The sequence below is a fragment of the Brienomyrus brachyistius genome, chromosome 21 (genome assembly GCF_023856365.1).
Source record: "Brienomyrus brachyistius isolate T26 chromosome 21, BBRACH_0.4, whole genome shotgun sequence".
Lineage (NCBI taxonomy): Eukaryota > Metazoa > Chordata > Actinopteri > Osteoglossiformes > Mormyridae > Brienomyrus > Brienomyrus brachyistius.
Window position 1 is genome coordinate 6490417 of NC_064553.1, and position 116782 is coordinate 6607198.

A 116782-nucleotide genomic window follows, 5' to 3' on the forward strand; every position below is an offset into this window, starting at 1 on the left:
CTGTGTGTGTGGCATGGGTTTCCTCATGTGTGGCTAGGGGCATTATCTCAAAATTATATATAATGTGTGAGTGTGTGAATTTGTGCCCTCTGATGGACTGGCATTCATTCAGGTTGTGCCCTGTACTGCCTGGGATAGTCTCCAGACCAGGCTTCTGTCCTGAATACCTGGCTGGAAGGTGACTGGCCGTAAAGTGTACATATGTACAGTATAAGCACACTTTAAGGCATGTTTTCCTTTTACCGTTTTATTGTGGTGCCTGCAATTTTAATAATAACCACAAGATGGGACCCGTATTGTGTAAGACAGCAGAAGTTCAAATATGCCTGTGTGTAAATTAAGCTACGTTACGTTGACATTTATCCTACCCTGAGTTGGCGCCCTGTTCTATTTCTTGTCTTCTACAAGTGGGTATGGAAAATGACGGATGGATGGGTGGATGGATGGATGGATGGATGGATGGATGGATGGATGGATGGATAGATGGATGGATGGATGGACGTCGATATTTATCACAAATTCTCCTTTCCCCACTGCTAACCACGGAATGTAATAGTAGATAAATTTAATAGTAAAGTATTCTTAGTTGCATTAATTTTAATATACCAGTGTCTTAAAAAATTATGCCAATCAAAAATGTTACAAGAAATGGTACAAATGCCTTAAGAGCTGAATCACCATCCTCCAAGGTACAAGTCTGTGTTCATTATATCATTATTATATGATATCATTCATCTTGATACTTTACACTGTACTAAATGTATTTGGCCAGCTGGTATGAACAATCTAAGATTGGGGGGGGGGGGGGGGAGAACTCACAATCTCTTAGGTTGAGACAGAGTTATATTTTGATCCATGATGTTGTTTTATAAATCATCAGTAATATTGACATTATCGTTCCTTTTCTACTCATCTAACTTAAGTACATTCCTAGAGACTATGCAGGAAACCATTTGATAAATTATTATGGTGATCATTACGATAATCATTAATCCTCACCAAAACTTTTTAATTATTAATTATTGTGGCTATGGGATCGTTTGAAATTTTGTGGGAAGTTATTGCCCTAATTTTTTCTATTTTATATAATTATATGGTTGATTTTATGGATTGAATAAACGGCAAAGTCGGATCTATCTCACGAGCACCACCTACTGTGCGAAAGCAGTAGCGCTTAGTGTTTTCCTTTTTAAGGTGTGAAATGTACTACTCGTGTTTTTTCTGGTATGCCACCCGGGACAGCGCCTTCAGTGCCTGATTACCACCATCTGTATTTAAGCACAGTCAACTGAGATTATGTCAATTTCATTCTAATTCCCTGACTTTTATACGTATTTCTGTGGCAGTAACGTTTTTGGGTTATTCCACATGGGCAAAACCCAAAGCAAGGCAAAAACCCTACTCTCCCACAGAAATGGCAAGCTTGTGTGTGCCTGTTATAAACCCGGAGCTGTAACTGAAGCAGCCATGGAAACTGGGGGGGGGGGATGCAAAGTTTTCACAGTCAAAATTGAAGAATAAGAAAAGAAAAACAAGCAGCTTGGTAGCAGCCGTACTTGTGGCAAACAGAAGCCTATAAGTTGAGATCGATGATGCTCTGCAGTGTGAAGTTCTAATGGTCAGAAAGCCAATTCAGAAGGATCCCCTATGTCAGTGTTTCCTAATCCGGTGCTTGGGGACCTCCAGGCAGTTCACGTTTTTGCTCCCTCCCAGTTGCCAGTAGGTAGGAAAAATGTGGACTGTCTGGCAGGGAGCTGGGAAGGAGCAAAAACGTGGACCGTGTGTGGGTCCCCGAGGACCGGATTGGGAAACACTGGCTATGTAATGTGGAGCGCAAGGCTATAAATAAGTGACAAGGTCCCTTGTAAAGTTTTTATGAAAGAACTCATGGAGCAAGAGGAGCAAGTCTGAAGATAACAAGGATTAAATCTCATGTTAGGAGTTCTTCCAAAATGTGTATCCTCAGGGAGCCCAATTAACAAGGGTTAAGTGGGTCCTGGTGGTTCAGGTCTTCTACTAATACTTCAGTAGCCAGATTCCTTGCCTCACTCAGAGTGGGAGCCTTAGAGGCATGTAAGGAGCTTTGGAGCATGTAAGGAGCCTTAGAGGCATGTAAGGAGCCTTAGAGGCATGTAAGGAGCCTTGGAGGCATGTAAGGAGCCTTAGAGGCATGTAAGGAGCCTTGCATTGCGTTCCGGTGTTTGCCACTGAAATGGCACGGAATCGAGCTGCCACAGTAGCTGATACTGAAGAAGCCAGCAGCCTCCAATTTCACAATCACGCTAAAGGGTCATGATCCCACAACTCAACACCATTTTTCTAGCACATCTCAGGGAAACACTGTGCATTGCTGGGCAAATAAGACACTAAGTGGTACCTTCTCATCTATTATCTGGGGGTGACAGTTTGCAAGGCTGGGATCCCCAGTGACGGCGGCTGCAAAAAGCCTTCGAGTCTTCAGATGCTGGACTCTTAGGGCCAGGGGTCCAAACTGCTACAGATGCAGATGGAGAAACCGTGGCTGCCATGAGCCAGTTAATAATCAGCAGAGATGCAGGTCTGCGTATCAAACCAGAATGGTTAGCCCTTCAGGGATGCGACCAAGATGGAGCAAATCTGTGGGGTTTCACCTTGATTTTACACATTACATTTACATTTACAGTATTTATTATTTTACACGTATAGGCCACTTGCACACTTAAAGATTAACATCGGCAGCACCGGCAAAAATTGAGGCATCAGCAAGTTTTAGTGCCCGTCTTACCTCTGAAAGTGTGAACTAAAATAACAGGGCCAGTAATATTAGAAAACATCATGGTAATAGCAGCTTCACAGTATTACAATCGCACTAAAGACGAGGCAGGTGTTTGGCGTGTTTTTAGTATAACAAGATGTCACCGTCAAAACATCTACAACATTGAGAAAAAAAAACACCACAGACGCCGGTGGACGTTTGCGCGACATGTATAATGCTTGGTAAAATTATATCTGTGTAGTATCTGTGTGCTTGCATAATTGGATGCGTGTGGGCCCACACGATATGTCCGTGTGAAACAGCTTAACTCTTCTGACGTCAGTTCTCCTGGTATTTTACCTTTTGCGCTCCTCATCATTACAGTTAGCTTTCTGTGTATCTGCACCCAGGAGAGGCAGGGAAATAATTATCAGAAGTAAAGAAACGTTTCCTTTCTGCTTTGCCTGTCAATGCAGCTGGAACACTTATAATAATAATTTGTAGGGTTAGTGCTTGCGTTGGCTCTGGGTGGTTTGCGAATGGTGCGGCTGCAGAGGAACTCAGCTACTCCTGCTCAGCTGCACTTGGAGATGGAATAAGCGGCGAGTCTCGAGAAGCGTATTTTTAGACAGTGACTCTGAACACTTTTTAATAAAAACTGGCTCACGGTCCCGATTCAAAGGAAAAGACACAAAAATCCGAAATGTCTGCAATAGAGAGACAGAAAGGAAAGGTGACCAAAGACAGCGTTACGTTGCTGCCTTGCTTCTATTTTGTGGAGGTAGGTTTGCTTGTGTCTGAACAGAATGCGGATCACGCAACATCGATATAACCGTTTCGGGTGGTGTTTTCAGAAATAAACGAAACATCCTTAATTGTATGTTTTGTATTTAGTTATGGGAGCCGCCGTTGTCTATTCGTGTGTGCACTTTATAATATGTGACCGCAGTTTCATCAAGGAACCGGATTAGAATGAGAATCACGTTAAACTGAATGACTCCATGACCACAGCTTGTAATAGCTGAAGTATCGTATAAGTTATTTTGCACCGTACACATGTCATACGTGCACTGAAAAGCATTTTGCCGATTCATCTTGGTTTTATGTCTTTTTTTCCTTTTCCGTGCTGTGTTAAGAAAAAAAATGTCATAGATGTCACCATTCATTCCACTCTCCTCATATTTAGGTGGTTCCCACGCAAAGAGAAAATGCTGAAAAACGATCGTTTATTGCCGTCTGTAGTGGGATTTTCATGTGTTCACTTATTTTGATAAAATGTCTTTTATAGATATAATTTTGTTAGTGTGGCTTTGGAAATCCACGGTGGAAATGGCAACTGTGTAAAAACTGAGTGAACAGCCCTTCCTATCGCTGTCTCCTCTTCACAGGATGATATACTGATTTAATCAAACGCTGGGAAACATATATATACTTGATTTTTGCATTTTATAATGGTATAGGTTTGTGTCGTTACAGTTACCGGTTGAGTCAGACCTATTAACAGACCTGACATCGGAAACTTTTATTAATTCATGTTTTTACGTTTAGCATGGATTGGAAATAGAAATCTGTTAGCGATTCCTCGGCAAAAATGTTTTCGTTGGATTATTTCAGGTAGGGATTTTTTTAGCGTTTGTATTGGTTTTCTCACTTAATTTCGTAAAAGGAAGGATGGCAGCCTGTCTTATCTATGAATCTAGGGCAGATTCTGATGAGGGAGCTCGCATGTACGTGCTATGAGGATATGCAGGCTTACGTCTATGTTCCACCAGGCAGATTCACTCACTGTTCCAATGTCTGAATATAGAAGTAAGTGCTGACCAATAAGATGCAGCATGAAAAAACCTAATTGAATATTGGGGAATGCTTAACCAATCAGATACACCACAGAAAAAGCTTCTGAATGTTACTTCTGCTCCGGGTCCAATCCAATCAGAGGATTTTACAGATTCAACACCACCCCTCAGTGAAGCGAATTCCGTATTTCCTAAGCCAACGTCTACAGTGGTTCTGATTGGTTATGATAACTGTCTGAACATTTTTATTTTATATTTAGCCGTATGTTTCAAACCCAGTCGAACTCTATCCCTGTTATTTCAACCTACCACTGTTAAATTGTAAATGAGGAAAAGTGCAAACTTAATTTATTTCTTGGCAAGCATTTGGACCTTTTGATTGAAAATGTCCATTAATTTGCGACATTGTTGCTTCATTGGATTCTGCTTGCAGATGCAGCTAAATACATACACTGTCAGCCCTGGTACAGTTTTGTTCCCCAAGGTACAAACAACATTAATGTGCCCCCCCAATGCTACAAAAATGTTCCGCAGAGTCCATTTCTGTAGCTTAAATTAGATTAAAAGCTCCATTTACCCATGGGGTTGGTACCTCGTCCTCGGTTGTTCCCTGCTTTGCGCCCATAGCCTCTGGGATTGGCTCTTAAGCTCCCTGTAACCCTGAATAAGACAATCAGTTACAGAAAATGGATGGATGGATGGATGGATGGATGTATTTATCCATATCAAGGGCACAGTTGGCAGACCCTTGAAGGTACAGACCCAGTGACAAATAATTGCATCCCCAAAAGTACAATTTGGTCATTTTTTCTGACAGTGTAGTACAGTGCTGGTTCACTGAACAGAATGAGGGTAACCTCATGAGCTTGCTGAAGGAGCAGGGATCAAGAAAACCGTGTTCACATCTGGGCAGGGATTGCAATCCGCTGATGTCAAATATGTGACACACCCATATTTACCCCTTTGGTGCTCAAGACTTCTGAAGCCTGGAGGTAGGATGTCTGATTAATTCTCATAAATTAAATGGAATTAATGAGGAAGAACTGTGTATATAGCTTAATATGTGTTCATCTGGAGAGAAAATGAAAGCAACACCAGATGATTTAATGAGTTAATAAAAATTTGATAAACAGGGACCTGAACCAATTAATAATTTTAGGCTTGGAGTAACAACCCTTCTGGCCACAGAGGTCACAGAGGTGTATGCATTTGTGTGTGTGTGTGTGTGTGTGTGTGTGTGTGTGTGTGTGTGTGTGTGTGTGTGTGTGTGTGTGTGTGTGTGTGTGTGTGTGTTTGTGTGTGTGTGTGTGTGTTTGTGTGTGTGTGTGTGTGTGTGTGTGTATGTGTGTGTGTGTGTGTGTGTGTTTGTGTGTGTGTGTGTGTGTGTGTTTGTGTGTGTGTTTGTGTGTGTGTGTGTGCGTGTGTAACATTTGTTCAGAGATTTTCTGTTTTGACACAGCAATTTCCCAGAATCAATTCAAGGCGGCTTTATTGTCACAACCAAGTACATAACATATGTTGACAAGAAAAATCATTCTTCAAAACCACAGTGGTACATATACAGTATACATAAATAATCATCGGAGCGATAAACAATGACAAATTCTCTTATTTTAATGCATTTTTGGTTTCGTTGTGTCATTGTGGTACTGAGGGACGTTGGAAGTTAATGTTGAATAGTTTTCTGCTTGTCCTTAGAGATCTCCTAGTGCAGATAGAGACTTAACAATAGATTTTCGTAAAGATATAGAGAATTGTAAATTTAGACTGCTGATTATGAGGTTCTACTGAGGTGAACAGTAACAGTTGTAGCCAATGTGGCACATCACCGTTTGGAAACACGGGCTTATAGGATTGATCTGCCCCAGAGGAGAGGATGGATTCCTCACCAAAAGAACCAGCTAATTCCGTCAACAAACGTTTGTTGGTTTTCTTTTTTTTAGTCTCATACGTAGACACACGCTGTCGAGAACTTCAGAGTAACAGGCACACTGCAGAGCAACGTTCGCTTTCAGTTCTGCTTGCGCAGAAGTGGGAGCCGGGATCTGCGTTGACCAAACGAACTGCGCTAACATTGAAAAATGGGACTGATGGAGAAAGCAGCACGTGTCTGTAAACTCATTTGCCAAATAAATTAACCATCCATCCATCCATCTCCCATGAGCAGCGCAGAGATACAGTGAGCCTAGTGTTCTAGGAAGCACTGGGCAGAAAGCAGGAACACCCTGGACGAGAGGCCAGTTAAAATTAACGTCCATTTCAATTAATGGGCTGTTTTTTGTTTTGCAATGAAACTCCAGAGTAAGGCAGGTAAATTAAGGGCTGGCCTTTCCACAATACAGTGTAAGTAAAAATATATATAAAACATGGAGGTAGAAAGTTCAGGTTCCGAACGGAAATATTCAGACCAAGATTTAGTTTCAACCTAGCAGTTGAAGATAAAGAGTCACTGTGACACAGTGTATTCAAGTAGTTGGTTGGAACAAAATGTTGGTCTGGATTTTTACTCCGTGAACCTGAACATTCCAATCCTGCGTGTGTGTGTGTGTGTGGATGGATGGATGGATGGATATATATGGATGGATGGATGGATGGATGGATGATGGATGGATGGATGGATGGATAGTATATGGACAAAAGTATTGAAACACCTGGGCATTACACTTACTAGAAAGTTATGACGTCCCATTCTAAATCCATATGCATCAATATGCAGTTGCCCCCCCCCCCTTCTGGGAAGGCTTTCAACAAGATTCTGATGTTTCCTTTGGGAATTTTTGCCCATTAATCCAAAAGAGCATTTGTGAAGTCAGGTACTGATGTTGGATGTGAAAGTCTGGCTCACAGTCTCTGTTTTAGTTCAATCCAAAAGTGTTTTGTGGGACTGAGGTCTTATAATAATTAATATAGCCTATATTATAACATATTATTGCCCACTGTTTGGGCCAGTCAAGTTCTTCTACACCAAACTCACCCAACCATGTCTTTATGGACCTTGCTTTGTGCACTGGGGCAGTCATGCTGGAGCAGAAAAGGTCCTTCTTCAAACTGCTCCCACAAAGTTGGAAGCATAGAATTGTTCAAAATGTCTTGGTATACTGAAGCATTAAGAGTTCCCTTCACTGGAACTAAGATACCCAACCTCTGAAAAGCACCCCCATACCATTATCCCTCCTCCACCATACTTTACATTGGCACAATGCGGTCAGGCAAGCAACATTCTCCTGGCATCCGCCAAACCCAGACTCATCCGTCAGACTGCCAGACAGAGAAGTGTGATTCGTTACTCCACAGAACGCATTTCCACTGCCCCAGAGTCCAGTGGCGGCGTGCTTTACACCCCTCTGTCTGACACTTGGCATTGTGCTTGGTGATGTCAGGTTTGCATGCAGCTGCTCGGCCATGGAAGCCCATTCCATGAAGCAACCAGCAGTAGTTTTTATGCTGGGATTAATGCCAAAGGAATTTTGAAACTGCATTTATTGAGTCAGCAGAGCGTTGGCAACTTTTACGCACTATGTGCCTCAGCACTCGGCAACCCTGCTCTGTTACTTTACGTGGTCTGTCCCTTCAGGTTGTTCTTAAATACTTCCACTTTGCAATAATACCACTTACAGTTCATCGAATATCTCACAGGGAAGAAATTTCATGACCTGACTTATGCAAAGGTGGCATCCTATGACAGTATCATGTTTGAAATCACTGAGACCTTCAGAAAGACCCAAATGTTTGTAAACCTGACTGCATGGTTAGGTGCTTGATTTGGTTTTATTTGCTGTGGCAATGGATCTGAATGAAACACCTGTCCACGCACACAGGGAAGACTGCCACGATAATATTAAAAGGCCAATGCGGATTCTGGGCTTGCTTTCCTCTGGAAATTAAGTGTTTAATTACCGCTGATTCCATGCCAGATCTTTATTTTCTGGACAGCTCAGCTAGGCCCCACGTAGGCTTCCAATTTTAAGGCACGTCCCCTGCATCACCAATCTGTCTGTCTGTGGGATCGTGACATATCAGCTTCCGCATGTTCGACATGGTAAATTCCGCGGCTTAATTAGCTGAGGATAGAGCTGCAGCTCACTTGACTTCTCGACCCCCCAACCTGCAGCTTCCCAGCCACTTCCTTAATCTCTGCAGTGCCCACTGCACTGAAATCCCAGTGCGACGACGTAGCTGAGGCTAACGCAATAGCGCGGGGGATGCGTGGACACATACGTAGGACACAGAGGGTCTACATTTCGTCTTGGTCCCGATCTCCTGCCAAAATGCGTTTTCGGGTTGCTAGACGCGACATCGGGAAGCAAACGCGAAGTGCAGAAAAGGTCGTCACTTAGGAAACCGCACAATAATTACAAGCTGTACCAAGTGAATGGGAAAAAAAGCAGCCCTGAGCTATAGCACAGTTTTCAAAATGCACTGCAGTGAACCGAAGTCCCATGTGGGCACTGGGTCCCTAAAGCACATGGGTTTATGAATGTATAATCCATCCATCCATCCATTTTCTAAACCGCTTATGCTTCTGGGTCGCTGGGGGTCCGGAGCCTATCCCGGGGGGGGGGGGGTGATGGGGGTGCACCCCATTGCAATGAATGTATAATTCCCTTGTTAAAATTTTATTGAACCCATCCATGGTAGGTTATCAAGGACTGTCTATGCAATCTACACCAGTGTATATAATCCTGTCTGGTGCTAGTTTGATATCACATTGTTCTACATTGCCAGTCAACGGCTGCCATAAGGAATTATTGTTAATTGACCATTAATTGTGATTCTTCCAGCCATTTTAATTACTAAGTTGACGCATGACAGGTGCATGACATTTTTGTACACTGCTTTTTCTGCTTATGTTCTATTTTGTTGCAAATCCATTGGTTTCTGAACATCGAACTGTCAAAATCTCAGGTAAATCCTGTACAGGATAAGCAGTCAAAAATGGGAGGAACTGTCTCGACTGAAATATGGCTGCCTCTGAAACAGCGGAAGTGATGTCAGTTCAGACATTTCCTCGGCATCATTGGGTCCCCCTTCGACGTTGCGCGATCACAATGACTTGGCCCCAAGAACTCATCAGAAAACATTTTCCAGTTGCTGTTGCATATTAAATCACACAATTCATTTTGCATCTTAGGGATACAGGTAGCACAACAATTTTTTGGACTCAGATGCATGACATTTGTTGTCTTAACTGCTAAAAGGTCCCGTTTTGTAGTCAACGGTTCAAGGACATCAACTTGGCAGTGAGGCAGAAGATTGTTGCCCTGTGTGACTCATTAAGAACAAGTAGCATAGCAGAGTAACGACATGGGACCCGAAACACGAAGGTCCCATTGTAGAATTCCTATGCACACTTGTTCTGTTGAAATGTAACGGTCTATAACTTTGTAATAAGCATTTAAGAGGCACTGATACCTAGTGATGGGCAAAATGCACATGCATGTACATGGTGCAGCACCATCTAGTGGGGTCAAAAAGTACAGCAAATGGTTCATGAGGCATCATTTTCTCAGTCACTATTAATGCTTAGTGTCCTAATTGTTGGGTGTTTTTTTTTCGGCAGCTGCCCATCCTGGCTTCGTCAGTGGTCAGCCTGTACTTCCTGGAGCTGACGGATGTGTTCAAGCCTGTGCGATCCGGATACAGCTGCAACGACCGCAGCCTGAGCATGCCCTACATCGAGCCGGCGCGTGAGGTCGTACCATTCCTCATGCTGTTCAGCCTCGCCTTCGCCGGGCCTGCGGCCACGGTCAGTCACGCCGCCCCCCCCCCCCCCCCTTTCGGTGCCGCGTGGGATGCCGTGAGAAGCCGGCCTGCTAGGGATGCTGGAGATCTTCAGGGGAATGTCTGAGAGCTAGGGGAAGCCTTGATTGATCTGCCAGGACACTGCAATATTGATCGTGGATGGTTTGCCACAGATGATCTCGGTGAACTTGAATTGAGGAAAAGTCACAGTAACAGTCCGAGGGGTCATTTCAGGTCGTTTGACTCATGAACCTTGGTGTATTTTTTATTTTTTTTTCACCTGCACGAAGATAAATTCGTGGTACTTTGTAGGTAATTTCCATTTTCCAGGATATGTTTCCTCCTGGTTTTTTTTTTAAATACAACAATTTAGGTCTGTCCAGGCCTTTTAGTTAAGGAATTAGCTGTACCTTCAAAAAGATTCCCAAACCTGGTACTTACTCATCACCCAGGGTAAGACTTCAGATTCCTAGGTTCAGCAGCGAGCCACACAGAGGACCCTGCCGTTGGCATCTGCCATGGTGAAACGCTCCTTCTGAGATCTCCTAGCAACCTGCAGGCCTGCCTCTCCAGCTCTCCGTCATGCGCTCTCTCTGGCGGGCACTCACTCTGCCTTCTGCCGTCATCTCGGATTTTCACAGTCACCCACTCAGCTTAGACATCTGCATATCACCGGGGTGGGGTATTGGGGGTGGGGTGTTGGGGGTGGGCCATGGCCTGTCACAGTTCCGCATCATTGGCAAGGCCCTTTCTCTTTGGACTTTTAACCAGCGTTCTGTCTTTTATCAGTTTGCTGACCATTTTAATAAATGGGAACAATCTTTTGCATTTTTATGTCAAATTTTGGCTCCTATCCGCTTGTGTGGGCTTTATGTGCAACTTGGAGAGGATGCTGCTGCCTCAACTCTGCCACCCCAACCTGTACACACTAGAGCTCTCAAAACATTGATGGGAACACAAACCCCCCTCCTCCCATCTACACCAACGCTGCTGCCAGTACACTGGAGTAGCGAGTGTTTTTTTCCCAGTGTTACATAACCCAGTGGCAGAGCTGTATAAAGCAGACACTGGTGAAGAAGCAGATATGTGTGATTTAATATAATTTTATTCTAGATGTATTTTTTTTCTGTCATTGTGTTTTTTCATGCATTTATGATTTATCTGCTGTGCAACAAAATTGGGTTCAGCTTCTTTAAAAAATCTTTCTCAGAACTGTGTTACCAGGTCAGCAGACCCAACTGAGGTTACATCTTATCATTAAGCTTATGCCCAAAAAAAGAGAAAGCAGCAGCATTACTTACCGTTATCACTGTTCCCTGTAAAACTACCTGACCTCATTCGTTTGTGTTTATTTAGAAAACATTGGCTAATTTAAGGGGCGGCATGGTGGTGCAGTGGTTAGCACTGTCGCCTCACACCTCTGGGACCCGGGTTCGAGTCTCCGCCTGGGTCACATGTGTGTGGAGTTTGCATGTTCTCCCCATGTCGTCGTGGGGTTTCCTCCGGGTACTCCGGTTTCCCCCCACAGTCCAAAGACTGTAAATAAGAAACATGTTCTTAATCTGTCTTGCCTGGTTAAATAAAGGTAAATGGAAAAAAAAAGTTTCTTTCATCCAAATTGAACTAGTACTAGGTTTAGTACACAGTTACCATAAAGCACATCACCGCTTCGGATGGATTGGATCTTTCAGGCGGATGCTCCTCCTTCATGCCAGAATTATATCAAACACAAAAGACATGACTTTCCAGTGGGTTGACTGTGTCAGCCAGGGACCGCCTGGTGAATTGGCCTGTAGGCACACTCTCGCTGACTCGGGGGAAACGACAGCCCACCACCCACTGTCCCAGTTTCCTCTGGCAATCGAAGCCCAAAACTGGGACACGGAGGAGACTGTGTTTCCTGGCCCCAGCAGAATCCCCGGGGCCACACCATTCAGTCATCAAGGTTTATTTTTGCGAATGTGCCTCAGTGCGGATGGAGCTGCTAGCTAGCTTTGCCGTACCACGGTCCGGCCTGACGGATGAAGCTGTTCGTTGGCAGATTATGATTGGCGAGGGGATCCTGTATTGCTACCTGTCCAGACGGAGAAGCGGGAACGGAGCAGAGGCAAACATTAACGCCGCCGGCTGCAACTTCAACTCCTACATTCGACGGGCGGTCAGGTTTGTCGGTAGGTTGTTACTCTCTTTTTACGTCCACATGTGTACCAGCAGTCTTCAATGCCCATGCCCTCACCCTGCACTGATATGTACGCCCATCTCTCCCTCTTGTTTTGAAAGTATAGGCCTCCCTAAAAATATCCCCTGATTCCAATTAATACATTATTTGGAATAAATTACATGGGTCTCACTGGTTAATCGCTTGCTCCCTTTTTCTGGGGCTTGGTGATGATACATGAAGTCTCTTTGACTCTTGGCTGAAAGAAAGCAGAAATCAAACATTTGCATGAGCCATAATCTCTTTGACTTCCTGAACCTTTGACCACCCATCCATCTCTCCACGTTGCGTAGCCGCTTACCCAGTACAGGGTCCTGGTGAGCTTGGATCCTATCCCAGGAAGCACGTGCACATTTGACAATCCTACGCTAAACGCACATTGTGTCTTTACACAGTCAGTGTCATTCGCAGTTTAAGAGAAGGTGATTTGAGGATAGGTGCCACTTAGGTCTGCCTTTGTCTTGCCCCGAGCCACACTCTCAAGGCCCTCTCTGCCTTCTGGGGCATCCCTGCCAGGCGTCCATGTTTTCGGGCTGTGTGGCACAGCGCTCATCACCGACATCATCCAGCTGTCCACGGGCTACCATGCGCCATACTTCCTCACCGTCTGCAAGCCCAACTACACCAACCTCAGCACCTCCTGCGACGAGAACTCTTTAATCATGGAGGACATCTGCTCGGGGGGCGACATGGCTGTCATCAACGGGGGCAGGTTAGCAGCCTTCGGTCATTGGATAATATTGCCATGTGACTCGCAGCTCTTTTCTGGTCCATTGAAGTGAGACAGAGGCAGTTTCAGCTATTTGCTCGGGGGGTTAAGAACCAGAGCTTCTGGAGGGACATTCCAACCTCCCATTGCAAGTTTCCAATAACCAGCCTGTCTGCTACACTGGTTATACCCCAGTACCAATGTAGGCCATTAGCCAGTCCAGTACAGGGCCAAGTGGAGCCTGGAACCTATCCCAGGAAACCTGGGGCTGGAGGAAGTGGACACACCGGATGGGTTGCCAGTCCACTGCAGGGAAATCACACACAAACTACAGACAATTTAGATATACCAAAACACCTAACTGCTTGTTCTTAGACTGCAAGAGGAAACCAGAGGACCCAGAATTAACCCTCACGGACTCCCCACACACACAGGCTACAGCGCTAAACCCCTTTTAGCTTTTTTTATCTAATAAAATTTTAAGCGAAATAATGAACTAGAGATTCAGTGCAATCCCATCAGGGATCGCGGAAGTCATCTGCTAGCTGGACGTGCCCTTCTGCACATCGCAGCTGGAATGAATAAACCTGAGTCAGTGTGCCTACTCTCCTGGGCAGGTGTGACAGTAACGCAGGAGGAGGAAGAGAAAACTGCAAATGTCACTTCTCTCAGCCCACGCAGTTCAGTACGAGTGTATTTATCAGCGTCGGTGCACAAGTCTATCAAAGCACTCCTACCCAGACACATTTTAATGTACATTTTAACAGAATTTGAAACTTAATCCTGTTTGTATGAACTGCCTTTTAAAAATAAATATATAAAGAATCCTGTTACATCAACAAGAGGGAAGGGCATGATGAAGACCCCGTAAGTGCTTTGGAAAATTATAGGGACAATAGGTTTATTTAAACGACTGTGATTGTTTTGCACTGTGGCACTATACGGCGCCCTAGGCAGTGTATTCTGTATTAATAGGCGCTCTCGCTTCCTTAAGCAGATGAGTGATTTATGTTATTTTCTCCCTGCATTTCAGAAAGTCGTTTCCCTCGCAGCATGCCACGCTGGCAGCCTTTGCAGCTGTGTACATCTCTGTGAGTATGCAAAGCCCCTCTCCATTGCCAGATGGGGAGAGGAATGGAACGCTGAATGTCATTCTGTGCCGAATCGGAACGGGTGTTTTTAAGCCATGGATACGTTATAGACAGCTGCTTCATTGGGTAGGTGTCCCCAGATGAGGGGAAAGCAAAATTGAAATGTTGAGGCAGATGGTATCAAATCAACATGGATAGTGCAGACATTGCATATATATTGTAGTTCAAGTGATTAATTCACACAAACACAGATTAAGGTTCAGGGTACATGAAGATGAAGACTCTTTGGTCCTATAGAGGTTACTGTCTTGCACATGTTCATGAGCAGTGTTCGGCCAATGATGCTTCGCACCTTCCGCACCGTTCGTTCGCAGATGTACTTCAACGCAACTCTAACGGACGCCTCAAAGCTGCTGAAGCCTCTGCTCGTCTTCTCTTTCGTCATCTGCGCCATCATCTGCGGGTTGACACGCATCATCCAGTTCAAGAACCACGCCATCGATGTCTACTGTGGCTTCCTCATCGGGGGAGGAATCGCCGTGTACTTAGTGAGTGTTGTTTACTGCCTGTTGGGGAAGCGAAGTATCAGACCGACCGACCAACCGCTCATTTATCTGACCGACCGACCGACCGTCCAACCGATCATCCATCTGACTGACCGACCGTCTGACGGATCATCCATCCAACCGACTGTCCATCTTTCCGTCCATAACCTCCCATTCCAGAAAGCACAAGGCAGGGGACACTAGAACTAAGAACTAATATTCTTAATTAATGAATTATTATTATTATTATTATTATTATTATGCTAAATCAACATGGATAGTGCCCACATACTATTGTTATCATTATTAGTTTATCGTTATCGTTATAAACATAGGGAAAAAAAACCATTTCACGTTGTGAATATAATTTAAAGGTAAATGTTTACTGTATGTGTACATTGTATATTGAGGATATTACAAGATCATTTTTTCCATGAACTCCAATGTCGATACAAATAAAAGTGCAAAAATGTAATCGCAGTAACATATAAATACCGCTGTGCGCGGGGCCTATCCGCGGTAAAGCATGAGGAGGCAGGTGTCGGTTGGCGGGTTTGTCCTGAGCTGCAGGAATTCACACCGCCGATGCTCTCCAGGTGTCTGGCTGCTCCCCGCTAGTGATGTGAATCATAATTCAGCAAAACATATATGCACACTGTCGGCACAGTGTTATGAGGGACTGATATAAGTATGCCAGGGGTACAGTGTGCTCATGTACTGTATCCAAAGCTGCTTTTTCATGGCCACTGCCATCCAGTGAGATGGAGGGGGGGGGGGGGGGGGGCGGGGGTAGGAGTTTTGGTATCCATGGCACATAGCAGCCATTGGTTTTTGAATTACCGTTCAGTTACTTTCACATACTTTTCCCCAGCAGTATTAGGTTATATGCATTCCATTCTAAGAGGTTCCCTTGAAAGTTAATAAATCTGTATTCAGTCCCCACAGTCTGCTCACTGTAGACCTACCGTGTAAATCAACGGAAGCACAAATGCAAATATCCAGTTCTCTGCTCGGGGTCCATGAAATGCAGCCTCTGCTGGCTACGCGGGAATCTGTCTGTTGGTGCCAAAAACGAGCTTCGTACGTGGTATTCTTATTGGAATAAGTTTGGCTGCAGTAGGATTAAAGAAAAAAAAGTGGGCTTTATGACCCTGGGGATGTGGGTCTGACCAGCCTACATACGGTGAGATCCCCTCCAAAGAGTACTCAACAAACGGGTCAGAAATACCATCCATTTATGCCGGTACCAGAACTCCGTAATCTGAATTCCTTTCTCTTCTCTTTAGCACATTCGATCCTGAAAAACGTAAAGCGGAGTTGATGATTTTAGATTATTTATCGCATTTAATAAACAACATATTTCACATTGTGGCTTTCAGTTCTCAGTGCACAGCAAGAGGGGCTGTAATTCAGGGTATTGATCTTCATCCAGCTCGCCCCAAAGGATGGCTTGCGGTGCTGTGAATCAAAGGCGGTATTAATAAAAGATGTCGGTAGTGACCGGTATTCCTTTTCCTCCCCAGGGTCTGTATGCCGTTGGCAACTTCCAGCCTAGCGAGGACAAACCGACCCAGCCAGCTCAACCCAGAGAGCCCCTGAGGTCACTTACCAACATCAACCAAGAAGCAGCCCGACACTTAGTGCCCAAGAACCCCATTGGCAGCGATGGCCTCCCCGGCCGTCCTGAGACCCTCCTTACCCGCAACCACCGGGACGCCAACTCCCTCACCAACCTGAAGAGGGCCAGTGCCGACGTGGAGATCATCAGCCCCCGGAGTCCGATGGGGAAAGAGAACATGGTGACCTTCAGTAACACCCTGCCTAGGGTCCATCATACCTCGGGCATGGAGGAGACCACCCGCCGAAACGCCAGCATACACGCCTCCATGGATTCCACCCGCTCCAAGCAGCTGCTCTCGCAGTGGAAGAGCAAAAACGAGAGCCGCAAGATGTCCTTGCAAGCGATGGAGATGGAACCCTCTCACTCCCCGCAGAGGAACATGGAGCTGCGCTGCAGCTCAGAGCCATCCCGGGTGGGTATTAACGGGGAGCACCAGGGTCCCGGGAGCCAGTACATGAAGATGGCAACCAACAGCACCCCTTTGCCCAACAACACCAGTGGCATCACCGGTGGCGCCCGGGTGTCCATCCAGTCCCGTCCCGGTTCATCCCAGCTGGTCCACATTCCGGAGGAGACGCAAGAAAATGTCAACGCATCACCCAAAAACAGCTCTACACGCTCAAAGTGGCTCAAGGTAGCTGAAAAGAGTGGCGTCTGTAGAACTAACAGCCAGCCAAGGATAATGCAGGTCATCGCCATGTCCAAACAGCAGGGCCTGCTACAAGGCAGCCCCAAGAGCTCTGAAAGCAGCACGGTCAGCTGCACGGGATCCATACGATACAAGGCCCTCACAGACCAGGAGCCCACGGGCATCGTAAGGGTGGAGGCTCACCCCGAGAACGCCAAACCCATCGTCCAGCCGCCATCCACGGACGGGAGCGGCTCGTGGCGCTGGAAGTCACATGAGCGTGCAAGCATTCGGCAGTCGTTTGAGCTCAATGACCTCAACAGGGACTCAGAGAGCTGTGAGTCCCTCAAGGATAGCTACTGCTCCAGCGGTGGGAAGAGGGGCAATCCCGATCTCACCGGCGAGCACCCACTCCACCATCACCATCACCACCAAGGCATCACCACCATTCGGGTGACCCCGGTGGAAGGCAGCGAGGCCGCATCCGAGACCCTCTCCATCGCCTCCAGCCGGGACTCCACCCTTCGGAGGAAAGGCAACATCATCCTCCTCCCGGACCGAGGCAGTAGCCCCGACAACACCAGGAACATCTTCTACAAACCAACTTCACCGACTCCGGTATTCAAAGAGTGAGCGGTCCTCGCTCAATCCCTCCTCCCCAAATGTGTGGCCTTGATTACTGGAGTTACTCGAGAATAACGGAAGGAAGGACTGATTGAAGCTCGCTGTATTGGGGATCTCCGTATCTACCTGCGCTCTACGATTCCGTCGTCCATCGCCATCTCCCGACAAACACTGCTTATCCGCCCAACCTACAAGCGTGTTGGTGCAGGCATTTCAGTTTGGGTTTTACCATTAACACTCTAGGCCCAAGTGCCATGTTTTACATAAAAATTTGCTGCACATTATCGGAGGGGGGATTTCAATTAGAGTTTGATACTAATGTAGTTAATCTGCAAAGCTTTCTGATGGTTTTTACGTGACATTTCATACGTATTTTTAATAGTTTGCTCTTTTAGCGCCTTTGTCTTAGCATTAATTCCTATTTAATGCCGATATTTATGCTTGTTGCACTTACTCTAGTGACCTTTAGGTGCTTTTCAAAAATAATTTCATACCATGAGATAAAAACAGACAGATTTTATATTTTTGAAACTGTAAATATTTATACGACTGGTGTTGAGGCACCATCCTATTCAGATTTGCCATTACTTATCATTAATAATTGATATTTAAAAATAAATTAATGTTTATGTAAAATTTTATGTTATCCTTCAGTACTGCAGGAAGGAAACGATCAAGTTTCTGAAGAACAAGTAAAAGAGGTTTTTTGTTGACTTTCTCACCGAAAACAACACAACTGCCTAAACCAGTTTCCTGTGAGAGGATAATGACTAAAATGTGTATTTATCACCATGTGGAATATTTATGTGCATATTGTGAGAAGTGCTCTTGACCAAGACCATTACCTAACCAACCTGACAAATTTGTTCTGTTATAATGCACTTAGTCACTCATACTATATCAGTACATGTAAATAGCTAGCAGCTTAACTTGTCAGTGGTTCCGCTGATTAGTTTGTGTGCCGTAGAAGGAAGCATCACACGCGAAAATGAAACACTATTTGCGGAAGGAGAACGTCCCAAAGAAAACTGTTCCAGCTACACATTCACCTTTTTTTTACATTATTATATACCAGCTCGTTATCAGAGCATTAACGGCGCAATATCAGCGCAAATCAAACACACATCCCTTTAACGTAACGCACACCTTCCCTTTCAGTTTTCTTCCCACGTTTTCCATTAGCTGGAGAGAAATGCAGAGACCGAGCATGCCGACTCCTTCCACGTTCTCAGTGTGGTGTCGTGAGTGACGTACCGTAACGTAGGTACCATAGAGAAGCATAAACTCTTGAAGTATTATATGTATTCTGCGTTCCTCTAAAATGACTAACACAATTATCATCGTGGCACAGGTTCTTAGAGCATCAACATGCATAAAGTGAGTCCAGTGCTAGTGAGGCTCACGCCACCCATTCGTCCCTCCTTCAGCAGTAAACCGTTTACCGTTGCTTACGAACTGGCAAAATTCAAGCTAACTGGCATTAGCTTAAATTGTACATACCTGTTGCTGGAAATGTAACAAGCTGTAACTTTGAAACCTTAAACCTGTCAGTGTCCACGCAAGACAGCCAACAATTTTCGTCCAATTTTCACACTGAGAAGCTGGACGCAAAGTGACAAGGAATGTAGAAAATCACGTTTCTCTTATTTGTGTTTCATTATAGAACGGTGAGCTATATAAACCACATTAAAGGATCCATTTTTACTTCAATTGAGAATCTATATTATTTTTGTGCTTTTTTTAAATTCACTTTTAACTTTAGTGATATAATGATGTAATTATATTTTGATAGAGTGTATATGTGCCAAAGGGTTTACTAAAGACAAAATACTGTAACTGAGGTTTTATATATGCCTGCATTCTGATATCTACCATGATCATATAACTGCACGGTCATTTGATATTTAACAAAAGGCACATTTTTTGTAAATTATAACATTAATAGGCATTGGCTGGTACCTTAATTTATACTTACAATGGAATCAGTTTAACAGCTGTTTAAACTTTTTACTACTGCTAATATTATTTACAAGTCTGGCAGAAAAGGAGAACAAAAATGGAAAAATTCACATGGAGTCGTAGGAGGAAGATAAATGCATGAAAAAGGAACTATTTGTAGATATACTTCTATATAATGTAGGGCATCATTCAGTGGTACTTTGCCAATGAACATCTACATAATGTTAGCTTTTGTTGGCTGGTGTTTTGAAACAATCAATGGCTCTGTAAAGTGCTTCAGCGACACAACCTTGTGAACGCGTCCACCACATGAACCCCGGAACCTTCCGCAGATGCTCCGGATAGCTCACCATGAGAATTTTGGGGTTGACGTGAGGAGAATTGTGTATTGTCTGAATATTTGAAATAAATGTTTGCTATTGAAACAAAAACCACTCTTGCTGGCTTTTGCTTTCCCGCTGATAGGGATACTTTAATTTTAAAGTAATTAATTTTAAATTGAAGTAATTAAAGTGCTTTAATCCCAGTGGGGGAATTCTCTTGTCGCATACGCTATCTTGTTCTCCATGCAGGTGGGAGCAAGCTTGGGGGGGGGTCACAGTAAAGGGCAGCCACCTTGTGACAGGGAGCTGGGGGTGCAGGGCCTTCCTCAAGAGCCCAAAGACATGCCAAGGCTGGGCCTCAAACCTGCAACCTTCCGATCACAGGCACATAGGCTCTGCCCACTGAGCCAAAAACTGCCTCCTAAAGGAGGAATGAAAGTCTAATGCAGGAGGGCAGTTCATCAAAACCCTTATTATACGGGGGCGAGCATTTTTACTCAGACCTACAGCCTGTTAAACAAGCCTTTGATAGTAGGAGATGCAGGCAAAAGATTCCAAGTGAAATCGGACACTTTGAGGCTAATGGCAGGAGCAAAATCAATCATCCTGTGAGGAGTGAGATGAAAAAAAAGTCAGTGTCTTTACGCAGGAGGGTAACGCAAGTATTTAATGCAGTGCTGCTTGGCTTCTGTGTCTCTGCGAGATTGAAAGGAGGGCTATTAAGGCTGAGGGCCCAAGTGGGAAAACAGGAGGCACGGAAATTCATATGCAGTCTCTTAAAGGGATCTTAATTTGTGCACTTAATCAATGTTCTGACCTGTATTGCCTTTAATTACCTAGAGAAGTATGCAATCAAATTTTGAGTAATCATATTTACAGTGCCAGTCAATAGTTTGGACACGCCTAACCCATAGAAAGGTTTATTTGTGCTATTCTCTACATTTTAAAATAATGATAAAGACATCAAAGCAAAAAAAATAACATTTATGGAATTATATGTTGGGCCCTTGAGCAAGACCCGTAAAACCCCAGTTGCCCCAGGGACCGGCTGACCCTACAGTCTCCTCTGTGCCGGTTCCATGAAGTGGCCTCCCGGGATGCTGTTCCAGCCGTCCTGAAGGAGGTCCACATATGCTGAGCTCTCATTGGCTGCTTTTCCTTCACTTTCTGGTTAAACTCCTCCAAAACCACTTTGTTTAGATCGGGTGGCCAGGTCAAGTGATGCGACACTATCGCTCTCCTTTGCAGGCGGCTTGGCGTGTCCAAACTTTTGACTGGTCCTGTAGTTTGAATACCCTGCCCATAGTGTAGCACCTTACCATAACAGAATAGTTATTAGTTTATTAACGTCTATATCAAACACTATACCAAATATACAGAGGAAGTGGTGTCTGTCACATAATTGGTCCATTCAGTCCCATGCTCAGATGCATGGCGTCCGATTGGTCTCTGAGGCAGTGCCCGGAATGCGAGCTCACTGATTGGTCTGTTAAGCCCACACCAGCATGTCTGAATTAAACTTTGATCAATCATATCAATTTTGAGCATATAAAATATATTTTTATTTTAATAACATAAAATCACTTTGACTTGAATAACACTGACAAAAAGCTGTAAAATGAGTTTTAATTGCACATGTTGTTTATAGACGTTGTTCAAATAAATTCCTGATGGATACCTGGTGTACCTGCAAAAAAACAGAGTTTTTTTTTTTTGGTCATATGTTTTGCAGTCTAATGGCCTGGTGTATTGCTACTGGTTTACAGATAATTTAAGATGAACTGATGTTCTTAATGGATTCTGAAAATATAAAACAGCAAACAGAACACAGCAAGCGGGGGCTTCTGCATTCATCTTTAACAGTATACTGCAATTCTCCTTCCTCATTAATGTACATTTTCCAACACAAGGTACTGAACAATTACCCTGTTTATCCATGGCTACCAAAATAGCATGAACACAAGCTGTCTTTCTGCAGAACCCCCCCCAGCAAAGAGTCAGTCACTGACAGCACTTAAAAGTCAGACCCAGGACCCAGGTGCCAGAACCATCAACACTATGCCAAAAATACCATCAGCAGAGAGTCTAACATCATTGGCCCATTTGGTCCTAACTGACACAAGTAGCATCGGATTGGTCCCTCAGGCCAGGATGGTCACCGATTGGTCCCTGACGCCCAGGCCGACAAGCTTGAATGAGAATGCCCTCACGCCCCACTGGGAAACACTACTCCTGCCCACATGCCTCTGCTGGCCAGAGCAGCACTAAAATGACAGGGGACAAATGTTTCCAGTGTCCCCCGTGTGATGCTTGTAAAGTGCAGACAAACCCAAGGTTACATCTCCAGAATTATGCAACCATCACCCATTGTGCTCCAGACCACATCATTTCTCAACAGACTAATATTTACTGTAAAGAACTGACATGCTACCCTGAGAGCGAAACAGGCAAATTTAATCACTGATGATATCTATCAGAATATGGAGCCGTCTGAGCAGAACTCCCCCCAGCAAATGAATTGGATGTTTCGTCCTCAAAACAGTACTTTAAGCACTTACGGAACCTCAATAATCTGAGTAACCCATGACGTTTACCTCTTTATTGTTTTACAGTTTTGTTTTGTTTTCAATAATTATAAGGAAGCTGGCTCGCTGTCCTTCCACACAGCAGATTAATCACCTCCGAAAGCGCTGGAGAAGATGTGTGAAAACCATGAGAAACAAAAAAAAAAGTAGCTGGCTCCATTTCAAACTACACGTTTCTCGTTACTTAAAATAAAATGACTAACACTAAGTTACTGAGGTCTGCTTTGCTTTGCCATGCTGGACCATCTTGCCAATACTTTTTCTGTATACGCGGCAATATTTAATCACTGACTACCTAACACAACTACGGCAAACTTACAGACATCACGAACTGAGCTTTCTCACTTAAACTTCATTATAGGAGCAGAGGAAGTGTGTTAGGACGGCACGTCCGCGAGCACAAAATCCACGGCCATCTGCCATAGTGTGGATCCAGTGTCCGACTGGGCAAAAAATCCATATTTTTTTCTAGCCAGAGGGCCGTGCGAGTAGTCACGCCGAACAAGCGGTTGGCTTCGGGACGCAGGGTGGGCATGCGAAGGTCCGAGAGCGCCCCCGCAGGCAGAGTGGCTCATAATCGTCACATGTTGCACAGATGTAGTTTTCCAACATGACATGACGTGACACTGCCAATATTGAGGGGAATTTGTATGTTCTCACACATGAAATTCGCTGTTAAATATCGTGTAATCAGTACCCCAGTGTGTGTAAAACCCCATCTTACTTTTACTGCAGATAATAAGAGAACCATTTAACAAAATTTAATTCAATTTGTTACCTGGGGCTAAATTACCCCATAATCCTGCTTTTTTGTAATGCAAAATCCATCTTGATACCTGTTTGTTACCAACATGCAGGACTGAATGACATAAGCATACACAAATATCACAGCATTAAAAATAAACAGCTACATTTATGCAAAAACGTGCAATAAGCAAAGTCGCTGCATTTTTGATGCAGATTTATTAAAAACACTTTCACTACAGCCCCGTGCTTCCAGACAGGCACACACGGGTGTCCTATTTAATCATCGCGTTTACTGAATCTACGCGTAGTACGTTTACCGCGACGGTGATGTTGCCATGGCAACAAGAGAGCACTTGCGAGACAAAGCGTTGCAATCAAAGCGACGTCGAGGATAAATATATGTGTGGGGCTTTGACAAAAGCCTCGAAGACGGAATTTATGGCATGCTTTCGGAGCGTGCTGCTTTCCAGATAAAATCAAAGGGCATCCTGAGAATGCGACAACCTAATGCCTGAAGAGTTGCTTATATCACTGAGCGTTCATTTTCTGTATGCCGTCGTTTGTATGATCATCCAATTTATTTTTATTCATTCACAATCATAGTATCGTTATGCTGAGGAGACGAACATCAGTAACATATCACATAGTATCCTGTCCAGTGTTTACTCAAGCCTTGTGCCCTCTGCTGGGTGGGACAAGCTCGATCCAGCCCACCCCCTCACCACCCTGACCAGAATAAATGGATGGAAGACGGATAAATAGCAGGCTGGGGATGCCTGGGCACCTGTCCGCTTTTCCGGAATGATTATTGAGGTTCTAAGTGCGCTTGCTTCATAACCTAAGACCACCCCACCCCCATAGACCATAGAGTTGGCAAAATTACCATGAGGACATCCTCCCCCCACCCCCTGAGCACCTGCCTCTCGAAAAAACTGCGGGACTAGAAAACAGATATATCACGTGTACATTAACTGTGTTTTCATAGCAAGAAATAGTGAAAAAAAATTAAATGGCGAATGAATTTAATTTCCCCAGTAGAAATGATTCTCAGAGATTCTCCATGAAACTGCTCTGAATATGTCGACAATCTTGATAATAAATCAAATAGGAGGATTAGCGACCTTTCCATGATATCAAAGCCGAAAAGCATCAAGTGGAGCCACGAAACTGCAGCTCTGCTTTGATACTGATGCGCTTTTTTCTCCACATTTGCCAGCTTGCGTCACTGGAGTTAAACATCATACATAATGACTCAAGACACTATTGTCTCTATCAGGCACCATAGGTATATACTCTGGTATTTCACCCACACCTTCCAAGCCCGACGAACGGCACCAGGGAGCCAACTCATTTGGTCTGAAAGTGAATTATTCTACTAATTATGGGACTTTCAAACAAAGAGGAACAATTATCCAAGTCCCGTAGTGCCATCCCAACTGACATTAATCAGAAAAACCCGTCAGTCCATTGGTGAACGGCATGTTTCACGGAGCAGACAAAATATCGCATAAGCAGCTGGAATCTCTACACATGGCCCCTAATCGACGGGAGGGAATTAAATAGAACCACAAAATACACAGCGGGGAAACCATACCATATAAGGCACAATCAAGCACGTCCACCAGCGCGCACGCTGAGATCGCTCTGCAGTAGAGGTGAGACGTCAAGCTCGACCCTTTATCAGCACGGGCTTTTAAAAACTGCTAGTGCTAATTTTCTTTGCTTCTGAGCTCACAAACAGTCTTTTAATGAAGGTTATGAAGGAGGTTTGCAAAATCCTGCCTATGCACTAATCAGACATATTGAACTAATTACCCCAAAACCCATTTGTTTGTTAAGAGAATCTGAATCTGAATCCCATCAGATGATAATAGAATCCCGAAAGTCATTGCTCTGTTTCTTTCCGTTTCTTCTGTCTCCGTTTCTTTAAGGAACATTTCTTAAGGAACATTTTCTTATGACTTAAAATTGCTTTTATATTTCCTGTTTTTCAGCAAAGAATTTTTACAATACATCAAACTTTGCATTTAATCATTCTGCCTATCTGAAGTGAATGAATGAAAGTTACATTTATATAGCACTTTTCAAGATACCCAAAGTGATTTTATCATATATACAGAACCAATGGGGAGACACTTCAACCACCACCACTGTGTAGCCCCCACCTGGATGAGGTAACAGCAGCAAATCTGCACCAGTACATTCATCACACAGTAGCCAAGGAGGTGAAGGGGCAGGAGAGAATTTACCAAGTAGATATAGGGAGTGATTAGGAGGCCATATCTAATAGGGCCACAGTGGGCAATTTAGCCAGGACATCAGGGTTAGTCTTTGGAAAGACGCCCAGGGGTCTTCTATGACCTCAGAGAGTCAGAACTTCAGTTTTACGTCTCATGTGAAGGACAGCACTGTTTTTACAGCACAGTGTCCCCATAACTGCACTGGGACACTGGGATCCACACAGACCACTGGATGGGCTCCCCCTGCTGGCCACACCAACACCTCTTCCATCAACAACTCAGCTTTCCGAGTTGGGCTACCATCCAAGAACAGGTCAGGCCCAAACCTGCTTAGCTTCAGGTGGATTACCTAGTCTGAACTGGTTGCTGATGTGGTTGCGGGCAGAAATCTAGTGATCATCCATCCACCCATCCATCCATCCATTTTCTGGAACCACTAGCCCTATTCAGGGTAGCAGGAGGGCTGGAACCTATCTGGTCCATGTTCTGCCAACAAGATGCCAGTACCATTCATGAAGAGTTAAAGATTTTTTTTTCTTTTTGGTTTCAAAGATATGGCTGACGAATATACGGTGGTTCCCATCATACAAAATTAGAGACAACTGCAGTAATTGAAATATTATATTGATTTAATTTAATTGATGCAAATCCTTACTATAAGAGTTTATTTCCAGCGGAAGAGGTCTCTAAAGACATGCGGTTCATTCTGCACCTCCATGCTACCATTCAGCAAAAAAAAAATACAGGATACCACAAAGATTTAAATTTAAAAGCAAACGACATTCTTGTGGCAAAATTCATTAGGGATCCTTTAAAATAGGACAGCTGCTTGGAATGTAGGTCAGGCCAAGGGAGAGTCACGCCAAATGTTGTGAATGAAAGAAGCATGTGCAGCCTCGGGAAGAATTACGGACTTGAACGTCGCCTGCCATGAAATTTAAAGGGACATCCCACAAAAAAAATCCTCCCTCATCTTTCAGCATCGGCGCGTTGAATCGAATACGAGTCACTAGCATTGCAGCGATGCTTTATGACCATTCCGACAACAGGCTCGGCGATCCTGACAGCGATAGCGCAGTTCTGCGTTAGATGAGCTATAGTGTTTGCCAGTCGCTAGGGGATACGTCTATTAAACTCCCTGCTGAAAACGAAGCGGGTCAATTCGGGCGAGTGTGAGCCAGTGACTTAACGACAGAAACTGACAAACTACCTGCACGGATGCTTCTGCTCACGGTCCTGCCTCTGGGATGCCCTGGAGCTACTGAGACATTAGCTGCTCCACACCACCCAGGATTCCCAGGTCAAGTGACCATCGGAAATGTGTGTTATACCTTCAGCTCCGCATATATTCCAAAGCTGGAGATGAAAGGAGTGTTACGTTTAATGCAAATTAGACACGTGACCACTGACGAGGAAAATACTTCCCTAACCAAAATCAACACGCTATGAACATAATATTGGGATCTCTTTATCTAGTTACCGCATTCCTAAAAATGTTGTGAGGTAGCTATATTGTCCTTCTATGATAATAGCAATAATAATAATAGTAATAGGATTAAATATTTTTATACAGTTAATGCAAATGAAAAATGTATGCATGTTATTGTTGAAGGAACAGACTTCTGTATTATGTACTGTGAAAATGTACCAAAGGATGCACTTAAGTCCCCCACATTCCCTTGATGCACCGCTCCACCTGCAGCCAGAACTCGCTTTTTATTTTATTATTCTTATTTTTAGATATTTAATAATTTCCTTTATATTCCAGTGTCTTGTTTTTTTTAAAAAAAATATTTGTTTGGCTGCTACGGGCTTGCACTTTTTAATTTGTTTGTGCTCGGCCTCTGCACTTTGTTTTGCACTATATGTATGCTTTATGTACGTCTGTGCTCTGCGTACTTGCCACGATTCGCACGACAATCTCAGCCGATATTTCTCCAATCTCCGATATTCTGACAGCTTCGACGATGTGCAGAGCCAGCCTCATGAGCAACTTGCCTGCAGGGTGACTAAGCCTACCTTCCCGTTCTATCTCAGAGGCCGGCGATTGATTTAGCGGCGGCGGCGGCTAGCCCGCCCCCGAGAGTCCTATATCACCCCTTACTCCCCGGCACGACGCGTCCATTAAAATAAGGCAGAGCGAGAGCCGCACGGCAAGCAGCCCGGCACTCCAGTTTGCTGAAAGAGCACGTCGATTAATGACTGCACAAGCAGCAGGAAATCCTTTCAAAAACAAGCCCTTGCATTTGTATACTAGTAAGTACGTGACCGTGAAGTGTCACATAAAAGCATCGTACACTCACACAATGCATAATCCTTAATATACTAACCGAGCAAAGTGCTTAGTGATCTGGCAGCCATGATATGCTCCGTCTGGTTTTATAAAAAATATATTTTCAAATACGCTGATTAGCACTCAATTAACTAATTAAAATTAATTAGTTATAATAAACTCGTTCAGAGGGGTGGTATGGTGGCACAGTGGCTAGTACCAGTTCCAGTACCACTAGTCCCAGATGTGGGTGGGGTATATAAAAAAAATAAAATAAATTATTATATATATCAATGTCACTAGTGTGTGCCTACATGCAATCTGAATTATTCAAACAACATTTCCACCAGCTGACTCTCATTCAACAGTAAATTTCCACCGACAGATTTCCACCAATCATCTCTCTTCTTGGGCGCTCACTCCCCTGAATGTATTGCCTATGCCACGGTGCCGGCCCTGTATGCCGAGTTTGCACTTTCTCCCCGCGCCATCATGGGGTTTCCTGCAAGTACTCCAGTCCCCCCCCCCCCCAGTCTAAAAACATGCTGAGGTTAATTCAAACTACTAAGTTGCCTGTAGTTGTGTGTGTGTGAATGTGCCCTGCGATGGCTGGGCAGCCCATCCTGGGTTGTACAGACCTCCAAATAGTCCCTGTGATTAGTTTACCACACTTACTACCACGGCACAATGACAAGTCATGTTCACATGTAGACTTTACAGCCAGGAGAAAATTCACATTTGCCACAAATAAAGAAGAGCATTAAACATTCCTAAGCGGAGCTTCTCCTTCCAAATGGCGGTACCTAATATTATGGGGTAGATTCTTATTCTTAGAAACATTTTACCTCTTCAATATAAATATAAGTTCAACATATAAAGAAGGCTTCACATATATACAACATAAATCCCAAACACATTAAGAGAGAAGTCACAACTGCCCGAGACAGCATGTCTAGTTCTGTTGTGTTTTTCTATAAAAATCAATACTGAAGCTGCAAATACCCCCCCCCCCCCCAAAAGTGTCCACCATCCATTGTCGTACATTTCCCATTCTGTTCACATTCCCTGATCTGTGATGAATGCCTTGAATAGCACAGGGATTTTGAAATGGTTGCACTCAAAATCCACCCCCGTTCCTTTCCGCCTTAATTAATCCCGAATAAGGCAGCAGTGTGACCAGGAAGTGACCGGGATGTGATTATAAGGTGCCCAGATGACATTTCCCAGGATGCCCCGGACTGAGGGGTTGGGCCACTCTGCCTTTTCCCCAAAGCCTGGCGAGGAAGCTGACCCGCCGCCATTTACGCACCCGCTGTAAGAAGAGGCAGCGCCGGCTGGAGAGCGCATGCCCAGCTTTCACCATGGCAACCGCGGCAAGGTAGCCGCGCGACTGCCGCTAACGGCAGCTGTCATCGCCTCAGAATCGCCGCCCACCCCCCAGCCACCCTGGCACACACAGACCCCCCCCCACAGGCATATATACCCCCACCTGCGAGTGGCTTATTCTGGTTTCTCACCAATGCTGGTGAAGGTCTGTGAAAATTTGGATTGGGTCCACGTAAGCCGGAAGCTGCCAGCACAGTTATATATGACTACATGCAAGGGGCTCATGGCGGCCAGGGTTAGAGGTTCGAATCCCAACTCCATAGTGCAGAACTATGACATCATCACTTCCCCATCAGCTATGAGTTAAGGGATGGACTACAGGTCACAAGGAATTGGAAAGATGGTGTTACGCCCCATCCTCAATACCGTTAAACAGTTAGGCGACGTCCCAGTACAGTCTCCAGTGTTCTAATCAATGGGTCCTTCATTTACTGTTCAAAATGTGTCGTTCTCTCAAATATAAATACCAACCGTATCACACATTAAGTGTTAAGGGAACCAGAGCATATTTATGTAACGCCTCAGAATTTATGTAACGTATCGGAAGGGTAATTGTGGGCCTTGTTTTTGAAGAATGTAATTATTCATACATATTTAAGCATTTTATCACTGCATCTTTAATACTGTCTACCCAAGACGGGGCTGTAGTGACCCTGGAGCCTTTCCCAGAAGACACTGCACCAAAAGGTACAGTCACACGAAGTAAAGGGTGACCTTTAAAGCTCGCCCCGGCAACGTGGGCTGCAGGTGCTCTGGTGAGGGCCATGAGAGCTCAATGCGGCACGTGTCAGCCATCGGAAAGGCCTGCTCTCGGAAAGGCCTGCCGTCGGAGAGGCCTGCCGTCGGAGAGGCCTGCCGTCGGAGAGGCCTATCGTCGGAGAGGCCTGCCCTGGTTTTCTCAGCCAGGCCTGTGGTTGGCAGAGCGTGTCCACTGGGTCCTGGGAGGCAGAGAGTGGATCTCAGAACTTCAGTTGCCACCCATCCCCCCCCCCCCCCCCCCCTTACATGCTCAAAAAATACCAAAATGTATATGTTACTGGAATAGTGCGAAGATGTGAGCATGAACCTATGGAAACAAACGTGCTAATGAAGAACTACACTAAAGCTGATAGTGTGTTGTGTGTTTACTACACATTGATTTACTAATGCAATTCGCCTGACTGCCACTATGTGTGGGGTTATAGAAAATTCTGACCAATCAGATTTGAGTATTCACCACCGCCATGGTATACGTGTTTATTATGTTCCACCATCTATCGCACTGATGTGACATTTTCACGACAACCGTTGACCTGAAGAGCCGAGGGCATCTGGATTCCACAATCTCGGCAAGTAAAGGTTTCCTGGATTCTGATACATATCGTAAAAAACTCTTAAATAAACCGGGTGTGAATCATTCCACAGCTTGGTTCTTATAGGAAATGCTACGGAGATGACGACGTCAGCGAGGTTGATCGGAACCGGCCATTCTGTGACGCCTTTTAGAGTACAAATCCTGGATGTACATCAGAACTGCGTACCTAGGGAAGGTCATGTGAGTGATGCGCTGCACAGTGGTCCATACAACACGCTTGGCTCGAGAAACGGGTCCAGAAGGAACGGTTCACACTCCACTGCACGTTCAATAAGTATGACATCTGTAGCGACGCGGACCGACGCCGTCACCTATAGAGGAGGTCCACTCGCCTCTGACGCTGGCAAGGTTCCGTACCAATTGAGGGAAATGTGTCACTAGGACAGAAGTGCGACAGGGACTAAGGGAGGGATTTGGAGGGCTCCCGTTAGAAATCCTAATTACTTCTGAGAGAAGCCGGAGGACATTCGGCATCAGCCGTAGAATTAAACCAAAAGACGCACCGAACACTTGCCTTGCCCTTCACGCTTCGCTTAGCATTACCCTGCCTTAAGCTGCGGGTAAATACAAACCGATCTGACCACGGTGTCTTCCCTAGTGTTAACACCATGTGTGAGATCCCTGGTAAGGATATATATTCTTAGTAGGTGGGCAGGGTATGTTCTTCAATTGTGGGTCCGATAATTAATTAACAATAATAATAATCAACACTCCATTGCCCCAGGAGCTAGAGAAAATTATATGTTACATTTTCTGTGTTTGGTGTCCATTATGGCAACCGTGCAGATCTATATAGCATTAACTGGACTCATTTTCACCTTGTCTGAAATCGCTGGCCTGCAACAGTATGCAAAGTGCACAAAATAACATAAAAATATCAATTGTCTTTTCATAATCCACAAGCAAGCTTTTAAATTACTACACCATCTGCCACTATTAATTTAAAGCATTTCCCAATTAAAACATGCAAATTACCTTTGCTCTTAATATCGGAGTAAAAACAAGATCGTTATTAGTAGTAGATGTCCACACATGCTTAAAGTAGACTGATTGTCATGCAGGGAAATACACCCACTTCCACCCACAAGTTACAGCCATAGTTTACTCAACCGGAAAGCTTAACAGGAGGGTGCTGTGGACGCTGTGGACGTGAGTATACTTGAGATAAGTGGGAACGAGCACTCTGGAAATACTTGCACCCAAGACGCGGAAACAAGATTACAACTTGAACGTTTAGATAAATAAATAAAAAAAACACCGCCATTTTATCTTAAAATCGCCACGATCTTGGTAATCATTCATTAACTGTAACCGTCCACGCACTGCAGTGTTTTTTGCCGAGTTAGCTTGTGAAGAATACCGTTTGTGAAACGAATAATTTTTTTTTTTTTGGAAATTTATCTGGTCCTTCGCAACCAGCTGACGCCACTCGTCGCAAGGCATAGAGCGTCAAAACGTTGCTTTGTCGCCATCTGCTGGAGAAAAAACGATTTGCTTCACGTTGATAATTAAATAGCAAGTCTGATATTGCTAGATAATGCACCACAAATCGAGATACTTCGGCTCCGTCGTATTATTTATTCTTCACAGCTGAACGAGGGGGACAACATTTGATGGTTTTTGATCACAAAGTGATGAAAACAAACGTAGATATGAACAGGCGCCCAGTCATTCTTGTATCTCTGCCGTTTTGAAGCATCATATACAGATTTTCTAGCAAAAATATCTGTCGATGCAACATTTGATGTACAGGGGGAAGGACTCTTCCTTTTATGCTGCAGTGTAATGGAAACTGATTAACTTCTCTGCCAGAATTGTGAACTTTAGCACTGAAGGTGCTACACATTGAGGACAGGGAGGCCACCTGCTCCCCCCCCCCACCCACCACCCCCCCACCCCCCACCCCCACCCCATTAACATTGTGAGGCTGAGTGGCACCAGCAGTAAAGGGACGTTTACCTCACGGGACAGGAATTCGCTCCCATGCAGAAGAATCCTTCGGGGTCCTGCCAAAAACCAATTTAGCCAAAGTAGGCGCTTCGCAACAAGGTCACTGTGGCGGTATGGGAACAGTTAACAGCGAACCGCAAGATTTCAGCAAGGGCAGCAACAAAGAGCAATGGAGGGCAGCACCAGCACAACACACCTTATTGTGAATCCTGCTCGCCTGCTTTTGCGGGCCATGGGTGGTGTCAAGCAGGACACAGACCCAGGAAGCAGGCGGAGGAGAAGCAGGATCGGGGAAAGAGGACTGTAATAGGGAGATGGAGAGGCATGCAAGACAGGACTTCATACATGCTAAGACATTAATGACAGAACTGGGGATACACACTCACGTGGACTTAAATACATAGGACTTAAGGAAGACAATTCGAAACAGCTGGTAAACACAGGAATCCGCACGAGGTTAACGAGGGGGGCGTGGCACACAGGAGGATCGGACGAGCGAGTCACGACGGGTGGAACATGGTGCAAAGGTGGAAAGACTGCTGCCTGAACCCCCACAACATCCATCGAAGGAATGAGCTGTGCTTCGGTTTTATAAAAGGACATTATCAGGCCTTTTCATTTGAGATACTCAACACTGAAGCTATTGCAGGGAGTCCATCAAATCACATCACACCTCCTTGCTAGCAATTTGTCATTTAACTCAATGAATTTTTTTTCCAAAGACTGGATCTATATTTAACTCAGAATTTTCACCTAGGACTGGATCTGGCCGTTACAGTTTCTATTAAGCAGGCACAAATTTCATTTAGCTTCCTACTTGTTTTGTTCAAACCATTGGCATCCCATAATAAGGCCTAATCCACTTTGGAAAGTACAGTCTGACACATGAGGGAGGAGAAAACACACACAAAATATATTTAATCCCATCTGACCTTGAGGTTTACGTCTGCTGCCATGGCAACTAAGCGAGACCTTTCTCTAAGCTGTAGTGTTATTTTATTCGGCCAAAAATGTGTGTGGAGGGGGAAGAGCTACTAAAGGAGGAGACACTTTTAATATGTGTAATGTGTGTAAGACTGGAATCTGCTATTCTGGTAGTGATTCATTACTATGCATACTTGACTATAAATAAGACTGAATTAGTATTGATTTTCATTTCCACGTGGCCTGTTTTTAAAATACTGCAGACATTGCAGCATTTGTAAGCGAAATGCAGCTATCAAGTTAAAATCAAATTAATCTAAATGTTTTTCAGCTTTATTACTGTAAACAGACACAGATTAGAGTCTGCTGTATAACTAGACATGAATATTTTGCAGAATCTTGGCTTATTAATATGTGAGTGTGACATATTATTTCAGCATTGGGAATGAAGCTTTGCAAAGATTACCTATAAGCAGGGTCAGAGGCAGAGATCTCCTTTTGCTGGGGCTGTGTGGCTGCTTGACTTTTCAGCGAGGGATTTCTGAACTGTGCGGTTTCCCCTTAATGTGCTGGTCGCCTCGATTTAACTTCTACTGCAACACCCTTGACACACATACCCAAACAACCATGCACATTCTCAGTACCCACTCCGCACTTACAATGACATTCAGTATTAAATACAATGCAAGATATGAAATTATAGTATCCGCACACTAAAAATAAAAAAATGCTAAGTGCTAAGGGGGTGCTATGTCTATCATAGGTGTAGCTACAGCACCCCCAGGCCCCTCCCTGGCACCGTCCCTGCCTCTAAGAGCTCTTCAGAACCGCTGGAAAAGTGTGTCAGGAAAGTAAAGGTCTGCCGTTTACCTCTTTAACAAATCTTTCTTAATTGGCAGGGCCTGCTCCCTTTGCATTCCACATTGACCTGACAGACGCCTCTCTTTGAAAGTCAGCCAAGAATCCAGGAATTAACAGCTGATGTCCACATGTGGCCCAGGATGAAGCTCTTGTTTAAGTTGGACAGGTGACTGACCCAGACGGGTTTTTAATGAAAACAGGGCAATCTGAACCACTTTGAAACAAACAGCAAAACTCAAAGCTTTTTGATCAGAATAGACACTATTGATTTGTATCGTCACATTGAATGTCATATCTTGTTTTAATATTTTACATTTAAAGCACTTAAAGTCAAGGAAAAGACTTAAAAACTTCAGAAAAACAGAGCATTGTGGTTAATATACAAACCAATTTTATATTAGACTATTCAGATCAAAACTGGTTCAACTGTGCTTAACAGGAAGCAGCAGCTATGAAGCTAAAAGAGACATTGTCTCAGTATATATGTGAGTTTCTTTACGTATAGATGCCTGACTGGACGGATTGCAACTCATGTATCTGTCCTGTCTTAAAGAATGACAACGTGGACATTGTCCAGTGTGGCCATTTGCAATCGAAGCCTCTGATGGATTGTTCCTGGGGTGTCCCGGAAGCAGTGATTATACAAAGAGATTGAGGACAATCTTCTAGACTGATTCGAGTCAGCCAGTATCCCGGGCAGTCAAAGGACGAAGAGGAGAGAGACCGTGTGACTGTCTTTCAGGGGTTTTTCCTCAGGTAGGTTAAGTGGCTTTTTGAAGATAGTGTCCCTCACTGACGTCCTTTTTTTTTCCTTAGAGAAGGGGGACAGTTCACAAAGTAACGCTGTGTAAATGATCTGGAATTAAAATAGCTCCGGACGCTGTGAAACCCAACAAAGAGGCTAAATACTACTCTACCGCATACCTGGGGATTTCATTTCACTTTCACTGCTATTGCACATCAAAGGCCGAGCTCCTGCGTCTGTGTTCCGTGAGAAAAGCACCTCGGGCCGCGGTAATTCTTCATACGTCTCCGTGAATATCGGCAGTTCAGGTGGATTTGGATAACAATGTTATGCTGACTGCTGACTCAGCCGTTTAATACAGGGTTTATGTGATTTGTATGTTACAAATATCCATAGATGAAAATGGTTATACGTCAGCGGGGAGGGGGGGGGGGGGGGGTTGCCAAAAATGAACTTCAGCTTGACTTCAGAGTTTCAGAGTGAAAAAAGACTCCCATCTCAGTACTACAGAACCCCTCCAACTCCCCATTCTGAAATGCAGCCTTTGCCAATCAATTGGAATAGCTATTGTGACCATAGCAACACATATTTTTAGGGGCGACTACTCCTGTTCATATGTTTGGAAACACAATTGATATAATAGTGTCATTTTTGTACTGTGTGAATTGTGTGGGTAAGAAGCCTATTTCAGGAAATACAGAGCGTGGAACGCTCTATATGGGATGTCATTGCACAGCAGGCCGCACACAGTCATGTATACAATGACACTGGATGGGAAATTTAGGGATAATGATTCGTTTAACCACAGAGGCTATCCTGCCGCCGTCCAAATCACCATCTACCTGCTATCAACTATTGGCTCTTGTCAGACCGATGGTGTGTGTGTAAGTGGGGTTAGACCTCTGTGCCGGTGCTTTGAAGGCTGCCGATCAGAATCCTGTGCTCGGCAGAGTAGCCACGTTTCGGTTGGGCCTTGTGCAAGGTTCTTAACCCCTGTGGAAAATACTCCAAGGATGAATGGCTGACTCTCATCCCAGTCGTCATTCCCACCTCTATGTGTGTGTATGGGTGCATCTGAAATCACATACTAATACAGTACATACTGAATTTCGTTAGAAGCCTACTATGAGACCATTAATGTAGTGCATACTGTGTGTATACATGAGGGTTGTGTGCATGGACTCCGTGATCACCGTCTTGCATATTTCCTGACCCAGATGTTTATCAATGATGTAGCTTGACCCACATGCAAGTTCAACCAAATAAAAAATACATATTTGAGTCAACTTATGTAACTTATTATTGTTTTCTGTTATTGTTATTATTGTTAAATTTATGGAGACGGCACTTTCTCTGGCATCTTGACAAAAAAAAATTCTGAGCCAAGTGATGTTCTTCATCTCCGGTTGTAGTTCCAGTGGCATTGTGGGATAGCGTGGCATCCAACAGTTGCACACTTAAGAATTTCAGATACCATTTGCCTACTGTCCCGTCCGTATTGAGGATTCGGACATACTGCTCATTTTGCATACTATATTTCACCTACTACATACCAAAACAAGTATGTAATTCTGGAAGCACAGTATGTCTTAAAAAGAGTGGAACGTGAAAACTAGTGCATTCCAATCTACCTAGTATCAGTTCTGCTTTTTAGCTCTTGCTGGACTGAGTCACCATGATCGACATTTCAGGTGCCGTAATGTTTGACTTTTGAATGGACACTGATAGATAATTCAATTTAAAAACTCTATGGCTTCTCTTTTTGTTTTGGTTTGCCTTTGTTGGACCGTGATCTAAAGACAACTGGGAATGACCCTAGCAGCTGCTTAGTATTAATTGTGCTAAATACTCAGCATGTAAACAGGACCTCCTTTCAGATACAGCCTGTTGCATGCTGGGTATGGAGACATGGAGGCGTTATAACACTGTATCGCTAACGTGTACCTGCCAAACAGGTCTTCCTTCAAAGCGTACAGGAGGCAGAAGGATACATTGTGGATCTGATCTCGTGATCCAGGAGCGCCAAGGTCGCAAAGAGCAGAGGTGCTACTGATTTTTTAAATTGTAAAATATGCAGCAACATAACTGTTATATTTAAATAATGTCAGGTAAAAATACTACACATTATGTAATCAGAGGTGGGGGATTTAAGGTCCAGAGAGTAGAAATCCAGACCAGGATTTTGTTTCAACCAACCAGTTGAGTACTCTGTGACTGTGACTCTTTATGCTCAACTGCTTGGTTGAAACAAAATCCTGGTCTGGATTACTGCTCTCTGGAGCTGAAATGTCTACCTCTGTATGTAATGCACCCGAGAGCAGTACATACGTGTATTACTGTGGAGCACATTGTATGACGGCATTTCAGGTAGCTGACAGTGCAGCACGCTGGTCGAACTTATGTGTCTACCTCTGACGTTTAGATACTTTTCATGCCAGTTAAAAGACGTAATCTTTTTTTTCTACCAGAAAAAGTACTATGGCAATTTATTTCGTAAGTGCTGTTATGTTTTTTCACCTTGTTCCAGAAAATGCGAATTTGTGATTTGTGGGTGCTCGTTTTCTCCAACAGACGGTGTGTAGGAAGTTTGAAAAGTGAATAATTCAGCAGTTCAGGAGAGACCACCTGCTGGTTACACCTCTGACAGATTTCAGATGCGTCTCTGGTAGGCTAATTAGACACTTAGAGGGGAATTTCCCACATGGTTCTCTGTCCAGTATCTTAAGTTTTTATGGGAACGCAAATAAACGGAACATCGCGCGGGAATGTTTGACGCACGGGCGAGTCCAGCAGGCTGATTAGTAGCGGTGTTTGCGTTTTTAGAGGCTCATTTACTTGCTGAGTTTAATATATTTTACACCCTCTTTTTGTTCAATATATATTTTATTGAGCACCTTGTTATGTTCCGGCAGCAGACAAAACCAGACGAGATTCGTGTCGGAGCGAACCAGTTTAATCCGGAAAAAAACACGAATTTTACTTCACCTCAGTAAAACGTAAAAAGGATCCGTACAGTGCATTGTCGTAGCAATGCCCGACATAACACACCTAAGCCCCGTTATACCATGGCCCTCTTTTGGTTCCATAACGAATCACAGCTAGTTTGCTCTTACTTTCCTTAACTGACAGTTAAATAACAGGAAAAAAATACTTCAGTTCTGCTGGATATTTTCCATATCTTTAAACTAGTCTGAGTATATTTAGACCTACTGAAATAATGATATATAACTGGTAATAATATAATTTTAATAGAGTACAATAAATTATTAATTATTGTGTGTGTGTGTGTGTGTGTGTGTGTGTGTATATGTATGTATATATGTATATATATATATATATATATATATATATATATATATATGTGTGTAAGAGAGTAATACTATTTATTATAATAATGCTATTTTCAATTACTATATAAATAAAAATAACTAATAACATTTAATAATAATAATTTAATAATAACATTTAAATACATAACTATATATTATAATTTAATAATTATCTGATGGGCCTAATACTGTTTTATATACGGTGGCGTGTATTGCAAAATGTACATTTCATTTTATATGCTTGAAATACCTGCATACCTGCGCCCGTTTTGACAGGGATAAAGATTACTCTCTGGGCAGTGAAATCAGAGGGACCGGCCAAGTGAACACTCAGTCACGGCGGCAGTACGCCGAGCTTGTCACTGAAGCCGCCCCTGCAGATAGGCAGACCTTCAGGGCGTCTGGCCGCTTTTCATTGGTGACAAGGCGAGACGCCAGTCATCGGTAACCCCGGCTCAACCCCGCAGTGCGGGGCACCTGAGCACGCATATCTACGTTATATGAGCCAGCTCAAGCAACTCGGCGGCTAGGACGGCACTTCTCTCCTCCTGTCGGGTGAGTGTCCTTGTTGTGATGCATAAACTTTTTTTGTTGCTTATCGATTTATATGATACCATTATAGAAGAGACCCGCACCACGAGGGTCCCTGTTAATCCTTTAATACCAATAAGACTTTGATAGCCCATAGACTAACCAGATGGATATCACTAAGCCTTTGAACTTTAGACCTGAATTAACAAAAAAACACTATGAACTGGCCAATTAGACCGATGTTTTTTCTGTCATTTTGTTAGACGTGAGAATGAAATATGTCAGCCTATACTTTGGTTATGTATTCAAACACGGGACACACGCGCGTGTTGTAAACTCATAGTAACTGATAAGTGAATATGGTAACGGAATCTCTATTAATAGGAGTGTGTCGACACAACACCTGATGTATGGGGATCCAGCCAAGAGCCGAAAACCTCCGACGTAACAGCACGTGATGCAATTTCACTAATTTTTAATTTTTATTATGAATTATTCTGCGTGTATCTGAGATTGATTTAACATCCTACCCAATGGCATTTATTCATAGGCCTACTGATGAAATTACCTCTTAGACTGAAAAGTGAGTCTCTCGTGAGAAACAATACAGCACGGTTCAGATTCAGTGATGACAGGTTGTTATAGTTTAAGCAGACGCCGCCCGAGATTTACTAATCTGACGTAATCGGATTACAGAGACTCCTACCTAGAAGAAATAAGCAAGTTGTAAAGTGGTTTACGGTGAAAAAGTCTCTCCGCGGTAGTTTGTAATACCTTCCTAGCAACAGTGCAATATAGGCTTAAATAGGTTATTTAATACTAATGCGTTATTTATTTAGTTCTGTTTCCTGATTATATCCAGTTATGTTGTAATTTCATGATTACTATATATAGGCTAGATATATTTCTGCATGAGCATGCATGTGTGTTTTTGTCTGCATGTATAACTAAGTCACATAGTTTCCGTTGAAACTGTCGCTCCAAACAGCAGTGAGATAACTATTTGATGCCAGTAGCCGTTGCGCCAAATCCAATTACTCATATTGCCCAGCAGCAGCCCGTAAGGGTGATCAGATATTTTTAAACACAGTACATGTGTAGTGTGAAGCCCTGGCGTAGTTTGTCACTCGTGAAGGAGGAGCGTCACAGCGAGAACGGAAAAGCACAACGTTGGAGAGGTTTTAACGGGATTTCACACGGCATCGCGCACTCTCGGGATGAGCGTTTCGGCATCCGATCGACCAACGGAAATGGGCAGACAGCGAGCTGTAACGATGTAACTGTAACTTGCGGGTTTTCGATGCAGCTCCCTAATTGCATCACTAATTAGAGGACTGATTGGCTGCAGAGTCTTCACACCTGGGTTTGAGAAGCTGACCTAAAGGCTATCCAAAAAACCTGCATACACACTGGCCCGTTGTGAATAAATAGAAAATGTGCAACATAAAATATGCAAGTCATGGTTTGACTGCCCACCAGGGGGCCCCTCTGAGACCCCCGACACAATTTGAACCCTGGCTTTGGGGTAACCTGAGGGATCTTTTGCTACCATTGCCTGATTTACTGAACCTGAATGGCTCCTGTAAAATTACTGACTGCTGGAGGTTTCATGCCCACCCAACTGGGTGAAAGTTTGGGTGTAATCGGTATCATCTCTGAGTCAGCAGCCCGCACAGGGAAGCACAGTGGCGGCGCGAGACAGCCTACCACTGGGGGGGGGGGGGTTCACGTTACATGGCGGAAGTAAGGGGAGATGCCAGAGGTGCCAAAGTGTCCTTCTTCGGTGTTCGAAAGACACACCATGCTTATGAATTGTAACCCAGAATCCCCTCACCTCTATATATGGAACACTCCGAAGATCCACAGACAGGAGGACTTTTATTTTGACAGGCATTCAGTATCAATCCACGTAATGCTTCAGTATTTAAGCCAATGTACGAGTATCAGCCAAAAGGACTCTGCTCCAAGTTCGTTTGTAGAGGGAATATATCCACACTGATGCTGGCCTTGTGTCAAGACGCCAGTGCCACACTCAAGCTGGGATATTAATAAAAAAGAGAGAGTAGAAGCCATCCAGGTTCAGACTTGATTATTGTTAATCTTATTGTGTTATTATTGACGATGAACTTATGGTGCATAATCATCTAAGATAGATTAGTGCAGTGTTTTAAAATACTCTTTCTGGACTCTGTTAAATGGAATATATAGGAAGTAGGTGTAAATTTACCCATTGATTTCACTGCAGTTACTGAAAACAAAGCAGCTCTTCAAAAGTTTCTCTGGTGCGTGGGAGCCGGGGGGGGCAATGAGAAGCACCGGTGCATTAAGTAAGTTCTTCAATTTGCGCTACGTCTGAGGTATTTAAGAACAGCTGGTTTTCAGCTACCAGACGTAATGTCCGAGCCGTAAAGGTGCACAGGTCACGTTTGTCCGTAAATTACGTTGCGGCGAGGATCTGAGGTGGCAGCCGCCGACAGCTGTCTGGTTGTGCTCTGAAGATCATCTATGTCTCCTCATCACTGCTACTATTTTAGGTTGTGCCGAACACCTCCTCTTATGGGTCTGGCGCTACTCATTTTTAGTTTGGTTAGAACATATTGAATTACAGATGCTAACCTAATTCTTATGTTTAACATTCTTCTCTAACCATATTCTGTTTCATGGCCCGTACTCAACACAAAAAAACTCCCGTTATATTCAAATGAATAAATTGCCTTAAAATTATTCTGCGTTATTCTCTCAGTCTACGTTTAATTTGGTTTCGTTACTGTAAAAAAAAAAACTACCTAGAAACATTTATTGAAGTGTAAATTATAATTTACGTTTAGTATATTATAAAGTATTCAGTTGTAAGTCAAAAAATCCCTTTTTCTTACACAGATGAGATCTGCAAGTTTTTAAACGGAGCCAGATTCCACACGGCACTCATACTTCAGGCCAGCGTCTGTCCAACGTACACGAGTTACATCTAAGTGATGTAATACTTCAGTTGTTTGCTGATTGTTAAAACGTGTATGCGAGGTTGGTTTTGGATCTACGACCTTGTTTGTGATTTTTCCCACGATGTTTTTAAAGTTGCATAAACATCTTGCCAGTTAGCAAATGATTTGAATATTATATCTTTTAGATGTAACTTGCATTCGTCGGGCAGATGTGTGCGTGCTATCAGGAATTTTTGTCATTGCTGATATAGCTGTTTTGAATAATAGGAAGGTTACCAGGAAGCAACCTGATCCACTCACATTTCGTTCCCTTTTGGAAAATGCCTGGACAGCCTTTGTTGACAGTGACACATAGCAGGCTGTATTCACTTGGTCAGGCTATTGTCTTTTGGTTTAATATTGTCAGCTGGCTCAAATTGGATCAGTTTTTGACAGTCCTGGTGAAAGTGTGAATATGATGTCACAGTTGATGATGATGTTAATCAAACATGCAACGACGTAACAACCTGACGACCCAATGAGGTGGCTTCTTAGTTTTTGTTTGTCGTCTATGCTAAAAATGCTGCCTTGTTTTGTTTGGTGAGCATTCCCGGGCAGAAGCTACATGGGATTGTCACAGAAGCTCTTGACATGCTTGCTCTACATCAGTGTTTCCCAACCCAGTCCTCTGGGATCCCCAGCCGGTCCATTTTTTGCTCCCTCTGAGCTCCGTGCCAGACAGTCCAAATTTTTGCTCCCTTCCAGCAACCGGGAGGTGCAAAAATGTGTACTGTCTGCAGGTTCCTGAGGAACAGGTTGGGAACAACTGCTCTACAATGATGAATATACCAGATGGGTGTAGTTATCTGCCTTCTACACCTGGTCTGTATCATAGTGAGGATATCTCATTTCCCCGGTCCACTTCTTCTCCACCTCTGCTCCATGGTTGACCCAGCCAGTTCAGTCCATAGTCCCCCAGGATTACAGCCACCCTGATCCTCTGTTTCAGATTCATCATGGAAGAGGACGTTCTGATGAAGGAAAGACTGCAAGCCATCACAGTAAGCTGGGGGGGGTATGGGAAGGTTCTTCAAGGATTCATTTTTACTTATTAAACAATTAGGGTGCCACTAAATTCATGTGTCCGAGACAGTTTTTTTAAAACAAATCTTGTGTTGTAAATATGCTCCCAAGACCTTCCAAAGAAATGTATTTATCATGTGATTTTATACCTGCCCCTAATATAATGATTGAGAAATTGAGAGACGTGGCAGAAATAACGATTTCACATTTGTTCAAAGGACAGAAGTAGCACCCCAGTACGTTTGCAGCCAGGGCCGTGAAATAATGGAGAAGCGATCTTTCCGCTAGAGGCCCGTTCGCTTCAGTTGGCGGTGAAAGTTTTCAGGAAGGCCAGCCAAGTTGAAAATGCCTTCTTGCACTTATATGGCGTGAGAATGGCAAGCTTCGGTGTGCAAACCTGACGTCACATCGTAATAGTGCATTTGTCCATTTGCCTCTGCAGGATAAGAAAAAGGTTCAAGAAGATACAGCAAGGAAAAGACTGGAAATCGACAAAGAGAAGTTAAGGCTTCAGTACCTAAAGGTAGGAGTCCGACGGGCTGCGTGTTGGTTCTGCGGCTCTGAGGTTGTGGGTTCAGGTTTTACCTGTATACACCGTGTGCAGCTCGGATCTTCTCCCTGTGTTTCTGGGATTCCTCCCACATTTCAGAAAAGTGCCGTTTAGGAGCGCCGGTGTGTGCGTGGGCCCAGTGATGCTCTAATGGTCTGCCCAAGGCGAACCCAGCTTTCTGACACTGGCTGGCTGTCGCCCTGCGTTGGCTCAGTCTTTTGAAAGAACCATTCAAGATAGATGCATCAGATTTAGATGAATCTTACTGTTCGAGCGGTTTGGTTGGTTTCATACTCACATAAAAACAGAGTTTGCTGTTGCCGGCATTTTCCGGCTTAAATATCAGAAAAATAAAAGCAACAGTAACTCTCCGTGTACATTACTTATCCATCCATCCATCCTCTAACTCCTCATCTTGGTCAGGGTCACATGGGTACCCAAAGCCCTGACCACTATCCATTCCCTAATTAGACTTTTATGCAGCAATTATATATATAATCAAATTATGACAGAAATCTATCTAATAACTCTATATTAGCTGCTAATCTTGTGCATGGCTTAAAGTGCAAACAAAAAAAAAACAAAATCTTTGAGTATAACCATAATTTCTATAGCCTGGGACCCTGTACCAGATAAACAGTTGGAATTTGGATGGGTAGATGGGCTAGTGTAGATATGATGATATGTGAGTCTTCTATGGACACTGTATAATAACACACACAATAGCAGAAAGGCTTTCGTAGAGCCGTCATTTAATAAGACATACAGCAAAGTGTTTTAGCCAAGTGCTCTGGGGGTCCCTTGTGAGTAGAGTGTTTGTGGGGCTCAGCCGTTCTCTCTCTGTCCCACAAACAGAAGAAGGCAGTGCGGGAGCAGTGGCTCTTGGAAGGACAGGGCGCCCCCTGTGGGACAGGGCATGAAGGCAGCAGACAACAGATACAGGAGCAGCAGGAGCAAATCAGGACCCTGCAGAGCAACATCTACAGGTGACACCAGACTCAAAAGACAGAACGTTAAATGTATTAAAACAGTCATGATTCCAGAGCAGAAATGGATTTATTACGAAGCATATTTGCAATCATTTTGCTTAAGGAATCAATGTCACAATGGTAGAAGCAGCATTTCATGCTGTAAGCTGAAGCAGACTGACGGCATTGAAATATAATGGTTCTGATGATGAATTAAAAAGCTGCGCTATGAACCAAGTTGTGGCATCCATTCCAGCACCAAAATGTTTTTTTCACCTTTGAAAAGCACGTTGGCTTTATGGTTTCCATGGAGACCACTAGACTAACAGTTTGGTAAATTAGGAAACAGGCCGCGTGGAAAGGAAACTGAGTCCATCTCCAGCATGTCGTGCCACATTGATTGTAGCCAGAGACCTTAATCCCGGAGATGGTGACTGATTGTGTCGCTGATAATCTACACTGACACACCTGTCACGCAAACCCCAGAAACGTCAATAACAAGCGATCACAACATGGCTGCTCTAGACGTGACAAAACCACTGACGATGACACAGGTAAAATCACCATGTCCAGGTACTGTCATCTGGGATTTAACCATGGCGCCACCTGCTGTCCACTGGCTGCAAAGCATGATGCCAGTGCAAAATCTTGCTTTTATATGACCTCTCCCAGTTACCATCTGCTTTAAAAAGTCACACCCTCTGAAGACAGAAAGTAACCCAAATGTCCTTGGGTTATTGTTGTATTCGTTTTTTTTATGCCAGACATTTAATTTTTTTTGTCTTACAGTGTCAGTGTAAAATAATCTTCATGTGACTTAATATGCAGCTATTGTAACTCATGGAGCAACATCTGAATCGATGTCCTTGGAATAAGGTCAATATTCCCTAAGTCAGTGAGGCTCAAGCCTGTCCTCAGGAACCCCTAGTCCACGTTTTTGCTACCTCCCAAATATGTGGACTGTCTGGCAGGGAGCAAAAACGTGTGATTCATGAGGATACTCAGGATTACAACATCTTCTGCCTCCCAGGGACTATGCTCTTGCCGAATACTATTAGCATTTTTCCTGAAGTAACAATGATACTCCTTGCAGAATGGAAATAGAAGTGGAGGCTTTGGAGAGGCAGGAAATGATGATTTCCACCAATGAGGGTTTTATCCTGAAAAGGCTGAAGACAGTGGAAAAGTCTGCAGAAGACATTATAAAGGTATTGCTCTGCACAGATAAATACTTTGTAAGGCAGTGAACGGAAATGTTTTAAAATCGTATTTGTCATTAAAGCTTTTAATCAAGTTTTCATGTTTAGGCAGCTGGCAAATATCATTTCGAATGACATCATTTCCAGTGGCCATGTTCAAATGAAGATTTTCAGTTGTAAAAGTTTTTTTTTTGGACTGAGAAGTATATAAACTTGTTTTACCTGATGCTTCTCATATCTGAAATTGATGTTTTGTTGTTGTATCTCCATGCAGGCAGTCAAGTCTCGAATACAAGAAGGTACATTTCCGCTGTTATGTTGGTTCGGACTTTGCTTTCCATTTAAAAAAATAAACCAAACCCAACTGGCACTAATTGTACGTTTTGCATTGTAGAGTCTACCGAGCAGGTCCCCTCCACAAATACATCCACACCCTACAGATCTCCACGCCTGCAAAAACACAACCCAGGGCCAAACGTGGACCAGCCGACAAGAGGTTAGACATCAAATGGCATTAATGAAATTTATTAAATATAATTACCAATAATCTGCCTTGCCTAGAGTGAAATATAGAGAAGTACATGTATATCCACCAATGAATATAATCCTCCATAGACAATGTTATTGTTTTTTTTTGGTTTTTTTTGCAGTAGCCTATTGAAATTACACCAAAAGGAGTTGACAGGCAAGGTTATTAAATGTAAAAAAAAATGACATAGTTCTCATTGATACCTTTCTTTCACTCCTTAGCTCTATATGCTATGGAAATAAATGTACAGAGGGATAAGAGGACCGGAGAGAGTGTGGTCCTATCAAAAGCAAGCATCCCACCACAGCAAGCTCAGAAGAATGGGGTGAAAGTCTACGATGATGGGAGAAGGTCGGTTTATGCCGTGCATCCAGGAGGACAGGACTTCATCGATGGCGTGAATAAGCTAAGTCCTGATGAGGTGGAGCAGCTCCTGAGGACAGCCCCTAAGCAACCGTTCAGAAATGTCCCAGAATGCCACGGGTCGGGGACCCCAAGGTTGAGTGCCACGCCACCAAACGCTAGAAGACCAGTGGCAGACCAAATGACATCAGAGTCCAATGGAGTTCAGGGATTAAGTCCAACAATCCCCAAGATCACATGCAATGAGACGGGGCAGTTTTGGGAACGTGGAAGTTCCATGGTGCCATCTTACATTCCAGTTTCCTGTAGTGGCGTAGAAGATAGACACTATGGCCAGAACATTAGGCACGGCCAAAGGTGTTCCTCAAAGTCAGGAGACAATGAAGCAATACAAAGACCTCAAAACCCTAAGCATACCACTGGGGACACCCCTACAGGGACTCCCAAGGAACCCCCTAGGGATTCCCCAAATCATAAGAATCCACCTCTTTCAGACTCCCAGAATTCCAGAGGTGACCTCCTGAACACCATGGCGGAAGATCTCGACTCTTTAAAGCCAGTCACGATGATCTTCATGGGTTACCAAACCATCTCGGACGGCGCGCACGTTCCGGGCCATGATGGCGCGATCCGGGCCGAGCTGGTGATCATCGCCAGCGACGACGACGATGAAGGCCACCGCGGCGTGGTTTGCCATCCCAGCAGGAGCCCCGGGCCAATACAGCACCCCCCCGTGGCCCAGGGCAGCGGCAGTGTGACCAGCAGGCCCGGCATTCTGCCTGCACACTTTCAGGAAGCCAAGCTAATTCCCCCCACAGCAAACATGGCAACAGATGGGGATGTCATGACAGATGCCTCCACCGCAGGTAGTAAAAAAAATAAAAATGGGAAAAAACTGTGTTGCTCTCTGATGTGACTCACCACACTAACATCCTCCTCTGATTTGATGCACTTTCACGATTGCTAACATAGATGTGCTTTTTACAAGACATATGATGGACATACTATGACTCACCAGCTAATCTTGTCTTCAGTCCCTGCCGGTTCTACATGTGTTCCCCTACATAAGACAGTTCCTCATTGACCCTAACGTAATCCATGCAAAAGAACTGTTCAATGAATCACATGTTGACAGGCATTTTTTCATATTATTGTGCAATACCAGGATGTTTGTTTTTTTTCCGGCACCGTCCTTTGTGCAGTCGTAACAATCTGTGACAGTCCATCAGGGTTTTGGCCTGTAACAGGAACCATCTGGCCGGAGACCACCTTCCAAAGGGTCTTTCCATCACTGCGTGATGTGATTGGCTAAACACATCATTGTCACACAGAGCCAGTGTCAAAGAGAGCCGTAGAAGAATGCTTCGTGCGATGGTGTTTATGTGCTTTACAGTTTTTAATAAATACCGTAGGAGGAAAATAACATAGCCTTAATTACAGCGCATCTATATCGCATTGATTCATCTCTGGTTTAACAGAGATTGATTCAACAGGGACCAAAATGGTTGCAGTGTATAGCGCTTAATATCCTTCGCGACTATATCTACTTATATAATTAGTCAATGAAAAGTCAGGTGCTATTCATGTGGATCTTGTCCAAGATTTTTTGTGGCAATTTATATTAACCCAATCCTGTGCCCCCCATCCAGTTCACGGATTTACTCACGTTTCAGCTTATTATAAAGGCCTTGATTCACTGGCTCAGGCATGCAGGTGGGAGCCATGAAAGTGTGGACTGGATGTCGGGGCCGGAAGACATTTTACCACTTTTTAATGCTGTTGGGGATATAGCAGCATTTTATGTAGGTTAAATCTGTGTTTGTTTTTCTGACGTCACAACTGTATTCTAATGATAACATAACCGCAATTTTGTTATACCTTATTCAGTGGAAAAAAGCACTGAATGCTGACCAGCTGTGGTAATGCCCGCTAACGCTCAAAGGACATGGTAATTCAAACTTTACTGCCACCTAGTGCTGATTCGCAGATATGCAATATTGGCTGCAAAACCTGTTCTTGCTTTGCATAGCGCTCATAGGCCTGCTTGCTTTTACACTAATCCCCTAACTAATCGTTACATTAGCATAACTTTTATAAGTCTTTTTCCTGCTCTAATAATATTTTCGTTATGCATTCTCCTTAATAATTTGCATTCTTCATATTATATAATCCTGACGTCTGTGGATTAAAATAGTCATTCGTTTTTTTTTTTTACTGTTTCTTATTTATGCACATTCGTCGCATTATGAATGACTAGGGGTTGTTTTACAATAAATCTGTAAGACACATTTGGGCGAGTTATTTAACACGGTTGTAACATATATGTTTTTGCATATATGTGCATGTATGTGTATATATACACACGTAAGTTTCCCAGTCAACAAACACAACTCATCCTACTCACTGAAGTCAATGAGGAAAAGCTGCTTTTGTATGGGATTTTGGAATAAATGCCACAAAGGGTATTTTCTGGCCACAAAATGCCCAAGCTAATCACGTTTTAAATCATTACAATCTAGCTTCCACTCTCTCGTCCCCTCAAACATTTAGCCCGTTTGAAGCCTAGTCCTTCGTCAGACTTTGAAATGGATGTCCACTGCCATTAAGTATCCGGGACACGAAATGACATTTTATAATGTGCCTTTTGAGTTATATAAGCAACCTCAGAAGTTACATAAGCAATAAATATACTTCTAAAGACAAATTGAATCAATCTTGCTGCTGTTTACATTCACGCAGCTTTTGTCCCTCAGTAAATCCATGTAAAATGTAAGTGAAAGATGGCTTCTCTCTGGGGTCCTAGATTCCCGTCTTAAGTTGTGATTTGCTGGTCTCACATTTTACAGTAAGAGATGAGAGATGCCCTTTTAAATTCCCCAAGGAGCTTTCTTCTTATGAAAGCGGGTCTCCGGTATATTCTAAGACGAAAACGAGCGCAGTCTCACCCGTGTTTTCGCTCTCAGCCACGGCGACCCTCATTAGCAGGCCGGCGATGTCACACTGACAGTCTGTGTTTTTCCCACAGCGACGCGTGAGGGGATGAAGGCACTAAGCAACGAGACTTAATCTTCCAGGGAATACGACCCCCCCCTCCCCTCCACAATCACCATATTCTGTTGAGAAGCACAATGCAATCCAGACGTAACTATCAGGAGACCACTGATGGAGAAGTCTATAAATACAAACGGATCTTCAGAGGAAATGTTTTTCTATAAAGTACAAGCCAATAACATAATTTTTAATGTAATTTGGAAGCAATCGTGATAAGTAAGAAAAATACCAGTATCTGTTTGTATGTGCTGTGATGGGCTGCCCCCCTGTCCTGGGTTGTTTCTGCCTCGTGCCCATAGCTTCTGGGATAGGCTCCGAATCCCCCCCCCCCCCCCCCCCCCGCGACCCAGAAGGATAAGTTGTTTGGAAAACGGATGTTCTCTTGAAGATGCTACTTTTGATGCCGTCAGGATTTTATTAATGTTTTATTAAGATTTATTAAAGAATATACTTATCGAACTATCAAGAAACCAACAAAAAGAATCTATGCAAAAGTATATGAAGTAATTGTGTTTGGTGGCTGCCTGCAATAAACTTAAAAGTTAATGACAAAACTATACGCAGTATTTATTGCACTCCGAATGAAGAATTTGAACAGCGGGGTACTTTATGAGAGCTGGATCAGAGAGACGCATGCATGGTGTTAATCTCACATTATCGTCGATGGCATCTATCGGCGTTTTTAATACAGATCTCAAAAGCGAATTTTAAGGCGTCCAATATGCAACTGATTGTTGAAAACAAAGCCAGGTTAATCTATTATAATAAACAGCTCGCGGATCCCTCCAGTGTTGTGACAGCTGTTGGTGGCATCTCTACTGACAACCTGTGCTACTTCTGTCTATTTTCCAGATATATTTCCGTATACATGTTGAAAGCACGTGGTCCGAATAGCCAGCCGTATGCAAACCACCCGTATAACTAGCACTGGCATTTCGATTTTAGGCGTTACATTGCTTATTAGCACGCACTTAATGCATTACCAATATCCGTTCTGCTAAATGAATTTATACAGCTCTGGCACTATTCACCAAAGGAAAGTTTCTATTCATTTGCAGGATTCCACACCGTAAAAATTTTTTAATGAAAAATACATGTTGTGTTATACACGTAAAAAAAATCAGTATTGTCCTGCCGTTTAAAATTAATTTTAAAAAAATAACACTGACAAGGGCTGCTGTTCATACACGCCGCGCGCCTGCATGGTCTGTCCAGACCAGCTGCAAGCACCAGAAAGGATGACAAATGCAAATCCGAGCATATGGTCCATCATTTTTGCTCACTCGTCAAATCATCAGACGCTTCTTGAAGGTGTCATTGTTTACTGATACGCTAATTGAAAATTTACTGCGGTGGAAATATGTCAGAGGAGCACTTCAAGTTTGTTGGTTAGACAAACTGGCAGTGATTGGCGTGTTTGCAATAATGCATTTAGGTTCATGCATTAGTACAACTTATTAAACTTTGTTTTGGAGAACTTTTGGCTTCGGTTTTGATACCATGCACCAAATCAGAGGACTTCCGTAGAGTGCGTTTTAACATTGATAACATCCCGGTGTATTTGCCTTACATACTTAAACCAGTAACTTAATTTTTCTAGTTGATATCCGGCATGTCCTTTCCTTATGGCCCATGTGTCATACGTCATATATCAATCCATCCGTACATCCATTTTCTGTAACCAACTTGTCCTATTTAGGGTCCCGATAGGTCCGGAGCATACCTCATATATATTAATATATAATGTTTTTATTATACATACAGAAATCAACGTATTATGCATTAATATATGGAATCACGGAATTAAAATATTAATCTTTATGTTTCATTTTGTGTTTATTGCATTTTAACAACATCTGGTTTGAAAATATACTTTTTAAAAAATATACTTTATACATTTTTTCCCATTACATGTAAGCTATAGTACGAGTTAAATATTTTTATATATAAAATCGCGACATTTCTGATAAAGAGTCTTAATGAGAGCGACGTGACCTAGCTATACGGCATCAAAACCGAAGGACCTGTCAGAAATAATCTCCCAATTATTTTCTTTGGCATGTGCCTAGAAATAGCATAAAAACAGAGTGTAGGTTGCATCCTTGTGCAGAACATCCTCTGGAAACAGTACCAGTGACAGGTTGAGGTTGGCCTGTCTATCACGTGAGCTTAACCTCTCCCATTGGCTGATCCCCCAGTGTGTTGGCTATGAGTCCCGCCTACCAGGGTTACCATCAGACAGAGGCAAACACACACAGCCGATGAGCCAGTCAAGCCACAGCACTGACTCAAGGTAAGAATGGGAAAAGTTTTTGAAGGTTTTTTCTAATGGTTGACCATTGATGACTGCTAACCATTTAGAAGGAGGAGGAATGCCGTTGTATAGGAGTCAGCAGGGAAGAGGATGCCTTAGAATAACCGGCTAGTTATGTGGTTCAGAGGGAGGTCTGTCAGGTTAGCACTGATATTGAGCTCTTTGAAGAGGTGAGGGGAGAAGAAGGGGATGTGTGGATGAGGATGAACGCACAAGGCAGTAAGATATCGGCATGTGCACTTCGCAGAAGTGTGTGGGCTGGTGGGAACATTTCCAAGACTCGAGCCAGATGAAAAGAGAAGCAGGGCTGGCAGATTTCATTGCAGGATTCACACACACACACACACTGCACACACACACACACACTGCACAGGCACTCGCATTGCTTTGTAATGCACCCTTCACCCAACAGCTTGCCGGGAGAGTATCAAAACACCCGGGTCTTCTACACTATGTGACCACGGTCTTGATGTCATGCAACAGATGATCCATCAGAGTACTTCTGTAGAGCGTCCTTTGCGTGAATTTTAACATTGCTGAGGTACCTGGCTGAGTGTCCCACTCAAATCACATCCCAGTAGATCTTCATTGTACTCTGAAAAAAGCACACGGTTGTCCAATTGATTTGGCTCCATCGAATTTGTAACAAAGCCAGTCAATTTGATTCCATAGGCTGCATAGTTAAATAATGTGGTGTTTCCCTATTTGGTCCTGGGGAAACCACAGACAGTCCATGTTTTTTCTCCCTACCAGGAACTGGGAGAGAGCAAAAATGTGGACTGCCTGGCAGGGAGCTCGGAGGGAGCAAAAACATGGGCCGACTGTAGGTTCATTAGGACTAGATTGGGAAACACTTTAATAATGGATTCCAGTTGCAATAAAATGCATTAATGTGACCATTAGGCACCTTTACCTGCTTAGTGGGTATACTGTTCGTTTTGTATATGCTTATTAGGGCCTCAGGTCTTCCTGAAGGAGCTGAATGAAAAATGGAGGTTCAAGTTCTCTGTAGTCCAGTATTCATCAGCCATATCGAGGCGGAAATTGCCAACAATGTCAGTTCGGCGGCTACTTTTTTCCAGTGTTTGTTCTGTTTTGAGGTGACAGTACTAATGACTTACCTGTATAATTGCACTGAGAGAACCGAACTGCTTCTTCTCCTGCAGATAAAAGAAATATTACTCGTTTCCTAGGTTTGATGCAGATCTACCTGGCACACCCTGTGGGTAGGATATGGATAGATTTCACGGACAAAATACCCAGGAATCCTAATGTTTTTGAGCGTTCGTATTCCCCTGTGCTGCAAAACCAATGTATGCCAATCGGAATCGATGGCGCTGACACAAAACCTGCTCGACGATCTCTGTTGGTAACAGTGACTGGGACACAGCATTGACCGCGAAGTAAAATCGTGTGGGCTTATAACCGGCAGCTGATCTAATAGCGAGCGAAGCCAGAGGCTCCTGCGCAGTGCGCCGTGTACAGGGAGGGTTCGGGGGTAACACAGCTCGTTTGGCGATCAAACACATCTCAGTGACATTTGTGCCAATACGTGTTGCGTCCGCTCGACTTCATCCCGCCAGGAGCTGCTCGGTAGATCAATATCTTCGGTAGAAATCAAGCGGAGTGACGGGGAAAAGCGGAACTCTATGCATTACTCGCGACGCGTCGCAATTTGGTTGTACAGGCTGCATGTGGGTTTGATGAAAAAATGTGGGTATTTTGCTGACTTGGAGATGATATCATTTTGGCTACTCTGTTTGAAAGTGCTGGTAGGTAACGGGAAACAAATTGTACCCATGTCTCTCCCTTCTGTGTGAATTGACTGGCGCTGGATTGCTGTTTTTTTGCTTGAGCTTTGAAGGGAAAAATCCGCTACAGCTACCGTTGTGCATGGCTTTGATGTTCTCCTGTCCTATTGACATTTTCAATATCATTGCGATGATTGGTACTGAGGGATTTCCCGACTGTTAATTAGTTTATTCTTTCTGCATTGCTGGACGCTGAAAAACAGTATGCTGCATGCCTGTTTAAGTAGTCGAGGTAAAACTGTGCTGGTCAATACATTTTTACCTTTGGCAGAGATAGACATATATAGAAATCAATCTACCACCAAACAATGTTTACACAATGTTTGAACATATTTGAATAAATAATTGAAATTTTGTTTAATAGGCTAATGAAATGTGTATATAGATATATTTGGTATATTTATATTAGAAAAATGTGTATTTTTCTCTTTTCACGTTAGAATCATCAGTGTTTGCGTTGTAATCGTGTTTTGTAAAAAAATGTTTTTGATTGGAACAGGTCATAGTGCTTGAAATCTTCCATAACTCCTTTGATTCTGTGATATTTTACCGTAATGATTAGACATGACAGTTTGTGCCGTTTTTCCCCTTTCTCTGCTAGCAGAGTTGTTTCAGAGTTTCACAGAGTGGGCATGAGATTTCATTATATTAATTTTTTTTTTTTTGGGGGGGGGCATCAAGAATGTCCCAGAGCAAGAAGGGGACTCAAACCTCAGTATTTTTCGTTGTTATAAATTCATACTGCAAAGTACAGCAGATAATATGCTTACGGAACTCTGCTTATCGCTGTCTTCCCACGGAGTACATTTGTCCAAATTTTAACCTTTGTCTGATTTCTGGTTGGATGCTGAGGACTGGGAGCAAAGCCAAGATTTCCCACAGCAATCGGTGATTCTGCTGGGCAGATCGTTTGCTAGGGCACCAAGATTTCGCCTTCAGTTTAAAAGCAAAGATATTAGAAGGAAACAGAGAATTGCGGTCGCAAAGGGAAAACACACATACGAGATGGGAGAAATAATTTTACTGCCTTGATGAATCTCATGGATATATGGTGTTGTGATATTATTCAAGCAATAACTCAAATAGTGTAAATCACGTTAAGCTTCTATAAAACTGAAATTATCTGTGTTTAAAGATAATACCAGTCATTAAATATGAGCGTGCTTAAAATGTGAACGGCAACATATTTGTCATTTAAAAAAGGTAAAAATGATCGTACCGTATCAGCTTTGTTTATGAAATCACTGGTTCCGGCTTTGTGAATCTCATGACGAAATGTTTGGTTCCAATCCTCAGCACCTCTTTCCCCTGGAAGTACCGTCTTGAAGGGCTGGACCTCACCCACCCCCCTCCTCGGCAGTAAAATTAGGATCCGACAGTCATGCACCACGAGAACAGAGCAGCGCAGGCGTGGGTGACAACATTTAATCCAGAAATCTTACATAACAAGTCCGCTGCTTCTTCAGGGGTTCTCTTCAAACAAGCGCTGAACAGTATTTTCTAATATGTGTAATATGTTTAAACATTGTGTGTGGATATCTATGCCCCTTTTCTTTCCTGTACGACTGTCATTAAGTATCAGGCTGCAACTTAACCACCTCTGTTTTGAAAGAAAAAAATATATGTGCATATGTGTATGCATGAATTTATTTAAGTAATTTAGGTTCAGTTATTTAGGTTATTCGTTTTTGTTGAGTAGTGTTATTTTATTACCCTCCAAGTGTCCTCACGCACACGCACACGCACGAATTCACACCAGTCATCTATTCAGTGGTACAATTGCGAAGTCCTTTAATGGAATCACTGCATCCCTCTGCATGCGTGTTTTCAACTCGTCACCGGCGCTAGCAGCACGTTGGAGCATGCGACAAACGCACGAGTGCACATGCACTGGGGAGGCAGGGAATTATGGTAATTCCGAGACCTCTGCGCCGTGCCCAACCAAATTCCATGGTTTGCTTGAAATGTGTCTCATGGTGAATTTTGGTATCAAAAGATGCCTGCCCACCTGCCGTGTGTGTCACTGTTAAGCTGGAACAAAGAAACAGTTGTCGCTTTGAAGGGTTCATGGTGGAATGTGCGATATCTCGCAGCGATTCGCCTTGCAGAGCAGAGACCTAAGTGTAAATGGCTGTAGATAGGTGCTTTTAACACCTTCTTTGCGGAGAAGTAGGATTTCAGTTGGCGAGCAGATAGGCATCTTTTCACACTTAACAGAGTTGCGTGCAGCAGAGGGCTGGAAAATGACAGGTTGAGCATTTCTGCAGGTTGAAAGCTATGCTTCAGGGGGTTTGTTGGTTAAAACCTGTTTTGTTTTGGTTTTACAGAGAGCCACGACTGGCATGAAAAGGACGAATGGGGGCAAACTGATTGAAGGCTGCAGTCACCCTCAAAACCCAACAGCCGAAGATCAAGAATACTTCTCAGAAGCTGTTACCATAGAGACCAGCCACCTTTCAGGCATGGGCACTGTAACTGACAATAACATGGATTCTATGGTAACAGAGATGGCAGAAAATAATGGCTTACTTGTGGAAGGTGAAAAAGTTGGCATCCAGGCAGACGTAATGCAACCCATTAAGACGGAAGAAAGTGTGGGACCGTCAGAGGGTCCGCCCCGAGACAAAGATGAAATCGCTGTACTTGAGGACTTAGAAAATGGAGATCAGGAGAGTGTGAGAGACATTAGCTGCCACAAGGAGGCTTTGGTCCTCGAGGCAGGACAAGAGGAGTTCAATCGAACAGAGACCATGACATCATCAGTTTCAGACTCCCCCTCAAATACAGGAAGCGTGTGTGAGAACAAATTAACTTGCAAATCACAGAACCAGATCGACCACAACAAAAGGGACTCTCCTTTAACCACGGATGAAAAGGTCAGTTCTGTTCCCACAGAAGAAAGGCACAGTCTTATATACACAGAAAAAATGGACAGTCCTATACCCAAAGAAGAAAAGGAGAGTCCTATAACCAAGGAAGAAAAAGATAGTAATGTTTCAAATGAAAAAAAGGAGAGTCATATACCAAAAGAAAAGGATAGTAATATACCCAGTGAAAAAAATGACAGTCCTATACCCAATGAAAAAAAGGAGAGTCCTATAACCAAGGAAGAAAAAGATAGTAATGTTTCAAATGAAAAAAAGGAGAGTCCTATACCAAAAGAAAAGGATAGTAATATACCCAGTGAAAAAAATGACAGTCCTATACCCAATGAAAAAAAGGAGAGTCTTATACCCAAGGAAGAAAAAGATAGTAATATACCCAGAGAAAAAAATGACAGTCCTATACCCAATGAAAAAAAGGAGAGTCCTATACCCAAGGAAGAAAAGGATAGTAATATAACCAATGAAAAAAAGGAGAGTCTTATACCCAAAGAAGAAAAGGATTGTCCTATACCCAAAGAAGCAAATGATAATCCTATATCCAAAGAAGAAAAATATAAACCTCTACCCAATGAAGAAAAGGAGAGTCCTATAGCTAAAGAAGAAAAGGAGAATCCTATACCTAAAGAAGAAAAAGATAAACCTCTACCCAGTGAAGAAAAGGAGAGTCCTATAGCTAAGAAAGAAAAGGAGAATCCTATACCTAAAGAAGAAAAAGATAAACCTCTACCTAGTGAAGAAAAGGAGAGTCCTATAGCTAAAAAAGAAAAGGAGAATCCTATACCTAAAGAAGAAAAAGATAAACCTCTACCCAGTGAAGAAAAGGAGAGTCCTATAGCTAAAGAAGAAAAGGAGAGTCCTATAGCTAAAGAAGAAAAAGATAGTGCTCTACCCACAGAAGAAAGCAACAATCCTATATCCAAAGTAGAAAGGGATACTCCTATACCTAAAGAAGAAATGAACAGTCCTGTCCTCACAGGAGATGCTGAAGACAATGTGGTTCCAGAAATCAGTCAGAAAGCTGTTGATGGTTGTGAGGGACATGGTGTTACCCAACATAACGCCACCCAGGAGGAGAAAGAAGAGCCTATTTTACAAATGTGCCTCAGGGAGGATAACTTATCAGAAATCTCCAACGAATCTTGTCACAATCTCGACCAAGATGACCTGAGTGACTGCTTGCAGGTTGAAATAGCCATTGTGTCGTCAGACAGTGAATCTGACGACAAATGGCGAGCCATATTTTCGTCCTCAATAAATAAAGAGGAAGAAAATGACGTATACTTGGACAACAGCAAGGACACTAATGCCCAAGAACATTTTGTTCAAGAAGTAGCAAGCGTGGAGGATGCCCTTACAGAACCCGAACAGGAGAATGAAGCTCAGCTCCAAGACAGCGCAAGTATTTTAGAGCAGCCTGAGTCATACTCAGGGTATGACTTAGAGACACAGGAAGATCCCTGCCATTTTTCTACCCAATCTCAAGGCTTATCAAAAATGTCTGAGGACAAGGAACAGGTTGCTCCGAACTTAGTCAAGCACAGAACATACACAATAAACCCTGCAAGATCCAGCACGGACAAAAAGATCCCCAGTGACTACTGTGTAATCCAGGAAACAAAGAGTGAAAATGTCAGCACAGAGCATGTGGATTTCCGAGTTGCTCGCAAACAGTGGCTGAAGATGGAGGAGCAGACGAAGCAGCAAGCTCTCCAACCTACTGTCAAACAGGGATCCTGTCAGGGGGGACACAGCCTCATGTACACTCCAGTGAGGAACATCGAGAAGCCCAAGAAAGACATGGAGCTTGACAGTCTGGCTCTGAGGGAACTCACATTTACCCAATTCAGCCCATGCTCTGAAGATTCGGGTCTGGATGATTCCAGTTACCGCTCCCCTTATGATGAACCTGAGACTCCCATTGAAAGGGAGATCCGCCTAGCCATGGAGCGAGAAGAGAACTTTAGAAGGGAGAGGGGGCTGCCCACCTCACCCTCCGCCAATATTAGACCTGCCACCCTCTTCATGGGGAAGTTCAACAAACCAGAGGAGAGAAGAAAGACCCCAGACCTTCAGGAAGACAGCTGTAGACCACTGAGGTCTCCCAGCATTAAAACACCACCCATCTCCGTCAGCACTTCGTCATCATTAAAGAGTCCCACATATCACGAGATGACAGCCAACAATGTCATCATCCTTGAGCCAGATCCCTGTGGTCCCGGAGCAAAGCATTGCTCTCAGGGGCCACAGAAATCTCCAGGATTGAAGACATTCAGTGAGTGGCCCTCAGACACCACCAACGTCATCATCCTCGAGACGTCCAACCTAATAATACGCAGTGCCTCGGAGTTCTGCCTCAACACGACCTGCCAGGATGCACAAGAGAGTACGTTCTTGAACAATCCCTTCTTCAAACTGCGCTCCCGGAGCTCCCACTCCCTGGTAGACCGAGAAATCAAGATCGTCAAGAAGAGGGAGGAGGAGCTAAAACAACAAAGGGCTCATCTTTATCCAAAGGAGAAATATGACACTGTTCTGGTGTCACCGAACTTAATGGAAAGCATAAACTTTGACAAATCAGGTAGGTCAAGGCACAAAAATTGGTTTTACCGTTCCTGAATTCAATGTGAATTCCAACATAGCACAAGGCATATAAATGTAGGGAATCTTGACAAGTGTTAATAAGGTTCTGTCTTTTGTTCACCAGAATTGCCAGTGAGATGCAAATCGTCTCCTTCGTCACCCCTGAGGGCCGCTCGCAAGATGGACCGCTCCGTTGTGTCCTGTGACCACAAGGTAAAGACTCCAGGTTACAGTTTTTTTTTCGCTCCTTGTGTCAAAATTTAATAGGAGCAGTCAATCAATGGGTAAAATTACTGAAATGAACCTGCATGTGAAGCCAGCCTTTATGGATGAAGCCATCTTCCTTTAGTTCACAGACACCTTTTCTGTGGTGCGCCGCAAGAGTGCCATGGCGATGCGATGGGAGGCAGGGGAGTTTGCCAATCACCAACAAGAGTGAACGCAGGAGACCAATAGCAGCAGAGACGCAGGAGGCCTACAGTTCTGTTCTTTTCTGAATCAGTCACGGTGCTGCGTTTTGTCTTGATATAACCTAGCAACAAGCAATGTGTATCTGTCATGGATACCGTGGTATTATACGAAAGAAACAACAACTAGTGTACAAATGTCACAACCCCCAGTTGCTATATGAATGATGCCCCTATATTTAGAGCACTTGATGTTCAACAGAAATAATTTTACATCATTCCGATTTATAGTCTAGATCGCATATGGAAGATATTTATTGCACTTAATTTTTACAAAAAAAAAAAAAGATTTGTACTTTTTCCAAAAATTTGAATTTATGAATAAGAGGTTCAGAATTGTATGAATTCAAAAACAGGAGACATTTGCTTAAAATTATCTTTACATTTATTCTCTAGGAGAAGCAAGAAAAAGGTAATCATACTTGTTTGGAAGATGGTTAAATATATCCCCTTCATATTTTGACACCCATACGATGAATTATGACCTATACATAATGTGGCACTGAATAACATACTGATGTTCTAATTTATAATGTACAGGTTTGCTCTTTAAACTACTTCTGCCAAAGGTGCCAATCTTGAAAAACAATATTAAAGACTACAATCGTGGAAGATTTGCTATAGATTTTAAAAGTAAACATAATTTTACTATTGTCGAACGTTTAAGCAATCGCTTTCTCAATAATTTTCTAATAATTTTTAATAAGACAAATCTTTATTGGTAAGAGTATTATGAGAATTTACAACACATGGACCTTACAATGTGGGGGAAAAAATGTCAAAAACTGGGTTCCCGTGGTATCCCATAAATAAATAGCTGTTTTGTTTTGGAAATAATGGAAGAACTGTACAAAAAATGGAGTGCTATTTTATATTGCAATTATTTATCTTCAAGGCTAAGAGTTAATTGTTCTATATCGTTAACCGCAGACACAGATAAGAAAATAGCCTCACACTTTGTTTTTTTGCTAGTGTAGTTTTGCATGCGGAAACCTTGATTTTACATAACTGGCACACATGAATGAAGGGCTGTGTTTAGTCGTTTTGATCTCAGCGGGATTTTTAGGGCTGTCCTCTGTGTGCACTTCTGCCTGTACGTCGCATGAAGACTGTGGACGCATTTGGGACGGAAGTTCCGACAGTAGTAATGAACTTACAGGAATTAAAGGAGGTGCCCAGCTGACATGAAATGGCCACGTAGAGGGAAGGACACGGGTCAGTCGAGTAATGAGCGTGCGGGGGCGTTTTGAAAGGGGGGAAAAAAAATACTCTTCTCCAGGTGAGTTTGGTTAAGGTCAGCCAGCAATTTTAATGGATAATCTTCCCCGGCCACAGAAGGCACAAATCAGACATGATAAAGGCTACACCAATGAAAGAAAGCGCTCATGTTTAGATCTTAAATTGACGTCAACTTCATGCCAGGTTTTGAGGTCACCAATGGTTATCAATGCCCTTATTAATATTTGAAGATCCAACCTGTATACAAAAAAAAAATCAGCAATCAAAAATTTCTGGTGCCGAGTCCGTGTTCCTTGAGTGCTGCCTTTGATTTAGCACAAAAATGAAAGATGCTACTGTTCTACGTCATCTTTATGGCTCATGTTAAATTCATTAAATAAATTATGTATCCACGGAGAGAGGTTATTTCGTTGACATATATGGCTACTGTTGAATATGGCTTTTGCAGACAGTTCTGTTCAGTTTGCTCAATGAATGTTTCCCGTTTGCTAGTATAGCTGGCTTGGGTTAATGAGCACAAAATATGTTTTATGTTTAAAAACATAATAATTACTGTCCTTTCAGCTGTCCTTTTTGTGCTCTTGTATTTTCAACCATATAGTGTTATAAACAAAATAAAGACGGATTTAGAAACCTTACAATACAGTGGTCATTCTGTGCTATGGATTAGAAACCCTCTGGTAAAAACAAGAGACCACAGCAAAACTTTTAAGTTTCACTCATTTCGCAATTGATAGGTATGTACAGTATGAGCCTATTTTGGAGATCATTGATATACTTTTTCACTCCAGCCTGCTTCTTCCCTGCTTTTCATTGAAGGGCTTCTTCCTTGCTTTATGGATCTTCAGTCCTGCTTCTAGGAGCCCGATACTAACTTGTCCTAGCAGTGCACTTCACAACCATTTAATATTTCCCATTCCCTTTGAAGGTCACTTCATCAGAGACACTGCCAGATAACTTAACGGTCACCTCTGGCACTGGAAAGTCCCTTCCGCCCTCTACCTGACTGGTTTCTGGCCGTTCCCAGTGTCTCCTGCTTCACCTTGTTCTTGTGTACCGCTGTCTTAGAAACTTTGAGCCTGGAAGTATCCTGCCTCGCAATGTAGCCTTTTGCCAGCAGAACCAGGATTAAACCAAGATTAAACAATGCAGGTTACTTTAAAAATATGGTGTAGTCTCAATTTTTTTCCAGAGCTGTACATGAATTATACATTTTTAAACTATTTTATAACGGTACTGTATTTTGTAATGGCAACAATAATATTCTTGCATATAATTTTAGCCCTTTACAAAATTGTATATTGAAGCATTTCTAACAGACCTAAGATCACTCATATATATTTTTTTACCCGTTTTAAAATACATACATTTATTTATTACGCCTTTGTCCCAAGCAAAAAACACATGATGATTAAAGAATAGGGTCAGCCAGCTGAAGGCTTTGAACAAGAACCCAATGATATGATTTCTCTGGCAGCCATGGGACTTGAACCCACAGCCATCCTGAGAAAGGCACAGATAACTAATCCACTAATTCAGAAAAAGGATAATTCAGACAGAGGTAGGAGGATCATTGCCGAATAGAGGCCTTGGTCACACGCGGCTTATGAGGTATAAAAGGGTGACGATGAAAGCCAGGTTTCCAGCGAGGAAGCCAATCAGAACCAGCTTTTTAAACAGGTTCCCCTATGACAAAAAAAAAGCAACACTTATTCATTTGATCATACTGTACAGGTATTAAATCACATGAATGCAGGTTACAGTAAACCATAAATCAATATATCAAAAGTAATGGAGACACCAATAAAGAGACTGCTTTTTACATACCAGAACCTTCTAAAGGATTATTCTAAATTTCTCTCTCTTTTCCCCATCTAATTTCGGAAACCACTATTCAGGCTAACAGGGGGTCTGGAGCCTATCCCAGAGCCCACGGGTGCAAGGTGGTGAACAACCACACGCCATTCACTCACACGCCATTCACTCACACGCCATTCACTCACACGCCATTCACTCACACGCCATTCACTCACACGCTCACACCTATGGCCAATTTGGTAACTCCAATTAGCCTCAGCATGGGGGGAAACCGGAGTAAACCCCACAACGATGTGGTGGAGAACATGCAAACTCCACACACACGGAGCCAGTGTGGAGACTCGAACCCTAATCCTAGAGGTGTTAGGTGACAGTGCTAACCACCGTGCCACCCTCAATGTCCCTTTTCATAAAATAAAAAAAAAAAAGTTATTTACTTTGCATATAATAGCATAGATTTTCCTTTGGAAACAGTCACAGTTAATAAATGGCTACTAATGTGATGAAGGGGAAATATTTTAGAATGTCTAGATTTGTAGTATAAACCTACAGCTAGAGGGCGCCAAACCAATGCACATTATTTACCATATGGCAACTTCGTTTTTCTGGAAAAACGAAGAAAAGGAGTATTCATGCTTCTGTCGCATCGAGATTTTACCTTAGACTCAGGAGATAATCTGCCTTCGTACATGGATGATTCCTTCCCTGTTTGAGGGAATAAGATTAATTACCAACCAGTTATTATTAAGCTGATTAGCCTCAGTGTGTAAAACACCCTCCTGCCTTTTATATAACAGCTAATTGTTAGAGTCGTTCACCAATCACAGCGGATGAGCATTTTAGAGGTCTTCCTTCACTCATTTCTAAAGGATACATTTTTATTGAATTCCCCCTAAACCTTTAAACTGTGAAATTTTCTTCATAGAGTGTAAGGAGGTAGTGGGAAGCAAGCTGACCGAATTTAATTAGGCCTCTTCTGTGCAGCTCCAGCACCAGGCCAGTGAGGGCGGCCCAGCAGACGACCCCGGCGAGCACGCCGTTGGCACTGGCTGTAGGCAAGAGTAGCGCTTGCTGCTGGACACCGAGGAAGATGGTCGCCACTGAAACAGACCGGCGCCCGCTCAGTTCCAAGCCGAAGCCCAAAGCGACGTCATGTCGCAGTCAGGCTCTCAGCCCCAACAGCATGTGACTCAAGAAGTGTTGCGCAAAACCGCCGCAGAGTCTTGCGTCAGACATTCCCCACATGACACTTTAAGCAACAAGTACTGTAATCTTAGGTATTACAATGTTTGGAAAGGAACCAACTTACCAGCCAATATCTGTGTAGTAATACCTCCACCAAAATGAAGCCAGTTGAATATAAATCGCCTACGGATATCAATGACATAAAAGCGACATTAAAATAATTCCCAAAATACATAAATAGCAACAATAATAGTTCATTATTTTTTAAAAGCTAACCTGGTTTAGCTGCTTTAGTTTAAATAGATTTTATCATCATCAGCTATTACAGGATCACTCAGACCACATTTTTATTGTGTCATACATGAAATATGTTTATCCACTATTCATTCTCAAGCTTATCATGCTCAGGGTTTTAAGGAGGGTCCTGAAGTCTATCACAGGCAGCACCGGTCATGAGACTAGGGGGGTCGACCCCAGGGAATATGGCATTCAAATCTACGGACTCTACAGGCTCCAAGTAGCCTAACTGTGTGTCTTTGGACTCCGGGAGGAATCCCACGTGAGACAGAAAGATCAGACACATTCCACCCATAATCAGGTCACTTGTCACCAGACCCTGGGTCAAGCGGGGTCCAAAAGGTCCCTCTAACCTTTAAATAACCTGAAGGAATAATTTGTCAAATATACATATTTGTGAAAATTTATATAGCATTTGTGAATCACATTACAGAAAACCAGCTTTTATCTTCCCTCGGTTTATGGTTGAAAGCAATTCAAGTCTGATTCTTCCTTCCCCCGAGTACAAGCTAAACCAAATCATTCAGGACCGCAGTGACACCTCAGTTAGGCCCAAAATAATAAATAACATATGATGGCAGGTCACACCAAATGCATTTCCAAAACTGTGATCCCTCCTAACGAATCACGGCACAGCCCTTCCATCAAAAAAAACATCAAGAAACAAAACCCCGTTGCTCTCAAATGACACGCAGTTACCAATTAGACAAGCCTTGTCTGAGAGGAAAGTAGGTGGCAAACCTTCAAAAGGCTTTCGTTATGATTCATTTTAACGACATACAAATTGGAGTGGGGCGTGTTTTAATCGTACCACTTCTAACATAACAAAAATGACAGCACCAGTGGGTATGTGAAAGTCTTTTTCTACTATATAGCTGCTCAGCAAATGCTTTCTTCCAGTTAACATAATAATCTCATAAATGGACAGCTGTTTTATTAATATAATACAGATTAATTAACTGGTGCAAGAGCAGAACACCCAGGGTCCTCTTCCTGGGAGTCCATCCATCCATCCACCAATTTTCTGTAACCGCTTGTCCTATTTAGGGTCACTGGGGGTCCGGGGCCTACCACAGAGCCTAGACACAAGGCCTCCTGGAAGTCAAATTGTTCTACATCTTACAACAGGGTAACCACTAAGCTAACTGCTTGGATCATAGTGGTTCAGCAATAGGTTAAAGTTTAGCATAATTTTATATACCTATCAAACAAAAGCACATCTAAAAACATCGTCTCTGTTAAATTGGGGAAGCACAGGAAATGGGGTAATGAGTTCATCTATTCACGTCAGTCATGTCTAATGTCATACAACTTCTGCCTTCTGTCACGCAGCAAAAACACAGGCAGGTCTGCTCCTCTTCCGATAATTCAGCACCCGTTCTGACTATTTGCGTATTTCCGATCACTTTCGCCGATTGCAAAATCTTTTGTTTTCATCTCTCAGCATAATTTGCCGAACCCGTCGCCTCATAGATTTCCAAACAGGGCCCCTTTTGCAAGGCAAAATGCATTCAAATAAAAAAAAAACTCAAAATATCTTGTATGTAAGCAAAGAACGTCACATTGCTGCAATATTGCATCATTCCGGAAAGCACGGCTTTTAGGGAGACGAGTCAAAGGGGCCGTGTGGGGGGGTAAAGGCCTACCGTGGGGCTGTGGGGTGCGGTCGGCAGGTCGCCCCGACAGGCTGGAGGATGGCAAGGCCCATGACGATGCAGCCCAGGTAGGGGTGCGCCCCCGCGTCCTGCAAGACAGGATCGGTCACATTCCTGGTCAACGTTCATTTGACTGCAGCATGGAAAACACGTCTATTGTGGGAATTTGGCATCATCCATCACCGTGACTAAGCAAAAAAAAGAACATTCATGTTACGTTGAGGATGTGACTAACAATCACGTTATGCATGTGCTCACGATACATACCTCACTCCAGCCTTTTCTGTAGATGAACGGGAGGATAAAACCGATGCAAGACAGCAACACAGTCAGCATCATTAGCCCCCGGTGCATCTGGAGACATGGGGATGAAACGCAAACCCCCCCGTGACCTCAAACGATAAATCAGAGCAATGTGTGGGCTGTACATTTTCATTCTGATGTACTGTACCAACGCACAGATAATTAAAACTGCAGGATGACTGCAAACACAGTACCAAAAAATACACACAACAACAAAATGTGTTCTCTGCATTTAACCAGTGTTGTATAGTAACGAAGTAATAATACTTCACTACTGTACTCAAGTATGTTTTGGGAGTATCTATACTTTTATGTTTTTTTTTTTTATTTTGTCAACTTACACTTTTACTTCACTACATTTCCTAGTTTAACTGCAAATTTTTACTCCGATACATTTCCAGCGCAGAATGTCGTTAATCATTACAAAAATCAAATTAGATTTGGCGTTTTCTCTGGTCGGTTTTAGTTCAGGTGATAACAACAGAAGCTTGCGGAAGCTGACTTGTCATTGTTCTATGAATCACGTGACGTGACTTGCGCACGCATCACTCCACACTCGACCTGTCGGTTATCTGTCGATGTGAGCGCCAAGCAGCCATCCCACAAGCAGGCATGGAGGAAGAAAGAGCAGAAGTAGCATCGGCTACAGATGACTGAGAAGATAAAAAGCACCCCTGGCCATACTTAAACACAATGTTTTCTTACGTGGTGGAAAAGATTCGTCCTATCGGATGAAATGCCTCTTGTGCCTGCCTAACGACATCGAAATTTTGGCGTCTAAAAGCTCCCCGTCCAATCTAAAGAAGCACATCGAGGAAAGCTAGATTAATGGTAAACACCAGTGAATTAACTTCAGTTATCATGATTAGCCTGGATAAAAGCTTGGGGTGAGCTTTGTGTCTGATGTTAGGTGAACGTTTTCTTCTCTTGGTGATGGGCTGGTTAGGGCATTTGAATCACTAATATTAACTTGTACTTTTGAACAATAAACATTGAAATAGTATTTAAGCTGGAAAACAGGATTTTGTGACTGAGATAATGAACCCCATGCTGGTGGTAAGAAGAACAGTGACTTGTGTTTTCAGAAATGGCTTTAAAATACCTTAACATTAACCTGTACTTCTTTTTTAACAATAGCCTACTCCTGTTTAGGTTTTTAAAGCCCTGATTTTGAAGTGTGTGATGGGGGCAAAATTTCTCTTTTCCATGCTTTAAAATGCTGAGTAAACCCTTTAATATTAAAAGTTTAGACAGCGTTCCATTGTTGTTTACATTTACTTGCACTTGTACTTTCATTACTCAAGTACAGCTAGTTATAGATTACTTGTAATACTTAAGTACAGTGAATACTTTTACTCGAGTGGAATTCTAGTTGGTGACTTTTATCAAAGTAAAATTTTGGGAGGGTATCTGTACTTATACTTAAATGTGACTTTCAGGTTCTTCATACAAGACTGCATTTAACTCATATACACCATAGCAGGGGGCAGCTAATTCAGCGCCCAGGGAGCAGTATCTTACTCAGGGTACCTCAAGTGGCACCTTGCTGGTCAGAGATTCAAACCAGTAAATGTTCAACTACAAACACGCTCTCATAACCGTTTGGTCACCACTGCCCCACAGACGGAAAACGTAAAAAGGTAAAAACTTCAGAAATAGTTACAAAACAATACAGTTAATCTAAAGATGTGTTTAAAAAAAATTCTAAAAGAGCCTATGGTGGAACTTCACTAAAAACCTCTGTAACACTTCACTTAAAGCAGTTATTATAATGCATCATAGATACCTTCATAATGCATTATAATGCATTCATAAAGCCTTAAAAACATAGCTATAACACAATATAGCCATGTGTATTATGCATTATGAATGGTCTATGAAGCTCTCATCTATAACGCTCTATAGATACCTTCATAATGTAGTACAAAGCTTCCTTAATGCGAACATAATGTGCGTGATCATAATTGGTGACTGTCGACGGGCCATCGAAGACCCTACCTGGAACCAAACCTTCTGCCCAAACAGGGTGCTACTGGGCCATTCTGCCTTGAAGAACCTCGCAACAATGATCCCAGTGGTCACTGTAGTCAACCAGGCAATGAGCATCAAGGCCCCTAGTAGAGCAGGTACAAGTGATGACTGAACAATGGACAACAAACCATGCTAATCTACTACTTATGTAACCATGAGATTAACAGTAGTATCTAGATGCTTTAAAATACAGTATGCTTTGTATTTTAGCCCTCTGTAAATCATACACAACACAGATTTGAAGATTCTCATCAAAAATTTAAGAATGCCAGGCATGTTGACCAAGATCATGCCCTGTAATCAGTCACACAGGCTGCGTAGACGTACCATGAAACTTCACCAACAGCGACGATCGTGAACCGCTTAAGTTCTCAGGCGATCCAGTGATGGACTTCAGCCCGTTGGAAACAAGGGGTTGGCGATCGTGCTGGTAAATGGCACCTGGGGGCAGGCAATGAGAGCGAGAGAGAGAGAGCTTAAACTGGCAAGAGAGAAGCGGTTGGCGACATGTGCGTGTGTTTATCTCAATGGGCTAATCGAAAATTGCTTGCAATAAAATTGTGGAAATGCAAGCTTCCTGATTTGTTTTGATACAGCGTAATCCTCAAGACAAATAAGTGGAAATTGGGTATATTACATGCTAGGGGGACACTAAAGTCTATAGGTCTTTCATATACTTACATAACACCATAAACCCATGGCGATAATTACTGGATGATCCTACTTCCTGAGGACATTTATGTGACGTCTTGCAGTAAAAGCTATATAACCATGCAACCTCACACCCCATAAACCAGTTAATCCCTGTATCATTGTATGGGAAAAAAACCTACTGTTTGTCCACTTTGCACACAATACCATACCCAGTGTACAGGTAACAGTCTCAGCCAAGAACAACCCATGATTATTTTACAACAAATAAAACTCACTTTCCGGAAACAATTACATGGTAGTTGGAACGGATGTCATATCTTTTCTAGACTGGACTCAACAGAATTCCAAAACTGTCACGTCCACATGTAACGTATCAAAGTACAGGTTAGCATTTATTATGTTCCACCAAAACAATCAGTTACAGGCAGCTATTCCAGTCAAATGCAAACGAGACAAGGCTGCGGGGCTCACCAAGGTCAGCTCTTCCATTTGCTATAAATATGTAGTAGCTCTCATTCAAGTTAAACCTGGTTTGGTCGGCAGGGATGCTAATGTTCCTGAGGAAGCTGCATTGGATAACCCCGTTGGATAACCTCCATGCTGTATTTGACAGCACAGCCTGGAGACAGAGAGGCAGAAGGAAAGCTATGGACAAATAACACATCATGATGGCAAACATTTCAACAGGTCTAGGCCTATAGAGTTACTCAGAAAATACATAAGCCAATAATTATGTGAAAAAAAACCAGAGGTTCACAAACAATAATTATAGGATTTAGGCTGCAAGGACACTCTCAGACTGAGATCATGCTTTCGCCTGCTTTATTTCATGATTTTAGCTTCCATGCTATCAATTTTTTTCTCTCTGTCCTGACACCCCTGATCCAATTTTTAGGAAAACGCTACATCCATGGGGAATCTGTTTCCTACCATAGATGCCGGTTCTGGGTAAGTCCGGCCCGTTGCGTAAGCAGCGCTGATGTCCACAAGGTTCCCGTTCTGGACACACAAGTACACGTCATCGTTCCCCTACAAAAAACAACAAACACAGATTTAGCCAGCGCTGACCTCTAGTCTGGACAGTATGGCCCATAGTATCTTGTGATGGCCGTGTTTTTAATCTTTTCACGTTTTTCCACCATTACCAACTGCTTTTCATCAACCATTCCACAAGGATTTTGCTTTGCCCATGGAACACAGCTACAGGTTACTGGCAGTTACTTGCAAATTACAAACTCAAAAGGTGAGAAACGGCGAAACCCCTCTTTGATCTTCCAGTCTGCATCCACAACTGCTACAGTGCCATGTGAAGATGGTCAGAACACTGCACACCCACCATCCACTGGTCCAAGGACAGGGCGAACGACATGTATCCCTGGGCAGGTCCGCTGAGCTGGAACTGAACAGCCTGACCAATGGATGCGAATGAGAGGTAAAAACACTGTGGGTCGGATTGCGGGTCACAGCCCACTGGGTCCCTTAGGCATGACGTCGTGCTGCCACATCCCGCTGCACTGAACTGAGGGAAAAAAAAGAGAAGGGAAGAAGGATTGGGAGCCATTAAGAGCCAATCGAATGCATGCAATTTAATCAAAAAGTAAGGGAGACTATTCCAAGGTCCATTAATGAAATTATGCAGTGAAGTCTGAGTTACCGGGGCGGGCAGCATGGAGGCGGTAGTGATGGTCATTCCTGGTACTGGTGTTGGTGCTTGAGGACTACCTCCAGTCAGCGATACCACTTGACTTGGGACTTTCACCCAGAACACAGAGTAGCTCTGGACCACTGTGGCGCTTGAAAGAGAGAGATTTAACAAGTTTATCCCTTTCAATTATCGTGGTTAACTCATCCCACCAAACTTCCTAAGAATAAGCTGGTCACCTTCCTGATGACCAGGGCCAAAATTAAAGGGGTAGGGGTCCATAAGTCACTGTTAGGGCCTTATCTACAGTATAAAATGCTGCTGTAATAAGCACACACACACTACTTGGGCCCCTGAGCTATAGCCCAGGTCAACCTGTGCATGGGTCCAGCCTTGCTAATGTCAACAAGAGTCATCACAAACAACAGAACTTGGAAATATGGAAAAAAAATAAAATAAAAAAAGTAATAAAATCTTTGAGTGCTTACAGAAACTGCACAGTTGAGGGCGCAGTCTTTGGGGCGTTCCAAGTAACCTGTATCTGATTCAACCGAGCAGAACTAGTCTGGCTGACAGCAGAGCCCTAAAAATGATTGGTTAAGACTTTGTCATGACATTCCACGTATGCCAATAAACACCACTACAGCAAAATACAACAACATGGTGCCTGGATGTGGAGGTTACTGGGACCGCAACCCTGGCATTTAGCTGATGGGTTTCTACCTGCGTTGACCCACAGTTCAACAGCTGCGACTGAGTAGAACTCAGGAGAGTGAAGGTGCCGACAGGGTTACCGCTGAGCTGTTTTGAGTCACGAGCCTGGATCAGGAAACCCTTAAATGTCGTAGATGAGGAAAGAGTTACTGAAATGAAAAGCACATAACAATTAAATTAAATTAAATGATCTACCTCAATAAAAAATAATTGTATAGGGGGAAATACATTTTAATTAGTCACATAATATACGTGTATGTGTAAGAAAGACTTGAAAAACAATACAGAATACCTTTAATTTTGTCTCCTGGGCTGAACGTAGTCTTATCCACCGTAACCGTGTAGGGGCTGGGCGAAGAACTGGCTACTTGACCATGATTTGGCATCATGCTGGAACAGGCGACTGCCACCTGTCCATTAGGAAAACCTTCAACGCCCACGATGCAGGCAGCCGCAACAAGCAGTAGGGCGCTCTGCATTCCCGCAGACATCTGAAAAGACGGCGCGCAGCCAGTATTAGGCACTATGCAATTGCGCGTAGCAGTATGCAAAAAAGCGCATGTTCACATTAAACAATATACAAAGCACTCTACAGCCGTGCGGGAACCAGAGGCGACAGTTGAGAGCGAGTGTATTTTTTCTGTTAATCTCTCCGAAGCAGATCTCCCTTGCTCTGCCTCCATGATAAGGAACCGAAGGTCTTTTCAAACTTCCAACAGAGATTGGCATTTCGTGGAATATACCTTATTACGTCAGCATTGAACGGATCCAAGGAAACGTCATTTTTTTGCCACGACACACTTTTCATAAAGTAATTATATTCAGGTCCACACCATTTATTTACACATATTACTTACCAATAACACGTATGATATTTCTCTTAACCTGTGGGTTCATGATCAATTGTTTTCTGAAATTTTCTTATTTAAAAAATTGTCCACAATTTTGTCTTTTTACTACAGTCCAGTTTTTCAGATTGTCTAATATATACATGAACGGGTGTCAACTTTATAGGACGGTCTTATTCTCGGCTTAATTTGATTGCGTGACTTTGCGCTTAAAGCCTTTTGGATGATTAAATGAATAAAAAGTATACAAAAGATTAATCGTTTAAGCCATTTAAGACAAATTCATAATTTGACTACGTACACAGCCTCGTGCCCATTGCTTCCGGGATAGGCTCCGGACCCCCCGCGACCCAGTAGGATAAGCGGTTTGGAAAATGGATGGATGGATGGATGGATGGATGGATGGATGGATGGACGGACTACGAACACACACACGCCACCCCTGGCCAGTTCTACCGGCGACAAATTAGTTGAAAAACTCTGATCTTGGAGCAGTACTTGGAGAATTAATCGCGAAGACACACTATCAGTAGGGGTAAAGTTAAATGAATCATAAAGGTTAAACACTACAAGACATACCATTAATGAGCTTATCGGGCGAATCGCAAAGTTTCATTTAATAGTAAAATCCGAGATACTACAGGTTAACAAAGGTCTAGGCAAACTGCCGTTCCGTACAATCATGGGCGTCGTTAGATCCGATCACTCGGGGCTATATCCACGAATGTTTTAGCCCCGATATCAGTTTTCCTTCAAAAAAAGTCAAGCCCTGGGTAAACTTGTCTTAGCCCTTCATTTTTTTAATATCCAGAAACGCCCCTGCTTACAACTATATGTAGTCTTCCATGACTAACCAGTTACAATACGCACGCTACATGAATTCGGGACAGAGAGTGTTTACCAGATACAGTCAGACCACGCAGGTTCACAAAAAAGGGTAATAAACACTCATCATCCTGAATGGAATCCTTTTTGAGGCAGATTAAATGTACCCACCTTGCACGCTCTGCTTCTGATTGTGCCTTGAGGTTGTAACACGTATTTTAATAAAGCAAAGATGACAATTTTTGAACAAGGGGGTGGCCTCTCTGTTTGGATGGGCTTGGTTAGTAGATAAGTATCACTTTATAATCTACCCGTGCCTTCTCCAAGTCTTACAGAATCCTGAGACCAAGAATGAAAAGCATTTATCAGTGTTTTCTGATCTCCTCAGTTAAGTTAAAATGTCATAAAATGACAAGTTCAATATTAATGTTCATATTTTTCCATTTCAATTTCCAAAACACACATAGTAATTAATTAGGCCTGACGATGTTAACATATATTGGCGCGCTAAATGGAGTCAGACAGATACACTATACCCAAACAGCTTTTGGTCATTTCCCCGTAGTCCGGAATTAAGTTAACGTATCCCGTTAATTTTGAACTACAACCGGACCTGTATTTCTTTGCTCTTTTTTTGCTCCGCATTTGGAAACGTTTGTGCATGTGTAGTACAACTGTCATTAGCTAGTTTTATACGTCGCACGGGAGACAAAACATGAATAGACTTGACCCAGCTTGCATTGGTGCTGGCTAACAATAAAGTGAATTCACAGAAAGGAATGCTTTTCCTGTTTTGTTACAACATCTACTGCTGTCTTGTTTGGTAAATACTTCCGCTGATGATTAACAGTAAAGTTTATCCCTTACATATATAGGTCTAAAAATGTTTATACGTGTGGCTTATGTAGCAAAGAGAAAAACAGAAAACATTAAGAATAATAGCGCAGTAAATACTATTCTAATTAATGACAATAACATGAACATCAGATACAACAGAAATAGAGAATATAATACATATATATAATATATTGTGGTAGTCGAGCTGTTAAGATTACATATTTACAGGTCTTAAAGGCAGATGTTAATCAGGCAGCAAAGCTGTTATCGGGGAAAACATATAATATCAGAATTTTCGGGAAGGTAAAATGGAATTACACGAATTCAGTTACGCAACAAGCGTAATCATTCCCATCGCCAGATAAAGTTATAAACTTACTATAAAGAGCAAAGTTTGCATGAACAATATAGAACAACTTAGCGTAGTATAACCAAAAGCGCGAGAACTATAACCGCCACGAGTGATGTCACAGCCAAAATATATAATGTAGTATATAATGACAACAACAGCATTATATTAAACGTAATACTCACTGTCTAATGGGCGCACAAGAACATGTACCCTTAATCCCGCTATAGGCGTACGTCAAATTCACCACTTTCTTCAACACCTTTTCCACAATGACTCAGCATTGATTAAATTTAGGGGGCGGTATCACTCGGATCGGATGTCTTCTATAGGATGGACTCTTACAGGTAATTGCTAGTTTAATAAGGAACTGTCCGGGGAGTTTCCCGCATAATGCGCATGGTCTGTAGAGGGCGCCATTAAATCGAGAAAACAATAATATCTATTATCAAAATTAGATATTCTTTGCATATTGAAGAACATGACACCAGCACAACATAGTAAACTGCCGGTGTTTTCATCCTGTCTTTACACAAGATATAGGGTTCTGTGAGAGATACCAGCCAGCAATCTAACACCAGTCTATGCTTTTAGCTTGGAAAATCACTTTCTAAAGATTACTTGAACCTAATTTGTTCCTGTTTACTTTCATAACATTCACTTCTCTCAGCGCTTTCAATAATTCAAATGTATTTGCAAATGTCAAATACAGATGAATATTTCAAACGTCAGTAAATAAAAATGATCAGGATATGCTTTATTGAATCCAGGAAAACGTTATTCTTTGAATTATTTATAAATATCTTTTTGATTTATATGGCAATGAAAATGCAGTGATCTTAAAATATGCAGATATGATGTTAAAATACTTTATTTCTATGTTGATATATTTTTATTCAATACTAATACTATTTTACACACATAAAAGAAGCTACTTCCGAAATCAGCAATGGATCTTATGCCAATGGACATGACAGAAGAGGATGTGTTCCCGGAAATACATCTATACCAGGCCCAGGGTAAAAACAGCTACGGGTGACTAACGAAACCGCCAATTCTCAGGTGGATAATGACGTAGAAACATCCACAGCACGTTGTTGACGAGTTGACGTTCGATGAATAAAACGTCGAATGTCGGATTTCTACCACAAGAGGGAGACAAATCGATATTTACAGTTCTCCTAATGTTCCTTCTGTCTAGATAATAATAATAATAATAATAATATATACTTTATTGATCCCTGTGGGGAAATTCTCTTTACACCTCCCCCAAGTTACTCACTGGAGATGAAAATAAGCTTGCTTCCAAGGGCAGTCATCTGCAGCGATGCTCAGTGAGCTGGGCCTTAAGGGCAGCCGCCCGCCACGGTGCCCAGTAAGCTGGGGACTAAGGGCAGCCGCCCGCCGCGGTGCCCAGTGACCTGGGGTTTAAGGGCATTTGCCCACAGCGGTGCCCAGTGACCTGGGGGTTAAGGGCAGTCATCCTCAGCGGTGCCCAGGGAGCTGGGAGTTAATTGATTGATTGATTGGTTAATTAATTTATTAAAATTCAGGCTACAGACCTATGTATTTATCTGTAGCCCAGATTCTCCTTGTACTCCTTTTCCCTTTCATTTCTGTTTGTTTAATTTGTAGATCTACACCTTGCTGCCCCTCTCTTCCTTGTTCGGGATGAGGTTTCAGCAGCTTGCTACAGCCGTAGAAAGCGAGTCATACGCGGCTCTGCACTTTCTTGCAGTTATCAACAGCTATTAATTAAAATCCATCCATCCATTTTCCAAACCGCTTATCCTTCTGGGTCGCGGGGTCAATTAAAATCTTGATTTTTTTTTTTACTTCTTTTTTTATTTACAATATTCAAAAAATATCTACCTTCATATCAGCCTCCCTGGTAAGGTCTATTCGGGGGTCCTGGAGAGGAGGGTCTGCCGGATTGTCGAACCTCAGATTCAGGAGGAGCAGTGTGGTTTTCGCCCTGGCCGTGGAACAGTGGACCAGCTCTATACTTTCTGCAGGGTTTTGGAGGGCTCATGGGAGTTTGCCCGACCAGTCTACATGTGTTTTGTGGACTTGGAGAAGGCATTCGACCGTGTCACTCGGGGAGTCCTGTGGGGAGTGCTCCGGGAGTATGGGGTACCGGGCTTCCTTTTGAGGGCGGTTCAGTCCCTGTATGACCGGTGTCAGAGCCTGGTCCACCTGGGCGGCAATAAGTCGGACTCAGGATTAGGTCTCTGCTTTTTGCAGATGATGTGGTTCTGTTGGCCTCATCGGACCATGACCTTCGACTCTCGCTGGGACAGTTCGCAGCCGAGTGTGAAGCGACTGGGATGAGGATCAGCACCTCCAAATCCGAGACCATGGTTCTCAGCCGGAAAAGGGTAGAATGCTCTTTCTGGGTTGGGGATGGGGTCCTCCCCCAAGTGGTGGAGTTTAAGTATCTCGGGGTCTTGTTCACGAGTGGGGGAACAATGGAGCGGGAGATCGACAGGCGGATCGGTGCGGTGTCAGCAGTCATGCGGGCGCTGCATCGGTCTGTCATGGTGAAGAGAGAGCTGAGCCAAAAGGCGAAGCTCTCTATTTACCAGTCAATCTACATTCCTACCCTCACCTATGGTTACGGCTGTGGGTAGTGACCGAAAGAACGAGATCGCGGGTGCAAGCGGCCGAAATGAGTTTCCTCCGCAGGGTGGCTGGGCTCTCCCTTAGAGATAGGGTGAGGAGCTCAGTCTTTCGGGAGGGACTCAGAGTAGAGCCGCTGCTCCTCCGCATCGATGAGGTGGACGCCTCCCTGGTGAGGTGTTCTGGGCATGTCCCACTGGGAGGAGACCCCGGGGAAGACCCAGGACACGCTGGAGAGACTATGTCTCTCGGCTGACCTGGGAACGCCTCGGGATCCCCACAGAGGAGCTAGAAGAAGTGGCCGGGGAGAGGGAAGTCTGGGCCTCCCTGCTGAGGCTGCTGCCCCTGCGACCCGACCCCGGATTAAGCGGAAGATGATGGATGGATGGATGGATGGATGGATGGATGGATAAATGGATGGATGGATGGCCTAACCATATCATTAACAGGCTGTTTTCAGATTTTAGCATCTGAGAGCATATATTTTATATATTTTTCTATATATTCCTTGTAACTTCTGGAACTTTGTTTATTAGTATTAAACACAGTCAATGCTCATATTATAGCCTATAATCCCATTATAGATAATTGTAATCCATCCATGTAGTGGCACGAGACAGAGTTCCCCTTCTCTAAAGGGCAACATACAGACAAAAGCAGCAAAAAGCGCTCTGTAATTCTTTAAGCCGTAACTTGCATCGTATACGCGCAAAGATATTTACTACCGCACATACTCGAAGACCTACGGTACTGCAAGAAACTACAGAGCCGCGTATGACACGCCTTCTACGGCCGTAGCAAGCTGCCAAAACGCCATCCCGAACAAGGAAGAGAGGAGCAGCAAGGTGACAAATCAACGATACCCCTTCTAAATAACTGTATTGTGCATTTAGGCTATTCGCCAGTAGGTATATGTCTATGAATGCAAAATGTCCCCCCTTGGGAGGTTTGCTGAGCTAACCAGTCTAGCCAGATGAATGTCCATTTCCTTCGAGACTTGCGGGAGTGTAGTCATCCACTGAGGGAGGTCAGACGAAATATGTCAGATGAAGGTGAAATATGTATAATCGTGCAAAAAGAGCATAATCCTCTTAAATAGCTACCATAATCTTCTCCGTTTCTCGATGCTGACCTTGCCAGCTCGGCGTCCTGATCCAAACAAGCAAAAGCTTGTTCTGTTTGTTTGGAAAAGCGGTCGAGGCGCTGCCACCAAGGCAGTCTGCATGTCTGCTGGCGTAGACAGGTCTGCAGATTGGTGTGGGGAAGCAGATCCGTGGCTTCCTAGGCGATGGACTCTACTGTAAAATTAATGAATAAAACACCTAAGCAAAGTGTAATTCATTATTTATTACGACACGTAACTGATATCCATCATCGTTATGGTCTTTTTAAGTTGCGTTTGGAAATGTCACATCACTGGTCTTAGTAGAAATTGTTGCATGTGACATTGCTTTTACTCGGGCCGGATACCTTCGTACCCTTTGCAGGGATTGATCTAAAGAATTGCCTAACTGCAATATAAGGTTACTACCCCCAGCTGCCGAAAGGTTCTGTGGATCATGGTTATTTATAGGTTGCGTGATCGTGAGTGGCTATCTGGTGGCAGATATGTGTCTTTGCATAGAGATGACAGTCATGCTTTTAAGCACGTATCTGCTCTCCAGACCAAAATATACAATACCGACAGAGCTGACATTTTGAGACTCGATTCCGTGAAGCTTGAATTTAACCTCTAAGAGCAAACGTGAACATGTAAGTGGTCATTGTGCCCGTTTGTATTTTGTTGCGCGATTGCTGACGTTGTGTAACTGTTGCATTTAATGCATGGGTCTTCGTGTACTTGCAGGTGGCCACATAGTTGTTTCCTGCATTTAAAGGGCGTTCTACATAAATACAGTTAAAATGCTCCACAGCAAGCAAATCAGAGTACTGGTGCTCAATGACATGGAGAAGCTTGACCGGGCCTTGTTCCGCCTTGACAAAGGTAAACCACTAATTTATCTTAAAGTATTTTGCTCTTTTCTCTATGCCGGTTTTACACACGATTAAACTATCCTTCACCAAAGAACTTTGTAGCAGGTGGTAATTTATAGAAATGTTGGAAATGGCAGAAATCAGGGTAGTGGCATATACTTAATATCTCGGAAAAAATAATTGCTTCTCATAAATAATTGTTTTCTGTCGAACACAGGGCATCCTGTGGCTCCCGTGAACTTTAAAAATAGAAATGGACGCCGCTGGCTACTCCGAGTTTGCTAAGAGCGCTCGGTGTAGAAGGTCAGATTACTGCATAAAAGTATAGTTTTCTCATTGTCTCTGCAGCTAATGGAGTACTTGGGTGACATGTATGTATGCGTACATTGACTTTTGATTACTTTATAAGGCTTTTGCGCCTCTCTACTCATCTTGTAATTACCATGGTTGTATATGAATGCTGCTGTGGATTTATACCCAATAAATGCTACAGACTTGGGATTTCAGGCTGTGATTTTCACAAGCTAATAACTGTATGTATTAAAAAAACAAGCCTTGTACTTTTATAGTTTTAGCAACCCTCCCATACATATCTAAATACTTTATAATATATATATATATATATATATATATATATATATATATATATATATATATATATATATATATATAATAATTGAGATATTTTATGAGTTTCTACTCTCTTGAATATTTGACATTCATTAATTTAAACAAGTAAAGCCAGCATTTAACGTCTATACAATAAGGCGTTCACCATTATTCACTTTAATTGTGTCAAAAAAAGTGAATCTACATGGCATTTGGTATTTGTTCTTTACTCTGAAATCACGCAAAACATACATTACAATTTCCAAATCACCCCTCCCCGAGAGATTTAAGTGCCATCCTTATGGTAAACATGCTGTAAGAAGCAGGCCAGTCATATCATCTCACTGACCTCGACTATGGGGTCGCTTTTGACCCCGGTTCGGGTGAGGCCTCACCCCGCATGACAGCCGCTAACTCCGGCCCGGAAGGACCTAGATCCCTGCACTCACCCTCCTCTAAATGCCCTTAGGGTAGCAACAGACCTGCCGATCCTCAGAACTAGACAAAGTGTCAAGACTAGATGTTAGCATTTAGCTAGCAGTATTAATGGAGCCATTCCCTGTTTGATATATTTCACCCTGGCTTATTCCCGTAAGGCTACGAGCTCCAGTTTCGCCTGGGGCCGACACTGCAGGGGAAGAACGTGAACGTCTACACCAACTACCCGGTCATGGGAGAGCCGTTCGACCGACACAAGTTTCGTCTCCTGGAGTGGATCAACCCCACCGGGAAGGAGGACGACTCTGATAAGTTTTGTAAACTCGACCTGCAGGTGGCAGGATCTTATCAGTATTACTTTGGCCACAGGTGAGTCATTTTATGAGTTTATACTCTCTTGTATATTTTACATCCATTCATTTCAAGAAGTAAAGCCAGCATTTGAGAGTAATGGCTTGACATTGTTCTTCAGCATTTCAGTATTCGAGAGCTCGAGATTTCTAACAGTGATGCATATCCTGGTTTGTCGGCACTCGTTTGGATGTTTTCTAACACGTGTCACATTCCCAGTGACAATGAAAAGAATGGCAGCGGTTACATCGTGGTCGACCCGGTGCTGCGAGTCGGGGCTGACAACCACATCCTCCCCCTGGACTGCATCACCATCCAGACCTACCTTGCCAAATGCCTGGGACCCCTGGATGAGTGGCGTGATAGGCTTCTAGTGGCTAAGGAATCTGGTAAGTTGGCAGTGACTGAAGAATTGACCAATTGTCATTGAATTGATCTGATTTCTCTGGCACCTGATTGGCTGATGTGCATAAGCGATTTTGTTCATATATTTCTAAACTTGCATGGTAGTGTTTACATGACTTGCGGCCTCCAGAAAATCACACAGCAGGCACCCGACTTATCTCATGATGGGGTTGGGGGCAGAAGGCTACCATTAATCATTAGCCGAAAGAATCATACGTAAACTTTAAACTTTAAACATGGTTTGTTCAGGAGTGTTTAAACAATTTTCTTGACAGAGAGGTGCTAGCTAGCTGCACTAAACTGGCATGTCTTGTCATTATTTTCAGGTTACAACATGGTTCACTTCACACCCCTGCAGAAACTGGGTCTGTCACGATCGTGCTACTCCCTAGCGGACCAGCTGGAGCTTAACCCAGAGTTCTCCCCCCCCGGGAGGCAATATACCTGGACAGACGTGGGGAACTTAGTAGAGACCATGAAGAAAGAGTGGAACATGCTGTGTATCACTGACGTGGTCTACAATCACACCGGTGTGTGTGTGTGTGTGTGTGTGTGTGTGTGTGTGTGTGTGTGTGTGTGTAGATTTGTATATACTACATTGTGAGAACCCAGTGTTTCCACAATGTGATAAAAACATACTTTTTACTTTGGGGACATTATTCCAGTCTTCATGAGAGAACTCAGTTTTATAAAAATCTTTGACTGCAGTTTAAAATCAAATCTAGCCAAAGTGTTGTATTTTGTTTGGTTACTTGTGGTTAAGGATAGGGCTGGGTGGGGGTTAAGGGTGTCATGTTGGGATTATGGTTATGTCCATAGAAATGAATGGCGAGTCCCCACAAAGGTATGGTGGGGTGTCTTCAGCAAGTGCTGCCTGCTACAAAGATACTCTGTGAACTTTCCAAACATCTATTCGAGCTCCACGGTTCAAAAAGTTCAAATGGCTGCTGTCTTTGACCCAAGCTTTTATTTTTTTATTTTTAAGGTGTTTCTTTTTGGTCCCAATATTTAAAAAAAAAAAATTAAACAAAATTAATTTTCTGCAGTCTTCTGTAGGCTAACATGATACGGGAACTTTGGTTGTGAAGTTCTTTTTAACTACTTTTTAACAGAGTGAATTTCACACAGCCTGGCGAATTATTTCAGCTTGCTAGTGCCAAGTTTTTAAAGTACAGGATGATGACAGCCCAATTAGATATATCAGACAGGGAATGAATGAGCTATTAACTGAGGTGGAGATTTCAGGTCCAGAGAGTACAAATCCAGACCAAGATTTTGTGTCAACCAACCAGTTGAGTATAGAGAGTCACAGTCACAGAGGACTCAGCTTGTTGGTGCAAATCCAGACCAAAATCCACCTCTGGCTGTTACATTACAGACATCTGCAGTCCATAAGTTTGAATGGTAGGAGTGACCTGAGGCTGGTGCGTCCTGTGTGAGCAGCATGTGGAATGAGAGCTGTGTGAATGGCAGCTGTGAGCGCGGCCACTGTTCAAGTGCTGCCTTTTCAGGAGGTTTCCATTAGCTATTCCGCGAGCACGGTGACTAAGGCAGGCCTCAGATTGGCTCCGCACGATCGGACACAGTGTTACAGGATGGATCACGTAAAACAAAGTTGAGTCCATGCTCTAGCGCGTCTGGCGTCCAGGGGGGCGAGGGCAGGTTCCATTTGGCCCGAATCCTGCCGTATAAAGGTCACGCCATCAGAGAAATGCAGGCCTCTGTTCCGTCTATCTCAGGTTCTGGGTTCAGCCAAATGTCAAGATCTAGATTCTGATGGGCAATTCTACATATAGCTAAGGATCTATTTTTTTTCCCACACCATTCTAGATTGTGACAAGCCCTGCTTATGACATGACCTTAAAAAAATATGTATATTGTGGTCACGTTTTAGGGGGCGGTGCAATGGTTAGCACTGTTGCCTCACACCTCTGGGACCCGAGTTTGAGTCTCCGCCTGGGTCACATGTGTGTGGAGTTTGCATGTTCTCCCCATGTCGTCGTGGGGTTTCCTCCGGGTACTCCGGTTTTCCCCCAAAATGCTGATGGTTACTAAATTGCCCGTAGTTGTGCATGTGTGAGTGAATGGTGTGTGAGTGTACCCTGCAATGGGCTGGCCCCCCATCCTGGGTTGTTCCCTGCTTTGTGCCCATAGCTTCTGGGATAGGCTCCGGACCCCCATGACCCAGTAGGATAAGTGGTTTGGAAAATGGATGGGTGGATATATTATTATCATGTTAAGGGCATTAAAGGTTTGGTAATTGGTCTATGTGCCCACAATTTAATTAAAATGAGGGAACAAATTAGTAAAAGGTGGCCATGATATATATATATATATATATATATATATATATATATATATATATATATATATATATATTTTTTTTTTTATTGTCATGAGTGGGTGTCTAATAGATTTCAGTCCATAGCTACAGAAGTGTTGACTTTCCAAGCGATGGGTTGCAAATTGCTGTGACTTACTGCAGACAGCAGTAATTTGACCTGTACAGTTAGTACTGTTGCCTCCTACTTTCATGTTGAATGTTGAGGGGTTTAAATCCTGCCCCCAGCTCCGTGGTGCGGGGAGTTTGCTTGTTCTTGCCATGTTTTTGTTCAGCTCTCTCATCCCACTTTTTTCCCTAGTCTCAAAATATGTGGTTTGCAAGCGAATGTCTGTAAATTGCCCATTTTGAGTGAGTGTGTGTGTTCTGTGTGTCAGCCTGCCATCCCGTCCAGGGTGACCCCTGCCTTGTGCCTCTTATTTCCCAGAATAGGACCTGGACTCGCCGGAAACGCTGTGCTGGATAAGCAGAATTCCCACATGGAACTGTTACTTTTTTACTTCATGTTTTTCAGAATATAAAACGGCCTCCTTAAGATGCAGTTCAGATTAAGCATGTTTGAATAGCATAGTGTGTAAGGGACCGGGTGGCTTTTGCTTAGTTTTAAAGGTCACCTGTTTGTTTATTTGGTTTCTTGTTTTCCATCTTTTGCCTGCGGTTTCTCCCGCTCAGCTGCGAACAGTAAGTGGATCCAGGATCACCCTGAGTGCGGTTACAACCTGGTCAACTCCCCGCACCTGAAGCCGGCCTGGGTGCTGGACCGGGCTCTATGGCACTTCAACTGCGAGGTGGCAGACGGGAAGTACACCTCCGCGGGGCTCCCCCCACTCATGCAGGGCGACCGGCATCTCGCTGTGAGTCACATGCACACGGGCGCCTGCATCCTGAGCTGTGAGGGGCCGAGAACCTGCCGTTACCCGACACCGGCAAACTGGGGACGTCCGTTCTCTTGCAGGCGATCCGGGCCATCCTGTGGCAGGAGGTCTTTCCCAGTGTTAAGCTGTGGGAATTCTTCCAGGTGGATGTGGAGAAAGCTGTACAGCAGTTCCGGACCCTTCTCCAAAGTGGTGAGTGGTCCAGACGCTTATCTTGTATTACCACCTAAGATCCAGGGGAAAAAAGTTTTTAATTTTGTTTTTTTTTTTGACACATAAATTAGGTGGTGGAATGGTAAAAAGCACCCCCCACTCATCTTATAGCCCTAACTGTCCTATTGCAGGAACAACAGAGCTTAACAGAGTGGCATGTATATTATGAGAGAGCAAACACATTATTCAGAGGACAGAGGACAAAAATGGCTCTCTGAACGTTCAGCTTCTAAATAAGAGCATGGCACGTTGGAAATATCTGCCTGCATGTTCACATCAACACTAATAGATTGACACTGGTGTGTAGCATATACAGCTCTGGGAAAAACTGAGACCATAGCTAAAATTTTTGTTTCATTCATTTCTCAATTTTTGGGTATGCGTTCGTGTAAAATGTACATTTTTTGCACACTCCAGCCTGGTCCTCCCCTGCTTCTCGTTAATGAAGGGCATCTTCCCTGCTTTATGGGACTCCAGTCCTGCTTCTAGCAGCCTGATACAAACTGTCCTAGCAGTGCACTTCACACCTGCACTTAATATCTCCTGTTCCTTTTGAAGGTTATTTGAGGTCATCCTCCGATTTATGAGAAACTGCCGGATAAGTTGATGGTTGTCTCTGGCATTAGAAAGTCGCTTCTGCCCTCTACCTGACTGGTTTCGGGGTCGTTCCCAGTGTCTCCTGCTTCACCTTATTCTTGTGTACTGCTGTCTTAGAAACTTCGAGCCTGGAAGCAGCCTGCCTCACAGTGATGTCCTCTGCCAGCAGAACCAGGATTAAACCCGGATTTAAAAATGCAAATTAAAAAAAAAAGTGATCTCGTATTTTTTTCCAGAGCTGTATAATTATCTATATGTTAATATTCACATATTATACATAGCATATAAATTGCCTTATTTACTGCTTTCTGGAATAGGCAGGATTGCCAAACCAACAGCTTACGATGTTCTTTTTTTTTTGTCTTTACCAGGCAAAGCAGCTAAATGCAAAGCTGATAGTAAACAGCAGCTGAGGATTATCCAGGATCCTCAATTCAGGCGCTATGGCAACACAGTGGACATGAACACGGCTCTCATCAGCTTCATGCCGCATGGGTGCGTGCCTCAGTCATGTGACCAGGTTCCTCTGAGCTCTCCAGGCTACAGCTTTAACACGCAACCACACCCCCCCCCCCCCTCCAGCTCTATTGCATTGCATTTAGAATGTGAATGTTGAAGCGCGATATGGATCAGCGCTGATGCTGTGTATTAGATTTATCGGTCCGTCCCTTCATGTCACAGAGACAGCGCTTCTGCTATTGAAGAATGCTGTACGTGGCTGAGAAACAGGCTGAAGGAGATAAACGACGAGCAATTCAAGGATATGCAGTGTCACCAGGAGCAGGTAGCCCTGTCTGAGGCTAAGTGTGTGCCAGTATGTAAATGCTGAGTTCTGGCTTGAATGCATTTTCGTCACTGTGTTTAATCTAGGCCGCGAACTGCATTGTGGGAAATGTGGTTTATGAAAGGATCGCTGATCATGGACCCAAGCTGGGCCCTGTCTCACGTAAAGATCCCATGGTTACACGGTGGGTTTGCTTGTCTTTCAGAATTCATTGTTAGGCGATATTATTGTCTGTGATGCACATTCGTCTTGGGAGATTTCCTTCCGGCACAGAGAATTTACTGACAATTTTACTTGTAATTTAGTAACACTTCCAAGAAGCAGATATAATCAATTTGTTGTGGAAGAGAGATAGAGGAAGATGGGATTACTGCTTTGTATGGTGCCCTCTGTTGGCAGGAATGAGTAATGCATCATAAATAAAACATGTAGTTTTTTCATTGTAAATGATTAATGAATGATCCTCATGGCTTTTCCAAATGGATATCTGCTTCTCAATAGGTACTTTACTTTCCCGTTTGAGGAGACGTCCTTGGAAGGGGACCTGCAGCTGATGCAGCAGCCGGACAAAGCGTGCCACTTCCTAGCACACAACGGCTGGGTGATGGGAGACGACCCCCTGAGGAATTTTGCAGAGCCAGGTCTTAGCGACTAGCTTTCCCACTTTAACAGTTTTCGTTGGCTGGTCGTGAGAAACGTTACTATGAGCACAGAGCCCAAGTTCAGGGTCACTCAGGGGGGAGTTTATTGGTTTTCGCATTATTTCGGTGTTTATCACTAGAGAGAACATTTGACGTACAAGGATTTTTCACTAAATTATTGGTATGTGTATACTTTTGCTGCGTGCATTTTGCCCGAGGTGCAGGGGTGCAATTGCACCCCCTACTGGTCAGGTGAAAGTAATATTTGAACATGTAAAATTCAATAGGATTGTATTATATTGCAGTTATATTTCTTAAATTAAATTATAATAAATTATATTTGAAAAATTATTGTACTATGGGGATGGCACAGTGGCATCAAGTGTTCGCCATGGTCCCGTGTGTGTGGATATTCTCGCCGCGTCGTCAATGGGGTTTCTCCCAGCTAATCTAGAAAAGTCTAGAAAGATCTATGGCTGCAAAAGTGAGGTGTTAACCCCATCTGCGTATACTTTTAGCCAGGTATATTCAGATAAATTTGTCACACGCACTTTGCCGTACTCTTATATCATACCACACTGTGATTGCATTTTTTTACATTATTTTATTATTTTAACCTTAAAATAATCTTTTTTTATCTTTTTAACCTTATTGTTATTTTTATTGTTCTTTTATTTGTATATATTCTCATCATTTTATGTTATTGTCTTTCGTTTTGTCTATTTCCTCAAGCACAATCCAAGAAGCATAGTAGAAAAGCATTTCACTACACGGCAGTACACTGTATGATTGTAATACTACAAATAAACCTTAGAAAGAGCATGATAGAGCAGGGGGTTTCTCAATACCAAGAACACAAAGATCATACTCGTCGTCTTGGCAAAAGCAGTCTTGAGGCGCAATGATTCATGGGAATGATTTTTTATTTTTTTTTTGACGAGGATGCAACTGATGTATAATGGGTATCTGGGTCGGGGCAAGAATGTTGCCTGTGGATTTTTACCGTCCTCTGTACTTATGTTCTCAGTATTGGAACTGATCTTATTCGTTGGAAGATGATGTAAAATGTACAGGAGAACACACATACAGTCAAGTACGCATATTGTGAAACACCCAAGGTCTTTCAAATAGGATCAGCACCTAAAAAGGGGGGGGGGGCACCTTCTCTGTTCATTACAGGGTCCAATGTCTACCTCCGGAGGGAGCTGATCTGCTGGGGCGACAGCGTTAAGCTCCGTTACGGCAGCAAGCCGGAGGACTGTCCCTACCTGTGGGCCCACATGAAGAAGTACACAGAGATCACGGCCAGACACTTCTGCGGCGTGCGACTGGACAACTGCCACTCCACCCCGCTCCACGTGGCTGAGGTGCGTCGCCAACAACAAGCTGGGAGTATCCATTGATGCCTGGCAGATTTCTCGCCAGTATATTCGGCCGTTGATGACTTTGTAAAGCCCGCTGTTATAGGCTCTGTGACCTGTCAGCCGTCGCATGGTTCCTGCAGAGACCACATGGGTGTCTGTGTACTAACGGTGACCTTTGTTGTGCTCTGTAGGCGATGCTGGCTGCGGCCAGGGCGGTCAGACCCAATCTGTATGTGATAGCCGAGCTCTTTACAGGCAGTGAGCTGATTGACAATGTCTTTGTAAACAGACTGGGGATAACCAGTCTTATTCGAGGTACGGGACAACAGCTGCTTTGACCTTCATGTCTGGGCATGACACTAAATCTAGTCTTCTCTCTCTCTTTTTTCTTTTATGCTGTCAATCTCTCATTTAACATCTCTCTTCGACGCCCCCCTCTCCCCCCACCTCTTGACCTAATGACTTTTTGTTTTGAATTCGTTTGAATTTTGTTTGATCTGTTCCTACATACTGATCACTTCCTGCTTGCACCGGTTTCCTCACCGCTGGTCCAACTTCCCTCGACTCCCTACTTCCAACTTCCTCCTAATCCTCCATTTTTTTTTTGTTTGCTTGACATTCTGCCTAATGTCCCTTTAACCCTGCACTCCCTTTAACTCCGCCCTGCCCCCGCTTGGCTGGCTGCAGTACATGCTGGACACAGCCCGCGCCCTGAGGCCTGATCTCTATGTGGTGGCCGAGCTGTTCACAGGAAGCGAGGACCTGGATAATGTCTTTGTGAATAAGCTGGGCATTAGCTCCCTAATCCGAGGTAGGAAGTGACATCACACAGTGGAACAGCTCAAAGTTACGAGGCTCCCCTCAGCAGTGTCTAATGACCACATGTTAACCACTGACAATTAAAACACTACTGCTGCTCAGGGGTATAAGAGCTGGGGGGGAGGAATGTGTACCACCCCTTCAATATTTAATTTGGATTCATTCCCCTTCAATAAATAGACCTTTGCTTTTAAATTAAGTTGTGTCCCCTCCAATATCAAACTCTCCACGGCCACTACTATTATGCGCAAAAATCTGAGCTAAATTCTTTTAGCCTGATGCAAGTAAGCAATTTTTTGTTTCTAACCGGCACTATTGATCTAACCCACTGGCTACAACTTTTGCATGAATATGCTTGCTGTGTGTTGTCAGGGTTTGCTCTTAGTAGCTAAGATGCCTTCAGGTAATCAGAGTGGTGATTTTTTTCTCCCCACCAGAGGCCATGAGCGCCGGCGACAGTCACGAAGAGGGTCGGCTGGTGTACCGCTTTGGGGGCGAGCCTGTGGGCGCCTTGGTGCAGCCCAGCCTCCGTCCGCTGGTTCCGGGCATCGCTCACGCCATGTTCCTGGACGTCACCCATGACAACGAGTGCCCCATTCAGGTGCGTCTGCCCGCTGGAGACGCTAACGTCACCGGCATCCGTGAGGGTATCCCACTTCTCCGGAAAGTTCCGGGAGTCTCCTGCAAATTGACGGAAGCTCCCTGACACCCATGAAAGACGCAGAATATTCCAGAAACATTATGCAGGAGTTATGCTATTCAGTGTTGGTAAAATTAGCTGAGAATAGATTTTACCGCCACAACCCTGCCATTTCCAGTTGGCAAATTTTACCGCCATCACTAGGCTTCAGTGGAATCTAAATTTAATACTGTCATACCACCCAGACAATATACCAAGGTATATGGTATTTTGACAGTATTTTAAAAATGGTGGTATTGGAGATAGGTTATGCCCCCCCCAAATATCAAACTAATAATATAAAACCAAAAGTCTGTTTATGGGGGGGCAAATGCAGCAAAATTTAAATATTGCGGGGGGGTACGTCCCCCTTGTTTCCTACAGCTCTGTTTAAAAAACAATGATATTCCTGCATTTCCGATAAAATTTGTTGAGTGGAGTAATAATGCAGCACATGATATTACTGTGCCTGGCTGCCCCCCCCCCCCCCCCCCACTCCCCCGGTTGTCCTTCACTGTCCTTCCTGAAGTCAGATTGCTTAAGGTGGCATGTCTGCCTATGCAGTTATATCAGGCAGAGGAACATTGCTGTGACCCATGATCATTATGTGATCATTAGTAATTAGTACTGAGCTACGTATAATTAAAGGGCAGGAGCTTTTAGAGGCAGCTGGGCCACCAATTAAACGGCAGCTTCTCAGCTCGGTTACCAACGGCTCACCTCGAAGGTAACCGTAACCTTGGTGACAGGGCAGTGCAGGTGCAGTGCGGCCTGATGATTGAAGGAGGCTTGTTCTGCAGGATAAATTTCTAGAAGTCGAGGATAAGCTTAGAAGCAGAACGTCCTCGGTGATGTTCTCTGGAATACTTCCCGTGCCACGTGCAAGTCAGGCTAAGTTAGCTGAGATAAGGAGATTAAATGCGTGGCTAAAAGGATGGTGTAGGAAAGAGGGGTTTAGGTTTATGGGGCACTGGAAGACCTTCTGGAACAGGTGGGACAAGTTCAAGCCAGATGGGTTGCATCTGAACCAGGGGGGAGCCAGTATACTGGTACTTGGGGTAAACGGGGAGGTTAGTTATGAATATAGGTGGGGGGAGACAGAAAGCCCCGATTAATATTAAAAGTGGGCACTGCAAAAAACTACCCTTTGCTGTCTGTGCGATTTAAAGGCTTTAATTTCATCAGACTCATGACATTATTGGAAAAACTGAAACATGGATGAGTGACAATGGTGGAGAAGAATATAATATGGATGGTTACACGTTGTTCCGTAGAGACCGGATAGGCAAGAAGGGGGTGGGACATAGTCTCTGGCTCTTCTGTAAATGAACTTGAGATGGTGGAATTAGTACAGTATTGTTTTTTTACTCAGTTCGTTAATACCCCTACCAGGGGAGAAGCCCTTCTTGGTCTTGTTTCATCTAACATCCAGGATAGGATTGAAAAATTAGAGGTTTTAGAACCACTGGACGATACCAAAGTGGGTGGTGTAGCAGATACTAAATTAGCAGCACAGAGACTACAACGGGATCTTGATTTAATTAGCGACTGGGCTGATACCTGGCAGATGAAATTTAACATGGATAAATGTAAGGTGATGCTACGATTATACAATTTCTTGGTAAGACCTCACCTAGAATATTGTGTGCAGGTTTGGTCACCATACCTTAAGAAGGACATTGCTGCCTTGGAAAAGGTGCAACGTAGGACTACGAGAATGATTCCTGGTCTTAGAGGAATGTCTTATGAGGAGAGGTTAGCTGAGCTGAATCTGTTTAGCCTCGAGCAAAGGAGACTAAGGGAGGACATGATCCAGGTATATAAGATTCTAACAGGTCTGGATGCTGTTCAGCTGTTCAGCGGGGCAGCATGTGGCTCAGTGGGCTAAGCCTGTGTCCTTGTAATCAGAAGGTCGCAGGTTCGAACCCAGCCTCAGCACATCTGCGGCTCCTTGAGCAAGGCCCTTAACCCCCTGCTCCCTGGGCGCCGCTACGGGTGGCAGCCCTTCGCGGTCAACTTACTCCACAAAGAGCAAGTTGAGGGAGGCGTAAAGATAATTTCCCTACAGGGGATCAATAAAGTATCAATTATAAATGGCTATTTTAATATTAAATACTACAACTCATGGCCATAGTTGGAAATTAGCAGGAGAACATTTTAAACTGAATTTGAGGAAGCGCTTCTTTACACAGTGTGTAGTTAGAGTATGGAATAGTCTTCCTGTTAGGGTAGCGTAAGCTAAAACTCTGGGTTCCTTTAAATCAGAGCTAGATAACATTTTAACAACTCTGAGCTATTAGTTAAGTTCTCCCCAAACGGGCGTGATGGGCCGAATGGCCTCCTCTCGTTTGTAAATTTCTTATATTCTTATGAAGCCCTGCAGCATCAGACTGAGGTGAATAATATGGGTGGGATTTCCTTCTTTGTTCCCCCCTCCCCCAGGTGCGTTCGGTATACGACTCTCTCCCGAGCTCGGCAGTCGTCTCCATGGCCTGCTGTGCCACTGGAAGCACTCGGGGCTACGATGAGCTTGTACCCCACCAGGTGAGGCCACTGTGCAAAGGGGCACCAGCATTTCCTGGGACATCTAGGGTCTCATGTTACAGCGGGGGGGGGGGGGGGGGGGGGGCAGAGTTATGGGGAGAATGAGAGCCCACTCACCAGTGCCTAGTGACCAGTCATATATGATGCAAATATTGCGAATAGCCCGGCTAAGGGTCCCGACTGCATCCTTTGGCATGTCACTCAGATCTCCGTGGTGAAGGAGGAGCGCTTGTACCCAAAGTGGAACCCCCAGACCAGGCCCTCATCTCCGGGGGAGGTGAACCTCCAGAGCGGGATTATTGCCGGCAAGCTGGCACTGAACCGGCTACACCAGGAGCTGGCAGCCAAGGGCTTTATCCAGGTGAGGAGCGCAAGCAGCCACCCCCCATTTATGGCTGTGTGCCACCCAGGGCCTCTTAATCGCTGTTCAGCCTTTCACAATAAAGCCCATGTACAGGGGCGGGGTCACGGGGGCACTGGCCCCAGCTGAATGCTGATTGGCCACAGAATGCTGCTCCCGTGTCACTCATCAAATCAAAGCATATAATTGGCTAATAATAAGGTTGTCCCCACTCTGTGAATGAACTCCCCTCACCTTAAAAAAAAATCTAAGAATCGCCCCTGTCTGCAAAGCAACAAATATTCCTTGCAGTCAATATTATTGAGCAACACGTGTTGCTATGTCGTCTCCGTTAGTCATTAGCTCCTTCTTCTCCTGTGGCCTGCAGGTGTACGTGGACCAGGTGGACGAGGACATCGTGGCCGTCACACGGCACTGCCCCAGCACGCACCAATCGGTGGTGGCGGTGTCCCGCACCGCCTTCCGAAACCCCAAGACCACTCACTACAGGGACGAAGTTCCACCCATGTTTATTCCCGGTGAGCCCCGCCTACCAATAAAGCAGGGCTGCTCGGTGAGCCCCGCCTACCAATAAAGCAGGGCTGCAGGGTGAGCCCCGCCTACCAATAAAGCAGGGCTGCTCGGTGAGCCCCGCCTACCAATATAGCAGGGCTGCTCGGTGAGCCCCGCCTACCAATATAGCAGGGCTGCCGGGCGAGCCCCGCCTACCAATATAGCAGGGCTGCTGGGCGAGCCCCGCCTACCAATATAGCAGGGCTGCTGGGCGAGCCCCGCCCACCAAGAAATCACCCACGTGGGGCTTCGATTACTGCTTTGAACCTGTGTTTAATTAGATCTTTATGATGACATGTGGTCGGATCGGAAACCAAAAGCCTCTTTCCCTCCCACAGGTAAGATCGAGGAGATTGTTCTGGAAGCCCGCACTGTGGAAAGGAGCGCGGGGCCGTACCGGAAAGACGGGGGGAGCATTAACGGCCTGCCTGAATACACAGTGGAGATTAAGGAGCACATCCAGGTAAGGTAACCTCTGGAGTGTGTAACCCTCCCAGTGTAGGAAGAAGCTTTTTACCCCGTGTAAGAATTTGGACCTTACACTTCATTGTAGGTTTTATCTTCTTTTTGATGAATGCTTTTTGTGGGATGTCCTTTAATTTACAGTTAAAAGACTGGGGGGGGCAGGTGTTAATGGCTCATTCATACACATGAAAGTTGCCACATATTCATACATACTCAATGGAAGGAGACCAGAAATAGTGACATGAGTTAGATTTTTATTATTTATTTATCCAACTGAATGTTGCAACTACACCATTTAGTCATCGTCATGTAGCCAAGACTTTGGTGATCAGATATCTGGGATCAAAACAAACTGCCACCATTGCTTACTATGTACTTTTATAATGTTTCCGCAAGTGTTCCAAACTGCATTTTGCAATGTCTATACTTTGATGTCAAATTACAAACTTCACATAAATCTGACATATTTCCAAAGTACATTAAAATAAATGAGAGTAATAGCACAACAAATAAGAAATACTTTATTTGCCATGAATTAAATTTTTGATATCAAATGAAATGTGACGATGCCCCAGTTAGTGAAAGTGTGTTCCCTACCCCTAATTAACAAAATTAACCCTCCTCGCTTTGTCATTATGGGGGAATAGCTGGACGAGAGCGGCATCGTCAGGCAGGCCAGCGTGACGTCCAAGGGCCGCAGTGAGTTCGTGCAGGAGATCACCTTCGAGAAGCTGACCCCAGGAAGCGTCATCGTCTTCAGGTGAATGTGCTGCTTTTCGCAACAAAAACACTGAATGCAGTGCAAACACAATGTCAACCCTGTAACAGCTGACTAACATGTCATGACTGAAAAACTGAATGATGGACTTTAATTTTAATAAAGAAAAGGGACAATCAGTCAGTAGTAAAAAATGATATAGCCAATATGAAACCTTTCTCTGTCAGCAATGAACCAGCAAGCCTATTAAACTCAGGGGTGGGGTCACAGGGGCACTGACCCCAGCTGTAAGCTGATTTGCCCTTAGCGTACCCCCTCCCTTGTCACTTACTATTTCAAAAAATATCATTGGTTATACATAAGGTTGGCCCCGGCTTAAAGAATCCTAGAATCTCCCCTGGAAAAACTGTCACCAACAACAGTGAAGCTAAATTAATCCCATATGAGGGCTGCTTAGTCATGGTTACATGCAATCAGCTTCAGTAGAGTCAGTTGAGTTGATGCCAAGCGTCGTTCCCACAGGGTTAGCCTGGACCAGAAGGCCCAAGAGATCGTGTCCTCTCTGCGGAGCCACCTCATCCAGTTCAGCCCCCATTACAAATCAGGGAGCCTCCCTGACGACAGAGCTCCAGCTATACTTAAGATGCCATTGACATCGTGAGTACAGTCCCTTCCCCCTCAACGTGATGGTTTTGATACAGCACGCACATTCATGCATTAATAGCAATCAGTTTTTAACACCAGCCTTCCGTCGGTGCAGCATCATGTCTAAGCTGACGTTGGCGGACATGAACATGCTGCTGTTTCGCTGTGATGCTGAGGAGCAGGAAGATGGCGGGGGCTGTTACAGCATTCCTTCCTGGATGGCGCTAAAATACGGTGGCCTACAAGGTACAAAAAGTACTACGTTATGTACACGTATTCCAGATTCCTTTACATCGTTTCTCACATATAAATATACAAAAAATCTGCTTGGTTTGACTGTTCCGTCTGTTTATTCTTTACTTTCCCCGTCATCCTCAGGTCTTATTTCAGTGCTGGCAGAAATACGTCCCAAAAACGATTTGGGACACCCCTTCTGTGACAATCTGAGGCAAGGCGACTGGATGATCGACTACGTGAGCAACCGCTTAGTGTCCCGTGGGGGCAATCTGGCAGAGGTGAGAGTTATTGCTTCCAGTGTACATGATACTGACCTGTACAAACGCACATCACCCCAGATAGTGATGGCACTGCAGGTTATGTAAAATAACCCTCGCTGAACAAGATCCATCCATCTTGTAATCGCTTATCCTGGACAAGGTTGCTGGTTGGGTGGGAGCCGGTCTCAGGCAGTATAGGTCAGTGTTTCTCAGCCCGGTCCTTGGGGACCCCCAGACGGTAGGGAGCGAGCAAAACCGTGGACCATCTGAGGATCTACCACAATTTAAAGACATTAGTTAGCCCGTATGTCCTTGGCCTATAGAAGGTAACCGAAGTACCTAGACAAAGTCCCCAGTACACAGGGCAAACATGCAAACCTCACATACACAGAGCAGAGATGGGATTCGAACCCCCCACCCCTTGAGACAAATGCTATCCACTGAGCCACTGCCCTCATTGAACAAGACCTCTACACAAATATACAATTGGGAAGGTGACCTACAAAACAGGAGAGTCTGTGTCCTTATAACGAAGGTTCTAGCTGGTTATATGCACTGATTCTTCTCTGTGCAGGTTGGCAGGTGGTTCCAGGCGATGTTCGATTACCTCAAGCATGTCCCACGTTATCTGATTCCCTGCTACTTTGACGCCATCCTTGTTGGGGCCTACAGCACTGCATTGGATGAAACGTTTAAGAAAATGTCGAGGTACTTTGGCTCGCTTCTGTTGTCCGACTGTGGAGTTTACAGGAAAAAAAAAATAGAAAAAAAAATCAACAAGGATCGAAGGTTGAGATTTTAATATGACTGGTCAGCAGAGTCCAGCTAACATGGTGAATCTGTCGGTCAGCTTTGTGCAGAACGGATCTACATTCGTGAAGCTGCTGGCCCTGGGCTCAGTGCAGATGTGTGGGGTGGGTCGCTTCCCAGCTCTGCCACCCCTGTCCCCAGCTCTGCAGGACGTGCCCTACCGCATCAGTGACATCACCAAAGAGAAGGAGCAGTGCTGCGTCTCGCTGGCCGCAGGTCAGTCACGCCCACATCCCGGAAAAACACGATCTCCACCCACATTACGAAAAACTCCGGCCAGTATCTTTGCACATTTAACAGCTCCACCCCTCCCCCCCCATCAGGTCTGCCTCACTTCTCCTCTGGGATCTTCCGCTCCTGGGGCCGGGACACTTTCATCGCTCTGCGTGGTGTGATGCTCATTACCGGCCGGCACCTGGAGGCCAGGTTAGTTATCCGTCTCTCTCATTCTGTCGTGATTGGCCAGGACAGGTGGCTCGTTCGGCAAAGTGTCACCAATCATGTAGCGTGTGGATTCCTGAAAACTTTGCAGTAAAGCTAGGATGAAGGGTATACCGACAAAACATGTGCCATGAGTGAGATCTGGGGCATTTGCGGCTTGCAGAAACGTCATTTTGGCATTTGCCGGGACCCTGCGTCACGGCCTGATCCCCAACCTGCTGGGACAGGGTGTCAGTGCCCGTTTTAACTGCCGAGATGCCGTGTGGTGGTGGCTGCAGTGCATCCAGGACTACTGTGTCTGCGTGCCCAGTGGTACAGACATCCTCACCTGCCCCGTGTCCCGGATGTACTCCGACGACAACTCGCAGCCCCAAGCCACTGGAGCCGTGGTACGTTCTGAGCATGCTCCAAAAAGGTTCCCCAGAAAGCCTGGACCATCACTCTCTGGGTCCAAGTCTCTGACCACATGGTGTGGTTATTGCTGTGTTTTGTTTTTGTCTCTGTTTGTTTTATTGCAACCATCTGTCCCAGGACCAGCCTCTGTGCGACGTCATGCAAGAGGCCATGCAGCGTCACATGCAGGGAATTGAGTTTCGGGAGCGAAACGCAGGACCGCAGATCGATCGCAACATGAGGGATGAAGGTGAGACGAGATCTGAAATGCCAGCATTTACCCGGTGCCATTCATAAACAACTTTGAACAACAACTTAGTTTTGCTTGTATATTCTTCGTCTTAGGGTTCAATATCATGGCCAAGGTTGACTGCAAAACGGGCTTTGTGTCGGGCGGGAATCGATTCAATTGCGGGACGTGGATGGACAAGATGGGAGAGAGCGAACGAGCTCGGAACAAAGGGATTCCCGCCACTCCCAGGCAAGGGCCTGCTTTTCAAATCCAGCGTGTCCTTCGATGTGTCGGGTTTTTGCCCATTCCTGAGCTCAGGTTTGTGCTTCTAGGGATGGGTCAGCGGTAGAGATCGTGGGTCTCAGTAAGTCTGCGGTGCGCTGGCTAGCAGAGCTGCACAAGCAGGGGCTGTACCCCTATGCTGGGGTCACCATCCACACGGAGGGTAAGCAAGACTACAGCACCTCAGCTTAAGACATGCTTAAAACAGCTCAAATGGTTCATGTTTAGTACGCCTGCTTTTTTTTTGCGTGTTTGTTTTGCTGCAGGCAAGCAGCTCTCCGTGTCATATGAGGACTGGAATAACCAGATCCAGGCCAACTTCGAGAAGCTGTTCTACGTGTCACATGACCCTGCAGACCCCAATGAGAAACACCCAGAGCTTGTCCATAAGAGAGGCATCTACAAGGACAGCACTGGAGCCTCTAGCCCCTGGTGTGACTACCAGCTCAGGCCCAATTTCCCCATTGCCATGGTGGTGGTAAGCCGAGAACCTCAGCTCGGTGCTTTCCAGCATCATACGTGCTATGAACTTGCCTCGGTTTGTGTTCCTACCAGCCTGCATCATAAACACTTGGATAATCTTCTCCGTGTCTTCTCCAGGCCCCTGAGATGTTCACAGTGGAGAGAGCCTGGGAAGCTCTTGAGATTGTGGAGAAAAAGTTACTTGGACCTTTGGGAATGAAGACCCTGGACCCAGAGTAAGTCTACACCCAGTTATGCTAATCTGCCTCACTGTCACAAATGACAGGCCAAGAGAATCAACTAATCAGTCACATCATGGTTTGCTGGTAGCCTCCATTTAACAGCCATCTAGCCAGGAATGCCCCCTCAAGTTCGTTACATAATGTCCACCTAAAGCTATCTGGTGTTAAAATACTATTTGTGTCACAGAATCAGCAGATGAGCTTGCTCTCTCCATAGACGTCTTGTTCCTTTATCTCCCCCCAAACAGCGACATGGTTTATTGTGGTGATTATGACAACGCCCTTGACAACGACAACTACAACACCGCAAAAGGCTTCAACTACCACCAAGGGCCTGTAGGTGCATTTGTGAGATGATCATTTTCCGTTCAGACACTCTGGCCATGGGTCACTAGAATGATTTTCCCTTTTTAGGAATGGCTTTGGCCAGTTGGGTACTTCCTACGTGCAAAGATTCATTTTGCCAGGAAACTGGGGAAAGACACCTACGAAAGGACCGTGTACCTGGTCAAGAATGTTCTCTCTCGGCATTACGTTCACCTAGAGAGGTACGTCTTTTAACAAATAGTGAAGCATTACCAGTGCAAATTATGAACTGAAGGGGAACTGGAAATGTTCATTTCTACAAAGTCATCGACTGTTACTCAACGTTCCTTCCAGATCTTCCTGGAAGGGTCTACCAGAATTGACCAATGCCAACGGCCAGCACTGTCCCTTCAGCTGTGAATCCCAGGCCTGGTCCATCGCCACCATTCTGGAGGTCCTTCATGACCTGTAAGACTCCACCCATTTCAAGCCTTTGCTCGATTGTGGGCGGGGCCTCACCGGCATCAGTCTTCCAGATTTCAATTAAGGGCAATCGTGCCCCAGGATTTATTTTTCCCACGCCAGCACTTTCTGGATTCAAATTATATTTTAGGCAAACAAAGTTTCTACAGAATTTTAGTTTACAGTCTATGGAATATTTAGTATTAGTGCCACTAATAAGAGTTTAAAGATCATGCCTGTCACTTTTAAGTCATGGGCTGCCTTCAAAACACATCACAAAACCACAAATCAAGATGAAGTCCATTAACCCATTTCATCACGTGTCTGTGTTTAGTGAGAGCTTGCACTTTGCTATGATTTGGTTTGAGCAGTTGTAGCATTTCAGGTATAAAATGCCTGTAGTGTTATCAGTATACTTGGCAGATTGCTGTGTCACATTAAAATAGTGTCGTTGCTGTTGGTCTCTCACCTCATGCTCTGTATTCGCGTCACATTAAGCTGTATTTCATACTATGAAATAAATGGGAATGGAAACACCAAATGAGTAAATGAATTTAAACATCGTAGGACGTGATCTCAAAGTACATAATGTCACCATGGTTTGGAGAAACTACTACTGCTGATCACTTGTCTGGGGGGGGTGGGGGAATGAGGAATAATCTGAAATGGCAGGATTGCTTAGAGTGGTGCTGACCCACTGCTGGAATCTGAATCCGGGACACTCAGTCGATTCCAGAACATGCTTACTACATGGTTAGTCGTTTTATTCATAGGCATATTCATTTAAGAGAAATATACTCTCTATGTACACTAGTTAGAGAAGTTGTTTACTTCCAAGGCTATATGACGGTTTCCTGTAAGAAACCCACAAATCTTATGTAATCTGAGCCTCTGTGTGCCCCCCACCCCCCCCATGCTTCTCAGCACAGTCACTGTGTTTTAAACTTGTGGCTGGGTGCTCTCCCTCCCTCCTCTGCCACAGCTCCGCTTTATTAGAAAATGCAGCGCTTGAAATATTGTACCCCTTCCAGCTGGCCGGATCATGAAGCAATTAAGCCGGACTTCAGAAACATAGACAGGAAAATAAATGGCCCGTATACACAAAAACAAATGCATGAATTTCTTACTGGCATCTCAATTCTCCCTACAAGCGACTAAAAAAAATCCAAAGACCGACTAGATTTGGTTTTAATGGTTATACATTTCAGATGTTTATAACAGGCTACAGTGCTGTATTAATGCTGTTGTACTGGTGTTATTGTAATTTTAAATAAAGAGGAATAAACAAAAATATATCAATGCATATGAAATCATCATGTAAGTTTTAGATCATTTAAATAGGAGAAAACTATTTAACAATTAAAATATAACACTGGTGTATCTACTGTTTGAGTGTGGCCCAAAAACCAACAGACCCACTCGGGGTGACATCATTCACGCGAGTGGCCAGCGCGCAACACCCAAACTGGAAGTTGCACAGGTGGCTCCCATGTTGCCTGGAACTTCATATTTTCCCCTTCAGACTTGTGACTGACTGACTGACAGATTCTTCGGGGGGGGTGAATGAATCTAGAGTATCTGTGCACTTATAGTCCATCCCGAAAAGTATTTCACATCGCATCACTTTTTTCACATTTTGTTATGTTACAGCCTTATTCGAAAATGGATCGAATTAATTTTTTCTCCTCAAAATTACACACGCAATACCCCATAAAGACGACGTGAAAAAGAGTACTTGAGATTTTTGCAAATTTATTAAAAATAAAAATCACATGTACATAAGTATTGATGCGCAGTGAATACTTTCCGGATGCACCGTATAAAAAGATTAATACTGAGGGCTTGGCTCACTCAGGAGAGTCAGGTGACCAGGACTGTCTGGACTAGGCTTGTTCCATGTCTTCCTGTGTTATAGTATTGTTTTTCTTTGCAACAGTAACCCAGACCGCAGTTTTGATGCTTCAATCTACCAGTGTTCCGATTTTGATCTGTACTTTTCTCCACCTCTCCAAAGCACTTCCTTGGATTTGGTTGCCTGTTATTTTTGCCCCCTTCCCCTCCAGTTCCCACTTTTCCCCAGAAATCCATGGACCTCTCCATCACTGCCAGACCTACGTCACGCAGCCACTTGCTATGCTACATTGCCTATCAATAATAATAACCTTGAAATAGATGCTTCAAAACATGACATTGTTACAGTTCAGGCCTTGTGCTTGAGAAGTGTCAATAGAGATGAACTGGCCTATGGGGGTGTGTCCTCCGACCTTACGGGCCTGCAACAGGAAACCCTTGAATACCTTTGCACTACTATTGAGAGTCACTGGAGGTATATAAAACCACGAAAGATTAAGAAACAAAAATCACTGCAGGAATCAAAACAGTTTATGTGGAAAAACCAGCATTACAGATACTGGAGAGATAGTCCCTAACCCTAGTCTCACTTTGCTAACCCTAACCCTAATTTGGGGCCTTAGGGTGAAACAACAGACTGTTGGAAAGCAGGAAATATGCTACCAAAAGCATGCTAATCTGCGGTTTCCTATCCGATGGGGGATAAGACTAGTCATAAAAACCCAAGTTGATGGCTGAAAATTACAATTTTTTTCTAACCATAACTCTAGCCTCAGTTGGCTAACTCTAATTTCGGGCCTTAGCCTGATACATCAGGTTATTAGACAGTAAATGTCCTACAAAGTATGGTACTCTGGTTTCCTATCCTACAGGGGAGCAGAACTGTCACAAAAACACAGTTTTTATTCGTATGGACCAGGCCACGCCCCACCACGCTCCCAAATCGGATGGTACGGGGGTAACATAGGTGGATTTTAGCCCTAACCCAACTTAACTTAAACTAACCTTAACCATAATTTGGCATCTTAGGGTGAAACAAGAGACTGAAAACTTACCATTAGATGTTAGAAAATTGCTGGTGGCATTTGCTGCCATTCAGGTTGGGTTTTGATGCTGGGTGTTCAGGTTTCTTCCTGTGAGCGTCTGTGGCCAACCACTTTACACCTGTATCAGACATTTTGCCTTTTGCAATCCCTTCGCTCACAGTTGATCATCACAGAGAAGTGGCAAACTGACTTGGAGAGATGGTATCCTACAGCCTACGGTGCCACACAAGCACTCAAAAATGTCCTTTGTACAACCACCCGTTCTGCAGTTAATATTAGTTGCAGGAGATTGTGGGACCGTGTACTTAATGATACACCTGTGTCAGCATGGGATGTGTCTTAATTGCCCAATTCCTCTAATACATAAGGGTATCCATGTACTTTTGTCAAAATATGCTAATTTGTCATTTACAGGGCACAAACCTCAATATTTTTAAAGCAATGTAAATGAATAAACAAGAATGTATCCAACTGCCACTGAAATATTTACACTGTAGTTAAGGAAAGAAATGCTGCAGGGATAAGTACTAGTTTGTCAGTCACTCCTAGATAATAACCAAGAATTTCAAACTTATTGGTTTTCTTGACCCATGTAAATTGTATATTTGAATGAGATAAAACAGATATTTCAATAAACATTTGTAGGACATCACATTAGTGGTATTTTTTCCTTAGAGGATGAGATCCATGGTGATTGCTTAGGCATGCAAGTAGCACATATCTAACCACAAACAAGCCTCTGCGGATAAACTGTCCAATGACATTAAAAAACCAAAATGAAAAAGAAAAAATATGTATTGGCCAATGGTGCAAGTTTCGCTTTGCAGAACACAAGGTGACATGACTATTGCTTTTCATGAAAATTTCAAGTAACAATATCAATACGCAAAATAAGCTGTACAGTAAATAAAATGGTTACAAATGAGACAGCTATACTCTCCACACATGACTGCCAAGAGGAATGTTCCTACACAGTAACTGCAGCAGCACTGTCCCGCCCTTCTGGGTTGATAGGAGCTGCCTGTCACACTGGGCTAACCCCCGGGTCCAGTGCAGTCCCTTCGCCAGTGCAGACGGGCCGACACACTGAACGGCCCTCACTCTCCAGTTCCCTACTGGGTCTTGCTCTTACAAGACAGACAGCAGGCCTTCCTGTAATACCAGTGCGTGCAGAGCTTCACCTTCAGCACCAGAGCACAGTTCGCCGTCGCCTTGTCCTGGCACTCCTCCTCCACTGTGGAGACAGGACAGCTAGTCTCAATATAAAGGAGGTACAATGGGAACCTCGGCAACAATGAGGCAGCACAGGAGCGGGAGCACATGGATGTAGCCAAACAGATATAGGTGAGGCCAGGAACGCCTGTACCCTTGAACGATTACCTCCAACGGACGTTTGTTAAATTTTGTCTTGAAGCAGTTAAGGAGTACAAGAACTGGTCACCAAAAGACATTTGTCTCATCCTTTATGGGTATATTTTGCATTCCACAGAGACAATACTGCACAAAAGCAAGTGATTTGACAAAACTTCGAAATCTAGTTCATCATCAGTTCTATTTGACTTCAGTTTATTTTCTGTAAATTTCAATTCCTTTTTGTGGTTGTATAAATATTAAACACACACACACGCATGCATGCATACAGCAGGGGTTTTCTCCCCCCTACTTCTCTCCCACTTAGATGCCCGAGTATCCAGCTCTGTGGGAAACGTACCCGGTGCCTCCGTTGGGCAGGCCTGCACCTCGCACGCCTGCCTGGCCTCGGGTTTGAGTGCCATGTCACAGCTGTGTCCCAGCTCCTCCCCCTGGTAACACTTCACCTCACGCACCTTCACCCCGCTGCCGCACGTCTTACTGCACTGGTGGGGAACAGAAAAGGTGAGCAGACCTCACAGGACCATGCCAGCCTGGTCAAAACTCCCCACAGAGCAGAATACACAAGCTAGGCAGGTAGTCTCACAGCGCATTTGTCCATGTAACTAAATACCTAAGACCTTGAATGCAAAAGACATTTTATAATTAATATAACCCTGCATTAGTGTCCCATTTCAAATTCTGCATACAATGGACTGTCTGTGACATTTCCATAACTGGATTACGCATCACAAGAAACACTGCATGGTGTACTCTTCACAGCTAGACACACACAGGAACATATAAACACACACATAGTGGTTACCTGGGACCACGTCGTGGTGAACCATTTGGAGCAGGGCCTCTCAAAGCAAGCTGAGCTCACCAGTGGTTTGTTCTGAGCGCTGCAGGCGTGCTTAGGGAACTCCTTGAACACACCATTTTCCAAACCTGAGCACACTACCTGCCGCGTTTTTACACCCCGCCCACAGGTGGCATTGCACTAAAGGGGACAAAAATACCAGTTACCACTCTCCATCCTGCTGCTAACGCTAAACTACAAATGCTAACTCCACCAAAACCAGTCACCACCCCTACATCCCGCTGGTGCCCGTATGCCCGCACCTGTTCCCACTCTTGTTCCACCCAGTGGGCGGGGCAGTTCTGTTCCCCACATGGGTACACCACCAGGGGCTTGAGGTCCAAGTCGCACGCCACATCTGAGATGACGTTACCGCTGCTGTTCTTGCACACCACGGAGCGGGTCATCCTGCCCTCTCCGCAGGGCCCCGAGCACTGGAAGCGCAGGGGAAGGTACAGGCCAGGTTGAGTGGCCTGGATCCTCGATCAGAGTTGGGTTTATACAGCCAAGTATATTTACAGACACAGGAAATGTGTTGTCAGTGGTTGCAACAACACACTGTGTAATAACATCACATGATTCAGTGTATCAAATTGTCATCACATGACGCGGCATGCATTATGTTATTACCTAATGCATTATGTAGCAAAACCCCAATATGTAACCCCCCCCCCTAAAATATAATCCTGTATTATATCAGATATATCGCTACCCAGATGATTCTCTTTGTAGTCGTAGCTCTCACTGTGCATGAGGTTGGAGACCCACCCCCCTTGTCCTATATTTATGCAGCATTTTGGATTTTCACAGCATTATTTGACTGCCTGCTAGGTGATCCACCCCCACCAAGATCTCTGACAACTCAAACACTGTAGATCAGGGCTAAAAATCATGGTACCCTATATTGGAGAGTTATTTTAGGTTCAAAACAATTATTACATTAGGGGTTAATGCAACTCCAGTTCCCTACTGCATGGTGGGAGTGACACTCACTGGCCCCCAGTCTGACACGGTCCACCTGCGGTCACACGGTGGGCCCTCGCACTCCCTCTCTGCCTCTGGGTGGGCGGAATCATTGCACAGCCGCGCCTCCATGGAGCATCGCACCTCACGGATCTGCACCCCTCTTCTGCCGCAGCGAGCAGAGCACTGGAATGTTCCGGAGAGTGGCAGAGCGTTGGTCATAATCAGATAGATGAATAATATAAGCAGAATACAAAATTCTGGTCCCACTTAAGTGCTCCCCATGTCTGACGCACAGAAAAAGTGTGGATATCAAAACTCTAAACTACGTGAAGGCAAAATTTCTAGAACTAAAACAGAACATCTCTTATAAACCCTAAACACTAATCCTCAAGATCATTCCTGCACTTTCACTACATTCCAGCTGTTAATCGCTTTAAAATGGTTAAGTATTAAGTTACTTTTCAAGAAGGGGTTACTTAATAAAACATTCTACCCAGTTCTAGAGGACACAATTGGGGGCACCAGGTTCAGTTGATCAAACGTTAGTGTCGGCTTTTAACAGTCATCGGTCTCTCACCTCAGACCAGGCGGAGACCTCCCACTGGGGTCCGCAGGCCCGGTTCCGGCACACCTTACGGCCCATGGGCTTTGGCAGCTCGGCGGCCCGGCACAAGTCATCGTAGACAGAACTGTCGAAGCCGGGCGCCATCATCCGCCAGCAGCGAACCAAGCGGTACTGGTGGCCCTCGCCGCAGGTGCGAGAGCACTCACTCCATTGGCTGGTCTCCCATCTGCAGGGCGGGGCGGGACAGGGGTGCACGTCAGTCATGCTTTAGGAATTGCTTCACTATAGCCTGCCAGTCAGGGATGAACCTTTTCTTGATTTGGGGGGGGGGGGGGGTGCCACATCTCAATCAGGGTATCAACAAGACAAGCTGAAAGAGACCTCCAGAGTACCCCCCCCCAACACCTCCCCACTGCCACATTACCAGCTAGCACTAATTCACATAACCAGTACAACCCCTCCCCACTCCCACTGCAGAAACCAGTCCCCCCCACCATGGTCCCACCTTGGTGGGCATTCCTTGCCGGTGCAGAATTCATGCGTTGGCTCCGGTCGCGTCATGGAATCGCAGTAGCTGTCATCGACTTCCTGTCCATCGTAGCGGACACACAGCGCATACGATGTGCTTATTCCTGCAGGGAACCACGCCATCCCCCAGGTCAGCGATACGCGCCTCCGATACCAGCACTAGCATGTGGTACAACACTCCTGTTTATTGGCAGCAAAAATGGTGCTTGTTTTAATTCTCTCCTTTCAATTCCCTAATTACATATTTTTAAAACTTGATTTTTTAGACTTGCTATTCTAAGAAATATCCTCCACCACTGGCTCTTTTGGCTCAAGGGAGTTTTACTCGCACAAAAATGTTCTGATGGCAGAATGAAAAATAATTGGTTCAGAGACATAACCAATCAGATTGTAGAGGAGATGAGCGTAAGCAATGAGGAGGCAGGATCGAACAGATGTCTTGGTCCCACCTCTAGTTGCTTAGATCCACCTCCTCTACAATCTGATTGGTTCAGAGACATAACCAATCATTTTTCATTCTGCCCTCAGAACACTTTTGCGTGAGTACAACTCCCATTAATGCCATTTTAATGCACCGTGGGACCAAAAATCTGCTTTGATAATTTATCCAGCAGCAGAACAGCATACACAACATGCACTGTGGTTCAAAGGGGAATAATCTTAATCTCTGCAGGCACCAGATACATTTTCATTGCATTTGGCATCCCAGTAATGTAGAGCCTGTGGACTGGATTAGGCCGGTCTGACAAGGTGCTGATGGTGAGAAACACAACCGAGAGACAGCTAGGATCAGCAAGAAGACAACGGAGCATGTGCTGTGGGTCATAGCAGCACCTGTGGTACATGTTGAACTGCAGGGGGCGTACGCAGATACCTTCCATCTGTACATGTCAGCCAGGCTGATGTCACGATCAGGAGGCCCCACCTCAAACTCATTACTGGCGGAACAGGAAAAAGAATCAAATGGAAAGGATGAGTGTTACTTTTGCAACTTGGTAAACAAATAACGCATCATAGCCACTCGAGCTGCGTCATTAACATGCAGCTGGTTTAGAAAAGCATGGGGAAATACTAGGTTTGGTTAACAGAACTCCTCATTCCTCTGCCTGCGTACCTTTCTGTTCCGGGTGCCTGAGCTGGCTCCACCTGGTGGTTCAGCACCCCCACCTGCTGGGGGAATGTGTCATTGGCCAAAGGTCTCAGCTGCTTCACAGGCCTGTAGGCCGCTTTAGCCTTCGAATCCGAATGTGGGTCAGGGGTCAAGCTTCCCGGAAGCACTTCCAGAGTGTTCTGTGGGCCTTCAAGGTTGGGACACAGCGCAGAGCTGTTCTTGCACATCCGTCGAAGAGCCCCCGGCTTGGACGGGATCCCCAACTTGAAAAGTTGGCCCCTGAAAAGGAGTTTGGAAGTCCGATGCGTCCCATTTAGATCAGCGCCGTTCCTGTTGATCGTGTTGGAATCAGAACCTGGGAACAAAAGGGTTAAAAAAAAAAATAAATAAAAAAATAAATTTCAAGCAAACCATTCAGACGATGAGAGCCTCACCACACTGCCTGAGCATTACATTTAAATGGAGTTGCAAAGGGGATGAAAATTTCGGGGAACTTTCCAGAAACCTTCCATGGGAAGTAGGGTTGCAAAGGGGCAGAACATTTTTGGAGACTTTCCATGGGAAGTTAAGCTGAGGAATTTTGGAAGTATTGAACTCCGCATGAGCTGTCAGATACAAAGAAAGCAAACTGCATGAATAATACAACATAGAAAATGACTTACATACAGTGAGTTTTGATGCAGATGCTAATTTTGGTAGGTTTTTATACTCACATAATTACTCTCAAGCACCTGGTTAGACAATGATATCACTATTAGTGCCAACAAGATTTTTTTTTTTCCCTCAACTACATTTAAGTTCCTTGTTATAGGCTAACCTGTAATTTAATTTCAATTTCCAGTTTATTCCCATTAATTCCCATGGACAGTGTCAAACTTTGAAAATTTCTGGAATTTTGCAACCTTACATCCAAGTACCATCCGTACACTTGAATGGAAGGACGACACATACATCACTCAGCAGTGGAGTTAAGTCCGTTCAGTGTGACTCACCAGTATCGACTGTTCCTTTATGACCCTCTTGGCTGTTCCCCACATTGTTCTGAAAGAGAACATCACTGGGAACACTGGTGAAGTTCGGTGGGGTTTGGAATCGCCATTCCAAGACATCTGTGCCCGGGTCGCCAACTACACCCTTATACTGGACAATGGCACTTGTGCTGTTCTGCAACTTATACTGCTCACTCACATCGATCTCATTGTTGTATGCAAGCTCCACCAAAGTGTCATTAGTGTCCCGGCCTGGGTCTGGAACAGCCTCAAGGGGCACGAGCTGCACAGGTTCTGGGGCTAACATCATGGTTGCTGTTGTTCTCGGTGAAGGTGTCCAAGGCACAGTGTACTCGTATGTGATGTGTGGCATCTTCCCATTCAAGTTGTAATACTGGAGGTAATGCAAGAAGTATTAGATCCATGCAAAAATGTACGAGCCAGAAGATCAGCATCAACAAATGTAGCAACGTCGTAAATACTTGCCATGAAATTCCTTTTGGCCCTATAGCATAGTTTATGGTAGCATTACACACACACAACCTATTAATGAAGACAGTTTCTGATATGCATGATCTTTGTGGACAGGCCTTGCACGGCAGCATCGGTCAAAGCCCAACTTAGTCAACTAAGATTGTTAGTCCTTCATGCCATGATTAATAATTATATTAAACAGTTTCCATGAGATGTCACAGAAATATTCCAAGGAATACCATGACGGGTTAAGAACCAACGGACGGACGGACACTAGCATCATCTCTCACATGTAAACACCTACCATGATGTTAAGACCTTGATTGGTAGGACCTTGGGCAATAATGTACTCAAAGCCATCAGCAAAGAGGCCAGCGGGGCGCCTGTACTTGAAGATCGTGCCAGCCACGTGGAAATTCCTGGGATTGTCGATGACAGAATTCCCATTGAAGAAGAAGTGTCCCGCTTCATCCGACAGAGCTGAGGAGAGATCAGATACATCAGTAGCAGTAGATCGCCATAGCAGTATGAGACACCTGCCATTTGTCAAATTGAGTTTTGCATGAATTTGAGAATATAGTTACAAATGAGCAGGATGCATCACATTACAACGGCTATCATAACAGTTGTTTTTAACCCTCTGGGGTCCAGGGGTAGGGAACACACTTTCACTGACTGACTGACTGAAATTGCAACATTCAGTTGGATAAATAAATAAGAAAAACCCATGTCACTATTTCTGGGCTCCTTTCATTGAATATGAAGCAGCTTTCATGTGTATGAATGAGCCATTCACACCTGGCCACATCCCCCCCCCCCCCTTTTATGGCGCTGATGGGGATGTATCTGGATCACGTTTCACCGTTGCGTTGTTCATCTAATGACCATGTGAATGCGATTTCAATACGTGGAAATGTGGCTATTTATAATGCGAATAGCGATCTTCAGGTGAGGGCGGTACTGCACGCCCCCCATGCAGGTAAAACAAAGAAAGGTGACACGGTTTAATTTTTTGATGATTTAACCTCATTTTAAAAACTTTAATATTCCCGGCAATGGACGTTTTGAAAAGAAGACAGATTACGGATTTAATCAGCGTTTTTTTCTTGTTTCTACAATAAGCGAGTTATGAACTGAAATACACGAGAAAGATACGCAGCATCGGCAACGATTACGTCGACTCGAGGGTTAATGAGACACATCAGAAGATGAACTTTTGCACAGTCAATACTCTGCTTCACTGTGAGCAGCTGGACTTAGTTTTTCAATACGTGACACATTAGCTCATTAGCAGACCTTTTAAAGAAAGCAGCTCCCCTGCCCTGGAGTTCCTCGGGGAAACTTACCAAGAATGTTTTCAGTCTTTCGCCGTTCAATGACTTGGATGTCGGTGGCTCCAGCAGGAATGTTCGTTATTAACAGGTAACCTGAAAAGACAGCACAAATTGCTCGCAGCACTTCTACCATGCCAGGATGAAGGGCTGAAGCAGCGGTTTTAAAGCCTGGTCCTGCTCTCCTTCAACAGCAAACAGCCTCGGCACCGAGTACCAGATCAATTAACATCATTGGTTCATCTGAGGTGGGAAATCTACCAGGGGCAGGGCGGCAGAATCACTTGACCAAAGAATTCCATTGTAGATCTTCTCTACAATCCTTTGATGTTGCATCTACCAAAAAGCTCATGAGGACAACTGAGAGGGAGAGGAGACCTTCACATATAAATTCATTGTACAATACAAGCTACGTTACCCAACAGATGTTTGTGCTTTATCGACATACGAACAGGACATTGTGTGTCACGTTTCTGATAACAGAGTAATCAAGGTTTACAATCCTCGCATGCCAGCCACATGTATACCTAACTGTGCGATTCCTTTTCGGTAGGAGCCCGAGACACGATAACAGGAGGCCCCACTTCCACCGCAGACTCCGCACTTGTCTACCGTCTTACCGGAGTACAGCTTTCCGTCGCATCCCACCACCTGCAGCCCAGTTACGAAACAACCAATCAAGAGAAGCAAAGAGAACCAAGGGAACCAACTAGGGAGCTACGGTCAGAAACCACTGGCACCTTGCATATATGTGACACTGTGCCTTTCTTTTATCCAGGAAGGTTAATCACCTTGTGAACCAACCAATGCGAACCACACTCTGCATGCCATGTACATAGATGCTGGTCGGGGTTAAGAGTCAAGGTGACTAGCCAATGAAGCGTCCACATACCTGGCACCGGCCTTCAATGCAGACCCCCTGGTAGACCCAATCCCGACAGTATGTGCCGTCTTGGGCCGGGACCAGCAGCTGCTTCTCCCCTGTGGTTGTGGTACACTGGAGGTCACATGGCCTGTTTGAGATGCTGATGTAATCATCTGAAGAGGAAAATCAGACCGAGAAAAAAAAATAATAATAATAATTCTAATAATGGAAATAAATTGATGAACACATGTACACAGCCTTCCCTAATCAGCAATGCCTTCTACCCCTGATTTCAGGCAAATTCAAACCCAATTAAGAACATTCCTGACTAAGAGAAGATTCTGGAACCATTCATTCCTTCATACTCTGCCACTTATTTGGGGGCTGGCCAGCAGGGGCAGCAGTCAAAGTAGGGATGCCCGGACCTCCCTCTCCCCAGCCACCTCCTCCTGCTCCTCCAGAGGAATACCAAGGCATTCCTAAGCTGGCCAAGAAACATAATCTCTCCAGAGTGTCCTGGGTCTGCCCCGGGGTCCCCACCCAGTTGGACATGCCCGAAACACCCCCCCAGGGAGGCATCCTTGACAGACACCCTAACCAACTTGACTAGCTCCTTTCGGTGTGGAGGTCAGCACTTGTTTCATACTGAGGATGTCTTGGTTTTATTTACCAAAATATGCCACACCAATTCTGTCAACAAACAGACAACAGTGCATTTGAAGTCACACAAATGAGACCCCCCAGCACAAAACTGTACACTTGGGTCAAAAATTAGAAATTAGGATTATGGTATCGAATGAAAGAGCACAAAAAAATCCTAAAAAAATATCTAAAAATACAGCCATGCGACTTCCGTACGGTTTTGTGCTGGAGGGTCACAAATGAACAAACGAACCAGCTCACCCGGATACAGGGGGACCCACGTATAGTATCTTCGGCCGAAGGCTTTGGCATTGAACAAGGAACACTGCAGTTGTTTAAAACTGACCCCGTTGTTGGGGCACAGCTGGTAACGGGCAGAAGAAAGAGAAAACAATAACAATTACTGTGCCAATTTAAACAGTAAATAAAGCAGTAAATCACAAATCTGAGCATCCTTCTCAGTACTGCAGAGGCATTAATGAGGGACTCATACAGCCCAAATATTGAGCTCATTTGGCATTAATTAACCAAGCCATTAAGACTCCCACACAATAAGCAGCATCAGCATGGCTCGCTCTCAGGGGATCAATATTCCGGTCAGTATTAAACAATCCGTACCTGATTCTGACACAGCCGATACTTCTTTGCAGAACCGGAGCACACTGAGGTGTTGCCATTATATGTGGCTACAAGTCTGGGGGGGGGACAGTTCAACAGTGATCAAGGGCCATAATCATATCCCCTATTTCTGGTTTTGGCATATTAAGCATCAGACTGATGTTAAAAGACCATCAAGGATTTGCGCTTGTAGCTCTCACCATGATTACAGATGCTGCACTTTCCCAGGCTATTTCGCAGTTATCCAGCACCACTAAGAAACAGCCAGATGTGTGACCCCCCCACCCCCCCAAAAAAAAAAAAAAAAAAAAAAAAAACTTCATCCCCACCACTATACAAGACAGTGATAATAAGGTGCAGCTGGACAACTTAAGCTGAGAACTAATCAAGGCAGAACATTTCAGAACGTGGGCGCCTGCAGCTGCACGCACTGTGCGCACCCTTGGCATTTATACCCAGTTGGCCAACGTTACGCATTTTTTTTTTGCCTCATTATGACTGCAGCAGAAACATGAAGAGGAGTAGGGCAGCACAAATGTGTACAAAATACGAATCACGGTTTGTTTCACAGAGAATCGAGATTGCAGCTCTCATGGGTCTTGAACATTGTATCATTATGTTGCATTGATTATGAAGATGTAACAAACAATATGTAGAGATATACGATACATTGTTTCAGAGGCGATTCTAATGACTCTGGGGGTCCAAGGCACAAACTCCATGGGGCCCCCCTACTCCTGACATGGGAAAAATTACCACTATTTTAGCATAAAGTAACATAAACTCACTTCCAACTGCAAGACATGCTAAACTTTACCACTGACTGTTTTTCTACCCTCTTTTCCTGTCACGTGGAGCAACGCAGTGCTTTCACAGTGTGTGTACCCCGAGATAAAATCCTACAAGCGCCCATTTAAAAAGTATTTGAAGACATTTTTAAAATACACTACTTCCACCTAGCTATAGTCATTGTTACCTTGTGGATGGGTAACTGAAAGATAGACAACTACTCCAACATTCAGTACTACAGGTTCAGTCTGGCGCTTGAGCACCCGGACTCCTCAGGGTATCATTGGAAGTGTCGCGTCTCATTTAGCGGCTGAGAATTACATTCTGCGTTATCCTGGATCTAAGATCCACACAAGATCAGATCACCGGTGTTGTGCTGCTGGTGGGCAGGACCCAACGGGGAAGGGGGGCGGGGCCCAACGGGGGAGGGGGGCGGGGCCCAACGGGGGAGGGGGGCGGGGCCCATGGGGGAGGGGGGCGGGGCCCATGGGGGAGGGGGGCGGATACCTCTGCTGCAGACAATGGCGCTCCTGCGACTGGACCCCTCCTCCGCAGGTCCGCGAGCAGGTGGACCAGCTGCTCCACTCCCCCCACCACTGGGCCACCTCCTTGTGCTGGCTCTGCGGCACCTCCCCCTCTTCACTACTGTCCTGGCAGGGACAGAGAGACAGTGCTTAATTTTCACGACGCCCCCCCCCCCCGCCTTTTTTGTGCCTGTTTAAGTTCCAGCTGTGGAACTTCCTCTCCTGTGTCATTCCACTTAAGAAAAGAAAAAACAGCTGAAGATTCTCTTAAAAACAAAAATCTGTGTATAGTATTTCAATTTATACGTAAATTAATTCACAGTATATATTACATGCATATTAAAGTAAGAGTGATGGTAAAGTTAAATTTCCTTATTTTAAATGATCTTTGGTCGAAATTCTAAAAAGAAACTGGAGGGAAAAAAAAGCTTAGCTTTCACTATTTGCATTTTAACCAATAAGAACCGACGACTTTGCGGCACTTTCACACGCACATACATCTTAAGAATTCTTTCACGTCTCCGGTTTTCCCCAAACATTTGTAATGCAAAAGTCAAAGCAGACAGTCCAGTCCACACTCTCACCACTGCGCACATTCTTACGGCTCCATCCCCAGGGAGACGAAATTCTTTCACAATTTAATCCATGTGACAGTTGGGGGAGGGGCTTCAGGTTAATGTATTTTCATACTGTCCCGTGGGGCGGGGGGGATTCCCCTCATAGTCTAACCCAGAGGCAAGAGGGGTTGAAAACTAGTGGGTTAAATTTGAAACAGAGCTTTGGTCTGGTTATGAATTGCAACTTCGTTAGTAAGTAGTATGAAGACGATAAAATTAAATAAATCTGTGCCCCCCCACAGAATTAAAAAGCAGATGAATGATGGGAGAGGTAGAGAGACAGAATAGTAGTGAGCAAACCCCTTAAATGAAGGGGGGGGGTGATTGTGTGGGATTTAAGATGCCTAGTCTTATCTAAACATCGGGTTAAACGCTGCCTTCAGCCCTGCTATCCCATTAACACACGCCAGGCCTCTCCGCACTCTCCACCAATCTCAATCAAGATTCTCTATCAACATTCATATGTAAGCACATCCCTGGCCGTTAAGTTGCATGAAAGCATACATTTTATTTAGAATTTTATGATGTACCTACACATACCAGCGTTTGAGAGTGAATTTCATTTTAGAAACTGTTGAAAATACGGAGAAACGTCCGGTCCTTTCAGTGACTTAAGTCATGCGCACCTTATGCGGCCAGGTTGCTATTTAAAAAAGCATGATACGGGAAAACAGACGCACACCTGAAGGCCGTTCTGCTCCTCTCACGTCTGACCAGGGTCTCGCAGCCTTTCCAAACAAGAATCTGCAAGCCCATATGTTTTGTATCTGGATACCCTCTGGATCATATGGAATCTAAACACACAATAGTCTTCCTTATGTTTTAATGCAGCAGGTTTTCCAACAGCGGGACCCCCTCGAGGAGGACGGATTACGATTCCAGTGTGGAGGAGAGATGAAACTGAACTCGAGTGATATTTTAATGTCAGTTGGGGATTCTGCAGAGTCTGAATGACGATCGGGTAAAAACCAGCAGAAAGACTGGAGATTTTCGTAAGATCCACGGTTCCAGTGCACTTCACTTTCTAATACCCACACCCGGCAAACATTGCGTCACTTACAAAATATTATATTCGCATACAATCAGTGTAGCAGTAGTAATACAGATGCACGCCCTACCTGAATTTATAACCTAGGATTAAATCATTCACACACCTGAAAGGACGAGACCGCTTCAGGATAGGGAAGTGCAAACACTCCAATCCTGGATGGGGGCTACACTTCTAACGCAAAACAACTCAGGTAACGTGTAACCGCGTGTTATCCTTCACATCCGCCGATTTCGAACTTAAACCTAATTACTATTGTTTTAAAACACAATAAGTGTAATGGAATTTACTTAAGAATGCAGCTCCCAGCATGGCAGGCAGAAACAGTCTGGTTTGTGCAGCAAGTCTATCTTGCACAGCCCCATTAATTTAAACTCAGTGGACCACGAAGCCTCTTCCTAATAATGTGCTTTGCCACTTCAACAACTTCGGGAATTCCTGCAATACATTACGACTCCCGCCGCGCTTTGATCTCAAGCTTAGATCCCACAAAACAGGGATATCGGATGCAAAATACTAGTGTGTATCAAAATGCACACGCGCGACGAATTGTAACAATAATACAGGCTGAGAAAATGCGTTGGTTTAATCGAAAAAAAAATAAAATAACTAAATGTTACATTTAGCTTTCGATGTTTCTAGTATGACGACTTCTAATTTCCTTAGTATACCGGCAAATCGCAGACCAGAATCCGTTTCTTTGAACACGAGGTAGCGCAAATACACGTTTCAGAGCCGCTGATTGCTCATGGGAGACTAAGAAAACACACAATGTAAAAGCATGAGAATTACCTTAAAGCTGACGCTTGATGCTTTCCCAAAAATCCATAGAAGTAAGACTGGACCGCGAATGAACAAAACACAAGAACTTACGCTGGACGGACAGTACATGTTTTAACTGAAAAACAAGAATACTTCCACCCCCCCAAAACTTTAATCACAATTTAAAAGGAGACTCGCACTATGCGGTGTAATGAGAGGAAGCCCTGATGCATTAATGGCTTTACAACCTGCTGGCCCAGAGCAAAAGGGGGCTGGTCATGCTGACTTTGACTGACAATGCTGGGGTGCAGAACTCAGCATGTCGGTATCAGTCCGCGGCTGTTTATCGATGATCGCTCCTTTCCACACGGTGGTATTGTGTCTGTGTACCTGGCCAGTGACTCCCGGCTTCCTTAAAGTGCATCAGACTCCTTACATCTCGTTGCCCATCTGATATATACAAACTAATCCCAGATGAAGTTAAACGAGTAATGAGGCTGTACGGATTGAAAAGGAACAAAACACCTGACACCAGTATCCAAGACACTAAACATCAACGAAAGGAGCAAAATCGACAAACTTTCCCATGGATTATATAAATACATATTTGAGCTCGCTGTATTTTTTTCTGGCACCCACACAAACGGAAAAATGTATCAGCTGGAAAAATTAATATGTACAAAATGGAACATTAATATCATTTTGGTTAGCAGCGTTACGTTCAACATCCTCCGATAGATATATTTGAGGCACGAAATTACTTTACTATTTATCGTTATTTTTGTATTATTCACGAAGACCGTTTAAATTACATGCACAAACTAAAACGATGATTACAGGCTATCCGGAAACGTCTTCTAAGCGATGTTTCTAAGAAGTGGGAAACGCATATACCCTTCGCTCCCTGTATGTTTGAAGACTGTCTTAGAAGATCTGGAAACCTTCAGTGATATTACAAATGTAGGCCCAATGTTCATAACAAACATTACAGGCTACAGAGAATAGAAAACAAAACAAAGATACAGACTCAGACAGAATACCTTTATTTTGCTTAAACATAATTTGATTTTTATTTTTGTAAAAAAAATATTCAATTCACTCAGTTACTTTATTGTACAGCTCATTTTCACAACATTACATTGTCTCAAAGTGCTTTATATTATCCCCACCCAAAGCCCCCAGAGAGCAAGCCAGAGGCGACAGTGGCAAGGAAAACCCCCCCTAGAAGGAAGAAACCTTGGGTGGAACCAGACTCAAAGGGGGAGCCCGTCCTCTAGGGGCCGGCAGAAGAAGTCAAATGAGGAAGATAAATACACGTTTTTTTTTCTCTAATGTTAACAAAAACCAGATAACTCTAATAAATATGATTAATAAATTGTAATAATAGTTAATATATTAATAAAGAGGTTTCTAGCACTGAGATATAACTGGTCCAGTTTAGTCCAGTTTGCTTCAGCGAGTGCAGCCGTTTCTCTCGATGTTCTCCTCCGCAGACACAAGCAGGACGAGGTGGGAGATGTGGCTCCACAAGCCTCCAAACTTCTCATGGTCCATCTGGTTAAAAGTGCCTGGCTGGTTGGAGGAAACAAAGCGGCTCTGGATGTGGTCCTGTACCTTCTCCCCCACAGCGTTCAGGCTGAGCTTTGGGTCAAGCTCCTCCACAGGAAGCAGCATGGTGAAGGCCAGGAACA

General features: G+C 44.0%; 6 protein-coding genes across 16 annotated transcripts; 4 read left to right on the forward strand and 2 right to left on the reverse strand.

Annotated features, from left to right (window-relative positions):
- The first annotated feature begins 3106 nt into the window (after window positions 1-3106).
- plppr4a (phospholipid phosphatase related 4a) lies at window positions 3107-20092 on the forward strand. The gene is made up of 7 exons (XM_048990092.1): window positions 3107-3515; window positions 10091-10276; window positions 12314-12443; window positions 13007-13202; window positions 14233-14290; window positions 14665-14838; window positions 16359-20092. The coding sequence occupies exons 1-7, from the start codon at window positions 3438-3440 to the stop codon at window positions 17715-17717; spliced, it is 2181 nt and encodes a 726-aa protein (XP_048846049.1). The 5' UTR covers window positions 3107-3437; the 3' UTR covers window positions 17718-20092.
- Window positions 20093-38722: 18630 nt separating this feature from the next.
- On the forward strand, window positions 38723-50132 carry palmda (palmdelphin a). Of its 4 annotated transcripts, XM_048989975.1 has the most exons (10): window positions 38723-38938; window positions 39299-39358; window positions 42845-42896; window positions 43361-43441; window positions 44324-44454; window positions 45530-45644; window positions 45910-45934; window positions 46030-46131; window positions 46386-47393; window positions 49553-50132. In XM_048989975.1, the coding sequence occupies exons 2-10, from the start codon at window positions 39321-39323 to the stop codon at window positions 49591-49593; spliced, it is 1593 nt and encodes a 530-aa protein (XP_048845932.1). In that variant the 5' UTR covers window positions 38723-38938; window positions 39299-39320; the 3' UTR covers window positions 49594-50132. The 4 variants fall into 4 exon arrangements, with proteins under 4 accessions (XP_048845932.1, XP_048845933.1, XP_048845935.1 ...); XM_048989976.1 differs by lacking the exon at window positions 39299-39358 and having other exon boundaries at window positions 38724-38938; XM_048989978.1 differs by lacking the exon at window positions 38723-38938 and having other exon boundaries at window positions 39342-39364.
- A 1682-nt stretch (window positions 50133-51814) lies between these two features.
- Window positions 51815-60980, forward strand: si:ch211-153l6.6 (cell surface glycoprotein 1). 4 transcript variants are annotated; one of them, XM_048989387.1, is made up of 4 exons: window positions 51815-51871; window positions 56031-59166; window positions 59293-59381; window positions 59518-60980. In XM_048989387.1, exons 2-4 carry the CDS (start codon window positions 56046-56048, stop codon window positions 59605-59607), a joined length of 3300 nt encoding a protein of 1099 aa, XP_048845344.1. In that variant the 5' UTR covers window positions 51815-51871; window positions 56031-56045; the 3' UTR covers window positions 59608-60980. The 4 variants fall into 4 exon arrangements, with proteins under 4 accessions (XP_048845344.1, XP_048845343.1, XP_048845347.1 ...); XM_048989386.1 differs by lacking the exon at window positions 51815-51871 and adding an exon at window positions 53307-53664; XM_048989390.1 differs by lacking the exon at window positions 51815-51871 and adding an exon at window positions 53307-53605.
- LOC125716743 (putative ferric-chelate reductase 1) lies at window positions 60920-74377 on the reverse strand. 2 transcript variants are annotated; one of them, XM_048989391.1, is made up of 16 exons: window positions 74218-74377; window positions 71466-71664; window positions 71183-71322; window positions 70948-71042; window positions 70472-70610; window positions 70154-70336; window positions 69748-69846; window positions 69289-69436; window positions 68491-68604; window positions 68131-68246; window positions 66097-66183; window positions 65821-65918; window positions 64002-64060; window positions 63649-63792; window positions 63351-63397; window positions 60920-62560 (listed from the first exon to the last, which is right to left on the reverse strand). In XM_048989391.1, the coding sequence occupies exons 2-16, from the start codon at window positions 71662-71664 to the stop codon at window positions 62468-62470; spliced, it is 1761 nt and encodes a 586-aa protein (XP_048845348.1). In that variant the 5' UTR covers window positions 74218-74377; the 3' UTR covers window positions 60920-62467. The 2 variants fall into 2 exon arrangements, with proteins under 2 accessions (XP_048845348.1, XP_048845349.1); XM_048989392.1 differs by lacking the exon at window positions 74218-74377 and adding an exon at window positions 73018-73223.
- Window positions 74378-77393: 3016 nt separating this feature from the next.
- Window positions 77394-99446, forward strand: agla (amylo-alpha-1, 6-glucosidase, 4-alpha-glucanotransferase a). Of its 3 annotated transcripts, none has more exons than XM_048989109.1 (34): window positions 77394-77496; window positions 78498-78635; window positions 79831-80041; window positions 80243-80412; window positions 80755-80958; window positions 83442-83623; window positions 83725-83836; window positions 84826-84949; window positions 85136-85238; window positions 85325-85422; window positions 85740-85879; window positions 87059-87246; window positions 87931-88054; window positions 88500-88663; window positions 91184-91285; window positions 91491-91646; window positions 92014-92164; window positions 92537-92661; window positions 93311-93423; window positions 93904-94038; window positions 94142-94272; window positions 94405-94541; window positions 95098-95231; window positions 95374-95549; window positions 95657-95759; window positions 95938-96163; window positions 96306-96417; window positions 96513-96648; window positions 96732-96844; window positions 96948-97159; window positions 97282-97379; window positions 97634-97721; window positions 97800-97933; window positions 98046-99446. In XM_048989109.1, the coding sequence occupies exons 2-34, from the start codon at window positions 78554-78556 to the stop codon at window positions 98161-98163; spliced, it is 4602 nt and encodes a 1533-aa protein (XP_048845066.1). In that variant the 5' UTR covers window positions 77394-77496; window positions 78498-78553; the 3' UTR covers window positions 98164-99446. The 3 variants fall into 3 exon arrangements, with proteins under 3 accessions (XP_048845066.1, XP_048845065.1, XP_048845064.1); XM_048989108.1 differs by lacking the exons at window positions 77394-77496; window positions 87931-88054 and adding exons at window positions 78239-78403; window positions 87435-87558; XM_048989107.1 differs by lacking the exon at window positions 77394-77496 and adding an exon at window positions 78240-78403.
- A 759-nt stretch (window positions 99447-100205) lies between these two features.
- Window positions 100206-115337, reverse strand: si:ch211-267e7.3 (ADAMTS-like protein 2). 2 transcript variants are annotated; one of them, XM_048989110.1, is made up of 18 exons: window positions 115122-115337; window positions 112648-112790; window positions 111352-111427; window positions 110995-111097; window positions 110119-110264; window positions 109754-109877; window positions 109242-109322; window positions 108200-108375; window positions 107425-107815; window positions 106436-106787; window positions 106156-106259; window positions 105299-105425; window positions 104806-105019; window positions 104256-104411; window positions 103526-103696; window positions 103227-103403; window positions 102762-102906; window positions 100206-102284 (listed from the first exon to the last, which is right to left on the reverse strand). In XM_048989110.1, the coding sequence occupies exons 1-18, from the start codon at window positions 115218-115220 to the stop codon at window positions 102163-102165; spliced, it is 2907 nt and encodes a 968-aa protein (XP_048845067.1). In that variant the 5' UTR covers window positions 115221-115337; the 3' UTR covers window positions 100206-102162. The 2 variants fall into 2 exon arrangements, with proteins under 2 accessions (XP_048845067.1, XP_048845069.1); XM_048989112.1 differs by lacking the exon at window positions 115122-115337 and adding an exon at window positions 113163-113256 and having other exon boundaries at window positions 112648-112785.
- Window positions 115338-116782: the final 1445 nt, after the last annotated feature.

Excerpts from the sequence above, each read along its gene's own strand:
- si:ch211-267e7.3 (XM_048989110.1), bottom strand. The coding sequence starts at position 115,220 with ATGTACTGTCCGTCCAGCGTAAGTTCTTGTGTTTTGTTCATTCGCGGT. Across the intron at positions 109,323-109,753 it reads AAAAGGAATCGCACAGTTAG|GTTACCTGTTAATAACGAAC; the intron begins GTATACATGTGG and ends CTGTCTTTTCAG. Across the intron at positions 105,020-105,298 it reads GGCAAGGAATGCCCACCAAG|ATGGGAGACCAGCCAATGGA; the intron begins GTGGGACCATGG and ends CCCGCCCTGCAG.
- palmda (XM_048989975.1), top strand. The coding sequence starts at position 39,321 with ATGTATGGGGATCCAGCCAAGAGCCGAAAACCTCCGAC. Across the intron at positions 45,645-45,909 it reads CTGCAGAAGACATTATAAAG|GCAGTCAAGTCTCGAATACA; the intron begins GTATTGCTCTGC and ends ATCTCCATGCAG. Across the intron at positions 45,935-46,029 it reads CAAGTCTCGAATACAAGAAG|AGTCTACCGAGCAGGTCCCC; the intron begins GTACATTTCCGC and ends TTTGCATTGTAG.
- LOC125716743 (XM_048989391.1), bottom strand. The coding sequence starts at position 71,664 with ATGTCTGCGGGAATGCAGAGCGCCCTACTGCTTGTTGCGGCTGCCTGC. Across the intron at positions 70,337-70,471 it reads CCTCCATGCTGCCCGCCCCG|TTCAGTGCAGCGGGATGTGG; the intron begins GTAACTCAGACT and ends TTTTTCCCTCAG. Across the intron at positions 64,061-65,820 it reads CCGCACCCCACAGCCCCACG|GCGATTTATATTCAACTGGC; the intron begins GTAGGCCTTTAC and ends TGATATCCGTAG.
- agla (XM_048989109.1), top strand. The coding sequence starts at position 78,554 with ATGCTCCACAGCAAGCAAATCAGAGTACTGGTGCTCAATGACATGGAG. Across the intron at positions 88,055-88,499 it reads CATTAGCTCCCTAATCCGAG|AGGCCATGAGCGCCGGCGAC; the intron begins GTAGGAAGTGAC and ends TCTCCCCACCAG. Across the intron at positions 95,760-95,937 it reads GGCCGGCACCTGGAGGCCAG|AAACGTCATTTTGGCATTTG; the intron begins GTTAGTTATCCG and ends TGCGGCTTGCAG.
- si:ch211-153l6.6 (XM_048989386.1), top strand. The coding sequence starts at position 53,542 with ATGCATTACTCGCGACGCGTCGCAATTTGGTTGTACAGGCTGCATGTG. Across the intron at positions 59,167-59,292 it reads CATAAACTTTGACAAATCAG|AATTGCCAGTGAGATGCAAA; the intron begins GTAGGTCAAGGC and ends TTTGTTCACCAG. Across the intron at positions 59,382-59,517 it reads TTGTGTCCTGTGACCACAAG|TTCACAGACACCTTTTCTGT; the intron begins GTAAAGACTCCA and ends ATCTTCCTTTAG.
- plppr4a (XM_048990092.1), top strand. The coding sequence starts at position 3,438 with ATGTCTGCAATAGAGAGACAGAAAGGAAAGGTGACCAAAGACAGCGTT. Across the intron at positions 10,277-12,313 it reads TCGCCGGGCCTGCGGCCACG|ATTATGATTGGCGAGGGGAT; the intron begins GTCAGTCACGCC and ends GTTCGTTGGCAG. Across the intron at positions 13,203-14,232 it reads GCTGTCATCAACGGGGGCAG|AAAGTCGTTTCCCTCGCAGC; the intron begins GTTAGCAGCCTT and ends CCTGCATTTCAG.